The sequence below is a fragment of the Pongo pygmaeus genome, chromosome 9, assembly GCF_028885625.2.
Source record: "Pongo pygmaeus isolate AG05252 chromosome 9, NHGRI_mPonPyg2-v2.0_pri, whole genome shotgun sequence".
NCBI lineage: Eukaryota > Metazoa > Chordata > Mammalia > Primates > Hominidae > Pongo > Pongo pygmaeus.
The window spans coordinates 5,557,585-5,701,763 of NC_072382.2; the positions used below are offsets into that span (position 1 = coordinate 5,557,585).

The 144,179-nt window shown below is 50.2% G+C and overlaps 2 protein-coding genes and 1 long non-coding RNA gene across 3 annotated transcripts; 1 reads left to right on the top strand and 2 right to left on the bottom strand.

Annotated features, from left to right (window-relative positions):
* Positions 1-3,901: 3,901 nt before the first annotated feature.
* LOC134740322 (uncharacterized) lies at positions 3,902-46,112 on the bottom strand. Its single transcript, XR_010127717.1, has 3 exons — positions 45,895-46,112; positions 28,216-28,290; positions 3,902-4,023 (listed from the first exon to the last, which is right to left on the bottom strand). It is a non-coding gene; the product is annotated as an uncharacterized LOC134740322 (long non-coding RNA).
* On the top strand, positions 40,065-42,115 carry LOC129007721 (interferon-induced transmembrane protein 3-like). Its single transcript, XM_063672219.1, has one exon. The coding sequence runs from the start codon at positions 41,639-41,641 to the stop codon at positions 42,035-42,037; it is 399 nt and encodes a 132-aa protein (XP_063528289.1). The 5' UTR covers positions 40,065-41,638; the 3' UTR covers positions 42,038-42,115.
* Positions 46,113-48,060: 1,948 nt separating the features above from the next.
* Positions 48,061-51,016, bottom strand: MYEOV (myeloma overexpressed). Its single transcript, XM_054438926.2, is given in 4 exon segments — positions 48,061-49,536; positions 49,539-49,730; positions 49,827-49,995; positions 50,742-51,016. Coding segments are annotated over 3 exon segments (897 nt in total). The 5' UTR covers positions 49,926-49,995; positions 50,742-51,016; the 3' UTR covers positions 48,061-48,930.
* Positions 51,017-144,179: the final 93,163 nt, after the last annotated feature.

Here is a 144,179-nt window from a genome sequence, read left to right on the forward strand (position 1 = left end):
GAAAAAAGCCAGACCAAAAATTAGAGTCCGTCCTTTGTATTTCTATTTGTATCAAATTCTGGAAAATGCAAACCAATCTATCATGAAAGAAAGCAGGCCCATGGTTGCCTGGCGACAAGCCTGGAGATGGGGGTGGACTACAGGGGCACAGGGAAAGGAAATATATGACGGGGGATCAGGGATGGCCTCACAACCTTGACAGTGTCAATGGCCCCATGTGGTTTACACACATACACCAAACTCGTGAAATTGCACACTTTAAGTATGCACAGTTTATTGTACTTCCATCATACCTCAGAAAAATTGAATTAAAAATTCATGAAGCTGCACACTTAAATTTCCTGTAGCTTATACTTTAATAAAAAAGTAAATAAAAATGTAAAATATATCTTTGACCCTGTCATCCTTGTCCCCCTGAGCGCTCTCTGAGCTCAGCACTTCTGCATGTGAGCATCCGAAGCCCCATTGTACCAGTTTCTCTGGACTTCTCTAACCAAGTTCTGTAGGCTGGTGATAGGGTTTGGCTCTGTGCCCCCGCCCAAATGTCATCTCAAATCATAACCCCCACTTGTCATAGGAGGGACCTGATGTGAGGCGATTGGATCATGGGGTGCATTCCCCCGGGCTGTTCTCATGATAATGAGTGAGTTCTCAGGAGATCTGATGGGTTAAAGTTGTGCCACGTCCCTGCTCCTTGCTCTCCCTCCTGCCACCTCATGAAGAAGGTGCTTGCTTCCCCTTCACCTTCTGCCATGACTGTAAGTCTCCTGAGGCCTCTCCAGCCATGTGGAACTGTGAACCAATTAAACCTCTTTTTTTCATAAATTACCCAGTCTCGGGTAGTTCTATATAGCAGTGCAAAAATGGACATTTATCATCCCACAGTTCTGCAGGCTAGAAATCTGACAACAAGGAATGAGCAGGGCTGGTTCCCCCAAATCCCGTCTTCATGACGTGTGGATGGCCTCTTCTCCCTGAGTCCTCACATGGTTGTCTTTCCATACGTATCTCTGCATCCAAATCTCCCCTTTTTATCAGGTCAACAGCCATGTTGGATTGAGACCCACCCTGATGACGTCACTTTGACTTGATTACGCTATAAAGACCCTATCTCCGTATAAGGTCACACTCTGAGGTACTGGGGGTCAGGACTCCAACATACACCTTTGGGAGGGAGTATAATTCAACTATAAACACTGTCCCTTCCAGAACACCCTCATCTCTTCCCTGTCCATTCTCTCCCACCCCTTCTCAGCTCACTGACCCTCTCATCACAAAGCATTTCTGGGCCCCCAGGCCAGGCCTGCCCCTGTCAGAGGACTCATGGGACGTCCAGTTTGTCACACGAGGTGCAGCGGTCACTTCTGGTCTCACTTTGTCCTCTCTTGCTAGTCCTCGATGAAGACCAAGACCCAGCTGCTGCCTTGGGGGTTTGCTGGCAGAGTCCACAGTGAATGAATGAAGGAAGGAATGGGTCAGGGAATGAGTGAGTTGCCCTGGCCCTGCTGCACCTCCGTCTCCTCCGCATCTCAGAGGGCACGAGGACTGGACACAGAAATCATGCTTCTTCACCGCCTGCCGGCTGCACGTTCTGGCCCAAAGGGGTCTCGGGAAGCCCAAAGCTGCTGTCTGCACCTTCTTGGCTTTACATTTAGCAGCAACGCTGAGGGAGACCACAGCCAGAGGGGCCTGGACTCCTGGGATGCTGGTACCTTGGTCCTTTCACATGGGAAGAACACGGGGCACACCAGGAAGAGTACCCAGGGATTGATGGCAGCACAGGCAGTGGAGTGGGCCAAGGGTGGGAGCTGCTTAACCTGGCAGGGTACTTGGCCTCTTAGAGCCTCAGTTTCCCTACCTGTAACACAGGGATGATAGTGGCCCCAAGCACAGGGCTGCTGGGAAGGCTAGACTGCGTGTGACAGCTGGCATCAAGCTTGGCACCAGGACCTTCCTCACTCAGGGATGGAGGCTGGTCGGCAGGAGAGGCTTGGGAGTCCCCATCTCATGTCCAGGTAACAAATGGGTCCCTCAGAGCTGACCAGCAAGGAGTTGATTCCACACAGCAGAATTGCATACCCACCTCCAAGTCTGCAAATCAACCCATCAATAATAGATGGCAAAATGGAAGATGGCAGAGTGTGCCGTGGGTGTGGCAATGGACGATTACAATTCTTTGGCTGGTTAGGATTCATTCTACCTTTAGGAAGGAAATATTCCCTCTGGCTCAGTGCAAATGCGCCATGTCAGATGGGGCTGGCTGGTATGCGGTTCCCTCCTTGTGCACTGGCAGCTTAGCCCAGAATGCGCAACTGCTTCTGCAGAGGGGATGTCAGCGGACGTTCTCGTCCCCAGGAAGCTGAGGGGCCTCCGGCTCAGGCCACCTCAAGGCTCAGCCCTTCAGACAGAAGCATGCAGCCCTGGCTGTTTTGCAGACGACGGCGTGAGGCTGGGGGCCTGGGACCCAGACCCTGTCCTGTGAAAGCAGCAGGTTTTTCACGCCCACTCCGGCTCCTTTCTGTCTCTTTCCTGTCTCCCTTTGCCTGGACTTAGCCTCTGACCCCATCATATCAAGAGCAATGCCTGGGAATATTGGAGCAGTCCGTCCTCTCTGTTCCCTTCTGTGTCCCTGCCACCATCCCCAGGAAAGAACCCACTGCCTGGGCAGGGTCCCCCAGGCCTGCAGGACTGGCCTTTGCCTGTGTCTGGCCTTGTCCCATCGTGCACGGCCTGCCTCTTGTTTCTCCAGGGCACAGGACTCTCTTGCTGCCTTTGCACCTGCTGATGCCCCGAACACCTCCCCTCCCTTCTTGTGAATTTCTGCCCATCTTCCAGGAGGGTATTCCTTTGCTCAGGCTACTGTAACAAAGCACTGCAGGCTGGATGGCTTCGACAACAGATGTTTATCATCTTACGGTCTCAGAGGCTGGAAGTTCGAGATCAAGGTATGGGCAGGGTCAGTTCCCCCAAGGCCTCTCTCCTTGGCTTGTCCCCGTGCCTCTCTCTGTGACCACGTTTCCCCTCGTTACGAGGCCACCCATCAGATTGGATTAGAGCCCACCCAAATGACTTCACTTTGACTTAACTACCTCCGTAAAGACCCTATCTGCATATAAGGTCACATTCTGAGGTGTTGGGGTTAGAACTCCAACAAATGAATTTAGGGAGACATAATTCAATCTATAACAATGCCTAAACCCCAGTGTCATTTCCCCAGAGCCTCCAGAACAGATCAGATGCAGGCACCACTCCCTTCCATTCCCCTGTCATGGCCTCACATCCCTCAAGGGCACACGTTCCCTGTCTGTTCCACCCCCACTTCTGGAGGCAAGTGTCCATCTGCCTTATAACCTCCGCCGACCCCATGCCTGTCACCAGCAGGTGCTCAACACATATTTGTCAAAAGACACATAACCAAGATTTTGGCTGGGCGTAGTGGCTCACGCCTGTAATCGCAGCACTTTGGGAGGCCGAGACGGGCAGATCATGAGGTTAGGAGATCGAGACCATCCTGGCTAACACGGTGAAACCCCGTCTCTAATAAAAAACAAAAAATTAGCCAGGCGTGGTGGCGGGTGCCTGTAGTCCCAGCTACTTGGGAGGCTGAGACAGGAGAATGCCGTGAACCCAGGAGGCGGAGCTTGCAATGAGCTGAGATTGCGCCACTGCCCTCCAGCCTGGGCAACAGAGCAAGACTCTGTCTCGAAAAAAAAAAAAGACACATAACCCTGTTGGAGCCATGCCCCTTGCGGTCCAGTCTCAGTGCTGTTGTTAAACACACACACACACACACACAGAGTCTATGCATCAGCTAGGAATGCTTTCAATAACAAACAACAGATACCCCAACTAACCTTGCCATAAACAAATAGGAGTTTATTTTTTTCTCACACTCGGAGTCTGGAAGCAGGTGCTGTTGCTGTGGGTCCAGGGGCTGGCATCTCCATGGTTCTCTTGACTGTCATTCTCGCTGGTGCTTCACGGCTGCAAGGTGGCTGCCACAGCTCTGGGCACTGCCTCCACCTTCAAGGTAAGAAGGAAGAGGAAGGACAGTTTCAGGTATGTGTATCTTCTTTTTTAATCAGGAAAGAAAAAACAGAAACAAAACAAAACAAACAAAAAAACCTTTCCCAGAAGTTCCCAAAAGACTTGTGGGAAATGGACAGAATGGATTACATGGCCACCCCCAGTGGTTGAAGAAGCTGCAAACAGCAGCGCTTGGCTCTTCTGTCCTCTGTAATGGGAGGTACTGGGCCTAAAAGAGTTGGGAATGTGATCGAGTTCACCAGCCAGCGGTGTGGCCCCTCCAGAACCTCAAAACTAATTTCAGAATGTCTCCAGCTATTTCCTTGCACCTCTCAAACCCCATGATGGGCACACAGGGCCTATACCAATGTACTCCAGCAACAGGCATGGCCCTCACTAGCCTGCTTCCTGCCCTCCTTCTCCAACGTGCTTCTCCATCCCAAATCTGCATCCCAGAAGGCCCAAAACGCCAAGGGGCAAGGACAGAAACTTCCTCCAGGAGGTGGGAGGAAGAGGAAGAGACCGAGGGTAAAGCGGGACCCCTGCAGGGGGAGGCAGAGGGAAGTCTGGGAGCCTTCTGCCATCTCAGTCCTAAGACAAATGAATGAGCAAATGCATAAATGAAACTTTACTGCATTTGTGCCTCAAAAAAAAATCTGTGCACGCAATGAAAAGACCAGCTGGGGTGTTCTAGAAACAGAGCACTTGCTGCCGGGGTCTCGTCCTGGCTCGTGGCGTGGCTTCAGGTGGCTCCTTCTCTGGGCCTCCATTTCCTTATCCCACGATGGGGTAATGGTTGGGTCATGGTTTCCTCATGGAGCATTGTCTCTGTGCCCACAGCATGTTAAACAGGAAAGAGCTATGTATGCACAGGTGTGTCCTACATATGGAGGGGAGGCTGTCATTGGAGTCCCCTCACAGCCAATGCTGGGAAGAGCCCAAAGATGGCTGCCCTGAAGTGAGAGCTTTCACAAAGACTTTCTGACCTGCAGGGGAAGCCCTTCTAGGATGCTGGGCCATCTGTGCGTCCAGAAGTTTCCTTTGAAGCCATGAGAGATGTAGGCTCTGGGCAGGAGGCAGAGGCTCTAGGGAGCTTAGCTAAGCAGCAGGACCCATCTTTCCACAGAGGGGACACTGTTGTCATCTCCTCCCATGTACCAGGCACTGTGTTCAACATGTCCCCAGTTTGGAGGAGCCCATCTGATATGGTTTGGCTCTGTGTCCCCACCCAAATCTCACCTTGAATTGTAATAATCCCCACATCCCGTGGGAGGGACCGGGTGGCAGGTCACTGATTCATGGTTTTTTTTTTCCTGTGCTGTTCTCGTGATAGTGAATAAGTCACATGAGATCTGATGGTTTTTTAAAGGGGAGTTCCCCTGCACACGCTGTCTTGTCAGCTACCATGTAAAATGTGCCTTTGTTCTTCCTTCACCTTCTGCCATGATTGTGAGTCCTCCCCAGCCATGTGGAACTGTGAGTCCAGTAAACCTCTTTCCTTTATAAATTACCCAGTCTCAGGTCTGCCTTTATTAGCAGCATGAGAACAGACTAATACACCGTCCTCTTGCTTAATGCCCTGTGAAGTCACATGCTGGCCCGTGGCCCCACACTTCATCCTTGCACCCCATGGAGAATGGCTTATTTTATAGGGGTGTCCACCTTTGTCTTGTATTTCTATGTAGAGTTCAGTAAATTGATTAAAACACTCTGGGTCGCTTCCATTTTCAGCCATGTTGGGGTAACCAGTGCTGGAAGGGCCATCCCACTGCAAACACACATGACTGGACTGGACACCATGTTTGAGGCAACTCTGGGCGGGAAGTGGACAGCGAGCAGAGCATGACTTGATGCTGAGAGGCAGGGCGCTCAGGAGCCAGCCATGCCACCCCTGGAGACCATCTCCCGCTGTGGCTCAGCAGGCAGGAGGCCTCACAGAGCACAGCGGTCCCTCTGAGCTCAAGAGGCAGAGACCAGAGTTCACAGTCCAGAAGCTTCTGGGAGGTATGGGGCAGGGCATCATAGAGGCTCTGCTGTGGGAGGCAGGGGCAGAGGTGCCATTAGGGGTCCCCTAGCCAGGAGTCCTTGGCTGAGTCCTGGAGAAGATGAGGCTGCAGGAGGGGTGCCCAGCATGGCTGCTGCAGAGTTAGGGAGGGAAGGTGACGCTGGGGTTCCAGTAGATCGTGGGGTCAAGGGGGCTGCAGCCACCCAGTGTGCAGAGGTCTCGAGCACCTGGGCATCCAGCTGGGATGAAAGACACTCAGGAGCAAGACCCGCTTCAGACTCACCCCATCGCAACCTACGTCAAGCCCTGATGAGGTCTGTGGGGGAAGAGGGTGGGTGGTGGAGTCCCACCACGTCAGAGAGGCTTGGGGAGCACCTTGGGCTCACACAAACCCACGCAGCAAAGTATAAAGCCAAGTACGTGCAAGTTCAGGGTGAGCAGAAAAATCCCAACGCTCCTCAGAGGGGGGAAAGGGATAGAGGCTCCACCACACGTCACCCACAAGGTGGGTGCACAACAAAAACTTTCCTAGGTGTTAAAAGAAAAAAACAGATGGAAAAATGTGACCCACATTAGAGAAGAAAGCAGTTAAGAAAAACTAACCCCACGATAATTCAGGGGCCAATAAGGAAATCACAAGGACACAGAGAGTATTCACCACAAAATTTAAAAAACTGATCCATTGACTTCATCAAAATTAAAACCCCTGCACTTCAAAAAACATGGCAAATCACAGACTGTGAGAGAGTATTTACAATGCACAGCCCCAACAAAAGGTTTGCATTCAGAATATCTAAAGGACTCTCGGCTGGGTGTGGTGGCTCACACCTGTAATCCCAGCACTTTGGGAGGTCAAGGAGGGTGGATCACCTGAGATCAGGAGTTTGAGACCAGCCTGGCCAACATGGCAAAACCCTGTCTTTACTAAAAGTACAAAAAAAATTAGCCCAGCATGGTGGCAGGCGCCTGTAGTCCCAGCTACTCATCAGGAGGCTGAGGCAGGAGAATCACTTGAACCCAGGAGGCAGAGGTTGCAGTGAGCCATTGCACTCCAGCCTGGGCGACAGAGTAAGACTCCGTCTCAGAAAAAAAAAAAAAAAGGCCGGGTGCGGTGGCTCACACCTGTAATCCCAACACTTTGGGAGGCCAAGTCGGGCAGATCACAGGGTCAGAAGTTCAAGACCAGCCTGGTCAATATGGTGAAACCCTGTCTCTAATAAAAATACAAAAATTAGCTGGGCATGGTGGCGGGCGCCTGTAGTCCCAGCTACTCAGGAGGCTGAGGCAGGAGAATCGCTTGAACCTGGGAGGCAGAGGTTGCAGTGAGCTGAGATCGCACCACTGCGCACACTACGCACAGCCTCATGCGGTCACTGGGGTCGTGCTGAGCCAGGAGGACAAAGAAGAGCCCAGGCTGCATAGAACTCTGTTTGTACAGCATTCTGTGACACGTAAATTCACACAGTAGTTACAGGAAGCAGCTCTGTTGTTACCTGTAGTGGGGAGTGGCTGACTGATTGCAAAGACGCATGCAGAGACTTTCCGAAAGTGTTTTATCTTGTTAAAAGTGACAGTCTCAAAAAAAAAAAAAAGGATGTCTAAAGGACTCTCATAACACAATCATAAATAACTCAATAAATATATGGACAACAGGTGTGAAAGTATGCTCCACAGAAGGAAATACCTAACTGGCTAATAAACTCATGAAACGGTGTTCATCAGCATTGGTAATCATGGAAATGCAGATAAAACCACAGTGAGATGCCACTCCATGCCCACTAAAGCACATCAGATGAGATGGGCCACCCCCAGCACTGGCAAGGATGGAGAATATCTGAGTTGTCATGCGCTGACAGCGGCCATGGAAAGGTGTACAGACATTCTGCAGTAATTTGGCAGTTTCTTACAAAGTTAAACGTATTTTTACCATACAACCCACTCCTAGGTGCTTTCCCAAGAGAAATAGCATCTGCCCACGAAAAGAGTCATACACAAATATTTATAGCAGCAGGAACTGGAAATAAGCCCACTGCTTACCACCGCTCATCACTGTGTGAGTGGATAAACACGATGAAAAGGGGCAGGCTGCAGATACGCACAGCCTCACGCAGTCACTGGGGTTGCGCTGAGCCAGGTAGGCAAAGAAGAGCCCAGGCTGCATAGAACTCTGTTTGTACAGCATTCCGTGACACGTAAATTCACACAGTAGCTACAGGAAGCAGCTCTGTTGTTACTGAAGTGGGGAGTGGCTGACTGATTGCAAAGAGGCGTGAAGAAACTTTCTGAAAGTGTTTTATCTCTTGGTAAAAGTGGCAGTGACCCAACTGTATACATTTGTCAACTCACTGAATTGCATGCTTAAATTAGTGAATTTTATTGTATATAAATTATACCTCCGCAAAGTAGATTTTTAAAAATCAGTGTGTTGGGAGGCCGAGGCAGGTGGATCACCTGAGGTCAGGAGTTCAAGACCAGCCTGACCAACATAGAGAAACCCCGTCTTTACTAAAAATACAAAAAATTAGCTGGGTGTGGTGGCAGATGCCTATAATCCCAGCTACTCAGGAGGCTGAGGCAGGAGAATCACTTGAACCCAGGAGGCAGAGGTTGCAGTGAGCCAAGATCACACCATTGCACTCCAGCCTGGGCAATGGAGCAAGACTCCATCTCAAAATTAAAATAAAATAATAAATAAATAAATAAATAAATAAATAAAAATATAAATAAGTCATTGTGGCCAGGCATGGTGGCTCACACCTGTAATCCCAGCACTTTGGGAGGCCAAGGCAGGAGGATTGTTTGAGCCCAGAGGTTGAGACCAGCCTGGGCAACATGGTCAAACTCCATCTCTACAAAAAATACAAAAATTAGCTGGCTCTGGTGGCACATGCCTATGGTCCCAGCTACTTGGAAGGCTGAGGTGGGAGGATCGCTTGAGCCTGGGAGGTCAAGGCCGCAGTGAGCTGAGATCGCACCCCTGGACTCCAGCCTGGGTGACAGAGTGAGACCCTGTCTCACAAAGAAAGAAAGATCATTGAGTTTCACTCTTAAAAGATGTACAATGTGTTGAACGTAAATTGTTCCTCTATAAAAATTGATTTTTTTTTTAAAGTCCTAAGCATAGGGCTTGGTATCTTGCCTTCCCTCTCTGCTCCAGGCTAGATAACGTAACATATAGCTAAGTTCATGTGCCCAAATCTAGACACCCCTCAGTGGGCTTGGCCAGGGCTGGATTCCAGGTACGAGTAGACAGGGCCATCATTAGCCCAGTGTGACTCAGCATTCGGAAGCTGCATTGCCTGGCAGTTTTGCTGTGGTATAAACTGCTGCACCTCTCAGTGGTGTATAGAAGTGAAGGTTTATGTCCCCTGCACTTTGCATGGGAGCCACGAGTCTTCCCACAGTTTGCATTCCAGGGCTCACATTGAAGGCACAGTTCCTGGTGGCACACGCTCTTCTCATGTCAACCTCAATGGCACTTAGCGCTTGCACTCAGACCAAGGGTCAATGCTGTCCTCTCATCTTCCATTGACCAAAGCAAGCAGGTGGTACTGCCCAGCAGCACAGGGACAGGAACGGAGGCGCTTTCTGCAGGCGGCACTGCCAAGCCACATGGCGTCGGTGGGGACATCCCATTCTCTTAAGGGAGGAGACAGTCATTGTTGGGAAAAGAAACACAATCTGCCACATCTTCCAATCAGCTTTGGCAAATCATGACACTGACACACGTTGCTCTCTTCTCTGTGCAGCTCCCGTGTCACTCCCTCCATGGGGTGGGACAGAGCAAGGTGGAAGAGTGAGGAGCTGTCCACGTCCCTGCTTGTGAACCCCAAGCCTGCACTCTATCGCATAGGTTCTCCAACTGCATTCCTAGCCCTGGGTCCTTGCAGGCAGGAAGGGGGTGGGACTGTGTAGGGAAGGTAGGGAGTCCATCAGTCCCAGCAGCTATGCTTCTGTCACCTCTGTGCGTTAGGAAATTCCTCACCAGGTTCTGATGAAAAGGAAGTCTCTGCCACCGAAAGACACATTTACAAACAGCTGTATGGTCTCATTCAGTTTCCGCAGACCTGAGGAGTGGGAACCATCGTGTCCATCTCCTGGATGAAGAGCTCCAGAGAGATCAAATGACTCATCCAGGGGTGCCCCACTGGCATTGAATAAGGGGTCAAAATGTCAACCCATGTGTGTCCACCAAGGCTCTTTGCCCCACATCAAGCCATCCCTGGGCACAGGCCACGCTGTGGGGCACTGACTGCCAGCCTCCCAGAGGTGTCCACACACTGATGCCTGGAACTGTGCACATGCAATCGGGGTTGTGCATATGCAAACAGGGCCACGCATGTGCAAACAGGGTCGTGCATATGCAAACAGGGTCGTGCATATGCAAACACGGCTGTGTGGATGTGGGTAAGGAAAGGATCCCCAGCTGGATTATCCAAGTGGGCTCTAAATTGAATCTCAGGGTCGTTAGAGAGGAGGCAGGGAGGACAAACAGAAGCAAAGTGTTGTCACAACGGAAGCGGATGGGTGAAATGATTGTGGTGCGTGGTGAAGCTATGCTGTTGTTTTGAACATGAAGGAAGGGGCCACAATCCAAGGAATACAAGTGGCCTCTAGAAGCTGGAAAGGGCCCCCAGTGGATTTCCCTCCTGAGCCTCCAGAAAAACCAGCCCTGCTGACTCCTTGATTTTAGCCCAGGGAGACTGATTTCAGACATTCGACCTCCAGAATGTACGGGAATAAATTTGCATTGTTAGAAGCCACTTCATTTGTGCTAATTTGTGACTGTAGCCACAGGAAGTTAATACAGACACCAAGCAGTGACAACCTCTCTCTAGGGCAGAGAACTTTCCACTGTACCAAGCATATCCTCTATGGCATTAGACTCTCACAACCCAATCTGAGGACACTGAGCTTGGAGAGGCGAAGGGACCTGCCTAAAGTCACACAGCCACTGAAGGTGGCACCAGGACTGGGCCCATGTCTTAGGTTCAATGGCTGCAGAACAAAGACCTTGAGCATTAGACCAGGGTTAGCGAGGAATGTAGCAGGGGCTGGTGAGCACTGGCTCCCTTTTCTCCTGTTCAGCCTCTGTTCCCAATATGCCTGGAGCTGTCTCTCATCCTCTCCAGCTTGGGGGTGTAGTTTTCCTTAGATTCACTAATCTACCCCATATGCATCCAACAAATGCCCCCTTTGCCTAGGTCAGCTGGAGTTGGTTTCTGTTCCCTGGACACAAAGAACCACAGTTGAATCCCATGGTCACCCCAGGGTATGGGGGAACTTGGGGCCTCTCCCACTATAGCCAATCACCTTCCCCACCCCATCTCAGCTTACTGCATCATAGGGTGAATAGTTAAGCAACCACCAGTTGAGGTTCCCACCTACACTTATCCCAGAGGCCTGGTGGGTTTATCCAGCCCATATCAGGTATCCTGGGAAGGCTTGCTCTGTGGCCTCAGAGTTGTCCCATGACAAATTTATTAAATGCTCTGGCAGGACAGACTCTCATGGGGATAGACATCTGGCTGCAGATTGGACTAGCAAATGGACAAATGGACAAAGAGACCAGAAAGACTTCACGATGTGAGACTTTAAGCTTTGGCCCGGGGCAAGAGAAGGGGCCAAACAGAAAGGAGGTATGGGGCAGAGCATCAGAGAAGCTGGTGTTTCCTCAGTGCCCACACAGGCCTGCCAAAGTTCTAGTGCTTTAGTGCATTTTAGCTGTCTTTATAGCCAGCCTGACAGGATCCCCATTATACAAATGGACAGACAAAGGCTCAGGTGATTCTTTCTCACCCAAGTCACACATAACCAATTAGTGGTGGGCTCAGAATTTTAAGTCATGTCTTTCCAATCTCAAAGCTCATGCTTTTTTCATAGCATCACACCTTGAGAAGCCATGAGGTTGCTTCCAGGGCTGAATCTGGCTCGCGGCATTCAGGCCAATTCAGTAAGTGCATATGGAGCACCAGCTGTGGACAAGGGGCTGTGAAAGACTCAAGGGAGAGTCCTGTGGTTTTGAGCTCTGCCCTCAAGTAGGTGACCATCTGACGGGGCAGACAGAAAAGACATGACCTGCTGCTGTAAGAAGAGTGTGGCCCAGGCAAAGGGAGCCTGTATGTGGGGAAATGGTTCAAGTCATTGGTAGAGGCTGGGGAAGGCTGCCTGGAGGAGGGGACATTTGAGCTGCAAAGGATTTTTACAAGTGGGAAAGCCAAACTTTTCTCAACAGCTAAATGGGAACTATCTGCCTCTCACTGCTGTACACACACATACACAGACACAAACACAATTGGACACCTAAATGGTATGAAAACAATAGTACAAAGGTGAGACATGGAATGAAAGTATACTGCAATAAATTTCTTTTACTAGATGTTAGGTAGTATAACATCACTGAAGGATAATATCATTCAAAGATAGACTGTGATAAGTTAAAGATGTATACTATAAACCCTTTAGCAACCACTAATATAATACAGCAAAGAATTACAGCTAATAAACCAACAAATAAGATAAAATGAAGGAATGAATAATACTCAATCACAAAGAAGGTAGAAAGGAGAGAAAATGAAACACAGAACAAGTAATACAAATACAAAACAAAAATCATTATGGCAGAATTAAATGCAATTATATCAACAATCACATTAAATGTAAAGGTTTAAACACCTCAATTAAAAAACAGAAATTGGTAGGTTGGATAAAACAAGCAAGACCAAATTATATGCTGCCTACAAGAAGCCCACTTTAAACATAAAAAAATAATAATTTTAAAGCAAAAAGATAAAGATGTACCACGCTAATTACCATGCTAATCTACTTTGCTATATTAATATTTGCTACTTTGCTATACTAATAGCAAAGTAGATTTTAAAGGAAAGAATATTGCCAGGAATAGTCATTTCATAATGACAAAAGCTTTCAATTCTCAAGTGAACATAACAATTCTAGATGTTTATATGCCAAATAAGACCTTCAAAATACATGAGGCAAAATGAGTAGAACTACAAAAGAAATAGACAAATCCAGTTATAGTAGTAGGTTTCAACAGCTCTATAATTGACAGAAGTCAATAAGAATATAGGGCTGGGCATGGTGGCTCACATCTGTAATCCTAGCACTTTGGGAGGCCAAAGCAGGCAGATCACCTGAGGTCAGGAGTTCTAGACTAGCCTGGCCAACATGGCGAAATGCCATTTCCATTAAAAATACAAAAATTAGCCAGGTGTGGTGGTGCATGCCTGTAGTCCCAGCTCCTCCAGAGGCTGAGGCAGGAGAATTGCTTGAACCCAAAAGGTAGAGGCTACAGTGAGCCAAGATCACACCACTGCACACCAGTCTGGGTGACAAAGTGAGACTCTGTCTCCAAAAAAAAAAAGAAGAAGAATGTAGAAGACTTGAATAACACTAGCAATCTAGCAATCAATGTGACTCAATTGGCATGTTTAGAACACTTCACTCACAACAGCAAAATATAAATTATCTTCAAACACACAGAACATTTTTCAAAAATATATCACAATCTCATCTCAATAAATTTAAAAGGGCGTGAAAAATCTCAATAAATTTAAAAGGATTCAAATCACTCAATGTATGTTTTCTGGCCAAAATAGAATAAAATTAGACACCACATAATAGAATGATATCTGTAAAATCCCCAAACATTTGGAAACTAAATAACACTTCTCTGTAAAGCACAGTTTAAAGAAATCAAAAAGATAATTAGAAAATGGAAATTAGAAAACATTTTGAGATATTTGAAAATGAAAACACAAACTACAAGGTCTGTGGGATGTGGTTAAACCAGTACTCTAAGTAATTTATAGCACTAAACTATTCCAGCTTTTACCTTAAGAAACTAGAGAAAAAAGGACAAATCTAATCAAAGAGAAACAGAAAAAAGGAAATAATAAAGATTAGAGCAGAAATCAATAAAATAAAAAAAAAATCAATGAAACCCAAAACTGGTAATTTGAAAAGATCAATCCAACTTACAAACATCAAACCCTACTCATCAGAAAAAAAAGAAAGAAGACAAACTACTAATATGAGAAATGAAAGAGGTAGCATTACTACCGATTGCACACATATTAAAAGGAATATGATGAATAATTGTATGTCAAGAAATTTGACAATTTAGATGTAATGGACAAATTCCTCAAAAGACAAAAACTAATAAAGCTCACTCAAGAAGAAATAGATAACCTGAATAGTCAATATTTTTTTAAGAAGTTAAAAATTTTACCACAAAGAAAACTCTAGGCCTCACTGGTGAATTTTACAAAACACTTAAGAAAGAAATAATTTCAATCTACACAAAATTCCTAGAAAATTTAAGAGAAAAGAACATTTCTAACTTATTCTATGAAGTCAGCACTACTGTAATATCAAAATCATACAAATATATTACAAGAAAAGAAAGCTGCAAACTAATATCCCTCATGAAATAGATGCAAACAGTCTAAACAAAGTTTTAAAAATCAAGTCCAGCGACACATAAAAGAATAATACATATGATCCAATATAGTTTATTGTAGGAATACAAGTTTGGTTTAACATTAGAAAACAATATAATTCATAATATTATTGTGAAAATATTATATTTACAATATAAAAGCACATTGTCTCAATGGATGCAGGAAAAGCATTAGTCCAAATCCAACATGTATTGCTGATAAAAACTCTCAATAAACTAGGAATAAAAGGAAACTTTCTCAACCTGGTAAAGGACATCTGTGAAAAACCCGCAGCTAACATCATACTTAATAGTGAAAGACCAAAATCTTTCCCTCTAAGATCAGGAATAAGGCAGGGATGTGCTCTCTAACCACTTCTAACCAACATTGCATGGAAGGTTCTTGCCAGTGTAGTAAGATTTTAAGAAGAAAGAAAATAGAAGGAGGAGGGTAAGAGAAGGGAAGTAAAGGAGGGAAGGAGGGAGAAAGTGTCTTTGAATCAGAAAGGAGCAAATGAATCTGTCTTTATTTACAAACAATTCAACCATCTACAGAGAAAATCTTACGGAGTCTATGAAAAAAGCTACTAGAAGTCACCAATGAGTTTAACAAGGTTGCAGTATAGAAGATCCATATACAAAAAGCCATTGTGTGTCTGTATAATAGCAACATGACACAACCAGAATAAAAACATTTACAGAAACACGACAAAAATACAAAATACACACATAGACAAGTCTGATAAAAACCTGTGTGAAACTGAACTTTGCTGAGAGAAATTAAAGAATACCTAAATAAATTGAGAAATAGACCATGTTCATGGGTCAAAAGACGCCAATTCTCCCAAAATGGATCTACAGATTCAAAACAATCTCAATCTCAATACCAGTAGGTATAACCCAGCCATTTCACTCCTTGGTATGTATCCAAGAGAAATGAAAGCCTATGTCTATACAAAGGCTTATACACAGATATTCATAGCAGCCTTATTGTAATAGCCCCAAACTAGAAACAACTCTGATGTCCATTTACTGGGGAGCAGATAAAAACAAACCAGTGCATCCGCTTAGTGAAACAGTACTCCTCAATAAAAAGGAACGAACTATCATACAAGTGACAATGTAGATGAACCTCAGAATAGTTATACTGAGCAAAAGAATCCGGGCAAAACAAGAATGTGTACTTTATGACCCTATTTATATAAAATTCTAGAAAATGCAAACAACCTATCATGAGAATTAGCAGAGAAGTGTTTCCCTGGGGATGGGGTTGGGGAGGAACATGGGAAACTTTGGGGGTTGTGGACATATTTATTAACTTGATCATAATGGTATTTTCATGGGTGTATAAAGATGTCAAAACTTACCAAACTGTACACTTTAAACATATGCAGTTTATTGTATGTCAATTCTGCCTCAACAAACAATTGAAAGGGAACAAAAATATCTTTCTTTTAGGTATGAAGATAAGAGGAAAGAAGACTGTATGGTCTTAATGTTAGGATTTTGTTTCTAAACCAAACTGTATGGTCTTAATGTTAGGGTTTTGTTTTTAAACCAAGAATTTAGTTGGTTGTCGGGGTATTCTCTTAGCTTTTTAGCCCTCTCTTTAAGTTTTTCAGCAGCATCTCTTTCTAGGCCTGATTGGTTTAGATAGAAGCAACATTCTTCACCCAATGACAGGCAGGGGCCCCCTTTTTCACCCACTGTAAGATCTAGTCACCAACTATTTTGGAGGACTACTCCAGCCAAAGAGTCTAGTTGGTCTTGGACTCTCTTTTTTTGTTGTTTGTTTGTTTGCTTGTTTGTTTGAGACCGGGTCTTGCTGTGTCGCCCAGGCTGGGGTGCAGTGGCATGATCTCAGCTCACTGCAACCTCTGCCTCCTGGGTTCGAGCAACTCTCCTGCCTCAGCCTCCAGAGTAGCTGGGATTACAGGCATGCGCCCAGCTAATTTTTGTACTTTTAGTAGAGACAGGATTTCACCATGTTGGCCAGGCTGGTCTCGAATTCCTGACCTCAAATGATCTGCCAGCCTCGGCCTCCCAAAGTGCTGAGATTACAGGCGTGAGCCACCACGTCCACCCTGGTCTTGGACTTTTATCAGGCTTTGGGCTATATCTTTTAATGAACCTTGCAGTTCTGTTGACAGAGCTTTAAAGTGTGTTAAGGAGGTGGCCAATCCGCCTGCTCCCAACCCAAGCCCGGAGGTTATACCTAAGGCAGCCATTTAAGGAATAACTTGGATGGCCCCTCTTTTTTTTAACATATTGGACAGATGGAATGGGTAAAGATAGATTAGGAGGAGCTAGTCCAATGGAGGGAGAAAGATAAACTAGGGTACAGGATTCTATTCGGACCAGGAGAGCCTTGCATTTGCTAATATGGAGTGCAGACAGGAACCCATTGCTTCTCTAGAAATTAGATGCAAGCCTCTTTCTCCAGGCTCACTGGGTGTGCTGATTCTACTTTCCATCTTCAAGCAGCAGAGATGGGGGTAGGAGAGCGAATCACCATGGAAGGAAAGTTCCTGACCTCTTGTGAAGCCGGGACCCGCCACGCCTGTTCTGTGCCAGGCCAGCCCCTTTTGTTCAAGCCTGTTGAGTTGGACTTCCATCAGGCAACAGCTCAGAGAGAAGCTGCCGGCCCTGTAGCCACGGGACTGGGGGGTGCAAAGCCGTAAGAGCCTCGTCCCAGGTGGCTTTCTCAAAGCAGTACACGTTGTCCCTGGGTGCAGGGTAGAGCGACTCACTGGGAGGAGGGCGACCTGGATCCTGGTCCAAGCTTGGAGACTCAGAGCTATGTGACTTTGAGCAAGTCACTCCCCTTCCCATGCCTCAGTTTCCTCCACTGGGCAGGATGGGGACAGGGGAGAGGTGAGCCCCTTGGGTCCAGTATCACGCAGCAGTTTTATCAACCTGTGAGCAGCCTCTCCGGGTGGATGAAGCAGAGCCACCCCCATGGGAATGGACACAGCTTTGCCCGGGTTCCTGGATTCAGGAGACCTGGGACCAGTCTGTGCTGCCAGCCCTGGTAGCCAGCGGCCAAGCCTGCTGGGCACTGGGACTGCTGCTTCTCAGCACACGCCTTCCCAGAAGTCAGCATGGGAGGTACACACGGGAGCTGCTGTCCCCAAGGAAGGCACAGAGCATACCAGCAGGGACTCTGGCCTTGGGAAACAGGCCCCGGAAGCTGGAAGTAGGTGACCAACTGTTCTAATTTGCCCATGCAGAAGAGAAGCTTCCCAGGATGGGGACCTTGCAGTGACAAAACCAAGCAGGAAAGTCCCAGGTGAGCTGGAACAGCTGTTCACCCTAACAGAGCTGCCACATTCCACGACACTTCCTCCTCCTCCTCCCTCACCACCATCGCCTGTTTTTCCACCATCAAGACGAGCAGGGCCTGTACTGAGCAGTGAGGAAGCTATGGTTCCTAAAAGTGGGGCCCTCTTACTGACTTCTCTCTCCCACCTCAAAAATCATTCCTTGGGGGCTGGGAGCAGTGGCTCACACCTGTAATTCCAGCACTTTGGGAGGCCAAGGTGGGTGGATCACGAGGTCAAGAGATGGAGACCGTCCTGGCCAACATGGTGAAACCCCCTCTATACTAAAAATACAAAAATTAGATGGGCATGGTGGCACGTGCCTATAATCACAGCTACTCGGGAGGCCGAGGCAGGAGAATCGCTTGGACCCGGGTGGTGGAGGTTGCAGTGACCCAAGATCGTGCCACTGCCCTCCAGCCTGGATGACACACTGTGACTCTGTCCCAGTAAATAAATAAATAAACAAACAAACAAACAGTGGAACACAGTGACTGCACTCATGGATTACACAAAGTCTCATTTGAAACAATTCAAATGACACAGGAAAATGCAAGGAAAAAATTCTTTAAAAATCAGCTGATAGTCACCCCCTACCCCCAGAGATGACCCTGGGAACCCTCGCAGGCACTCTCCACTTCTCCCCAGGTATACACATGCCACTTCTTGTCAGTGGAATGGCTGACTTGTTAAAATAAATCCTGAGTAGCTGGGATTACAGGCGTGAGTCACCATACCAGGTACTTTTGTATTTTTAGTAGAAACAGGGTTTCACCATGTTGGCCAGGCTAGTGTCAAACTCCTGGCCTCAGGTGATCTGCCCGCCTCGGCCTCCCAAAGTGCTGGGATTACAGGTGTGAGCCACCGTGCCTGGTGTGTTCCGCTGTGTATAAAAAGTTTCCTATAAAGAGGCTGCCTGGGGACGTGAGGGTTGGCAGCACTTCTCGACCTCCGTCCTCTGACATCGGGGCCTGGAGCTGGGTCAGTCCCAGGGTCTCTGGAAAGAGACAGCCAGAATAAGCCAGATTTGGTCTGCCAATACCAGAGTCTTTTGTCCCCAAATTTGGAAGTCAGCCCTGTCATAAATTTTGTTTTCTTGGGAAGGTTCTGGGAATTCTGGGAGACTGAAGGGGTGAGAGGTGTAGAGAAGGACTCTTCGGTTTGCAAAACACAGAAGCCCAACTCTAACTCCTGAGGTCATTCTATAACCTGTGTAACTCAGAGGCTAGGAGTGGATGGTGCTATCTCCAGGCATAGCTGGATTCAGCAGCTTCAACGAAGCCCCTGGGGTTCTCTTTGGCACCATCCATCTTTCTCCTCCTCTTTCTCCCCATCCCCCTCTTTCAGTGCTTCTTGTCTCTGCTGCTCTTAGTGAGTTATCCTTAGACTTCCCATGGCAAACAGGGACTTCAAGGAGGAAGAAAACTGTTGGCAGGCTCAGGCAGCTTTGTAGCTCTTGAGCCAAAGCAGAAGAGGCCCAGGGAGAGATACACTGGGCCCAGCCTGCATCAAAGGTCCACCCCTGTGACCGGGAAGCACGGATCCTTGGACTTCCAGCCCCCTCCGAACCACAACGAGGGAAACATACATTGTGTGAGATTTCCAAAAAGGAAGAAGAGCTGCCCCCTGAACAAGGAGGGGCTCCTGCTCCCCAGAAAAAAGTCATGGATGCTGTGGTCCTCTGCAGCAGCATTCTCTAGTCCCTGGCCTTGTCTGCACAGCAGCCAGAGCTGGCCCATCCTCAAGGCCCACAGTGCCCCAGAATTACAGTTAATCACAGGCGACAACAGGCCTCGGCCACTATAATCCCCACACTGTCCAGAAAGGGAAGCAATATCACTCCCTTTACTGATGAGAAAACTGAGCTTCAGAGAGTCTAGGCAAGTTGCCCAGGTCACCAGGTAGTAAGTAGCAGAAGGTCCTCCGACTTCAAATCTTCTCTTGCTATGCTTCTCCTGGGCTGAGGTTGTGAGGTATCACCACCACCTTCGTCTCCACCATCACCAGGTTGACATCCCGACACCACTACCACCACCTCACCATCTCCACCTCCACCATCACTACCATCATCAAAACCATCACCCGCACATCCACCACCACCATCACGAAAACCATCCCTTCCACCCCTACCACCATCACCATCACCACCACCACCACCGTCACCAAAACCATCACTCTCAGCTCCACCACCACCACCACCAAAACCGTCACTTCCACCTCCACCACCATCACCATCATTAACACTAGCATCACTAAAACCATCACCTCCACCACCACATTGCTAAAACTATCACCTCCACCACTAACGTCACCATCACCACCACCACCATAACCATCACCCCCACCATCATCATCACTAAAACTATCACCCCCATCTCCACCACCATTGCCATCAACATCACTAAAATCACTACCTCCACCTCCACCACCAACATCATCATCACCATTACCACCACCACCAAAACCATCACCCCTACCTCCACCACTACCACCAAAACCATCACTTTCACCTCCACCACCAACATCACCATCACCACCACCACCAGTATCACCAAAACCATCACCCACACCTCCACCACCACCACCACCAAAATCATCACTTCCACCTCTACCACCAACATCACCATCATTAACACTAGCATCATTAAAACCATCACTTCCACCACCACATCACTAAAACTATCACCTCCACCACTAACATCACCATCACCACCACCACCATAACCAAAACCATCACCCCACCATCATCATCACTAAAACCGTCACCCCATCTCCACCACCATCACCATCACCATCACTAAAATCACTACCTCCGCCTCCACCACCACCATCACCATCACCACCACCACCACCACCACGACCACCAAAACCATCACCCCTACCTCCACTACCACTACCACCATAACCAAAACCATCACCCCGACCATCATCATCACTAAAACCATCACCCCCATCTCCACCACCATCACCATCACCATCACTAAAATCATTACCTCCACCTCCACCACGAACATCACTATCACCACCACCATCACCAAAACCATCACCCCTACCTCCACCACCACCACCAAAACCATCATTTTCACCTCCACCACCAACATCACCGTCACCACCACCACCAGTATCACCAAAACCATCACCCTCACCTCCACCACCACCAAAATCATTACTTCCACCTCCACCACCACCATCACCATCATTAACACTAGCATCACTAAAACCATCACCTCCACCACCACATCACTAAAACTGTCACCTCCACCTCCACCACTAACATCACCATCATCACCACCACCATAACCAAAACCATCACCCCCACCTCCACTACCACCACCACCATAAACAAAACCATCATCTCCACCATCATCATCACTAAAATCATCACCCCCATCTCCACCACCATCACCATCACCATCACTAAAATCATTACCTCCACCTCCACCACCAACATCACCATCACCACCATCACCACCATCACCACCAAGACCACCAAAACCATCATCCCCACCTCCACCACCACCACCACCCAAATCATCACTTCCACCTCCACCACCACCATCACCATCATTAACACTAGCATCATTAAAACCATCACCTTCATCACAACATCACTAAAACTATCACCTCCACCTCCACCACTAACGTCACCATCACAACCACCACCATAACCAAAACCATCACCCCACCATCATCATCACTAGAACTATCACCCCCATTTCCACCACCATCACCATCACTAAAATCACTACCTCCACCTCCACCACCAACATCACCATCACCATCACCACCACCATGACCACCAAAATCATCACCCCACCTCCACTACCACCACCACCATAACCAAACACATCACCTCCACCATCATCATCACTAAAACCAGCACACCCGTCTCCACCACCATCACCATCACTAAAATCATTACCTCCATCTCCACCACCACCATCACCATCACCACTGCCATCACCAAAACCATCACTCCTACCTCCACTACCACCACCAAAACCATCACTTTCACCTCCACCACCAACATCACCATCACCACCACCACCATAACCAAAACTATCACCCCCACCTCCAACATCACCATCACCATCACTATAACCATCACCCCCATCTCCACCACCAACATCACCATCACCATCATCACTAAAATCATTACCTCCACCTCCACCACCAACATCACCATCACCAGAACCATCACCCCCACCTCCACTACCATCACCAAAATCATTACTCCCACCTCCACCACCACCATCACTAAAACTATCACCTCTACTCCACTGCCAACATCATCATCACCACCATCACCAAAACCATCACCCCCACCTCCACCACCACCACCACTAAACCCATCACCTCCACTTTCACCACTACCACCACCGCCACCACCGTCACCATCCACAAAACTATCACTGCCACCTCCATCACCACCATCACTCCCACTTCTACTGCCAACATCACCACCACCACATCACCAAAATCATCACCTCCACCTCTACCACCATCATCACTACCACCACGATTCACAAAAATATCACCCCCACCTCCACCACTAACATCACCAAAACCATCACCACCACCTCCACCATCACCATCACTGAAACCATCACCTCCATCTTCACCAGTACCATCACTGAAACCATCACCTCCACCTCCACCATCCTGACCACCTCCACTATCACCATGAAGAGCACCAATCTCACCACCGCCACCAACAATCCACTACCGCCACCAGCATCACCAGTACTACTGCTATTACCACCATCACCTCATCACAACCAGCACTGAAAACACCACCACCATTACCATCACCATCACCATCATCAACTCCACCCCCAGCAGTAACAAAATCCTATCACCATAACTATCACCTCACCACCATGTCCATCAGCGCCACCATCTTCACCACCCAATGCTACCATACTGTCACCATCACCACCACATCACCACCCCACTATCACCCTTAGAAATAACCCACCACCACTGCCAGGATCACCACCATCAGAAACAACAACCCCATCACCTTAGCAACAACACAAACATCACAACCACCGTCTGCCAGGCAATTCATCATGGAGCCATAGTTCTTAGCTGTAGACATAGCCAGAGAGCTGTGAAGCTAAACTGAAAGGGAGAAGTCAATTGAATCAGATTTTCCAAGTGGGAACTCCTTTCATGGAGGCCAGGCTTGCACCCAGCTCTTTTGTGGCCGGAACCCAGCATCCTGCTCACAGCATTGAAATGTCTCTCAGAGATGGCTGAGCTGATCCCAAAGGCCTGCGATTGTGTTTTTGGGAGAAACACACGTGAGTCACTGGGGCTGACATTCTTTGGGATCTGACAAAGTTTCTACTTTGGGGACCTGCTAACTGACTCAGCAGCGATTCACTCAAGAAAACCAACAGGGCAGCTGGGAATACGTGCCCCATCAGCATGTGCTGGGGACACTGCACGCTGGAGCTGGGGCTAGGGGCTGCACACTCGGCTTCTTGCTGAATTCTTTATGGAACTCTAGGTGGAACTGAGCCTCAGACAGATGATGTGGGACACCCCAAGGGTGCACAATGAGTAACAGGTAGAGGCAGAGAACTTGAACCAAAATCCCTGTGACCCTAGAGCCTCCAGTCATCATTGCCCTGTGCTGTCACCACATGGTCACCGGGCTGGCCTTCCATCTGCTGCACCCTCATGGACCTGGGAGCCCTGCTCTGGCTTGCACCCAGCTTTCCGGGAGGATGCCTGGGTCGTCCTGGGGGTGTTTAGAGTGTACCCCATCAAAGCCTCCTGCATAGGGAGGCAGCGGCACATCACAGCTAGAGGACTCTCTGGGGTACAGACCACCCTCCTAGGCTGCCACAGAATGGGGAAGTGTCAGGTTTCCACTAGGAAAGAACGATTCAAGGTAGGAAAACTACTGGGTACAGGGAAACCATAGGGGCAGGCAGTGCACCACAGCCCACGCCCCAGGGCTGCGGCCACCCTGAGGCTGAAGGTTTAAGGGAAGGCATAAGCCATGCCAGAACCTGGAAAGGAGGGAATGTTGCAGAGGGGCCTGCCTTGGGAGAAGTTTAAGACCTTCAGTCTAGGGACACAGCCTGCCCAAGGTGACCCCAAAGCTTTTGATGCTGTGACATGAATATTCTGACTTCACCCTCCCCTCTCCCTTTCACCTACAGCTGGGGCACTCCCAAAAGGAAGCCAGAGGGCATGGGAGCTGAGGAATGGGTCCATCAGGCTCAGCCCCTGAAGCAGAGAGCAGAGCAGAGGGCAGGCCTGGAGGGGCAAAAGAAGGCATTTCTGGCACAGGGGTTCTTGCCCTGGACACCCACAGCACTCCTGGGGTGCAGGGACTCTTGGGGCCTCGTCAGCTTGGGCTGAAACGCTCCCTGGGATCCTCTCTTCTTGTCTCTTGGCTCTTGCCCTGCCCTGCCCTGGGGGTGGTCAGCATTACCTCTGGGATTGACACAGGGTCCGTCCACACCTCTCACTCTCTCCCTCCCTCATTCATGGCCTGTGTCTCCCTACCACTCTCCTGAGTCCCACTTCTCTATCTTTTCCTCAGCTACTCTCTCCATCCCCTGAAGTATCCCACACTGTGGTTTATCCAGACCCAACTTATGTGGGTGTTGGAGTGAGAGACCCAACAGTTACCTAAGACTTTTGGGGGGGCAGGCTAGGGGCACCCTGTGCAGCCTGCACAGGGAGGATGCAGCCCTGGGGAGGAAGGACACCCCCTGCCCTGGCATCTGCACACAGGGCACCAGGTAATGATTCCCCTGGGTGAATGTCTGGCTCAGGAATGGGGACTTTCCCGGGGGTGGGAAATTGGTGGCAAGAAGGAGAAATGCCCTTGGTTTGGGGACTCCTGCAACTCCCGCAACCGGCCCCTGAGGCCAGAGGTTGAAAAGCATAGAAAGTTGAGGTCTCTGCTGGAGTTACCCACCAAAGGAGGGTATCACTGGATGGGGTGATAAGTGGCCAAAGTGGAGGAGACAGGTGGCAGCGGCCAGGGGGAGCATGAAATCCTTCCAATCTCAGGTTTTCCAGCAGGTCTGGGGGTCCTTGCGGGTTGCAGGTGGCCCTGGAAGTATCTCTGGGGACCAGCGTGCACATGGCCCCATCTACATGCACCCCTTCATCCTGGGCTGTGCTCACTGCTTCTGCAAGGAGCTCTCACCACCACTGTCCCTGTGGGTGCCAGCAGAACCCCCAGAATCATTGCCACTGGTCAGTCTGTGGAGCACCCCTTCCCTCTGCAGAGCTTGCATCCATGTTGGGAAGTCCCCAGGCTCCATGTCCAGCATTGTGGTGCACAAACACCTCCGCCTTCCTGCCCCTCTGTAGCCTTTGACATTGACTCCCTTGTCAAACAGTAAAGGGGCGTGTCCTCCAGGTTCTGGGAAGTGCAGTGAACCCACCTCCCTTTCTGCTTTAGTGGAGCTCAGAGCCTGCTGAGGGAGGAAACACAGGCACTGTGCCTTCACATAGAGAAAGGCCTCACTCGGCCTTGAAGGCCACCCAGAGTGGGTGACAATGGACTACACTGGAAAGCTTGCTAGACAGAATATCCAGGGACAGCAGTCACACTTGGAGTAAGGGCCCCCAGACAACAGGTGGCCTGATGGCATCTAGGAGTTGTAAATAGATCCATGTGGCAGGAATGTGGGAAAGTGGCAATAAAAGGGGGACAGAGATAGGTGGCGGTTGCAGATTTCAAGAATTTTGCCAGCCAAGCTACAACTTCAGGGCTTTATGTAAGGCACAGCCAACATCAGATCTGTAGGTTTAAAGGGGGCCTCTGGCTGCTGAGTGGGGAATGGACCAGAACAGAGCAAGACTGGAGGCTGGCAGCCAGCGAGGAGGCAGTTGGTTGGTCCTAGTGAAGACAGGCAGTGACCTGGACCTGGGCAGGGGGAGGAGAGAAGGAAAGTTTGACAGACCCAAGGGCTCCAGTGAAATGTCAAAGGAGCCAATTTTGCTGATGAATCTCCCATAGGGAGTGACAGAGAGGGCAGTGGCAAAGATTCTATTTTGGAGAAATGAGTGGATGAAGAATATGAGAGAGGAAGGTTTTGGGTAAAAATGTGCATTGATCATGTCTGGTCATGGCATAGTAACTGGAGCTATAAGCAATCAGAAGACTGGACAGAATACAGAAGGCCAACATTTCATCCCTGACAGAACAAGCTTGCAATCCCCAAAAGAAGAAGAAAAAAATATGAGATGAGCCCCATGATCTCCCTGGATCTGTGCTTGGGGACAAATTCACAATCAGGGTGCAGTGAGCTGGGATCCACATTGAATACAGTGGCCCTCACACTGTATTCAGAGCAGACAGAGACTAGAGTCTGGAATAGCTGAATGTGTTGGTCTGTTGCTTTACCATAAGGGAATACCCAAGAGTGGGTAATTTATAAAGAAAAGAGGTTTAATTGGCTCACAGTTCTGCTGGGTATACAGGAAGTGTAGTGCTGGCATGTGCTTCTGGTGAGGGCCTCAGGAAGCTTCCAGTGATGGTGGAAGGTGAAGTGGGAGCAGGTATGTCACATGCAAGAGCAGGAGCAAGAGAGAGAGGGGGCAGGTGCCACACACTTTTAAACAAGATCTCGCATGAACTCACTCATCACTACGGGGATGGCACTAAGTCATTCATGAAGGATCCACCCCCATGATCCAAACACCTCCCACCAGGCCCCACCTCAAACACTGGGGATTACCTTTCAGCATGAGATTAGTAGGGTACAAACAGTCAACCTGTATCACCGAGGTACCTAGAATCTTCAAGGCAGGGCCTTGGAGAAGAGGGAGCTGCATAGGGGAAGGAGGAAGAAGTCCAGCTGAGGGGCCCTGCTTGCTGGTGAGACCACCTCAGGCTTAATGAAGAATGACTCCTATAACATTGAGAGTGGAACAGAGATTCCAGATGTCAAGCAGTGCTCGGGGTCTTTGGAGTTCTTTCCTAACCAGAGTACAGAGAACTCATTAACACACCAAGCATCTACCTGCAAGGCCAGAAAAGCCTCATCTTAGTAGTAAGGACCACATCCTTGAGTAAAGCCTGCTGTAGATGTTCCCTAACAAAGCCTTTAGAACTAAGCCTCAAAAAGATTTGCGTATTGGAGCTGGATTCTCACCAAGTTGAGAGAAATTTGGGAAACACATTAGGCTTCCCACAGATCAGCCATAACAAATAATAAGACCAAGACTACACACACTCAAGTAATCCACCAGTAATTGAAATGCCTCCTGGAATAAAAAATCAACCCTTTTCAGAGCAGGATATCAGAATCCAGAGTTTCTGCAACTTATCACCCACAAGGTCCAAAATATAATCCAACAATTATCAAACACACAAAGAAACAGGAAAACGTGACTCATAGTCAAAAGGAAAACCAAAAACCATCCGTAGAAACCAATTCTGACATAGCCTGAATAACAGATTTGGCAGAAAAATCATTCAAAGCAGCAATAATAAATATGTCCAAAAAAGTTAGAGAAAAATATGCTTGACAAATTAATGGAAAATATGATTGTCATAAGGGAGCAGATAAGGAATCTAAGCAGAGAAACAAAAACTACAATCAAAAGAACCAAATGGAAATTCTAGAACTGAAAATAACAACTGAAATGAAAAAGTCACTGAATGAGATAATGAATTCCTTAGTTTGAAACACACCATGATGTCTGTAGGGTATCCAAACAGAGACATTAACACATACACTGGGAGATATGACTCTGAAATCCAGGAGGGAGGCCAGGCTGGGAGAGAGGTCTGCAAATCATCAGTACAGAGGTAAGAATGGAGGAACTCATGCAGGAAGACTGTGGACACTGGTGTGATCCTTACTTCAGCGTATGCCCCACTGGGGAGGTAAAACCAACCAACCAACCAAACAAACAAACAAACAAACAAAACACTGATCCCTAGAGAGGCTATGTGACTGCAAACAACACCCTTTCAACCCCATCCCTCAGAGGGCTCCATCCCCCAAGGAGAGCCTTGTCAACCTTGCCCCTCAGGATCCCCACCTACTAATTACAAGCTCCTCATGGAGCACAGAGGTGCCTTAGGGGATGTTCTCTGCCAATTAGAGCCACGGGTTGGGAAAGCTACTATGAATTGGGCTACTTCCACCTCCTCCCACTCTTGCAAAATGTGCTCTATAATCTTGCTTGATTCTAAAACCAGTGAGGCCTTCGCAATGCCCCATGCCCCTAGGCTCTGGAACCTCAGCAGAGGAGTGTGGGGGGTGGGTAGCAGCTGTCAGGAGCTGCTCTTGGCAACCCAGGTCCCAGGGCCTGTTGGAACAAGGAACAGGAGCAGGGCTGCTGAGATGGGGTGATAAACTCCCCATCAGAGGAGAGGTAATTGTTAACAGCAGAGTCTTTATCTGAGCTCTCACCTGTACAGGCACTGTGCTGAGCTTAACATCCCGAGGAGGTGGAAAGTTCCATTTTCCATGTGACAACATGGAGACCTAAAGAAGTCAAATGACTAACATAAGGATGAGAGAGGAAGTAGTAGGACTAGGATTCAAACGTAGGTCTCTCTGACTCCAGAGTCCTTGTGTTTCACCTCTAGGCTCTGAGACTGGATGTGCGTCCAACTGTTCTTCAAGCCAGTTTCTTCCGGAGTCCCTGAAGATGGCTGGAAGTGGCTGGAAATGGCTCATTGTCATGGTGGAAGAGCCTGCTGATGGAGGAAATAACCCACTACCACAGCCACCATCATCAGAAACAACAACTCTATCACCATAGCAATTGGTGGTAGGATCATTTGAACCTGGGAGGTCAAGGATCCAGTGAATCTCAGCAGAGGAATAGGGGGTGGGTGGCAGCTAGGGTTAGGGTTAGGGTTACGGTTACGGTTAGGCCAGTCCAGTTGCTGAGGCCAAACTGCTGGGAAGCATCCTTCTCCCCAAAAGCCAAATCATAAATCGACTCTGTTGTCTGTACCTTCAAGCATGTCCTGAACCTGCCCCATCTCCCCAGCTGCACCACCTCCCTCTCTAGCCTGGTCCATGGTGATGCCCTCTCACTGGCTTCCTGGTTTCCCCTCATGTGCCTTTCTGTGTAGCCCCATGGAGTAGCCACAGTGATCCTCTACAGAACTCAGACCATTCCTCCTCCTGTTTAACACCCTCTTGTGCCTTCCGACCTACACAGAACAAAATCCATACCTCTGGCCATGGCCTACAAGGTCCTGTGTGATCTGCCCTGTCCTGTTTCTCTATCGCCATTTCAGGCCACAGCTCCCTCTCTTATCCCACTCCAAGTAGTCAAACCTTTTTACGTTATTGAACAAGTCCAACTCTGCTCCTGCCTCAGGACCAGTGCACTTACTGTTCTCATGTCTTCCCCAGATCTTCATACAGCTGACTTTTGCCATTCAGGTCTCAGTTCCAATGTTATCCTCTCATCAACTCTCCCTGACACCCCTAACTAAAGTGCCCCCCAGTAAGCTTCAGGCAGTCATCACCCTTAAAATATTTTGTTTGGGCTTTATTTGCATATTTCCTAGCTTCTCAACTAGATGCTAAGCTCCATGAGGTCATGGATTGTATCTTGTTCCCTGTGGTATCCCCAGCACCTCGTACAATATCTGGCAAAAAGAGACACTCAGAAACACTGATCAGGTAAATTAATTTGGGTTGATCTGTACAGTCTCAAAGTTCCTGCTTCTATTGTTTAATCAGAATCTAAAGATTCTGATTGTATTGTTTAACTTTCCGCTTATTCATCTAATCATCTGTCCATCATCCACACATCCAACTGTCCATCCACCACCCATCCACCCACCTATTCAGTTATCCGTCATCCATTTATCCAACCATTATCCATCCATCCATCCATCCATCCATATATCCATCCATGTACTTATCCTTCCATGCATCCTTCTAACCATACACATACACCTACATACCCATCCATCCAACGATTCTTAGCCCCCACTCTGAGCTTGGTGCTGAAGATCCAAGTTTAACCAGGACATGAAATCTATGCTAGAGAAACTCCCAGCCTTGTCCTCCTGTTCCCTCTGTTCCTTATACTGTGAGCTGCTCCAGGTAGGAACTGCATTAACCTTGTAGGCAGATGCAGGCAAAGTCCTAGGAGGCTGCTCCTGTTTGTAGATAGGTCTACATCCTCTTGGGACTTAGATTTAGACCTTCACCTCTTTCTTCTGTGCCCTGGTCACTGTTGGCTCTCCCCTGGGGCAGAGTCAACAAATTTATCCAGTTCTGAGGCTCCAGATATAAGGGATTTGAGGAGAAGACTCTGCCCCATCCTGAAGAGTCAGCTGAAGCATTTCAAAATTCAGAATGAAGGTCTGAGGGCCTGATGTGTGGTGTGATCTTTGTGCTACAAGACAAGAGGAAGGAGCAAGATAATGCCTGGGGTAGGCAAGAAGTCTTCCTGGAGGAGTTAGGGTTAGAGGTGGACCCAAAGGAAGGGGGCCCTGGGGAGGAGGAGTAAGGGTGAGAAGTATGATGCAGAGGCAGGGATGAGTGTAGTATGAATGTGGGCTGCTAGTGGGGAAGCACAATACTAGTACCCAATGAACTCCTACTCATCCTTCAACACCCAGTCCAAATGACCCCACTTGAGAAGGCTTTTCTAAACTGCCCACTCTCATCCTCCTATTCTCTTCAGACAGAGAGAATAATGATGGAAATGGTGATGCTAAAAATAATCATAACAGTTACTTAGCACCTTCCATGCCAGGCACAGTAACAAATACCTGTGTCTATTATCTCATCTAACACTATAGCAGTTCACCATTGCACTGCCTTATCCACACTTTTCAGATGAGAAATTGAGGCTTAGGGTGAGTGGGTGGGTTTACATCTTCTTAGTTATAGAAGTTTCCTGACCCATCAGGGGGATTTATTTTGTCTTCTGTCTCCCCTGCCTCCACTGCTCATATATACACACTGGAAGTGTCCATATATGCCCAACAGGGCAGGGACAATTTGATTATTTTCTGGATCTTTGGAGGCCAGTAGAAGAGGTGTCCTAGTGCAAGTCTTGTATGAATGTTGGATGGATGGAAGTATGGGTGTTTGAGTGGATGAACGGATGGATGGATGGATGGATGAATTAGTGGATGGATGGGTGAATGGATGGATGGATGAATGGATGGATGGATGGATGGATGGATGGATGGATGGATGGATGAATGGATAGATATACTAGTAGATGGATGGGTACAAGGAGGGGTAGATGGATGAGTGGATGAGTGGATGGGTGGGTGGAAGGGTGGGTGGATGGATGGATGTATGGATGGGTGGATGGATGGATGTATGGGTGTATGGATGGACCGATGGGTGGATGGGTGGGTGGGTGGATGGATGGGCGAATGAGTGGGTGGATGGATGGATGGATGGATGTGTGAGCGAATGAGTGGGTGGATGGATGGGTGGATGGATGGATGAATGGATGGATGGATGGGCAAATGAGTGGATGGATGGACGGATGGATGGATGGATGGATGGATAGATGTACTAGTAGATGGATGGGTACAAGGAGGGGTGGATGGATGAGTGGATGAGTGGATGGGTGGGTGGAAGGGTGGGTGGATGGATGGATGGATGGATGGATGGATGGGTGGACTGATGAGTGGATGGGTGGGTGGATGGATGGGCGAATGAGTGGACAGATGGATGGATGGATGGATGTGTGGGCAAATGAGTGGGTGGATGGATGAATGGATGGATGGATGAATGGATGAATGGATGGATGGATGAATGGATGGATGGATGGATGGATGGATGGATGGATGGATGGATGGATGTGTTGGTGGATGAGTGGGTGGATGGGTGGATGGATGGATGAATGGATGGATGGATGGATGAATGGATGGATGGATGGATGGGTGGATGGGTGGATGTGTGGGTGGATGAGTGGGTGGATAGGTGGATGGGTGGGTAGGTGGCATATAGAAGCCCTCCCATCTCTCTGAAGTTGTTGATTTTTTGGTGCCTCAATGTGGCCCATATGAAGACAGCTTCTTGACTGTGCCAGGGCTGAGCAAGGGCCCTGGAGGCCAGGCCCAGCCCCTCCCATCTTCCACCCACACACTTCTCTGTCTTTCATGATCATTCCCCAATTTGGCCTCACATCCCATATTCCTGTTTAGGGGCTCAGCTTTCCGGGGGATGCCCCCTAAACCAAAACTTCGTGGCCCCCAACCCACTTGCAGATGCTGCTGGCTTTGACCTCCCCCTCCTCAGCTTCCCCAATCTAGCCCCAACCCGGCCCCCATACCTCCCCAGAGCCAGCTCCTCTCCCCGCAGCTGTCCACACTTACAAAGCCAGGACTGTTCGATAAGGCCGTGCCAGCTGGAACAAGACACTTCCCGTCTGACAGAAGGTTCTGCATGGAGCCTGTGGGCAGCTGTCAGCACGGGGGGCACAGGACCGGATCTGGAGGCTGCTCAGGGCCAGCGTCTCCCTTGGCCCCCTCAAGAGGGGCTCTGCTGGGCTTGGTCCAGGGTCCCAGAAAGGGCTTCTCACACTGGGGGGAACTGGAGTGGGGGCTTTAGCCTCCTGAACCCTCTGGGGCCCTCATACTCCCATCCCTTTGGGATGCACAGGGCAGCCTCCACACTGGAGCCTGGGAGCTGGTGACATTTGTTTGTTCTGCCCCAGGGGTCAGCCCACAGTGACCAGGGCACAGAAGGAGGAGGTGAAGGTCTCAATCTGAGACAGGCTGCCCGGCATGGTCACCTGCAAGCCATGGCGGGCCACGAGGGAGGTCAGAGCAGAGGTAATGGCCAAGAGCAGCCCCAGGAAGAGGCCGCTGCATCCCTTCTAGAAAAATCATCTGCTGAACGTCTTTAGGGCAGTTGAGAAAGTCACTCCACCAGCCCTTTCTGCTTGCTCAAAGTCCACTAGGCAATTATTCCACAACTATTTCTTGAGCACCTAGTACATGCCAGGCATGGAGACACAGGCCCGAGTTCCAGCCCTCATAGAGGCTGCATTCCCACAGCCAGCCTCCACCTTCGGCTCCCCCCAGGCCCAGCCTGCCCGGAGCTGTGCACCAGGCCTGGACCCAGCCTGGCAAAGCCCCTGCCTTCTCTGGCTCTGACTCCTTCTATAAGGCTCTAATTACATCCTGGGAGAAACAATTAGAATGAAACTATAGGGTTTTTTTTCTCCCCCATGCCCTGCCCCAGGCTGGGCCTGTTTAATAACTTAATTAAATAAACAGAATTATAATTATAATGTTAATATTTCCTTTCTGTAATGCCGGCACATTCTGCTGGAAGAAGCTTCTCTTGGGAATGGGAGCGTTCCACAGCCCCCAGCACCTCCCCAGTCCGAGGCTGGCTGCCCACCGGCCTCCCTGCTGGTGCCTCAGCCTGGAGCCCACCCGGTTCTGGGACTCAGCAGAGTTGGCAGGAAACCAGCCGGGGGGGAAACAGCAGCGTTCTCTCCTTCCTGAGTGTTTACAGTCGAGCTCAAACCACACGATGAAAATTACTCTGAAGCTCCTAATTGCACATTTCCTTCCTCTAACCATTTTCTTTTGACAGTTGACTTTGAAAACATTTACCACTTAATTCTCCCAAGGCGGGAAGGAGGGAGAAGGAAGGAGGCTGCCCTGCTAGTGAGAGCTGGCCTCCCTGGAGGGGCCAGGCTTGGAGCAGGCGTCCGGGCAGGGTCCCTGGGGTCCCAGGCTGGGGGGAGTCTTGCCTCTCCTCGCGTCCTCACTAGCTAGGTGACCTGGAACAAGTCAATATTGCTTCCTTGAATCTCATTTCCTCACCTATAAAATAAGACAAAGAATATTCACTTTGCAAAGTAATGCTATGAGATCAGCCAGCACTTAGTAGATGCTCAATAAATGTTAGATCCTTTCCTCCTGGCTTCTTGGAAAAACACAGTCCCTGAAGGCAGAAGTCTCCCAGCTCTTATTTCCTCTACACGGTATGGCGTAGAGAAGTTCAGAGCAGTGGCCTGGGTTCACACACAAGCTTGGCCTCCACCTAGCAGAGCAGTGGGGTCTGGGAAAGCAGCTTGCTTTTTGTGACTCAGTTTCCAGGTCTGTAGGAAGGAATAGTGACAGTGCCTACGTCACTGGGTCGCCTGGAGGATTCTGTGACTTATGGGAAAGTATGAACAGGAAACAAAGGATGGCTCAGCAAGGACTGACAACTATCCGCGTGGGTCACTCTGCAGGTGGCTGGACCGAGACAGAGTTAGGTTCTAGTCTTGGACACTCTTGTGCTGGGAAAGTCCCTGGTTTCAGTGGCTTTCTGTGTCCCTGCTGTGAAATGGGTATGCTGACTCACAGGCTTGCCACAAGGCATGGGGAGGTAGTGGACAGGAGGCCCCAGTGGGAGGCCTAGCCAATGGCAGGGAGCAGCCACAGTTCTTTCCCAAAGCTAGGAGCCCAAGGGGCCTTTGTCCCAGAGACAATGAAAGGTGGGGGCTGTAGCGTCAATAGAGACACCTGTGGGTACTAGAACCACAGTCAGCGGAAGGGAGCACTCAGCATGGCCAAGAGTGAGACTGGGACCTCTGCGCCCACCCTGCCCAGAGGCAGCGAAGAACCCCCCCGGCTCAGGACTCCCCTCCACCCCCATCCATGCCTGGGCTCTGGAGCAGGTGGCCTGGCTTTGCCCCCCTCACTGTGTGGCCTCAAGCAAGTGACTGAACTGTTCTGAGCTTCCACCTCCACGTCTGCAGACTGGGACTAATCTGAGTTACTGGGAGGATTGGCAAGTTAATACATCACCCACCTAGGGTCTACTGGGTCACACAGTAGGCACTCACTGAATGTCGGCGTAATGTCCAAGACTGTTATTCATTCCTTCCCAAGCTCTGTGCCAGCCCTGAATGGTCCTGGAGCTGACAGAGACAGAACAGCCCCTGGCACTTGCATCCAGGTTGAGTCAGAACCTGGTTTCTGCACCCCTATGGCCCGGACACCCATGTCTCGAGACCCAGTTCTAACGTACCGTCCTCTTGGACCCTTTCCGCAGGCTTCCTTTCAACATTATACTCATGCCAGGGGCCCACGGGGCTCAGATCCCTGGAGTGCAGGGACGATGGACTTATCTTTGTGGCCCCAATGCCGTCATCCTGGTCTTTTCCCACATGCTGTGGGAAGACACAAGGAGATTGGGAGAGGCCGGGCTGAGAGCCGGAATGAGACTTAGAAGCACTCACACCAGTGTGCAAAGGGCCCACATTGGCTGGACAGAGTCCACCTGCTCGTACCGTGCAGAGCCAAAGGCAGAGGGGAACACAGGGATGGCAGTGGAGATATGGAGAAGGAGACAGATTTGAGAGTCGTGGAAGGAGGTTACAATGATGGAATGAAGCAAAAGAATCTAAGAGCCTGATTCAAGAGATACAAGGGACAGGAATCCCCAGAAGGACGTGTGACACCCACGTGTGAGGTTGGCCCCCTTCCATGAGAAGAGGACAGCCTGTGAAGGACCAGGATAGGGGCAGAAAGGCCATCCCGTTTGGTTTAGGCCATGTTTGGCTGGGCACATTTCAGATGAGAGGCACTGCTCCTCCTCTCTTCATGGGATCACACAGAGAGCCACAAGCAGAGCTGGGAGAAGGACCTGGTCTCCATCTCCCCCTCACGTGAGTCTAAGACTCTTTCCAGCCCTCCCTGTGGTTTTCCAAGAGGACACTGAGTGGACAGAGTCCAAAGAGGAATGTTCCCTTGAAAACACACATCCTCTCAGCTGTTTTCCTCTAGAATCATCAGCAAGAGCCCAAAATCCATACATTGTTTTCTGGTGAAAAATAACAGCAATCCTGTCCTGGTTGCCAAGTCTGTGAAATCATGAGCAGCAGACAGAGGACCCCTGGAGCATTCCCAGTGAGCCAGGTGCCAGCAGCCCCCTGTGGCCCTGAGGGCAGGTGCTGTCGGCGGGAGGGTCTTCTAGGGACCGGCTGGGCCTGGAGTGGAGGCCATAGCCCTCTCTCCTCCAGACACCTGCTTCTGGAGGGACCTTGCCCCCTCCATGCTGAAGTCAGTATGTGAACATTAGGACCCCCAGATCTTTTTCTCTGGCCAAGATCTCCTCTGAGCCCAGAGCTGCTAACCCAGCAGCTCAAGGCTTCTGCCTCACCCATGGGAGTCTCTTAAGCAGCTCAACCTCAGTGCACCCCAAAAGGAACCCACCTCTTTACCTTCCTTTCTCCAGATCCCTCTCCTGCTTCCAGTTGCCCCAGCTGCAAACCTGGGAACACACTAAGACCCAGGTCACTGAGCTGCATGTAGTCTCCCTCCTTGAGCTCTCACATCTGCCTCGCGCCTCCCAGCCCACACTAGCTTCTGCTCAGGTAGCTGCCACCACCCCTGACTCACCCGGCAATCTTCCCTCCTCCTATCAGAAAAGGTGTCTTTCAAACAGGATCCTGACAATGCCACCTCCTGCTCCAGTGCACTTCAGGCCACTCCCAGTGGCCCATCAGAACCCCCCACTCACCCCCTCTGCCTCCTCCAGGCCCTGCCTGGGGGCCCCACAGCCACCCACCCCCACGGGACCTCCAATCAGGCTCTAGGCAGTCATCGCCAAATCTGCCCCAACCTGCATGTCGGCCATGTTTGCAAGAGCTGTTCCCACTCTCAGAATGGTCTTCCCACTCCCCGACCCCAGGGGAAGCTGAGTTGCCCCCACCCGTCATAGCCCAGGAACCTCTTCCCTGGGATGCACCCCCATCCCCTCCTCCCAGGGCATCCCTGGAGCAGCTCATATCCCAGGTGCTGCCTGGTGGGCTCCACTTCCCGTGCTAGGCGGCACACTGTGCACGGAAGGCAGTGGGAGCCTTTGGAAAGCTGGGACTTACAGTCACATCTAGCTGGGTTCAGACCCGCAGGAGCAAGAGCCAGGCAACCTCAAGCAGGCGTCATGGCTGCAGCTTCTGCACATATACAATGTAGGAGATGGCATGACCCAGCCCACAGGGCTACTCCCGCCTTCACCCAACATGGCTTGTTGGCATTCCTATGACGTGCCAGGCATGGTTGTAGGAGTGGGGTGAGAGCAGGGAACGCACAGCCCAAATTCCTGCCACCCAGAAGCTGGCCTGCTCACGGACAGAGGCCCAGCATGTCAGATGGTGCCAAGTGCTCCAAAATATTGGGAGAAGCAACTATAAATAGGGCGCCAGGGGAGGCTCATTGCGCAGGCCTTCATTTGAGCAAAAACTTGAAGAAGAAGAGGAAGCAAATCACATGGACGTCTGGGAAAGAGCGTCACAGGCAGAGGGCCCAGCCAGGGCAAAGGCCTGTGGTATCAGCCGCTCCCAAAGTATGAGCAGCTGCAGGGATGCCATAGCGGTTGGAGTGGAGGAACAAGGTCGGGAGAGGCAAGACGAGGTTGGAGGGGGCAGGCCTGCAGAGGACTTTGCTGCCTCCTCTGAGATGAATCCTTGGAGGGCGAGCAGAGGAAGAGCAGGGTCGAGGCTCAGACGTTAACAGATCGAGGGCCATGGAGATGCCTCTGCAGTAAGCCAGGGCAGCTTGGACCAGACAGGACTGGGGCGGTGGCAGGGAGTGGTCAGGTTCTGAATGCCGCGTGGATGGGGTGGGGACATCACATGCTTTGCAGTGCTCTTGGCACGAGCTGTGCACTCGGGTGTGAGAGGAGTTTGTTTGACCAATAACTGATTAAAATAACGAATCCACAAGACGTGATAACGAGGACCACGGCCAAGGCACAGAGGGTGTGGAAGACCCTCTTCCTGGCCAGGATGATGTGTGTGGACCTCCTGGAAGAGATGGCCTCTGAGCTGGAAGAGGGAAGATGGCTTGGACAATTTGGGGAGCGTGCGATCCCCATGAGTGGAACCAGAAGAAGCTTCCTATCCTGCTTCCTGCTTTGGCCGGTCCCAAACCCTCCTGGGCCTGGTTGGGCAGGACCTGGAGTCCCCCAAGGGGCTGGGGTGAAAGGAACAGCAAAGGTGGGCTGGGAGTCTCTCAGTGGTTAGCACAAGACCTGCAGCATCCACCCCCCCACCCCGAGAGCTGGCCCCAGCTCTGGCCCCAGTGCCCATCTGGTCTATTCTGCCACCCACATGGGCTGCGAGGCTAACTTGGGCCCCAGAATCACAGGCACAGGGCTGCCCCAGCACACCCTGGGGTGTAGAAAAGACAAGCCAACTCCCTGAGCCTCAGTTTCCCCATCCAGAAAACGAGGGGATTGTGCTACATCTAAGCACAGAGGACCGCTCCTGCTCAGCCTCGTTAGGGTTCTGTGGGAGCTGGCACTGTCTTCCAGCAAAGCTCCCGCCCTCACCTGCTGCAGTGTCCAGAATTGCTACAGAGCTACTCTGCTTGGCACGTGAAGACCCTTGTTGTCTCCATCAAATTGCAAATGTGTGACCTTCAATGAGCAGCCCGTTCATGTCCCGGTCCCTTTCCTGGCACTGGTCTTGCCTGGTCCTTTGGCACTGACCAAAGACAGTGAGAAGGGGAAACCAAGTCTTAAGTTTTGAGGTTGGGGCCAAGGAAGGGTGATGCGAGGGAGCCCTATACTGCCCTAGGTAAGACTCACTGTGAGCAGCAAGGGCAGTGAGTGGTATTGACGGGCTGCCCTCTGCCCACTGTGTTGTGCTGGGCACCATGAGGCACTTCAGCAAGCATCCCCTGCATGGCAACCACTGGTCACTGCACTTCATAAAGGATGGAACCAAGGCCCAGGGAGGCCGCTCCTGCACAGGAGGAGGGGAGGGGACACTGGACCCCAGCGGGAGGACATGAGGGCATTGGGGGTCCTGGAGGGACCTCAGTCTTCACTCCCCCACTGCTACCTGCTCTGTTTTCAGTTTGATTCTTTCTTCTTCAGGGCAAACATAGTCTCTAATAGCTTGGGCATTCGGGTGACTTGGGAAATCCTGCCAGAGTTCCCAAGACAAGAGCTAGGTTCCTATTGTTCTTTGGGACTCTAGCCCCATCATGGGGCAGGTGCACAGGGCCTCAGGAATACTGGGGAATGGAGGGAGCAGGGATGGCCCTTATCTCAGGTGGCCAGTGGTCACTGGGGCTTAGGCTGCTGAACAAGGTGGGGGGCAGGCACTTTGCGGATAGAAATGGATCTTCGGGGGTCAGACCCAAGGTTAGCTAGGAGACATGGCCTGTTGGCCTGGCCGAGGGGGCCCACTGTGAGGAGCTAGGGGCCCACTGGCTTCTGAACCAGTGCATTCTCACTCAACTGGCTGGTTTTATGAGCCCTGGACTCTGCAGCCAATTTCCTGGCAGCAAAGTGAAGGGGCATCCCCAAGCCACCTGCTAGCATCCGGCACCCACTGGTGTGGTGGGAAGGAAGGAGACCCGAGCTCCTGGCCATCCCACAGCACCCAACTCTGTGCCTGTGGGTCAGGCCCCTTACTACTCAGGGCCTCGATGTCTCCAACATCTGTTACTGGGGGCTTTCCAGAAAGGAGAGAGTGTCCACACTGACTAACATCTATGAGAACTAAGAAGGTCCTGGGGGCATGCTGCCAAGAGTCCAGCTTTCTGCCAAGCCAACATAATTCAAGAGGTCGTGTGTTCTTCTGGGCAAGGTCAACACTGGGAGGTCTCCGGGGGCGGTGCTGGGAATAAGAACATTCGAGATCCCTCCTGCCCCCGCGTTTGACTATGCACACGCCCCAGAGCCTCCCCATGCCTCCACCTGCCCATCTGTTAGATGCGATCCTGCCTCTGTCTCTGCCCTGAGCATCGCAGAGCTCTGTTTTATGTGGAACTACAGAAGTCATCTGCAGCTTCTGCTTGCGGCCTGGCTGTCCTCGACTTTCAAGAGGGCCGCTTTCTTATAAAACAGCCGGTATCTTTCAAGCTCTCCCACTACACCCACTGTTCTGCATCTATCCAGGATCTTCGCTTATTTATATTAGCTCACATATATTAGCTCATTTCATTCTTTTTTTTTTTTTTTTTTTTTTTTTTTTTGAGACAGAGTCTCGCCCTGTTGCCCAGGCTGGAGTGCAGTGGTGTGATCACGGCTAACTACAACCTCCGCCTCCCGGGTTCAAGTGATTCTCCTGCCTCAGCCTCCCGAGTAGCTGGGACTACAGGTGCTCACCACCACACCCGGCTAATTTTTGTATTTTTAGTAGAGACGGGGTTTCACCACGTTGGCCAGGCTGATCTTGAACTCCTGACCTCAAGTGATCTGCCGCAACCACGTGGGGGGGAAATTATTATTATCGTCATGTCCATGTTACAGAGGAAGAAACTGAAGATCAGTGAGGTTGCCAAGGACATGTAGCTAGAAAGCCTGAGCTCAGAACCCATGCTCTTAATTAAGGTACCACACTGCCTCCCTTCTGATGAAGGCCCAGAGGGGCAGAGGAACCTTGGGAGGTCACACAGCAAGCTATTGGCTGTATACAAACCCAGGATTCCTGAATCCCAGGCCTCTGTTCTTGCACCCATATACTCCAGGCCCTCCATTTATTCCAGGGATAATATGAGCAGGTTCTTCATGGGAGAGAGACATAAAGGAAATTTCTCCTGCAATGAGGCACTTGTGAGATTCTTGAGAGAGATTAATACAATCTTATCAAAGAGCACAGTGATTCATGCCAGCCCACCCTGTCAATCAGAAATCGGCAGAACTATAATTTCTATCAAACTATAATTAGCTGAATTTCCTTTTGTAATCTTGGGAATCCGAACTGACTGCAGCCTATCATTGGAGCTGTGGGATAATGATCAGCTGCTTCTCGTACAAAAAGGTTAGGAGTCAAAATGCCCTACGGGTCCCTTTGATGTTTAAAGAGGAATCATTAATGCAAAGACACGAAAAAATTAGTGGAATTTCAAATACAAAACAAATGTAGCCTTGTTGGGATCCAGGGTTTCATGGAGGGAGGGATGCTTGCCCGGCTGCTAAACCAGGATGGCTTCCTGGCCACGGCCACCCCCTCTTTGGACAAGTGCCACAGAGTGGGTGAGGAGTGGGGTCAGTATTTCTCTAGGGCCAGCATGGTGCCAGGTAAACAGCGCACTTACAAGAAGTAAGTGGAGAATGAATGAGTAGATGAATGAATGAATGAAGTGGGAGAGCTTGGTGTTTTGTTCCTACACGTGAGCCTTTGCCACCTGGCATTCTACCTGGAATACCTTCCCCTCTTTCTGACTCTCTGCCTGGGGAATCTGCTGCTCAGCCTTCAAGACTCACCTCAAATGCCCCTTTCTTCAGGAAGACTTCCTGGATTTCCTCCCCAACTTGGCTGCTCTCTCCTCAAGCTCCTGGGGCCTTAGTCTGCATTTCCTCTCCCGCTAACCCCAGTCAAGCCTTCTGTGGCAGGCACCACTCTGCACTGAGGATTTATGTCAATGAAATTGACTTGGGACCCCATCCAAGGGGGTCTGCATTTTATTGAGGGGAGACGGAACACAGGCAGTAACCTGTGCTCATCAAAAGGTGCTCACCAGCCTTTTTGTGTCCTTGCTCCATCAGGGAATCTCTGGGAAAGACCTCATCTGCCCCATCTCTGTGTCCCCAGAGCTGAGGGGCATCACCAGAAAATGGATATTAGGATCCCAGATCATAAATCTACCCTTGACCTCATCCCCCAGTCCCTTCTCAGCCTGGCAGGTAGAGCATTCTTTCAGCAACCTGAGTCGGACCCATCCTTCCCCTGCTCCCCAATTCATTCAAGCGAAAGTCAAAGGCCTTAAAAAGCCCTGCAAGGGTAGGACCAACAAACTTGCCCTTTGAGAGGAGAAGGGGGCCCCCGTAAGAATACACTAGAGCGGAGGAAACGAAGCTACTAGGGAAAGGGAGGGCCCACTGACAGCCATCCCAGTAACCCGACCACCACTGGTCTTCGCTGGACACCATGAACCACACTGTCCAAACCTTCTCTCCTGTCAACAGTGGCCAGCCCCCCAGCTATGAGATGCTCAAGGAGGAGCACGAGGTGGCTGTGCCGGGGGCGCCCCACAACCCTGCTCCCCCGACGTCCACTGTGATCCATATCCGCAGTGAGACCTCCGTGCCCAACCATGTTGTCTGGTCCCTGTTCAACACCCTCTTCGTGAACCCCTGCCGCCTAGGCTTCATAGCATTCGCCTACTCTGTGAAGTCTAGGGACTGGAAGATGGTTGGCAACCTGACCGAGGCCCAGGCCTATGCCTCCACCGCCAAGTGCCTGAACATCTGGGCCCTGATTTTGGGCATCCTCATGACCATTCTGCTCATCGTCATCCCAGTGTTGATCATCCAAGCCCATCGATAGATCAGGAGGCATCACTGAGGCCAGGAGCTCTGCCCATGACCTGTATCCCACGTCCTCCACCTTCCATTCTTCGCCCTGCCCCCGAAGCCAAGTCCTGTATCAGCCCTTTATCCTCACACACTTTTCTACAATGGCATTCAATAAAGTGTATATGTTTCTGGTGCTGCTGCGAAAAAAAAAAAAAAAAGAATACACTAGAGCACGTGGGGCCATCCCAGAAAACTGGTGCCATGTCAGCCTCCCTGGGAGATGGGAGATTGTGCAGGATCTAGCCACTTCCCAGACTTGGTCCCCTCTGCCGGCCTCCCTACTGCTCCACAGCGGGGTGCGCTGTCCAGACACCCCCCCATCCCTGCTCACCGTGCCCCCCCGATCCCATCCAAAGCCCTTCTCAGAGAGCACTCTCTTCCTTCACTCTCCTTTCTCTTTCCCACAGCTCCGATTGCCTCCATAGCAGGCCAGGCCATGTGACTGGTTACTGCCTGTCTTCTGTCTCCCCTCAATAGAATGCAGACCCCCGTGGACAGGGACCCAAGTCAATTTCATTGACATAAATCCTCAGTGCAGAGCGGTGCCTGCCACAGAAGGCTTGACTGGGGTTAGCGGGAGAGGAAACGAATGAAAAGGACAGGGTGCTCAGCGGTGCTGGCTTCCTGTGTCCCAGGTTCCTGCCATGGCAAATTCAGAGGCTGATGTATGGGCCTCATGGACCCTGAGACCACCAGCCCCAGCCTGGCCCCGGGCCCCGTGCCAGGCTCCCAGCGGCTGCCCTACCTGGCACCTACTATGCGGGGGCCAGGCTACCACCCCAGCCTCTCTCTTCCCACCCCTGGGAGCCCAGCACTCAGGGGTCACCACCCTGGGTCCCTAAGCTCTTAGTGTAGCCCAGGCTTCCAGTTGGAGAGAGGCTCACCTCTCAGGCCCAGAACTGTGTTCCTGGTGGCGTCTGACACCAGGACTCAGGACCTGCCAGAGGTGAGCCCTGCAGGTCAAAGGGCTGTGGGACACCCCTGACCCCAGGAGGGACAGAGGAGCACCAGGTGCCCACGCAAGTCGCCAGAGGCAGTGCCTACCGACACCCCGGCTACAGACGAGGACACGGAGGCCTCAAGCCATGCATGGCCTGCCCCACACCACACAAAGAGGAAGCGCTGGGACAGACACAGAGCAGGGCTGCCCACTCCGGAGCTGGCCTGGTCCACTGCAAAGGGGACACAGGCCCTCTGCAGGAGAGCCTAGCCTGGGTGTGGCTGCTGAGGAGACAGACAAGGGGGGCAGGTGAGTCACTTTCCTCTCCTCATCCCAGTGAATCTTAGTGAGCTGAGGGGCCCAGTGTTCCTCCAAATGACTGCTAAGGGGCCTCAAGGAGACAGGCACCTAGCCCTCCCATCTGCAGGGGACCCAGCCCAGTGAGGTCAGAGAGCTCCCAGGCTGGAAGGGACTCAGAGGGTGTCCACACCTTCCGGGAGGTCATCTTTCCCAGCCCTCTCTCTCCCTGCCAGGGGCACATCAGGCAGGCCTGAGTGCCCTCCACACCCTTGGCAACTGCCCAGTGAGATTTCAGGGAGGTGGCCTCAGGGGTAGACACTGTATGAATGAAGGAATGTGTGGTAGGAGGTGACAGTGGTGACTCAGGGTGACTCAGCTGGAGCCTGCCAAGGGCCTGCTGAGCAGCTGTCTGCAGCCACAGTGGTCCCCAGCCTGCCCACCCTGCAGCAGGGGCCAGCTTCCCCTTCCCCAGGGCCCATCTCTCCTGCTGGCTTCATGCCCAGACATTTAGAAAATGGTGGGGAAGAGGGTGCACGGCAGGTGCCTGGGCTGAGCCTGGGAATGGAGTGAGGGAAGGCCTGTGAGCGGAAGAGAGAGGCGGGGATGCTGCCCCTCCTCCTAGGAAAACCTGGACACTCCACCAAAAAGGTCCATCTCATCCAGTAAATCCTCATAATCCAGACGGGAAACCAAGGCCAGGAGGGGAGAAGACTGGCCATGGTCAAGGGGCTGATCAGGCTGAACCGAGAAAATGACCCGAGTCTCTTGGTCCTAGCCAAATCATTGGTCTTCTAGTTGGTGGAGGACATGGGCATCGTGCCATGTATGCCAAGGTTCCATCTGTGAAGCCGAGTGAGCCCCATCACAGTCTCTGCTAGAAGCGTCTCACATTGCCCATATGCCTGAGATGACCCAGGTGCTTATTTCACTTTCTACCAACCCCCTATACCATCTAGCCACTATCTATCTGTCCATGCATTCATCCATCTATCCACATCCACACATTCATCCATTGTTGATCAATCCATCCTTCCACCTGTTCATCCCTCCATCCGTCCTTCCATCTGTTCATCCCTCCATCCGTCCTTCCATCCATTTATCATACATCTTTTGATCCATCCAACCTTCCACCCTTCCATCCATCCATCCATCCATCATCCGTGCATTCGTTCATCACTTATCCATCCACCCATCCCTTCATCCATCCACCCACTCCTCCATCTTCCCTTAGACCATCCACACATTCGTTTATCCATCTATCCTTCCACATATCTGTCTGGAATTCACACCCTTCAGTTAGTGGATAATTCATCCATCAATTCCTTATTCATTAAACAAACCCTAGGAAGCCTTGACAGGGTAGCCAGTCCTGTGACTTCCCCCTGACCCTCAGCCTTCCACACCCTACTCCCTCCTCTCCAGCCATCAAGTCGTGCTCATCCCAGCAGGGCCCAGTGACTCAGACACGCATGGTCCATGACTTTCAGGAGCTCGTAGTCTCAAGGGACAGACAGGATCTGAACCCAGAAAACTCTAAACCAGGCAGAACTGCCAATGCCTCCACCCCTCTCTGTCTCCAGGATGGTGGAGTCCTTAGTCCTGTTCCTGCTGCTGCTGGTCTTTGTTCCTCACCTGCTGGGGATGGGGAGGACCCGAGCTCCCCATTCTCGCACCAGCTGGCTTGGGGAGAGGGGTCGATACTGACGGGAGGAAGACTGGGACGGCAGAGAAGGAACAGTGCCTGCCACTTCCTGCCTGGCCTGAGCTTGGCTCCCAGTGCTTCTAGGAGTGGTCTGTGGACCTGCCCAGTGCTTTGAGATCCCCAGATAAGAGGGAATTCCAGAGGGGCAGCTCAGCCTCATAAAACCGAAGTGGGTTGCGTTCTTCCTGTTGTGTTTTTATCATCATCATGACACTGTAGAGCTTTCGCATTTCAAAGTGCCTTGCCCCTGTGATGGTTTCTTCCCCGCAGCAGCCACGGCCAGAGGGTCAGGGAGGGTGGCAAGAGACCCCTGGACTGCGATTCGGATGACTCTGCAAGCACCTACTGCATGACCTTGGACAGAACTTGCCTCTTAGGCCTCAGTTTCCTCAACTGCAGAAGGAGAGACAATGCCTCCTCACTGGGGCAGCACCAGGGTGAAATGAGACCCTGGATCTGAGACCCCAACGCAGTGCCATGTGGATTGTGCTGAACGAAGCTTTGGTCAGCTGGGCGGGGCCAGCCAAACACACAAGCCTGCAGGATTCCTCACCGTACTCAGTAAAATGTCCAAGCCACTCAGCCTGGCCGACCCCCTGGCCTGGCCTCCATCCCCGCTCCACACCACCCAGACTTCCCACACACTCCTCTCCAGCTCCGACACACCAGGGGTTCTCCTGCACTCAAGTCTTGCACACGCTGTCTCTCTGCCTGGAGACGCCTCCCTGCCTCTCCTCCCAGCCAGTCCCTTCCCCTAGCTGGTATCTCAACCTTCAGGCTCCACTCGGATGCCCTCTTCCAGGGAGGCTTCTGTGATGCTGAGATTGGGTGGCCCCCCTCCTCTGCATCTCCCCTGCTAAGGGGGGTTGGCACTGGGCATCCTTACCATCCAGGACTGCTGTTCTGTCTCCACCATCAGACTGGCAGCATGGGGGGGACCACATCAAAGTCACTGATGTGCCCGGAGGGCCAGTGGGGCCTGGCACTGAGGGGCCGCAGGATCATCTGATGCGTGGAGAATGAGTGATGCCAGCATGACCCCGGGCTCCCTGTAGACACCTGGAAGCTACTCGTAGGAGGAGATCCAAGGTTGGGTTTAGGAGACTGTGCCCCAACAGGCATCGTTTTCTTCCCATCCCCTTCTCTTCCCTCCCCTTTGGATCCACCCCACACTGAGAGGTGGGAACCACAGAGAGAGCTGGACCAGCCAGCAGAGGCCATCCTCCCTGGGCCTCCCAGCTCTGTGCTGAAACAAGGATGGGTCAGTGGGGCCAGGGGAAGCACCAAGGTGTTCATGCCCAGCCCTCAGCTCCTACAGAATCCTGGATTTGAGGCTCTGTGCCAGGCCCCTGTGGGGGTGAGTTGGGAGGCACCATGGGAGACAGAAGCACACTGGCGGGAAGTGGGGGTCCTGACGGAAGCCTTGGGGTGGACAAACTCAAGCCTCTTAAACCCCAGGAGCACCCTCACTGGCCCCTGCAAACTTGCAAACAGCCTGTGAACTGACTGTTGGGCTGCGGGCCGTGCAGCCCAGGCAGGACACAGGAAGCGGGCGGGTCATGTTTTTGTGAATGAAACTGCAGCCCAGCTTCCTCCCGGTCTCCACGCCCTGCCGGCCTCGCTTGACCACTCCGTAACCTCAGGCGAAGCGCTGGCAGAAAGGGGGAACTTCAAAACGAAAGTGTGAGTCAGACAGGAGAAGGAAACGGAGAGAGAAATTCTTATTTCACGGAGGCCTCACATGAGACCCGACCTGGGCTGAAACTGCAGCCTGGCCCCCAGCAGCCCCAGTCCCAGGGACGTCCACCTGCAGCCTTGGCCTGCTCGCCATGCCTGGCCCCCAGCCCTTCCAACACCATCTGGACGGGGAGGGGCCACCCACACCCCATCTGGGGCCCTCAACAAGGACGGCTGCAGAGGGTTCCCTGGCAGTCATTTCCCATCGATCCCAGGAATGTTGAGTGAGCACCTACTGTATGCCCGGCCTTGTGCTGTGAACAAGATAAGCAGGGCCCTGCCTTCATGGAGCTGACAGTCCATGCTGGGGGCCGTTAACATGGGGAGCAAGTTGAATAGAGTTTGGGGTTGTTCCTTGTGTTACTATGGAAGTAAATAGGTTGCTATGACGGACTGGCAGTACGTACGTGGGAGGAGGTGGCATGCAGCTGGGCTCGGAAGGAGGAGATGGGACCGCCACAAAGAGCGGAGTGACTTGCATGCCAGGTGGCAGGGAGGGCGGCTGGGGGAAGCAGCTCAGGATGTTCTAGGAACTCCAGAGGTCGTTGCGACGGAAGTACAAGGAATGAGGGAGCCAAGAATGAGAAGGAAGCGGGGCACATGTGGCGTTGGGGGTGGCTTGCAAAGCCCCCATTACCTTCTGAGCCCAGAGCTTGGGCAGGGCTTGCGCCCAGACAGAAAGGAAGCTTGCTGAACACCGGGGTTTCCCACCTTGCAGATGGTCTGCCTTGGGGAAGTCACAGGTCCATCTCCCTTGGAACAGGCAGGAAAGCCCCTCCATCCTGGGTGTCTGGGGTAGGGGAGTGAGGCAGGGCTGCTCACCCAGCTGCCTTCCTGGGACCCCCCCAAGCTTCCTCTTGACCCCCGACTCCCCTCCCAGGCAGGTTCTTCACCTCTCCTTCCTTGCTTGGAACGAATGGATTCTGCTGTCCCTTTAAAGGGACCTGAGTCAGAGAGTTAAGAATGAAACTGACTCATGGTAGAAGGGGATGGTCACCAGCTGGCCAGGCGCCAGGGCTGCGGCGGGAGAGGAAGCCGGGCGGCCGCAGCTGCCTGTGTGTGCTCTGCTGCAAAGGGCAGAAACCACAAAACCCCATTTGAAATTCCGCCGTGCAGCGCGTCTTGTGTAATGAGGTTACCCCTCATAATGGGGTATTCAGGGCCCACACGGGCCTGGGGGCTGGGGGCCTGCCCCCCGGGGCCAGCTGATGCTGATGTCATCTTCAGTTAGGAGTATCCCCTCCCTTGATTAAGAACTTTAAAAAAAAAAAATGCACCAGGAAACTAGAGCGAGAGCCAGAACGGAAGTCTTGGTTTTATTTATAGTTGATAACTTACATCCGGCCTGCTCCTTGGGAAGCACAGCAGGGAGGAGAAAGAGCCCAAAGGAGCTGGCAACAAAAATGCCCAAACTCCTGAGCTAATGTGGTGGCTGAGAGCGAGCCTAAAGCTTCCTTCTGAGCTCCCCAGCAGCCAAAGCAAAGAGAGAAACAGGGTCCTGCAGCATGATGTCACAGAAAACCAGGGACCCTAGAGCCTGGGTTCCAATGAGAACCTTACATTCTGACACCTTAGATTTCTCCCTGGAAAATGGGGAGAAAAATACTGAATTCGTTGGGAGGGCCATGCAACACACCCAGCACAGTGTCTGGATGCATTTCAGAGGCCCCACCAGTCTAGGGTCTACAAGAAGACAGCACAGGTGCCTCACTCTCCACGCCTGTGCGCATGGCAGACATCACTCATGGATTGCAACACGCTTCCCTGGAGCCAGATTCAGCCTCGTAGCTCCATTGCACAATGTCTCCAGGGGCTACCACCAATGCCCCAGTCGGCTGGAGCTGAACTTGCATGTCCTCCCAGCCTCTAACCAGCTAAGAAAAGGACCAGAAGGAGCTGGGTCATCGTGATCTTCCCAGCACCTGGCTCATGCCTGCACCTGGGAGACACTCAATAAAAAATTGTCTAGTTAGGGAAGAGGCAGGGAAGAATGGGAGAAAGGAGAAGGAAGAGGAGAGGGTAGGAGAGTTGGGAGAGGAAACTTGGACCTTAGGCAACTTGTTGAGCTTCTCTGGGCCTCAGTTGCCTCATCTGTTAAGTGGGGGGTTTTAGTAGCTACCTCATGGAGTCATTCTGAGGATTAAATGAGGCTGGGCATATAAACCACTTGGCACACAGGACGTCCTCAACAAGTGAGGATGATGATGAGCAGGAGGAGGAGGAGGTGGAGGAGGAGAGCGGAAGCTCCTGACACTGGGGGTGGGTGCATAGTGGGCCCCACCTGGCCAGTCCTTCTAACTCCCATGCCCCACCCCCCCAGGGCCTCAACAGTCGCAACAGTCAGCCAGGATCCAGCCACCCCCAGAGGCAGGCCCCAGGTGGAGCAGTGAGGGGTGGGGTGCCGGTGGGGGGTCAGGCATGCTCTTCTTCCCCTTTCACAGTCAGGGCAGCTCAATTCTGCCAGGGTCATGCAGAGTGCCCTGGCACCGGCCAGAAATCCTCACCCAGGTGAGCACAGAGCCACATCCATGCGCACCCACGTAATTTCCGTGGAGAGCCCATGCCGCCCATGCACCTCCTCCGGGCACGAGCTAATGGCCTGCTCAACGCCCACCCTAAAGGCTTCTCCCAGGTGAGCAATGCCCATCGCCCTTGCAGACTGACTCCCAGAATTCCTGTTCCCAGTGCCACACAGAGTACCTGGTGGTGCATCTGTGACCCTCCTGGCCCGGGACACGTCCGTGTCTTCTGCCTCCTGGCTGAGCCCCGCACCTGTCTGGACACCCTTGTCTCTCCCTTGTTTCTCTCCCAGTCACCAGCTCCGGCAGCAAACCACAGAGAAACAAATGCTCCTCTCACCGCAACACGCAGGGCCTGGGAGAGACAGAGGAGGCCCCGGGGTCTGCCAGCTTTGGAGCCCTCCACGAAGCATCCAGCCTGCCGGATGAACATGAGTGACCAGTTCCTGTCCCCAAGGGGAACAGACTACAGACAAGAAAACCGATGAATAAATCAGACATCAGCAGGTGGCATTCACCCACCCGAGAGAAGAGGATACTGGGGTCGGGGAAGTGTCGGCACCTGGTGGAGGTGGAAAGTCAGGAAGGACACACCATGGAGACGATGACACCAGGAGGGAGACTGTTCCAGGCAGAGGCAACAGCGAGTGCAGAGACCCATCGGGAGAGCTGGGGTGTGTGTGACGCAGATCCTAAGGGCCACGAGCTGAGGGAAGGAGCTAGACGCTGTCCTAAGTGCCAGGGGAAGTTGTTAGAGGTGTTAAGCGTGGCATGACGTGGCTGGACTTAGGGTCTGAGATGAACTTTCCTGCTCCTGAATGGACTCTGAGGAGAAGGAAGATACCACCTTCCGTAACCCACCCCGGGAAGGCACTGACCTCCTCGACCATGGGGAGGATGAGAGTCCAACACTCTGTGCCTGGGTCCCTGTGGCCTCCAGGGTCCCTTCACATCTTCACCTCACCATCCTGGAAACTGGGACCTGCCCAAATCCACCGGCGGCCCCAGCCTCCCCATCTCTGGGGCAGGGGGTGGGCAGCCTTCTCCTCCTGGTTTATAGCCACAGACTCCAGGCACAGTGGTCCTCAACCGCCTCTAGGGACCATGGGGACGGCTGCCCTCTGTGTGTGACAGTGGCTGGGCAGAAGCCAGCTCGGCTGTCGTGGGTGGGGCCTGGAGGCCTCTGGCTCTATGGTGGTCTAGCTTTGGTACCACCTTGGGGGGCTCCGGGTAGGAGGTGCCCACCAGAGGGGACCTGGGCAGCTCAGCAGAGGCTTGGTCACTCCCGATCTGTCTGTGGGTCCCACTGGTCTGTACCCTCAACCCCACAGACCTGCACTGGTCATGCCCGGCTCTCACAGGATGATGGCCCCAGCCTTGTAATGAGGCACGTGCTGCCCTCCTGCCCCTCCAGCTGGTCCCCCACCCAGCAGCCACAGGGCTCTCCTTAAAACATAAGAAAGACCCTGCTTCTTACCTGCTCAGATCCCACCAAGACCCGGCCACCTCACTCCAGATAAACTCCAGACTCTTCACTGAGCCCAAAGGCAATGAGCAGAAGTGTCCAGAAATCTCACAGAGCTCAGCAGGTGGTGAGGCACCTGGACCTGAGTCACCCAGCAGCTGAACAGGCCATCCCTGAGGCCATGCACACCCCGGCCCTGCAGGTGTGACGGCCGAGGCTTCCACGACAGGGGGTGAGTGGGAGCTAATATGGCTGGTGAAAGTACTGGGTTCAGTGGGGATGGCATCTCCCGCCCTCTATCCAAGGTGGGGAAAAAGTCAGCTTCAGGTGAGGGAGACCCTGGACGCCTGGCTTTGGGCTGGTTCCGCACTCACTTGGCCTCTCCCAGGCATACTTTCCTGCTTTGTAGGGATGTGGGTTTGAGGGACAATAACAGGAGAATCAAGGCAAAAACTCAGAGCGGGATAGCCAAGGTAGGCGGAGCTGCCTGGTGGGTGGGGCTAACCCAGGTAGGTGGGGCTGCTTGTGAGTGGGGCTAGCCCAGGTGGGTGGGGCTCCTTGGGGGTGGGACTAGCCCAGGTGGGTGGGGCTCCTTGGGGTGGGACTAGCCCAGGTGGGTGGGGCTCCTTGGGGTGGGGCTAGCCCAGGTGGGTGGGGCTGCCTGGTGGGCAGGGCTTTCTTCCCTGTCAACATTTCCCTTTCTTGGTTAAGGCCAGGGCAGAGCCCACACAAGGGTGTGCCCAACCTTAAGGCCTGCCCTGGGTGAGTTAAGACTCCCCAGCTCACCTAGGTCCTACCTGAGGGGAACCTACACAGCCAGCCTCCTCAAGGATCCTGAAGTCATCCAGGAGACAGTGGGGCTAGGGTGCCATTCATTCATTCATTCATTCATTCACCTATTCATTTATTTACTCACTTCACCACCCTTTCCTGGGTAATATTAAGAATAATAGTGGGCCTAGGAATATAGAACATTCTTAGGGATTTCTTGCAGGCCAGGCACCCTAAGAAAAAGTTATGTAACCTACGTGGCCTCGCTGTGAGGGGGACGACTGCCATCCTCACTTAACAGATGAGGAGCTGAGCCATAGAGGCCTCACAGCTGGGCAGCTGGGGGTGGACCCCACAGACTGGAGGGGGATGGGCAGGGGCAAGGAGTTCTGCTGGCCCCAGGCCTCTTGTACACATCTTGGGAAGTACTAAAAATGGGTACTTGCTCAAGTCCCTCTCTTCATTGAGCACAGGGAGCTCTCAACCCTTCCCTCCTCCCTTTACCCTCACCGCCCAATTCCACATGGGTGTACTGAGCACTTGCTAAGGGCCGAGACCAGCACTAGGTGGGGCACACAGTAGGAACCCAAGGCAGCCCTCCCTGCCCAGCTCTCCAGGACACTGTCGTCAATGCCAGCGGGAAACATAGAGAGGCCAGGGAAAGACGGGCAGTCAGGAGGAAGGAGCCAGCCGAGGGGAGAGAGGGCCGGCAGCTCAGTGCACCCGGACCATGGTGGATGCCGGACTGTGACCAGAGACAGGGCTGCAGCCCAGAGCTAGCCCCAGACCCACAGGGTCTTCACAGGCTTTGTCAGGGGTTTGGACTTTATCCCGAGGGCTGGGGACCCTGCAAGTTGCAGAGACTGGGCTATATTTGGCATTTTAGAAGCCTCCCCCAGCTGTAGTGGAGGGGAATTGGAGGGAGTGGGAGAGGAGGTTCCCATGCTCACCCAGGTGGGAGATGGTGGTGGGATGGAGGGTGTCCCTGATAGGACTCAGGGACAAATTAAAGGTGAGGGCCAAGGCGAGGGTTATCCAGACAGCTCCCAGGAAGATGGTGACACCAGTGAGTTGGGGAGACAGGATGACATTTGGTTCCCACTGAGCTGGAGATGCCTGTGCAAAGCTTCCAAGATACCCAAGGCAGAATCTGCAGCTCCTGCAAAGACAAGAGCTCTGCTCTGCCTCCAGGGAATCAGGGGAGGTCTCCCCAGTGCCCTACTGGGGCCTCCAGAGCCCCTATGCAAGCCTCCCCAAACCCAACCACCAGCCCATCAGCGCCATCTACCGGCTGCTCAAGGCAGGCCCTCAGCAACTTGCTAAGGGCAGATCCTGATGTGTCCCCATTTTAGAGATGAGGAAACTGAGGCCAGGAGACAAGATGATGCCTGTTTGAGGTTACAGAGGTGGAGGTGGCATAAGACCTCAGTTCTGCCTGGCAGATCCTCTCCAAAGAGCCCCATCTGAGAGCAGATGGAAGGGGGTGTTGTCAGGAGATACCTTATCTTACTTTTTTCTGCTGTCAGCATTCCAACAACCCTAGATTCTTTTGGCACCGCGCAGTGTCACTCAGTCTCACCATAGCCTCACTCTGATTATCAAAGCTCATCTTTTGGGCTGATATCTGCTTCTGGGACCCCCAGTAGCCCACCTGGGTCCTGCTGGGGAGGACTGTAGAAATCTGACTGTCCCAGCTTGATTTTCTCCCTCTGTCTTCAACATTCAGATTGCCAGCCCACCTGTTAAATCATGATGAGTTGGTGATGGTGATGGTGATGATAGTGATGATAGTGATAATGATGGCGTTGATGATGGTAATCATGATAGTGATGGTGATGATGGAAAGGAAATGGTAATGATGACGATGATGATAGTAATAGTGATGAAGGTGATAGTGATAATGAGATGATGATGGGTAATGGTGGTGATGGTAATGATGATGATGATTATATGATTATGATGGTGATGATGGTGGTGATAATGATGAGGAGGAGGATGAGGATGATAATGGTGATGAGAATGATGGTGGTGATGATGATGATGGTGATGATGGTGATGATGGTAGTGATGATGGTGGTAATGATGATGCTAGCAATGATGATGGTGTTGATGATGATGATGGTGATGATGGTGGGTGGTGATAATGATGATGGTGGTGATGATAGTGATGGTGATGATGGTGAATGGTGATGATGATGATGGTGATGATGATAGTGATGGTGATGATGGTGAATGGTGATGATGATGATGGTGATGATGATAGTGATGGTGATGATGGTGGTGATGATGATGGTGATGATGGTGGTGAGGATTATAATGGTGATGATAGTGGTGGTGGTGATGGTGGTGGTGATGATGGTGATGATAGTGGTGGGGGTGATGATGATAGTGGTGATAATGATGATGGTGATGATGATAGTGATGGTGATGATGGTGATGGTGATGATGGTGATGATGATGGTGAGGATGATAATGGTGATGATGGTGGTGGTGGTGATGGTGGTGGTGATGGTGGTGATGATGATGGTGATGATGACGGTGATGATGGTGATGATGATGGTGGTGATGATGGTGGTAATGGTGATGATGGTGGTGATGATGATGGTGGTGATGGTGATGATGGTAAGGATGATAATGGTGATGATGATGGTGGTGATGATGGTGGTGATGATGATGCTGATGGTGATGGTGATGATGGTGATGGTGATGATGGTGATGATAATGATGGTGATGACGGTGATGGTGATGAAAGTGGTGATGATGGTGAGGATGATAATGGTGATGATGGTGGTAGTGATGATGATGATGATGATGGTGAGGATGATAATGGTGATGATAACGGTGGTGGTGATGCTGGTGATGATGTTGATGGTGATGATGGTAATGTGATGATGGTAATGATGATGATGTTGGTGATGATGATGATGGTGGTGATGATGATAATGGTGAGGATAACTTGTACTGAACATGCACTACATGTCAGTGGTGTTCCCACATGATTTCATTTAATCCTCATGACAACTTTATGAGCTGGGACTACTGTTATCCCCATTTTACAGAGGAGGAAACTAAAGTGTACAGTGGCTCAGTCACATAACAAGTTAGCAGTGGAAACTAGGGGCACCCAGGCAGTTGCACCAAGACCTGCTCCTAACATTACCCTATACTGCTTTTGGCTTAGCCTACAGAGCTGTCTTTGTGACCCCTTCTCTGACACTCCTCGTCTGAGCCAAAGGGCAGCTCCTCCCATCATCCATATCAGTCTGACTGCTCTTTCGCAGTAAGACACAATGAGGAAGCCAAAGACTCTAAAGAGAGGGGCACAGGGATGCCAGTTTCCCTCAGAGCACTGCCAAGGAGGGACCACAGCTCCAATGGTGTGGGCATATGATATTCCACCTGCCACAACTCCATGCTCAACTCTCCTGCTCTGAGGGATCAGGCTTGGCCCTGACCCTTCCCCCTGTGAGCAACTGGTGAGCAGCCAGCCCAGGTTGCAGCCGCCAGCATGTGGGCACTGGTCAGCACAAGGCCTGTCTCCTGTCCAATACTCAGGGCCTCGCTGGCCACAGTTGGACTCTGCAAGATTCCTGATGTGGACTCAGATGTGTTTGAGCCTAAAAACATGCTTTTCACTGGTCCCACCCTACTTCAAACAAAACAGAAGGCTGAGTTGTTCTAAAAAACCACGCACAGCTGCATCATCTATTTCCCAGGCCTCAAGTGTCAGGCTCTGCCAAAATTTCTACCTGCATGATCCCATTTAACCTTCCAGCTGCCCTGCCAGTGGCCCTCACTCCATTCTACAGATGAGTAAACTGAGGCCCGGAACGGTCAGGCTGCTTCTTCAAGGCCATCAGCCGTTGGAGATCAGAGCCAGGATTCTGAACCAAGGCTGTGTGAAGCCAGTGGCCCTCTCCATGCCCCACCCCAGCCCAATATGGTGCGATCTTCTTGGGAAAAGTAAGAACTGATGCTGAATTAATTTTTAAAATTGTGGGAGGCAGAATTCTATGATGGTCCCCAGACCCACACCCCTGGTGTACATGCCCTACACAGTCCCTGCCCCTGTGAATATGATGAACTCCACTCTATGATAGGACTGTGTTTGACGGCACTGTTGACTTGTTCATTTTGAGAAAGGGACACTAACCTGATGGGCCTGACCTCATCACATGAGCCTTTTACAAGTAGGGTGTTTTCTCCATCTGATCCTCAAAGTGGAAGTCAGGAATTGGACGATGAGAACCACTGCTGATTTGGAAAATGAAGGGGACCACATGGCAAGGAATGTGGGCAGCCAAGAGAGCTGAGAGTGGCCCCAGCCGACAGCCAGCAGGAAACAGGGACATCAATCCTACAACTGCAACCGCAAGCAACTGCATTCGGCCAACAACCCAAATGAGCGTGGATGCAGACTCTTCCCCAGATCCCCCAGAAGGAGCCAAGTCAACCTGACACCCTGACTTTCACCATGTGGGACCACAAGCAGAAGACCCACCAAGCAGTGCCTGGATGTCTGACCTGCAGCACTTTGAACTTGCAACTGGGGTTGTGGCAAGCTATTGAGTTGGAGGCGATTTGTTATGCCTATAGATAACTAATACAGGTATGCCTGCAGGTGGCCTCCGGGGGACCTTTGAAGGTCGTGGCCAGTGGGGCCTTTCCTCAGGAGGTTCCTGAGGCTTGGGTTCCTCCTGGGATGGGGGCAGGGGAGCCGGTTGCCTCTCCACCCAGACCTGCTTGGGTGCTGCAGAATTAGCAGGTGCCACAGTGAGAGCATGAGCTGTGGAGAGCAAGAGGGAGGCCTTGGTTCAAATCACTGCCTTGCACCACCTCTCTGGGCCTCCCGTTCCCCAACAGTAAAGCAAGATTGATGCCAGCAAGTTGTGAGATAGTGAACTGAGTGATGCATTAAAAAGTGCATAGCTCAGTGCCTAGCGCATAGTACTTGTTTAAGAAGCCATGGATGGTGATCAGATGCTGATCTCGACATTGTGTTATAATTATCATACACATGACAGAGGGTGTCCAGGCCAAGCCCTATAGCACTGAAACAGGTACCTGCCTCTCTGCCTCGTGGGCTGGCGCCCCAAGTAGGAATTTCTCCCTGCAAGAAGCAACACAGAAGGCTGGCTGGAGGCCCCTGCTGCTCCTGGGGCAGAGAGGGACCCCGTCCATCCACACTGGTAGAGCCACCTACCAAGGTCCTCCAGAGCCTTGCAGAGGGGTTGAAGAAGGCATTCCTTCAACAATTGTAAAAGGTGCATTTTAGAAACCAAGAGGGTCTTGCTTCTGTGAGCCGGGACTGAGGGTGAACTGGACACCTGGCCCTGTGCCAGCACTGTGAGAAACAAAAAGGAACCAAACCCCTGTTTCCATGCATTCTGGGAGAGAGACTCAGAGACAATGGCTGGCAGGGGGTGGGCACAAAGGTGAGACTCAGTTGTTCTGTGATGGGCCCCAGGAATGGAGCAGAGGAGAGAGATTCTTTGCATACAGGTGGTTTACAACACAGTAAACATCTCAATGCAAAGCGTGGGGCTTTCTCAGTGCAAAGCATGGGGCTGTCCGAGACGCTGCCGGAGCTCTGAGGAGCTGGGCCAGGGAGGGCAGGGGGCTTTGCTGTCAGTGCTGCAGAGCTAGGAGAAGCTTTCCAGGTTGCGCAGGCAAGAGGAACCAGCCCAGGCAGAGGCAACAGGTGGATGCAGAGGCTGGAGCAGACACGGCAAGTCAGGGAGCTTCGGCTGCTCAGCATGAGTCATGCCCACCTCCTTGGGCCAGAAGCCCCTGGACCTTGCTTCCAGACAAGATTCATGTCCCAACTTTGGTCCCTTCCAAGACTTACTCAGACGATGGCTTAACTGAAATGCACTATAGACAGTGAGCCGGCAGCCACATGGAGCCCAAGGGAGAGGCTTGAGGCTGGGAGCGGTGCCATAAAGGTAGAGGGTGTGGTTCACAGGTCTGGGTTTAGCTTTCACAGGTGTCTGAGGCCATCGGGTGACTCGGGCAATGGGTGGGGACAGTGTGGGTTCTTATCTCAGGACATGTCACAAGCTACTCCAGGCCCTTGAGATAAGAAAGTTCAATGGCTTCGTCCAGTTGCTTTCATAATTTTTCCTCAAACACCACTTCAGTTTCAACTTTAGAGCAGCACTTGCTCAGGCCGGGCACACAGGCTATGTATGGTTGTGCCATGCTGTTCTTGTGGCAGACATAACTAATTGATTGCAGAATCCTCACTTTAATGTTCAGGCAACTGATGGATTCGGGGTGTTTGGGGTCCGAACCACTCTTCTGAATTAGATGAACTCCTCACCTTATCATGAAGCCTACATGAAGCCCACCGGAGTCCAACCCTCCTTTCTGCTCTCTGGCTACTTTTGGCCAAGAGAGTTGGAAAACTGTAGTAACTAGTACTAAGGGAGAATGAGACAGCTGTCATCCTCTCTCTGTCTTTCTGTCTTTGTCCATCACACACACCTAGAAATGGAGGCAGAGCAAGGTTAGGTGCATGATTTATCATCTGAAGCACAGTGACGTACGTGGTGCACACCGTGGTAGTTACTACAATTTTCCAACTATCTCAGCCAAGAGGGCAGAGAGGAGGGTCAGACCCTGGTAGGCTGACCAGGTGGGTGCCAGTACCTGGCACACGAAAGTCGCTCCACCAATGTCGGAGGAACATCTATGTCACCCAGCCACCTCTTGACCATTCCTCCCCGGTACCATCTCTCAGCCGGTTCACATCTCAGCAATGTTTTTGTCCCCTCTTGTTTTCACCTCTTTTCCCAGGAAGTTGGGGGAGGGTGGTGGCGTGGGGCAGTGTTCATTAAACGGTTGAAGAGCTAGGGCCTGGAGAAGTTTTCCTGGGGTCTTTAAATGACTGCTGAGATGGATTTCTAGATAAATGAAGAGTGAGCATTTGGAGGTGGGGGACTAGGCTCTCCCAGGGCCTTCAGCTCCCTCCCCCAACCCCCGCCTCCACTCCTTCCTCTGGGAATTAATTGGTATCAAGAGAGAACTTTAGGAAATGGCCATGTTTAAAAGGCCCCTGCTTAATGTTCCCTTTAATTAGAATGGGTTTCACTTGACACTGTTTTTGCTGACCCACAGGGGAGGGCAGCCCTGCCCGGTGACTGCGCGGCGACCCAAGCATTCCCGCGTCTCGGTTATGCCCTGTTTGTGAGCTCACTCAGCAGAGTTCAAAAGAATGGCTTTTTCTGCAGCAGAACAACAGCCAGGGTCCAGAGAGTCACTCCCCTCAGTTCAGGCACCTCTGTGGGAACCTGGGCCTGGGACATTCCTCTGGAATGAAGAATGTGCACGCGGGCATCGGGGAGGGGTGCCTGCTGAGGGCACTCTCTCAGCAGGCTCAGCAGGCAGGGCATGAGCCCCAGGAGGGCCAGGCTCGAGTAGGGCCCCGGAGCTGGAGGCTCAAGCAGGGCGGGCACGGGGCTCGCCCCCAGAGCTCCCCCAGCCGGGCCAGGAGGTTGTCCCCTGAGAGGGCGATGCTAGCAAAGTGGGTCATGATGGCAAAGGCCAAGAGCTGGGGAAGCCCGGGGGGGCACTTGATGCCACCCAGGCAGGGCCAGCAAACTCCCCAGGGAAAGGTCTCTCTAGAGCAGGACCTTGTGTGAGCCCGGATGAGCTCCGCTGTGCTCAGGCAACAGACATGCATGCAGATTTCAGAACATTCATGCTGCAAAGGCCCATCCCCACTCTCGTCACGCTGTCACAGAGGCCATCCTTGATGGGTGTCCCCCCAGCATTGGCTCGAGGATCTGGGCCGCCTCCAGCCGTGGGAAGGAATGCAGAGCACTCACATTCGGTTCCAGCTGCCGCAGGCTGGGCACGATGTACAGACATTGAGTTCCACGGTCTCGAGGACACTGGGAAGTGGGGCTTTGAACCCTCTGAACCCCGGAAGAGGCGACGCAGTGGGAAGCACAGAGCTCTGTCACTGGCCCATTCCTGAAGGGCTGGAGAAGCAGAGGTAGCTGCGTGTGCAGAGGCCTGGAAGCGGGAGAGGTTTGGGGAAGCACAGGTGTTCAGGATCCCTGGACTATGAGGGGCAAGGGATGGAGGGATGCAAAGAGGTGAGGTTAGAGAATGGGGAGGGCGCAGCCAAGAAGTTTCTGGAAGGCTATGGCGAGCAGCAATGACTTCATCAGGATGGCTGTGGGAGCCATTGAGTGTTCTAGGCTGAGAGTGACTTGGTCAGATTTGACAGGAATGGGCCTATGGGAACAGCCCTGCAGACCCCCCAGCAAGACCCCCTGTGAGCAGGGGAGGCCCCATCCACTGTCCCCTGAAACCCTGGCTCAGGCTGAGGCACAGCTGCAGGGTCGTCTCTCTCCAGAATAAACGTTGTTGCCCTGGGCGTCTGACGGAGCGGTCAGTCAGGAGTGCAGAGGACTCCTGCTAGGCCAGACTGAGGCAGGGCCTCAGGGCAGGGACAGGTGGGGGGGTGAATGTGTGTCCGTGAAAGCGGAGGCCCACAAAGAGCTCCTCCAAGCTTACTGCAGAGCCTCGCAGGGAAACCAAAAGAGAAAAGACGACAGCCCTGGCCCCAACCCCAACACAGGCCTTCTCTTATCCAGGTCCAGCGGTGCACACCGCAGCCACTTCCTCAGGTCCAGGGTGGACACGGGCATCCGTGGAGACTGCTGAGGCAGTGACTGGACTCCAGCGGCAGAAAGCTTGTTCCCTGCAGCCCAGGGTCATCATTCTTAGCCATTCATTCATTCACTCATTCACCCAACAAGCGTCCATTCAGCACCACCGTGGGAGCCACCGCTGACCCCAAAGGACACAGTCCCTGCCCTCGTCGAGTTTATTCTAGTGGGAGAGGCAGACTCTGAACAGGTGGGGAAGCAAATCAACATGACAAAGTGTGTCAGTGAGGAGAGCGGCCAGTGAGGAGCAGGAACAGAGCCCCTCACCTGCCTGGGAAAAGTGGTGCAGAGGCTCTCCGAGGAAACCCTGAGATTGAGAAGGAGCCTGCAGTGTGGGATGGAGGCAAAGCCACTCCCAGCAGGATGAACAGCACATCCAAAGGCCCTGGGGCCGGCAGGACCTGAGTCATTGGAGGCACTGGGAGGGATGCAGCGAGGCTGGTGCATGAGAGCCAGGGCAGGTATGTCCAGAGAGGCCCCATGGCGGCTCGATTTCAGGACTTCAAAAGGCATCATGTACAGAATGGGCAACAGCAGCTGAGGATGGAGGCAGGGAAACACCCAGGCCTCCAGGGCAACCTCACTAGGCTCAGCATGAACCGTGCCCACCTCCTTGGGGAAGGAGCCCCTGAGCCTTGCTTCCAGACAGGATTCGTGTCCCAGCGCTCATCCCTCCCAAGACTCACTCAGGCGGTGGCCTAACTAAAATGCCATCATCTGAGTAAGTCAGGTCGAAGGATTTAGAGACCCCACAGAGGGAAGATCCACCCCTGGTCTTGGGTGATGAACTGCGTCCGTGTGTGTGGATGCAGGAGAGGAGGGTGGGGAGGTCCTGGACTGAGCACCTGGGTAGACAATGGCCATTTGCTGAGGGGTGGAAGCAAGGACAGGAATGAGGGGCAGTGAAGCTGAAACCAAGAGCCCATGGGGGAATGCCAGGTGCGTGGTGCCCACGAGCCACCCACGTGAGGATGCAGGTAGAGGTCAGCTGTCCGGAGCTCAGGGGACTGGGCTTACTGGAGATTTGGAAGGAACCCTTTCAAGAAGCTCCCCACCATGGAAAGACAAATTCTCCATCTTTATATGTATTAGAGGAATAAAGCCACAAAAGCTCAAGGGGTATTTAGCTCCACGGAAAGGGTGGAAACCATCATTATCCCAATTTTCCAGATGGGAAAACTGAGGCACAGAGAAGCTCAGCAAGTAGCCAGTGGCAGCTCACCTAAGTAGCCAGTGGCAGACGCGAGATTTAATCCAGGCTCTCTGCCCCCGCAGCCCATGTTGTCACATCGGATGACTTGCCTAGGGTCACGCAGTCTTGGCTGAGCACAAAGCTGGCTCTCCTGACTCAATTCCAGTGCTCTTTCCTCGCCCTTGCCTCAGCAGATAGTTGGAATTCCAGAGCCTGTAGCCACCAGAGAAGTTATCAGCGCATAGCTGAAATTACACCTTGCGAATTTGGATCTAATTCTTCCCCGGCTGTGCTTTTCAGCCAGCATTCCTGGGCATAAGACGTCTCAGCTTGGCCCCAGGGGCTTATCGATGGAATTACCAGGTACCAGGAATGTGGGACCCGGGAGCCTCATCCCAGAGGATGAGTGGTAAAGTATCCTGTGCCGCCATGTTGAAACTAAGGCAACCACCACCACCCCAGTCTCCTGCGGAGTGGCAGACCAGGGTCAGGCTTGGGTCAGACAAACAGGTGTCATTGCTTTGGGACAAGCCAGGGAGCCAGGGGACGAGCCGGGGAGCTTCTGCATCCCCCACGCATCCCACTGTTTCTGAGCACGGTCACCAGGCTTGAAGCCTATGGCAGCCCCATGAATGGGTCTCCATCCCGATGTTATAGACTAGGAAGTGGAGACTGGAGGAGAACAAGCCACCTGCCTGGGCCCCCCACCCAAGGAATGGCAGAACCAGGACACAAACCCCAGGGGCTGGACTTGCGTCATTTCCTCCACAAATACATCTTGCATCAGGCTTACTCAGAGCCAGGTTCCAAAAGAGGGGCTGGAAACACAAACACGAGTTCATGCCTGCCCTCAAACATCTCACAGTGGGAGGGAGGGGAACACCAGGGGAAACACCATTCACTATGGACATGGTTGTGCCTTCGAAAGGAAGGAGAGTCCAACACACGCTATGACATTAAGCTGAGAGGAATAAGCCAGTCCCAGCAGGACAGGTACTGCAGGATCCCACTAACATGAGGTCCCTGGAGTGGTCAGATTCATGGAGACAGAAGGCAGAATGGTGGGTGCCAGGTGCTAAGGAAGGAGGAAGAAGGAGTTAACGTTTAACAGGTAGAGTTCTAGTTTGGAAGATGAGAAAGTTCTAGAGATGAATGGTAATGATGATTGTACAAGCATCCTGATGGTTGAATGTACTTTAATGCCACAGAACCATACACTAATAAATGATTAAAATGGTGAATACTATATTATGCATATTTTACCATGATTATTATTATTTTTTTTTTTTGAGATGGAGCCTCACTCTGTCACCCAGGTTGGAGTGTAGTGGCAGGATCTCAGCTCACTGCAGCCTCTGCCTCCCAGGTTCAAGTGATTCTCCTGCCTCAGCCTCCCAAGTAGCTGGGATTACAGGTGCATGTCACCACACCCAGGCAATTTGCATATTTTTAGTAGAGACAGGATTTCACCATGTTGGCCAGGCTGGTCTTGAACTCCTGACCTCAAGTGATCAGCCCACCTCGGCCTCCCAAAGAGCTGGGATTACAGGTGTGAGCCACCACACCCAGCAAAATTTTTAATTGAAAAAAAAAAAAGAAACTGTTCACTTCATTCATTGGTTCTACAGCAGTGACCAAAAGCCCACTGTGCTCCCTTAAGCACTGTGCTGAGCCCTGGGCTGGGTGAGTGCATGAGGTTGTGTGTGTGATTGTGTGACTGTGTGTGTGGGCATACATGTGTGAGCATGTGTGAGAGACAGTGTGCACCTCAGGGCATGAGAGGCATGTAAAAAAGTGTCCTGCGGGTGGGGTGTTGACGCCCAGGCAGGAAAGCCCAGGCCCACACAGGCAAACATGGCTGCAACAGAAATAACTGCAGCATAATCATGTGGCCTGCAGGAAGCCAGGCCCAGTGCGGGGCACTTGATGCACACACCATTTAGTTCTCAGCACAGCTCTCTCAGGGAGCTATTATTAATACTATCCTGTCTGACAGAGCAGGAAACTGAGGCTCCCAGGGGGTCACCTGATCCAGGCTACTCAACTACTAAGACAAAGAGCAGGATTCCCACCTCATACATTGGTGATCTGTTGCTCATCCCAAATGACCCCAAACTCAGCAGCTGAAAGCCATACACATTAATTACCTCTTGCAGTTCCTCTGGGTCAGGGATCTGGGAGTGGCTTAGCTGGGTGATTCCAGCTCAGGGTCTCTCAGGAGGTCACAGTCTCAACTCTCAGTTGGCCAGGGCTGCAGTTTTATCTGAAGGCTCAACTGGGGCTAAGGGATCCACTTCCAGGATGGCACACTCATACAGCTGTGGGCGGGAGACCTCAGTTCCTTGCTACATGGACCTTTCTAGTGGGCTGCTTGGGGGTCTTCACAGCATGATGGACATCATACTTGAAAAAAGAAAGACAGAAGCCACAGGCCTTTTATGATATGGCCTAGAGAATCATACTCCATCCTTTCCACAATATCCTGTTGGTTACAAGCTCAGTCTTATTCAAGATGGGAGGAAGCTACACAAGGATGTGAATAGCAAGAGGTGAGGATCAGTAGATGCCATTTCGAGTTAGCTACCACACCTAGTGTCATCCAAATCTCCTGCCAGGAGTCTGTGTTCTGCTACAAGACCAGAGGTCACTCACACAGAGTTGTTGGCATCAGAAGCCTCCAGAGACTGGGATTTGGATGCTCTGGAAGAGAGGTACAGGCCAGACGGGAGTTCTGTACTGAAAGGAGACAGAAGTGGTACCTGGTCTGAGCCTGGGTCTCAACTGAGAAGCTCACATTAAGCCATAAACACATTTTGGAAACATTATGGGTGTGCAGGCATGGGAGGCATCCTTCTCAGACACATGCCAGCTCAGAAACACACCGGGGACCTGGGGGTGGGTGACCAGGTGAATGGCAGCGCTTCTGTCTGTGGCAGCAAGAGCTGGATGTTGGTGTCAGATAGACTTGAAATGTGTCCACTGGGTGTGACATTGAGTAAGTTTCCCACATCCACTCTGACCCTCAGTCTCCTCCTCTGAAATGGGATATTTGTTTCTTCCACACAAGAGAGGGAATAAAGCCACACATATCAAGGAGCCTGGAACACACCAGAGCCTCGGGTTCAGCCTCTGAAGCCCAGCAAGAAGCAGAAACAGCCACGGCTCAGACCAGGCTATGCTCTGCCACATGGCAACTGCCTATGGCAAGGAGTTGGTGTGGTCACACACACTGCACCAGTGAAACATGACTGTCCTTGTCCCAGTTCAGCCAGAAGGACTCTTTCACTCCCACAGACGCAGATTAGTCAGACTGACTAGTCGCTCCCTCCTGGGTGTGCCTGGGTGAAAGGGCCAATACCGCTTGTGGTTACTGGAATGCCCCATTAATGAGAAATGATCCGAACAAATATTTCACACCTCTATTTTCACATTCCAATGGGAAAATAACATGGAGCACGGCGTGTTCCCCTCAAGGATAGCTGACAAAGGAAAAGGCCCTTCCTTTATTTCCACTGGGAGTTTTGTTTTCCTTTTATCTAAAAGGGGTTATCAGTGCTGCTCAAATAAAGAAGAAATGTGTGATTGAAAATGGGTGGAGGATATGCTATTTAGAAAAAAGAAAGCCTAAACAAATGAAAAATTGTATAAAGAGATCATTTTTCATCAATTTGGCATTCCTTAATTACAGGCTAAATAAACCTCTCGCCCTCAGTACAATCAGACATAATTAATGCAGTCTCTGTAACTGATCATTAATTATATCAGTAACACATATTATTTATTGCATGCATTTCATTGTTACAGTGACTCAGCGAAGAGGTGCTGGTAATACAGTTTACACTCTAGGAGACATAGAAAAGCCAGTTAACTCATCCAAGCTCATGCAGCTAATAAACCGCAGACCCATGATTCAAGTCTGGCAGAGGTCTCACTCCAAAGCTCATGCTTCCCCACCCAAACACCATTCTATCTCCAAGGAAAGGAAGAACAGGTGTCTCTGGCTGAACAGCTGCAAAGCCAAGACTGAAAGGATTTATTTTTAAACAACTTGACTTTTGTCACTTCACCCAAAATTAATACCAGCCTTGCTTTGTGTCCCTTCTGCAACTTGAGGTCTGACACTAGGAATTTGGGGTAGTGATGGATGTGCAGGTAAATCAGTGGGTGGGTAGAGGGGCAACAAAACTGGCTCCTGAAGATTAAGTGGATGGATAGACAAGCAATAGATGATGCTGGGCAGGTGAACAGATAGACTGGCAGTGAGATGAAGGATGGATGCTGCATGCATGGGTGCCCGGCGGGTAAGGTGATGGTAGATGAATGAGTGTGGATGGATTGATGATAGATGCTGCATGCATGGGTGTTGGGTAGGTAAAGTGATGAATGGATGGGTGAGTGTGGATGGATTAATGGTTGATACTGCATGCATGGGTGGCTGGTAGGTAAGGTGATGGTAGATGAGTAAGTGTGGATGGATTGATGGTGGATGCTGCATGTATGGATGGCTGGTGGGTAACATGATGGCATGGATAAGTGAATGTGGATGGATTAATGGTGGATGCTGCATGCATGGGTGGCTGATGGGTAACATGATGGCATGGATGGGTACGTGTGGATGGATTGATGGTGGACGCTGTGTGCATGAGTGGCTGGTGGGTAAGGTGATGGATGGATAAGTGAGTGTAGATAGATTGATAGTGGATGTTGCATGCATGGGTAGCTGGTGGGTAAGGTGATGGATGGATGGGTGTGTGTGGATGGATTGATGGTGGATGCTGCATGCATGGATGGCTGGTGGGTAAGGTGATGGATGGATAAGTGAGTGTGGATAGATTGATGGTGGATGTTGCATGCATGGATGGCTGGTGGGTAACATGATGGCATGGATGGGTGTGGATGGATTGATGGTGGATGCTGTGTGCATGGGTGGCTGGTGGGTAAGGTGATGGATGGATGGGTGCGTGTGGATGGATTGATGGTGGATGCTGCATGCATGGGTGACTGGTGGGTGAGAGGCGATGGATGGGTGTGTGTGGAAGACTGATGGTGGATGCTGTGTGCATGGGTGGCTGGTGGGTAAGGTGATGATAGATGAGTGAGTGGATGGATTGATGGTAGATGTTGGCTAGAAGGACAGATCAATGGATTGGTAGGGAACAAGGTGGGTGGTGGAATAAATGAGTGGGTAGGGCCAGTACATCCTCAGGACACAAGAATCAAGCCCCTGACTGTGGGCCTGACTCCCCATTCCTCTGCAATTATCCCATGGGGTCGGGGAGATTGGCGAGGGCAGGACTTGGTCAGATACGTACCTGAGAGGACAGGCACTTCCTGAGCACTTGCTGCCTGGAAGTCTAGAATCTGAGAGGTGGCAGGGCTATAGAGACCACACTAGTTTTTCGGCAGCTCCCCAGAGTGGGAGAGCCTGGCTGGCAAGCACAGGTAACACCAGGGCCCTCCACTCTGACCCTCACTTGGGCTCTGGTGGCTGAAGCCTGCCCCACACTCCAGCCTGAGCTGAACTACCCCTAGACCTGGCTGACTTAACCTCTCCAAGCCTTAGATTTCTAAATGAAGATCATAATATTAATTCAGGAAGATCATTTTAAGGATTCAGTAACATGATGTTTGCAAAATGCATGGCACAGAGTAGGTGCCCCGCAGGTGTGTCCCCAGGGCCTGGGACTCCAGACTCACCTGTGGGTGCCTGAGGCTCCACCCTCCCCCACAGCCCCAGCCTCCGGGAGGTAACTGCAAAAGCTCCAGGCGAGAGGCCCTGGGACCGTGGGAACTTCCTACAGCGTGTTTGTCTTGGGCTGCCTGGGAGGGGCCGCCACCTCCGTCAGCTCCAGCAGGAGCTCCTGCCAGGTCACCCAGCGTGAAAAGAAGGAATTGTTCCCGGGACCTTTGCTTCCCTTGTCAAAGGTGACTTGAGCCTGAGACACAAGCACAGCCCCTCTTCCCTAAAGGCCAGGCCAGTCCCAGTTCCGTCCGCACTCCCAAAGGGGTTGAAGGAGTCGTCTGTGCTGGGGGACCCCACAATGTCTTCCCTGCCAGCAGGTGTGAGGCTTTGCAGCCGCAAGTCCCCACCCGTGAGCCAGCAGCTGGCCAGGGCTCCTCCAGGGTCCCACTAATTCCCACCACTTACCCAGTTCTCATTCCCCTCTGTGCCCCCATAGTACCCAGCATGGAACCCAACCCAGGGTCAGGGGCTCAGACACTTGGCTGAATCGAACTCCCCAGCCCAGGTGAGACCCCCACCCACCCAGAACGAGGCACCTTCCCCTCCTCTCACCTGTCCTCCACCCTGCCCCCGGAGGGTGTCCCCCGTGCTGGTCTCTGGAGGTGGGCCACAAGTCTCTATGCAGTTGGACACTTTCCTCACCAAGTTCTTGTCACTCTGCCTCAGCCTCCTCCACCCCAGTTACATGACTGAGGGTCAAGGTCTGCCCTCCCCCAGCCCAACGCCTGCTGCCCACCTGCCCTGCTTCAGCCGGCTGGTGCAGCCCCAGGGTGTAACCTTCTGGCAACTGTGGAGCCTTCTGGAGACCAGCCATGTGGTGCTCGCTGCAGGCAGCACAGCTGGGGTTAAGGGCAGCCTCGGATCACAGAGGTTCCATTTCCGATTTTCCAGAAGTTGCCGATTATTAATGATCATTGTTCTTTCCTTCTGGGGCATAACAAAGCAGATTCAACTGACAACGGAACAGCAGCAGGTCAAGATTCCCACAGTATGAAATGTCAGCCTCTGGCGGCAATGACATTCACCCAGGGGCACTAAAAATAGATGTAAAAACAGAAGCATGCAGCCTCCGGATGCTGGAGAGGCCAGGTGAGCTCAGGACTGAAATGACACTTGCGGTGACATCTATGGCCCATGGCAAAGCTGGGCTTTTCCTACTTCCTTTTTTAAAAAATTTTTTTCTTGAGAAACAAAAAGAAAGTGAACTTGAGAAGGGTCAGCCCAGAAGGACTTTGCTTTTTTAAGTCTGACTTTACATGCAAAATTCAGCTAGAAAGAAAAACTGCCATGAGATATGAGCACGGGAGGCATCAAGTTTGGCTAAATTCACCACTGCTTAGCCCAGAGAGGCACAGAGGATGCTTATCGTCCTTCCCAGCTCCTTGCTGACCCAGAATTGGCTATGGAACCTGGCTGAGGTCAGCACAGACCAATAGAACTCTTCTGACAATAGAAATGCTCTGTACCTGCTCCATCCCATCTGGTACCCAATAGCTATAGTAGCACTTGAAATGTGGCTGTAGGCTGGGCACGATAGCTTACATCTGCAGCCCCAGCTACTCAGGGTGCTGAGGTGGGAGGACAGCTTCAGACCAGGGGTTCAAGACCAGCCTGAGCAACATAGTGAGAACCCAACTCTACAAAAAATAAAAAATTATCTGTGCTTGGTGATGCCCACCTCTAGTCTGGGCTACTTGAGAGGCAGAAGCTGGAGGATCGCCTGAACCCAGAAGTTCAGTGTTACAATGAGCTATGATGATTGCACTACTGCAATCCAGCCTGGGTGACAGGGCGAGACCCTATCTCTAAATTTAAAAAAGAAAGACCGAAACGATCTGACTCTGGCAATTGAGCAACTGAATTGTTAATTTTATTTAATTTTAATTGATTTAGATTGAAATAGCCATATTTAAATGATAGCTAGTGGCTACCATACTAGACCGCACAGTTTTAGGTTCTGGGGAAAGAGAGCTACAATTGATTAGCAATGTCTGCCAGGGACGCAGGCTGGGAAGATAAGGCACAAATGCCATATTATGGAAGGACCAGAGATCCGGTGTGATCCAGGTCACCTGAGACCTAAATCAGTGATTCTGGTGCCTGCACAGTTTCAGCATTCAGGAGGAAAAGTGTCTGTGAAGTTTAGTGTCACCCCCTACTCTTCAGTCTCATGGTCTAGTCAGGCAACTGCAAGTCTCTTTACTAGCTTTCTTCCACAACAGACAGAGGGGTCCTTCCAAAATACCAATGCAGCCATTATCTACCCTGCTTGAAAGCCTGAATCTAATCCTCCAACCATGGCCACCAAGACCCATCCTGAGGCTGTGCCCCTCTGCAGCCTAGGCCCCTCAGTCTTCTCCACCTCCATCCAACACAGACCCCGCCAGTCCCAATTGGTTCTTCCTCTGCTCCACTGCACAGGAAGCTCCAAAGCAAGGGCTTCCTCTTGCACCATCTTAGCACCTCCACCCAAAGCACAGGACCTGAAGAGTCCCCACGGGAGGCTCACATGATTCCAGGAACTCCCAAGTCTACATTATTTTTATGTCTTTCCAATAATAAGACAAGAATCCTTATCGCCCTGTTTTGCAGATGAGGATACTGAGGTTCAAAGAGGGAAAGAGTTTGGCCAAGAACAAAAGAGAAAATGGCATATCTGAGACTCAGACCTGGGTAGATGTCACTCCCAAACTTGGCCTCAGCACAGGGGTTGCACTGAGAATGGAAACCAGGTCATAGGACACCCAGTCCACTATTTCTTTTACTATTAACTCAACAAATGTTATGTGATGGAAGGGAAGAAGGGGTGGGTGGGTATGCGTATGGATGGGTAGATGGGTGGGTGTGTGTATTGATGAGTAGATGAGTTGGTGCATAGGTGGATGGATAGATAGATGGATAAATGGATTGATACATGGATGGATGGATGGATGGATGTGTATATGGATGGGTGGATGGATGAGTGTATAGGTGGATGGATGGATGATCGTATAAGTGGATGGATGGATGGATGGATGGATGGATAGATGGATGGATGGATGGATGGAGATCTGGGTGGATGGATAAGTGTGTAGGTGGATGGCTAGATGGATGGATAAATGTATGGATAGATGGATGAATAAATAGATGAATGGATCAATGGGTGGCTAGATGGATTGACGGATGTGTATATAGATGCATGCAAACATGCATGAATGAACACAAGGGCAAAAAAACACGGTAACAGGTCATGAATAGGGAATGGGATGAGGTCATCATCCACCTTTCTCTTAACCATATTCAGGTATATCAGAAAATGAGGTCATGTGAAAAAATTCTTTGAGACTTTTGTTTTTAAAGAGATAAAGTAGCTGGCAAGCTGTGTGTATGGAGCAAGCCCTGAGCTGTGTGAGGGCCTGCTCACCCCCCCCCCACTCCTCCCTTGTCTCCACTCCCCCCACTCCTGCTGGCTCACTGAACCCCTCCCTAATGCTGCTTTCCCATGGGAAGGCTGAGAAGCAATAGCAATTTCTTCTGAATGGAACTCTCCCCTGAGCCAAAGAGTAAACAGGAGCCAGCAAAGAGCTCGAGTTGGTGTGTAACTGCTCGGGCGGTGATTACATAACCAGGACATACCTGGGAGAGGCACTGATCCAGGGGATTTTAACAAGCAATCGGGGAGGGCTAGCGTGGGAGGCGGGCAGGGGGAACGCCCAGTGCAGGAATGGCCGTACAGCTACCTGGCCTCGCTGGGAACTGGAGCCGGCTTGCTCGGGGAGGGAGGACACTCAAGTGTCACTTACTGAGAGCCTTGTACCATGACAGGCCTCTTGCATGATTCCTTTGTTTAATCCTCACAAAGGCACTACAGAGTGGGCTAGTCCAGCTATGTTCCCTTTGATAGATGAAAAATTAAAACTAGACACAGAAAGGGGTAGCCAGGCAGCAACTGTGTGGTGAGCTGGGACAGCCCCAGACTGGCTCCAGGGACTGCAGGGTAGACCGAGCTATAAGGCTGGTGCTTTCTCTTCTCTTCTCCCTTCCCTGCCTTGCTGTCCTCCTTCCCTCCCTCCTTCCTCAATTCCTGCCATCAGATCATGTGTCCATTCATTCTTTCAATTGTCCACCCATCCACCCACCTGGTGCCCAGTGGCTTTTCCCTTCTCCCCACAGTAGTGGACCTGCATCAAGAGAGGGACCAAAGGGAAGTAAGATGCAGCTGCTGCCTGCAGAAGGGCTTTCTGACAGGGACAGGTGATGTAGAAGCAACCACCTGCCACAGAACATGGCTTGAACACTTCGGGTGCTGAGCCCTTCCTGCCTGTGGGATACTGAGCAGTTTTGCAATGATTTTCTCCTTTTACCTGCAAGATGGCTCCAAGTTCAAAGCCATTATTCGCCTGTGGCAGAGAGGAGACTGAAGTCCAGAGAGGTGGGCTCAGGGTCTCATGGGAGCCTCAACCTTGGGACTTGGAGGTCAGGGAGGGCTTTCCAGAGGGGGTAGCCTCAAGCTGGCAGAGCAGTTCAGGGCGGGGGATGTTTTTAGCCGCTAGAGCCTTGGGATGGCGGAAGCGTGGAGAGGGTCCTTTGCCACCTGGCATTCGGCTGTCCCACTATCCTCCAGGAGGAGGGGACTTGGGAAAGCCATGGTGCACCCAGGCAGAGCCCTGGCCAGGCTGAGGACAATTGGCCCAGAGCAGTGGCTTCAGCCCTAGAGCATGGTTGCAGAGTGAGACCATGCACACCGAGACCCTTCTCTGTGTCTCCCCGTCTATAAAGGGAGGGTGAAGTGAGACAAAGCGTGGAAGCTGTGTTGGCACCTGCTGAGTCCTTAGAGGTGAAGGTCCCTGTGGATGCTGCCCTGCAGGAAGGGCTGGAGCCCAGCAGACAAGCAACAGGGGAGGCCTTGTGCCCAGGTGTTCTTGCCTGCCTGGGCTGTCTGGGGCAACCAGGCCCAAACGGGGTGTCACCCCCAAGGGCGGGACCAGGGTACAAGTCACATCATGAGGGAGACCTCCCTTTCCCACGGCACCCCAGAGCTGCCAAGCGCCACGCTGCCATTACATAAGGCACCAACCTGCCACCGCTGGCTGCCCCGTGCGTTGCCACGTAAATAGAACCCTGTATTTACCTACCCTGGGGAAGGGACAGGGCTACCTGGTGGGCGGAGAGACAGCAGTTCAGAGGCCTCCAGCTCTGATTTCTGTTCTGCTCCAAGTGCACACACATCCTGTGCCCAGTAGCTGGGCTTGGGTGGGGGTGCACCGGCAGAAGGGGCCAAAGGAAACTCTGCGTCCTGGGAGCATGGGCCAAAGGCCTCTGGGTTGTAGGCTCAGGTTGCAGCCACCAGCTCTGGGCGGGGGAGACCAGACTTGCCTTGCAGGCTATGGCCATATCTGAGCAGCAAGCAGCAGATGGCACTGATGGCCCCAGAGGCTTCCCTGCTGTTGGCACCGGTCAGCTACACAGGAAGGACAAATGGCCATCTGCACAGCCAGGGCCAGAGCCTGGGAGTCTCCAGGAGCCAGCCATGGGCACAGCCCCACCTGTAACAACCATTCCTCCAGGGAGCCAAACTCAGTAAGGACTTATTTTGTTCTAAAGAAATATAATACATGTTTTAGCTTTCATTTCCATAACATTCTAGATGTTCCTATTCTTGTTTTACACAGGAAGAAACTGAGGCACAGAGAAGTAAATGACTGACCCAAGACCACAGAGCTAATGGGATGATAGAGTCAGGATTTGAACACAGGTTTCTCTGACCCTAAGTAGTTATTCCCAATAAGTATGCTGCCCCTGTATTTCATCTCAGTGTTTTCATCTACCAAGTAAGAGCAGTCATATAATCCAAGACACAGTGTTACTCTGGGCTCTGTGATGAATAATGGTAGCCTCGTGGCATCTGTCCATAGATGCTTGGCTGGATCAATGAGTGGATAGGTGGATGGACAGTGGGACAGGTGGGCAGATGGATGGACAGAGTGCCACATTTATGAGTGGGGTGGGAAGATGTCAGGATGGATAGATGGATAGGTGGTTAGAAGGATGACCAATAAGCAGATAGACTGGTACATGGACTAACAGGTGGATGAGTAGATGAATGATGGATAAATGGTTGGATGGGTGGATGAGTGAATGCGTGAGGACTAGAAAGGTAAACAAAGATAGGTAGAATGGATGGATGATTGAAGGAGTGATGGGTGAAGGAGTGATGGGTGACTGGATGGATGGATGGATGGATGGATGGATGGATGGATGGATGGATGAATAGGTAAATCAGTGGATGGAAGATGAATAAATGAGTGGGTGGACATGTAGATGGATGGTTGGAAAGGGCTTTGAATGAATAACTAACAGTTGGATAGATGAATAGATAAACAAATCAATGAATGGATCAATGAACAGTTGGACATGTGGATGGCTACACAGATGGTTGTAATGAAGGCTAGAAAGATGAACGGCGAGATGGATGAGAAGTTAAGTGGGTGAGTAGATTGGTGGCTCTCCTTCCAATCTAACTCTAGTTGGAGAAGAGACTCTCAAACATCCAAAGCCTAGGCCAAACTGAGAGGGACAGCACCCATACTAAAGGGTCAACCATATCAACTCTGTGGTATGGACGTTGCCTGAAGACTGTCAGGTCACCTCACAGAGGCTGTGTCCTTGCTGCTGTGAAACAGCCCTGTGGCAGGTGGAGGGAGTGGTGGTGGCCCAAGCAGGACCCCGGCCAAGCTGTGGAGGCTGCTCCTTTCTCTCCTCCCTCAGTGCCAAGCCAGGGCTCCTACGTCACAGCTACCAGCATAGACCCTGCCATTCTTCCCTCCTCCCTCTCAGTCAGGGCAGCTACAGGTAGACCAGTAGCTCCTTTTCCCACCCCACTAAAGAGCCAGGGGAGAGCTCTGGGCAAAGACAAGGGTCTGGGGACGTCCCCAGATCTGACACTGGCCTGCCATGTGATCGGGGAGGTGGCACTGCCAGTATCTGATCTCTGCTACGGGCGGCAGTCAGACTGGAGTGGAAATACATGGCAGAGAAGCTTGGAGTTACTTTGAGGCAGCTAGATGGAGCCTCCCCAGCCCCTGGTCACAGTCCCTGACACACCCCACTCAGAGCCCCAGGGATCTCTGGACCCCACTGGCTGGGACCATCACCCAGGGCCCTTTGGACTCCAGTGGACTGAGATTCTGGCCCCAGAAACTGAGTCATCCCAGCCCGGAAGGGAAAGGCAGCGAAGCAAAGAGAATAAGCTCAGTTCATCTGGGCCCGAATCTCCCTGGCTAAAGGTGTCCCAATGGACGTGAGCTTGCTCAAGCCCTGCCACTCTCCAGATATCATGTTTTTGTCTCCACCTGGAGCCCATCTGGGAGGCTGGCATGGGTGAGGGATTTGGCGATTTTTTTTATTTTTTTTATTTTTATTTTTTGAGCTGGAGTCTTGCTCTGTCACCCAGGCTGGAGTGCAGTGGCGTGATCTTGGCTCACTGCAACCTCCACTTCCCGGGTTAAAGCGACTCTCCTGCCTCAGCCTCCCGAGCATCTGGGATTACAGGCACCTGCCACCATGCCTGGCTAATTTTTGTATTTTTAGTAGAGACGAGGTTTCACCGTGTTGGCCAGGCTGATCTCAAACTCCTGACCTCAAGTGATCTGCCTGCCTCGGCCTCCCAAAGTGCTGGGATTACAGGCACGAGCCACGACTACTGACCAGACTTGGCGATTTTTACAGGACAGGAGTCTAGGGGATCCTGGGCCTGGCTTGGAGGGGCTGCAGAGGACATGGAAGGGATGTAGGAGCCACAACGTGGCAAGCAAGCCCCAGAGCCGGGGCCTGGGAGCAACTCCCACCCAGCATGGGATGGAAGGAAAGAGGGCAGCCCCTGGGAGCAGGGGGCCCAGGTAGGCTGAGGGGACCCAGGTTCCTTCAGAGAGAGCCCCATCCCCTTCTCCAGGCTTCTGGTCTTTTCAGAGAGCCCCAGCCCCTTCTCCAGGCTTCTGGTCCCTTCAGAGACAGCCCCGTCCCCTTCTCCAGGCTCCTCTGCTCTCAGGACATTTGGCCAGCACTGACCTCTGCTCACAATGCTGCTGCCGTCTCAGGGCCACCATGGGGTCCCTGTGGGACTCCCTCCGGTACCCTAACTCAGAGGCCTGGGACAGGTCTGGGAGGAGAGGGAGGGGCCTGGAGGAGTTGGGGGGCCCACTGTTCCCAGCACAGCCTGCCGGGGCCGCCTACCCACCACTGACAAGCCGTCAATCGCTCCCCTGAGAGTCAGTGCGTGGGCCCCAGACCTTGTCAATCTGCCGGAGCACACGAAGCCAGGGCCAGAGCATTCCCACACCGGACAGCCACTGTGGAGGGGCCCAGGCCTCAGGGTTCCCCCAGCCCCAGGCCTGCAGCTCCAGCTCCCCTGGAGGCCCTGTGTGCTCCCATTCCACACTCAGCAAACCAAGCCCACCCAGGGCCCCTCACACCACCTCGCATCTCAGAGCACACAGAACTGTTTCCCAGGCTCGTGTGGGTGTGGGAGGGAGCACCAGGCCCACCAGAGTTTGGGAGGGCCTCCAAGGGCCACTCTTCTGGAAGTTTCTGGGGTCACATGAAGGCTGAGAGTACAGCTGGGGCCTGGAGGCGAGCTGGACGGAAAGGCCTGCATCCCCACACCTCCACTCAGCCCTCTCGGTGGCCAGGACAGGGGGTCCCTCTTGGGGGCCTGAAATTCCCACAGTCCTTAAGGGTTGTCTGAGGCCCCAGTTTTCAGACTCAGTCTTTTCCACCTGACCAAGAAATGAAAAGTGCAGACATTTTAAAGGTAAGAGAAAGGGCTCAGAGAGGTTGAGTGACTTGTCCAAGGTCACACAGCAAGGAAGTAGAAGAGCTGGGTTTCAAACCTAGAACTGTGCTTAGCATGCAGCAGGTGCTGAATGAATGCATGAAGATTACAACATCCATAATCTCAGCCATCGAGACCCCATGCTGCCTCTGACTGGCTGGCAGCCAGCAGGGCCCAGCTCCAGAAGCAGTAAGCTCACCACTCACTCTGGACCCCTGGCTACTGTAACCTTGCCTGAAACTCACAGAGATGAATCTGGTTCCCTTCCCAGGAGCAGCCTTCAGGGCTCCAAGGTGCATTCAGAGCTCAACTCCAAAGCTCCCCAACCCCATCCCTTCCCACATCCCCTTGCACCCCGCCTGCACCCCAACCCTGACCCACTGGACCTCTCTCTCCCCTGCCGGCCCCCCGTGCTGAGCCCCGTCCAGGCCACTATGGCTCCCGGCTGGCCTGGGCCCTCTCAGCCTCTGGTGTGCCCCCGGTCACTCCCTGCTCTGAGGTTAGGCATCTAGGAGGCCACTCTGTGCCCAGGCCTCTCCTTCCCTAGCCTCCTCTGTACATGAGGAGTAGTGGTGTGGCTACTGTTGCTAGGCCCAGAGGGCCTCCCTGGGCCACCTTCCTTTACTCTCTTCCTGGGCAGGACGAGGGGACCCCCATGGCCCCAGCCTCCCAGGGACCATCGGCCTGAAGAAGCTCCCTCTGCCGTCTCAGTGAAGCTGTGTGGGACCCCGAGCCTAAGGCCAGGATAGAGCCCAACACTCTGGGAGGCCCAGCCATTTTCCTTCCCACCACACAGGCGGAAAGAGGTCCCCACCCCAGGGAACAGACACCCGTCAATGCCTCATAGCAGGGAGATTTCTCAGCATGCCTCCCCCATGAAGCCCCCCACCAGGCATGTGGCAGAAGGGGAACATGGAAGCTGCATTTGAGGTGGACATCACACACCCATCTGCCAAACAAAACCCATTCACGAGCTCGAGGGCCAGAAAACCAAGCTCATTCACCACAGGCGCCCGCTTAGCGCAGAGAGAGCGTGGCAAGCTTGGTCGTCACTTTCCAAAGTATATTCCAGTTCCACTGGATGTTAATAGGATCAAGGGAGTTTGGGGACCACGGGATGAAGCAAAGTCTTTAGAGAACTTGCTGGGGCTTTTATTCCGTCTCTCTGAGAGGAGAGAGCAAGCTGGGTTTCTCAAACTGATTTAACCTCCTAAATTCTATTTCTGGACTGTCTTATGGGACCAGCATTCCCTGGAACACTTTCTGAGAAACACAGCCCATGCTGCTCCTGCAGCCCTGAAGTGCTTGGCTCCTGTGCTCTGGCCCAGCACTGATGTGGTTGGGGAGGATGCTTAGAGAGCTCCAAGGACCAGGCCTGAGCCCACACTCAGTGACGGATAGAGAAAGGTGCCTTCCCTGCCTGGTGGGCACAGCCTCTCTGGGGTTATATGGCACCAAAGCCCACAACGCCACCAGCAAAGATGTATGAGGGCCAAACGCAGCCCCTCCTGGGGTTCTGGAGACAGGGTGCAGTCCCCACAGACTAGCAGAGCCTACAGCTTGCAACCCGAAGTGGAAGTTCCCAAGGTACCCAAAAAGCTCATGCAGGTGGCTCTATCCCTGGAATAGGAATAAAGACCAGTCTATTCCCACCCCCTCCGATCTCTGCCATTTCCACCAGCGAAGAGCCTCCAATGCCCAGGTGTCCCAGAATCTGGGAAGTCTGGCCCCAAACAGCCTGTGAGTGGCTACCTCGGGCCCATGGGTGTAACGGGCACCAAGGCTGGCTCTCTCTGGCCCCATTCCCCAGGCTCCCCAGACTCCCTGGCTGCTGGCTGGGCTGCCTGGGCCCCTCCTCCGGGGCCTGCCTCTTGACCCTGAATAGCTTTTCACATTTCCCCAGAAGCGCCTTTGATCCAGTGGGGATCTTTTCCATTGATTCAGCATCTAATCTGGTTTCCCATCTGATTGCAACGGGCCCTCCACGCCTCCTTCCGCTCGGTGTTTTCCTAATCCTCAGCCCTGCTTACTTATCGCTCGCTCCTGAGCGCTGGCCAACTCCTTCTCTTCCCCTTGACATTCCTGCCCCATCTTCCTCCCTCTCTCTCTCCCTCCCTCTGCGGCTGGCCATGGCCTTGCCTGAGCCAGGCAACCTTGAGTCTGGGGTGCCTTCCTGGAGTACACATCAGTCAGCTTTTCCTTCCTCCCCTCATTTAACCCAGCGGTCCCCATCCTTTTTGGCACCAGGGACCAGTTTCACAGAAGACAATCCTTCCCTGGAGCAGGGGTTGGGGGGATGGTTTCAGGATGATTCAAGTGCATTGCATTTATCATGCACTTTATTTCCATTATTATTACATTATATAATGAAATAATTCTACAACTCACTGCCATGTAGAATCAGTGGGAGCCCTGAGCTTATTCTCCTGTAACCAGATGGTCCCATCTTAGGGTGATGGGAGACAGTGACAGATCATCAGGCATTAGATTCTCATAAGGAGCGTGCAACCTAGATCCCTCACATATGCAGTTCACAGTAAGGTTTGCACTCCTATGAGTGTCTAATGCTGCCGCTGATCTGACAGGAGGTGGAGCTCAGGCAGTTTGCACTCCTATGAGTGTCTAATGCTGCCGCTGATCTGACAGGAGGTGGAGCTCAGGCAGTCATGCGAGTGATGGGGAGTGGCTGTAAATACAGATGAAGCTTGGCTCCCTCACCCACCATTCACCTCCAGTTCCTAACAGGCCACGGACCAGTTAGGGACCCTTGATCTAATCAACGTTGATTAAATGCTTTCTCTGCACCAGGTGCAGGGGCCCCCACATCTGCAGCCTTTTCCAAAAACAGTGCTTCTCTCTGGAGGCAGAGACTGAACGAAGGAATGTGCAGGGGGCTGACACACAGCCCACCAGGGTGATCACAAAGCCCTCTTGCACACCACCCTGGAGATGGATGAAGTTGTACCCACTGCGTAAATGGGCAAATTGGGGCTAGAGTTATTTTCGATTGCCCCCGCCACACAGCTGCGAGTGTCAGAACAGGAACATCTGCCTTTCTGACTAGTTCGCAGCAGGGCTGTTCTGGCTGTCATTCAAGGTCTCTGGCATTTCATTGCCAATGTCCACACTGACCAGCTACAGGGTCCCAGGGAAGCCATGCTCAATAGAATGCGGCCCAGGCTCTGACATTGTCCTGGCTTGAAAAGTTCCCGACCCTGCCCAGGCACACACACCCTGTTCACCTGCGATGGGCACCCCTGGCAGCACCTCCACGAGAAACAGAGGCCAGAGCCCCCTTTATCTCCTCCTCCCTAACAAGACTGCCCAGGCAACTGACCTTGAAGCCCACATGGAGGCAAATAGTCCTGGCAATTATCTTCCAGGGGTGTGGGCAATTAATTGAAAATCTGAGGCTGGCAAACTTCCATGCCCACCTGGTGGAGAGGGCAGCCCCCTTCCCCTTCCCTCACATGAGGTCGGGAAGATGAGGGGATGGCCAGACTTGGGCTCCTGAGCAGCAGCTGTGTGGGCAGGACCTGAGGGGTTCAGTGCAAAGTGAAAATGCAGGACCCCTTGCTCAAAGTTATTAAAGAGCATCTAGATGGTGACGGCAGGGCCGGGCACGGTGGCTCACGCCTATAATCCGAGCACTTTGGGAGGTCAAGGCGGGTGGATCACCTGAGGTCAGGAGTTCAAGACCAGCCTGGTCAACATGGCAAAACCCTGTCTCCACTAAAAATACAAAACAAATTAGCCAGGCATGGTGGTGCACACCTGTAATCCCAGCTACCTGGGAGGCTGAGGCAGAAGAATCACTTGAACCCGGGAGGTGGAGGTTGCAGTGAGTCGAGATCGCACCACTGCACTCCAGCCTGGGCGACAGAGTGAGACTCTGTCTCAAAAAAAAAAAAAAAGAAAAGAAAAGAAAGAAAGGTGGTGGTAGCAGAGCACTGAACCCAGAGAGAGCCCCACTGACCCAGGGGCTGGTGCAGCTACACAGGTCACTCGCCCGAGAGGCTGGCCTGGCACTGGGCACTTAGCAAACTCCAGGATAAGATCCCTCATCATTCACAGGACCCATGAAACCCCACGTCACTGAGCCCCAGCTGTGGTCTAGCCTCTTGTCCCTCTTCCTTGCCCTCCCAGGGCCCCACCACCCGCTAGAGGGTGACGTCACACATGTGTGTGTGATTGTTCACTGCAGTGCTGGCCCCACTGTGGCGTGCTTGATAAACACATATTGGGGGTGAGAATGGGGAACCCCAACTTTGTCACTTGCAGGACCCTTACTCTGTGTTCTGAGCTCCTCAGCTGAGGCTCCTGCAGGGCCTGGAGACCCTCGGCTGGTCACTGTCATTGTATAGCCTGTCCCTCATCCTAGCCCTCAGTTGTGGCTGTGAGCTCCAGAACAGGATCACGGGGCCTTGCTTTGGAGACCCCAAGGCAACCAGTGCCGGGTTACATATAGTAGGCATACAGTAGGCACTCAGCAGTGCTGAGAGTCTCTGCACTGCATTCTCTGGGCCTCAGAGCCATGGGGCCAGCGAGGGACATGGGCAGCAGAGCAAGAGACGAGGCACGTAAACATCCTACACATCTGCCCCTGGCTTCTTGCTGTGTTCCCCTCCACTCTGTCTGTGATCTCCTCATTGTGAGCTTGGAGGTTATGCTTCATCCAGACCATTCCCACCCAGCAGGGTCTCTCTGGCTGCCCGGTGTCTACAGAGAGGGCACAGTCCCTCCCAGCCACCCCAGCAAGGAAGACAGTGACCCTGCTCCTCCCAGCTTCCCCCAAAGCAGATACACGCTGGAGGAGAGCGGCAGCAAGAGGAGGATTGAAGGCCATGCTCTGGTGTAGCCGCTCCCTCCCCAGGGCCCAGGGCAGGCCAAAGCTTGGGTCTTGGGTGGCATTCCCTGTAGATGCTTCCTTGTTCCCTCCCTCCTTACTGCCCACAACCCCTGCCTCCCCCAGCCAGGCCCAACCAGGGAAGCTGGTGATTCAGCACCCTTAAGAGCCTCCTAGTCACCTCTTTGATGCCAGGTGTGGGGCACTTGGGGCTCGGTTCTCTTCAGACCCTTCGGACCCTTCTGATCCTTCTGGTCCTTTGCAAAACACAGCCCCAGGGTTGAAGAGCAAAGGCGCCACATCTGCCCTGTTATTGTCCCGCTCTTTCTACTCAGGAGATGTGGGGAAGCCTCTGTCATGGGGTCTGGGGCCTCACATGGCCACACATGGCCTCAAAGAGGGCTGAGGACCCAGGGTGTCACAGAGCAGCCAAAAGTCCTGGGGCACCTGCAAGGACGGAGCCTCACATTCCAGCAAACCCCTCAGGCTTGTCCTGGTGCCCCACAGACTCCGTTGCCAAAAGGGCCAGCATGAGATGGAATAAGGGCTACATCAGGGGCATATTCCATGACTGGGACACAGGGCAGGGGCTCTGCTGGCACTGAGGGAACCCACCTAGGAGATGACTTCTGAGCTGGGACTCAGAGCATGAGTGTGCAACATTTAGGGGAGGGCTGAGTACATGCTGTGGCCCAGTGCAGGTGGGAGGGTGCAGTAGGGCAGGAGGAGACACAGAGGTGCAAAATGCCCTGGGCTTGGGAAGCAGGACAGCCTGCTCTGCACATGACAGAAATGTCTTAGCTCCCAGACAAGAATTCAGAGTGATCTTGGAAAGCAGCCAGCCCAGTCTCTTCATGGTGGGGGCAGTGGGGACGGGTGTCGGGGGTGGGGGCAGTGACAGACTTGAGGTCACACAGCTGGTCAGGGAGGGAGCCAGGGCTTACCCGGGCCAGGAGTGCCTGGTCTGGGCCTTGCCCTCAAGTTTGGGGCACCTAATGAATTTCTTCTGCTTCCTTGTAACTCCAGAAGAGCAACTGAGATCTAGAGGATGACATCATCAGAGTCATATCAGCTACGCGGAGACACAGCCCAGAGCAGGAAAAGGGTACTGGACTACTGCTTTCAGAACCTAGAGTGGGAAATGATTCTCCATCATGGCCCTGGATGTTGAGTTGTCATTGTCTGTTTACACATCTGTCTTCCCACCAGACTCTGAGCAGGACGCAGCAGGTGCTCAGTGAGTGTGGATGGATGGGTGGGTGGATGGATGGATGGATGGACAAATGGGTGGACAGATGAATGGACAGACAGATGGATGGAAGGATGGATGGATGGGTGAATGGATGGTTGGATGGATGGATGGATGGATGGATTGATGGATGGATGGATGGATGGATGGACGGATGGACAGATGGATGGATGGACAGATGGGTGGGCAGATGAATGGATGGACAGATGGATCGATGGATGAATGGATGGATGGATGGATGGATGGATCGATAGATGGACAGATGGGTGGACAGACAAATGGACAGATAGACAGATGGAAGGATGTATGGGTGGATGGATGGATGGATGGACAGATGGGTAGACAGATGAATGGATGGACAGATGGATGGATGGATGGATGGATGGGCGGACAGACAGAAGGATGGATGGGTGGATGGATGAATGGATGGATGGATGGATGGATGGGTGGATGGATGGATGGATGGATGGGTGGACAGACAGAAGGATGGATGGGTGGATGGATGGATGGATGGATGGATGGACAGACAGAATGGATGGGTGGATGGATGGATGGATGGATGGATGGATGGATGGATGGATGGATGGATGGATGGATGGATGGATGGATGGATGGATAGACAGACAGAGGGATGAATGGGTGGATGGATGCATGGGTGGATAGATGGATGGATGGATGGATCATCCATCTGCTAAACTGCCTAAGTGTTTTCCAATGTGACTGCACCATTTTGCCTTCCCACCAACAGTGTACAAGGGTTCTGGTTTCTCCACATCCTCACCAACACTTGTTATTTATTTGTGTTGACAGTGAAGAGAGAGGTGTTCTTCTCACTCCCATCTCAGGCCAGGTGAGGGGGTCCTCAGAAGCATCTCTGAGGGTCTGCAGGAGATTTTAGAGTTTTGGAGGATACAGAGCCTGGTGCTGACCCCTGCCTGCACTGCCTAAATGAGGGGTGGCCAGAGCTGCCCTCAGGGTAGCCATCTTTAGGCATGGAGGGGAAAGTGAGTCATGGTGGACAGCCATTGAAAGAAGCCATGAGTGGGTCATCTTGAAAGGACATTTCCTACGAGGGTGAGAGACCACTGGGAGCCACCTGAAGCCCTCCCTAGAGAGGAGCCCAGCATGAGAGCAGTTGTAGGCCCTTAGCTGAAGGCACCTGGCCAGGGCCAGAGACTCATGCTAGGGGTTCCCAATGGGGAAAGGCCCAAAGCCAGACATCAAAGGCACACACCACAGGAGGAACTCCAAGCCTCACGGCGGAAGAAGGAAAAAGGAAGAATGCAACAGAAACCACAGCCCAGGCCCTCCCCATGACTGCTGCCCACCCTAGCAGGAGCTGTGGAGTGGGGAAGGGGATGTACATGAGATAAGAGACTGAAGCTCTGGCCAGGCACGGTGGCTCATGCCTGTAATCCCAGCACTTTGGGAGGCTGAGGCAGGTGGATCACGAGGTCAGGAGTTCAAGACCAGACTGGCCAAGATGGTGAAACCCTGTCTCTACTAAAAATACAAAAAATTAGCCGGGCATGGTGGCACATGCCTGTAATCCCAGCTACTCCAGAGGCTGAGGCAGAGAATTGCTTAAACCTGGAGGGGCAGAGGTTGCAGTGAGCCGAGATTGTGCCACTGCACTCCAGCCTGGGCGACAGTGCGAGACTCCGTCTCAAAAAAAAAAAAAAAGGCTGAAGCTCTGACTTAGACTGGACGGGACTTTCCATTTACTGAGCATGAGACTGTTTGTTAATCCATGAAGGTGTTGAGGAGAGCCACGAATCTGCCCCACCAACCACGTGGGCAGGATAGAGGCCCAGCATTAAAAGCCTGGAAAAAAAAAGAAAAGTGATCTCATGGATTTCCACCCCTAAGATCAGAGGTAGAAATCTCCACCCTGAGATAACTGGAAAAATTGCCACTGCCCCGTCATCTGGTAGGATTGGGGTCACCCAGCATCTAGAACACATTTGGTGTGAGGAGTGGACCATGATACAGAGTCAGGACCCATCCTGGAGGCCCAGCCCTCCAGGCACAGGCAGAAGCAGACCCGAAGATCCCATCCTCCCAGGTTCCAGGCTGTCCTCTCATTTAACATTGCAACTGGGTCCCAGAGACCGTGCTGGTGGCGAGATGTGAATGTGATCCCTGTGTTTGTGAATAATCCTTCAAGGTCAGCCAGAAACCAAGAACAATCTCCTCCTTTGTAGGGGGTGCAGGAGATGGGGCAGGAGACTGGCCTGTAGACATAATCAGCAAAAGTGGAGGGGTCCAGGAATGCCAGCCTCATCCTCAAATACCCCTCATACCTCTTCAAGTTGCCCCAGCCAATGCTGTTGTCATTTGGTACTTTAAGTCTTAAAAGGGACACAGGAGTTCTAGACAGGCTACCAGTTTCTTTAAGAAGGTAGTGGAGTTGAGGAGGTAGGGGAGCAATCACCCCTAATGCCACCATCAATCTGGCAAGTTCCAGATGATTCTTGATACCTTAAGTGTAGTATAACAGCAAGTGGGAGCTAGAAGGGAATCTAGGAGAACATCTTACTTAGAGCTGAGTACAACTCCAGAAATTTCTGTGAGTCTGGCTTGAAAACTGGTGTGGCCACTGCCCCCCTAGAGTAAGTGCTTTCTAGATACTTCGTTGTCATGTGTGATTGATTTTGCTCTGCTTTCCCCAGCCCTGCCACATTCCAATTTCCTAATCTTGGTGAGCTAACCATAAAATACTTAGAAATAAGTTTTATAAGAAAAGCATTAGATCTCTAGGACAAAAATGATGAAATGTACCTGAAGAACATAAATCAAGTCCTGAGTGAACGAAGAGAAATGATCTTCAAGAAGACTTTATTATCACAGCTGGCAAAGCCTTCAAGGATTAATAGGTGTGTTCTTTTCCATTCGGAATCCCAACAAGGTTCTCAGTTTGGGTTGTGTCATTTCTTTTAAAACTAGATAAAATCTTTATTGTTTTGAAATTGGACTGTATGAATCTGATGTTCACATGAAAAACAAATCAACCTGCAAAAATTGTCAAAATAGCTTCAGAAAGAGTAAGGGGGTTGGGGCTTGACCAGATTTTGAACCCATGCTGAAGCTACAGTAATTAAACCCTATACTCCTGGGGTAAACAGATAAGTGAAACAAAACAGAGGGCCCAGGCATTTCTCCAAGTATATTTAGGGACTGAAAATATGACAAAGGACAAATTCTGGGTTTAAAAGGGTTGGGAAAATGACTATTCATTTGGAAGACATTTAAGTTAAATCCCTACCTCATACCATATACAAAAATGACTTCCAAATGAATTGAAAGAGTTGTTTTTTAAAGCTATAAAGGCCAGGCACAGTCACTCATGCCTATAATCCCAGCAATTCAGGAGGCTGAGGCAAGCAGATTGCTTGAGCCCAGGGTTCAAGACCAGCCTGAGAAACATAGGGAGACCCCATCTCTACAAAAAAATACAAAAATTAGCCAATGTGGTGGTGTGCACCTGTGGTCCCAGCTACCAGGGATGCTGAGGTGGGAGGATCACTTGAGCTCAGGAGTTTGAGGCTGCAGTGAGCTATGATTGTGACACTGCACTCCAGCCTGGGTGACAGAGTGATAACCTATTACAAATAAACAAAAGGCCCAAATTATAAGTGTACGGATGATAATAAAGGAAAATAGTCACATAACTTCATCATGCAGGAAGTCTTCCCAACAAGATAGGAAACCAAGAAGCCATTAAGGAAAAAAAATAAAAGAATTAACTACACAAAACACTTTAAAAAAAGTCTTACAAGACTATGCTTTAGGAAAGCCACTCTGATGGCCAGAGTGAAGGAAAGATTGGAGGATGACACCAGCTGTAAAGGAAGGAGGTGTCCAGGGGAAAGAAGTGGCCATGGTCCTGTTAGGAGGTGTCAGGATAAACGAGGTGGTGGCCAGTGGTGATAGAGATGCAATTGAGCAGCATTTGTTTGAGTTATTAATCAGCTGTTGGTTTGCAAAAGGGACCAAGATTACCTTGGTATTTAATGTATATGACAAACAAGCTCTATTCATGTATGGGCATAACTTGCCTTTTTTCTAACCAACCCTTTATGCTAGAGAAAACTTCATCTTTGCCTAATCAGATTTACTTCCTTCTCCACCCCAAAAGCAATTCTTGGCATGTGTTTGATGGGAAATGGAGGTGTCAGTTTTATTGGGTGAGTCAGGTGGGTGACAGGCCTTGAGAGCTTCTTGATAGAGCTCCCTTACCAAAGAAAGGAATAATGAAAAGGGAGAGGCAAGAGCAAGGCATTAAACACTCAGATCCCTGCCACCAAGAGAAGTCCAGCTTCAAGGCTGAAGGAGGAGACGGAATGGAATAGGGAGGGGCTCAGTGAATGAAGAAGCCTCTGGATATGGCTCCCTCCCCAACCCACCCCCTCCCCCAGAATTTCCTTACTATCCCAATAGTTGCCAAACTATAGTGTGCATCAGACCCAGCTCGAGGGCTTGTTAAAGTACAGATGGCCAATCCTCCCCTAATTGGTTACTCTGTTCCCTGTGTCTTTCCATATAAATTCTAGAATCAGTTTTATAATAACTATAAAGTAGCTTGCTGGGACTTTGAATGGAATTGTGCTGATCTACAGATGAAATTGGGAAGAATTGGCATCTTAATATTGAGTCTTCCAATCCATCAACATGGACTATCTCTCGATTTACTCCCAAGGTTTCTGATTCAGCAAGTCTGAGCAGAGGCCTGAGATCTTGGCTTTCTACATACTACCCAAGTGATGCTGATGCTGCTGGTCCAGAGAGCCCACATGGAGAGTTCCCCAGTTCTGGCTTTGAAGCCCTGCCTGGTTTGGAAGTTAAGGCTATCCTGAAGACTTGAGCCCCAGGACATTGGAAAGAGCTTTTGTTCTCATGCAAATCACAGGGGGCCAGTTCTCCTGGGGTTTGCATGCTAATAGCTGTCTTTTTTGTTTTGTTTTGTTTCTAATTCACAGCAGATAAACAGTGAATGCCAGGAACAGACAAGTGTGCAGGGTCAGGAAATACAAGCCCCTGGTGGGAAGGGGGTTTTTCTCTAAGTATCAGATTCGTCAATTTACTGGGTAAATTTCTCATCTCTTAGGACTTCCCCTTTCAATAAATACCTTCCCAGGAAGTCTCCTGAAATCAACCCTGGGTCTGAAAATAAGGCTCTACTCCCATCCCCTAGGCATGAGTGGTCCCCATGAGCCCAGGTGCATGGCTTGAGGAAGGCACTGGACGGTCACAGGAGTGCTCTGTGGACAAGGTCCCAACGGTGTGGGCAGAGGTCTGGCAGACAGTAGTCCCTACTCTCTTCCTGTCTTGATGAGGAGGATCCGAGCTGGCCCAGGGAAGGGGCAGGCCTTCCAGGTAGAGGGAATTACATGGGCAAAGGCTCAGAGACCAACACAGGAACTCCATGGTGCTGCGTCACAAAGGTGGAACTCTGGTGGCCTCCTCCTGTGCCTGCCTGTAACTCAAACCCCCCAGTGCTCACTCTACCTCTGCCTTTCCTTCCTCCTAAGCTGCCCTTAGTGGGTAAAAACTCTTCCCGAGTATCTTCTCACTGATGCTAGCCCAGGCAAAGCTTGGCCAAGGTAGTAAGGGGCTCTACAGAGCGAGTCAAGGACCCGCAGGATGACTCTGGCTTTGCAAGGCGGGAAGCCTAGGAGGGACAGCCTCAGCCTTGGCTGGGGGCCCTGCCTACTCCCCACACTTCCAGGGCATGCGGAGGCTCCAGGAACAGGGCTCTGTCCCTCAGAGTCCTCACAGGGGCCAGTCTGCTCTCATCCCTCTCTGTGTCCTAATCTCCTTTTCTTATAAAGACACCAGTCCACCCTAATGACCGCATTTAAACTTAATTGCCTCTTTAAAGCCCTATCTCCAAATGCAGTCATATGCAGAGGTTTTGGGGGTTAGGGCTGCAACACATAAATTTGGGGGAACACAATTCAGCCCATAACGGCACCTGTCTGCAGGAGCCTCTCACATGCAGCTGTGTGCTGGGGAGCTGGAGGCCCAGCATTGGGTTTGCACCCCCAGGCCCTCCCACCAGAAGGAAGAGGCAGGGGACCCGGGACCAACAGGCTTTGGTCCTCTTCTTTTCCTCCATTCCTGCATCCCTGCACTCGGTGGCCTTAATAGGGGAATGAAAAAGTCATGAGTGAGTGAATGGCAGGTATCCATGGAAGAGAGAAGCAGAGCTCCCGGTGGATGAAAGGAGCATGATGTCCAGGGGTGAGCAGCACCCAGGGCACTTGAGCCGGGGCAGACCCAGGACCCGAACCACTGGGCCCTTCCATTACCAGGCTCTGCCTCTCGCTTGAGAACGTGGCAGGTGTGTTAGCTGGGACTTGTATACTCGTTTCCAATTGCTGCTGTAATAAATGACCACATACTTAGCAGCTTCTAAACAGCACACATTTATTGATCCCAGAATCCTGGAGGTCAGAAGTCCTCCATGGAGTCATGTTCCTTCTGGAGGCCCTCAAGGAGAATTCTTGTCTTGTCTTTTCTGCTCCTAGAGGTCACCCAAATCCCTGCGCTGGTGGCCCCTCCCTCGCTCTTCAAAGTACAGCTCTCTAAGCCCTGCTCCCATCTGCACATCTCCTCCGGCTCTGACCCCCCCTTCCTCCCTCTCATAAGGGAGGGCCACCCTCCCAACCCAGGGTCCTCTCCCGTGTCAAGATCCTTCACTTTATCACAACTGCAACGTCCCTTTTGCCATGTAAGTTCAGGTATTCACAGTTCCCAAGGATTAAGAAGTGGGTTTGGCTGCAGTCACAGGGTGCCTGGCATCAGACAGGCTTAAGCAGAGTGGGGTATTTCTATCTCCTATGGCCACCCAAGCTGTGATGATAGCTTTGCTCTGAACCACTCCTTGTCCCCTGGTGATATGGTTTGGCTGTGTCCCCACCCAAATCTCATCTCGAATTGTAATTCCCATGTGTTAGGAAGGAACCTGGTAGGAGATGATTGGATTATGGGGGCAATTTCCCCCATGCTGTTCTTATGATATTGAGTAAGTTCTCATGAGATCTGACGATTTAAAAATGTGGCACTTTCTTCCTCGCGCTCTCTCTCCTGCCGCCTTGTGAAGATGTGCCTTGCCTCCCCTTCACCTTCTGCCATGACTGTAAGTTTCCTGAGGCCTCCCCAGCCATGGGGAACTGTGAGTCAATTAAACCTCTTTTCTTCATAAATTATCCAGTCTCAGGTAGTATCTTTATAGCAGTGTGAGAACAGACTAATACACCTGGTTAGTCTAGAGTCCTCCCCCACCCTGAGTCCACACTGTCACTTGGCAGGGGCAAAAAAACACTTCCTAAAATGCAAGCCCGTTTGGGGTGGGATTATTTTTTCCTCATTGCATTGCACCTTCCCCATCTTCCTAAACAGAAGCCATGATGCTCACTTTCCTTATCGAGGGCACTGCATTGGGGTTGGGGGCAGGCAGCAGCCCGACAGATCTTCTGGGATGTCAGCTTCCCCCACAGGATCAATTGCTCAAAGAATGCAGGTGTCATTGGAACGCGCATCCATTCACCCATTCACCCACTTGGCAATCACCAGGATGTGCCAGCATCCTGGATACTCTGGGCAAAGCCAAGAAGACTTGCTTGCCTTGAAGTGGCCAGATGGAGCAACTACCAACACCTGCTAATGACAGTGTTCCCATTTTCTTTTTTTTTTTTTTTTCTTAGTGTAAATTTTATTATTTTTCTCAATAGTTTATAATATATATCTAATGGGATGTTCTTCTGTAGGACTGAGTTATAGAAAACTATCACCTTTACACCAGTGGCCCAAAATGCCGAGCTTTATGAGTTCATGGGATGTCTTTAGGAGAACTTTATCTCCATCTCAGCTGCTGCCTTTATTGCTTCCTTCTCTCCCACCCCCTGAATCTCTCTCTCTCTCATACACACACACACACACACACACACACACACACACCATTTCCAATGTATGAGCTCCTAATTTACTATAGAGTAGGAAAAGAAGTTTAGAATATCCGTTATAATTTTATATAAAGAAAGAGTAACCAGGCTATGACTGTAAGGAGGGCATATTAGTGCAGAGCATTTGTGGAAACCTCCTGCCTTGTCTGCTTCCTTCCTGCATCTTGTCTGTGGACAGAGTGGCTGAAATTCTCAAAGCTGGGGGTTAGTGACTCTCCTAACCCTCCACCCTCCCTTTATCCTTCGCTGTGCCCCAGCTCCCAGATCAACCAAGCCCAGCTCCTAGTTCTGAGCCTAATATGCACTTAGTGAACATGAAGTCAGCCATTAGCACTAGCTCCTTACCTCTCTCCAGCTGGCCTTGCCTCCTCCAACCCATACCATACACCACAGCAGCCTCAATGATCTGTCCACACAGAAAAGAGTCCCACGTGCTTGAAACCCTTCAGTGGGTCTTCATTTGGGGAGGATACACCCCAGCTCCTCTGGTCGACTTTCAAGGAGCTTCCTGGCCTGACCAGCCTCTTTGGGCACCAGATCCATCTCTGCCCCAGGGTCACAATTAAGAAATGCCTATCGCCTACTCTCTGCTCAGCCATCTGAGGTCTACACTAGCCCACATCCCATTCTTCTCCCCTTGGAATTTAAGTTTGCTTTTGCTCCTCAGGGCTCCCACCCAGCTCACCCAATCTCAAGGCATGGTCAGAACAGGCCCCAGACAGCCTCACCAGCCCTGGGTCCTGTATGTCCTTCCCCCTGCTACCCACCCCCCACCCCAACAAGTCATCATCACACTGAGCAACCAGAGTCCTCTGGTTAGGGTGGTCTTTTTGCCCTCCTGCCTTTGCCCCTGCTGTTTCCACTGCTGCTATGCCCTCCTCATTTCCTTTTGGCTGTCTGGTAAACATATCTCCTCCAGGAAGCCTTCCCTGATGATCCATTTCCTGGGCAGAGTGAGCACCTCCTTCCACTGGACTTCTGCAGTATGATCTTCTACCTCTCCAGCACAGAAGGCCTGGAATGTGTATCACTATCAACAGGTGAGAGCAAAGTGGGGCACCGTGTCTTGTGCATCAGGGCCCCATCCCAGTGCAAGCCTTTTTCAGACCAGGAGGATCAAGAGGGGCAAAAGATGTTTGCAAGATCCGGGTTGGTCAATCAGTGTTTCTTATTCCCCTGGCCATGGTAGCTGGTTTAGGGTTGGGCATATGACCCCAGTCTCACCAATCAAAGCAGATCCAGGGATTAAAGCCTTCTCAGAGGAAGACAGAAACGGGAAATGGAGAAAGTGAGATTGAGTTCTGATATCATCTGAGCTTCTGAATCCAGCCATTCCTGAAGCTGAAATCCCTGAGCTTTTCAAGTACACAAATGCACAAGCCAATTGCACCCAAAATGTTCCTGTCCAATACAGAACTCAAACATGAGCATAGCTCCAGGATTTTGCCATTCTCTTTGGGGAATGAGGGATATAGATTAATCAAGAGCAGGCCTCATGTGTCCAGGACCCTGGGCAGCTATGGTTTACCTTCATCAAGTCATCCAGTACTGAATGGCTTTACCCCAGCAAAGAGGACACGGTGCTTCTAAGAAGGGCACCCATTGGCAGAGTCCGCCAAGGGACATGGTCCCTCCACTGGACTTTCCAGTAAGAGAAATCACCTCTGGGGATGACAAAATTCACAGGAAAGATGAGAGATAGATTGAAAAAAATGACTTAGACAATTTGGCACTGTGGTACATCAAAAAAAATGCCTGCATGGTAGTTAGGATGGTCCTAACGGTGCCAACACCCTTTGTTGACTTTGTTCAAGTCACTTTCTTGTCTAGAAACCACGTCCCACATCCCTATTGAGTTATAGAAACCCAACCCTCTATAACAAAGAGGATGGGTCTGAGTGTGGTAGAGATAATGTTCTTTGCCCCACAGATCCATCCCACTTTCTTCCCTCCTGGACCCCTACTGGCTGCTGAGGGAGTCAGGGATCAGATTGCACAGAAGCAGTTCTGGATGATGAAAAGTAAAAAGAGACGTGTGTGTCACTTCCAGGCTGAGGCCATGAGAAGCACCATGTGACCCTCCATTAGCACATGGGATGCAAACAGGCTGGATCCCTGAATCACTCACTATGTAGAGCACAGTGGTCCTAACAAGTCACCCCCTTCACTTTGGGCTTTGAGTGAGAGAAAATAAGTTCTCACAGCAATAAGCAATTGAGGTTTGGGGATTTATTTGTTATGGCAGCAAAACCTAGCTTATCCTGACTAACACACCAGAGATGGCAAACACATGACACACACACCATCACTAAGAGACTGGCAGCCATCCAGACATTACTAATCCATCTTGGCACATTTTCCTCCCATCTCAGACATGCTCCAGGCAGCCCATACCAATGGACTACCTAAGGACTGTAAGGTGGGTAAAGATCCCTCCAGCTCACGAGTTACCACGCAGGTGGTTGAGGAATTTGACTGCCCCTCATTTGACACACAACGGTCAGGCTTGGGAGTCAAGGGGAAGCTGTCCCTCTGGAAGGATCTGACCTCGCCCCACCACTCACTATTCAGGACTGTCAAAGCCTCGTGTCTTCTCACCTCCTTCCATCACCTCCTTCCCTGCCATGCCCCAAGGGGCTGCTGGACAGAGGCTGCCCCCACCCCAGCCTCTGCCAACTCCCCACCCCTCATCGCCGATTCAGGAAGCCTCCAGGATTTTGGCGTCAGTGACATTTTTCTCTGCCTTCTTGCTGTTCCGTAGTAGAGCCAAGTAGGAACTTGTTCCTCTGAAGACTTTGGAGAGGAGCTGCATTGCCCCACGCTTTCTCATTCTTTCTCATGGTGTGCCCCAGCCTCAGATCCATGAAAGGCAATTTCACTTTCGGTGGGGCTCCTTCCAGGAGGAACTCTAGGACCCAAATGGGAGCACATGTGTTGGCGATCAGCTCCCTCTCCGTGCCAGAGCTGAGGGAAGGGCCGTCCCAGGACACAGGCTCCAAGCAGATGAACAGAGGCAACATGACTTTTTACAATGGGGCTTTGATCTACCTAATGTCACAAGACAGGCTGGGGACAAATGCCAGGCTCTGTGTGACTCCCGGTTCCCACAGGAGGTGCCCTGTGCAGGTATTCACACGGGGAGAGTCTTGGCAGGCCCGGCCCCTGGGTCTGTGCCCATCACAGACACAGCCATGGCAATCAGGTTTTGGAAAATGGTGGGTGAGGTTCCTTTGGCCGAGGCTCCAGCCTCCTGCCTGAAAATAGCATGGGGAGGGAGGGAGGGAGGCCGCCCCCAGCAGCAGTGGGCGCCCTCCTGGTGTGAATGAGGGTGAGTGTGAGGAATTCCTGTGGTCGGGGCAGCCGGCAGGGCACAAAGGCTAGGCTGGCGTCCTTGACAATACCCGCTCTGTCCCTGCAGATGGTGACTTTCACCAAAGTGCTTCGTGAATGGGCTGTGGCTGCTCCCAGGTGTGTCCAAGCCGCTGGCATTGGAAGCACATGAAGTGGGGAGAGTTCACAGGACGTTTTGTAATTCGGGTGCCCATGAGGGCTGCCCTGGGGCTCGGGCCAGGCTGACGGAGGCTGCCAGGGGCCCATCCTTGGGCTGTCAGGATGCATTATCCCCACCTGTGCTCAGGAACAATGGCCACACCTGTAACTCATTCCCATCCCCGGGTGGATGAAACGGCCTGCGCCTCCTGCCTGCAGCTCCGGTTTCCCTGCCGGGTGGCCCTCGGAAGGCTGCAGCAGGATGTACAGGCAGCCCAGAAAGACAGCGAGTGGCAGGGACTGAGGGAGGTGGGGCCCGGCTCTCCGCAGGCCGGGAGTCTAGTTTAGACAAGGACGTCCCAAGGTTTCTCCCAGTCACTTTTACGAAGCATGCTACTCACACCAGGGTCCTGACTGCCCCGACTCCCTCTCTCACCCGTCTCTGAAACTCCGAAGTCTGGGCCCACCAGGAACAAAATCTTGGCAACCTCCCTTTTTTTCTCCATTTTTGCCTCAGCACGGTGAGGTCGGCCCCCTGATGTGTAGACACAGCTACCTATTTAACAGACACTTAGATACCTTTTGCCAGGCAGCAAGTATTTGTGTATCGTACAAATACTCATTTCAGCCTCACAACAACCCCAGGAGAAGCTGCTATCAGCATCGACTCCATTTCACATTTGGGGAAACTGAGGTTCAGAGAGGTGAAGTCATGCAGCTGGTAACAGGCAGGCCTGGGCTGTGAACCCAGGCGTCTGGTGTCCGAGACCATGCCCCCCCCCACCGCCTCCCACCGCCCACACCACAACCCAGGGCTCTTTGGTGACACCTGAAAGGGGTCCCCTGAGCACGTCTTTCATGCCGATGCCCTTCCTACAGCCCACATTCCCGGGGCTCGGACTAGGTCATCCTCATCGCTGTACCCCAGCCCCAGGCCAGACGAAAAGGGAACACAGCTGGGGGATCATAGGTGTCATTTCTGGAGCTTCCCCCTGGGGCAGGCATGCCTCAAACACTTACCTGGACGCCCTCATGTTCCTTTCCCAGCATCCCACAGAGAAGCATGAGCGCCATTCCCATTTCACAGACGAGAAAACAGGATGAGAGCGATACGGTGCCCAGGCAAGCATCGCTCAGCTCCTCCTCCACAGCGGCTGTGGGTTCCAGACTCAGCACCTCTTCTGCCTCCATCCTGAATGAAAAAGGGAGGGACGGAAACGAAAGGAGAAGGGGCGCGGGGTCATTCGGAGGCAGTAGAGACCTCATGCCACCTGCCAGTAGCAGCCCTACCCGACCCCAAGAGGCCAAGGCCTGCACTGGTCCTCACCCACCTTGGGGCTGGCCAGCTTGCCATTTTTGATGACCCCACACTGAGGCCTTAACCAAAGGTGGCATTTCCGAGTCTGGGGGTTATTTGTTGCAGTGATGGAGAGATAAACAACGAATTCCAGAAGTCGGCTGGCCAAATCCCAGCCCCACACAATAAACCCCACCTGTGGTGTGCAGGCAGGACGTGAACAGGTGTGTCCTCACCAGAGGAGTATTTAGATACCAGAAAGCCAGCTTGCCTGTGGTGTGCAGGCAGATGTGAACAGGTGTGTCCTCACCAGAGAAGTATTTAGATACCAGAAAGCCAGCTTGCACAGCCACAACAGGCCCCTTATCCCAGGCAGGGGGGACAGGAAATGGATGGAAATTTGCATCTTTTTGAATGCATCCTCCGCTTGGTGGGACCAAGGAGACTACCTGAGCCTCAGTGTCAGCTGCGTGTGGACCGACCCCGTGCAGGCAGGCGTCTGCTGGTGCCAGGCACTTGGCCAACGGGAGAGCCTCAGGAACGGAATAATGAAGAATTAATTTACCCAGCAGGGCCCTTTCCGTGTCTGGGAAGCTCTCGCACCTTCTTGGAGGGGGCAGGCGTGTTTCCGTGGGAGGAATGCCGTTACACAATCGGTCTGTCAAGAGGCTGCGTTCAGGAATCCGGGCGAGGTGGCTCCAGCTGCGGTCTGCTCCTTTGATTCACACACTCCCCACGGGCAGCCCCAGCCCCCTGGCTCCCTGCTGCCCTGTGAAACACACACCACCCGTGAGGGACCCCACGCAGAAGCCAGGCTTGGGTCTACAGCAGACAGAATGCAGCAGGACTCAGGCAGTGCACCCATGCCGTCTGGAGGCCTCAGAACCAGAATCTCACAAGAAGTTTGCCAGCAGATGCTCCTGCTCCTGCACACTGTACAGATGAGCACGCGGAGGCCAGTAAGGAGCACGCAGCCTCGTGGCCAGCAAGAAGCAGAGCAGAGACATGGACCCGGGCCTGCAATGACCGATCACCCTGGACAGGTGCAATGTGCTGCAGAGTGTAGGTTAGGACATGGGGTGGAAAGTGTGTCTGGGGGCTAGACCCAGAAATAAGACCATCGAAAAGAAAGCTATATCAAAATATCAGGAGAAGGGAGGCAACTTGGTGGGATGTTTACATGTTCAAGGAGGGCACTTCCGAGCACTCCATGCTGGGGACTAGGTCACTAGATCACAGAAGCTCCACTCAGCTCCCCCATGGAACCACCTGGGAGGATCTATAGAAAAGACTCCCACGTTATTCGGGAATAAGAAGAAATGAGCTGGCAAGCTACAACAAGACATGGAGGAGTCTGAAGTGAAATCAACACTATCACAAGGTACAGGGACAAGTTGGAGAATTCCTTTCCATCAAAGTCTTAGGTAGAGTTAGCACTAAGAGGAATGCAACCCATTCATTTTACTGACGAGGAGACAGAAGGTCAAGGTGGACCATGGTGGGGTTTGACTCAACATTCTGGATTCCCCATCCCGATGGTTCCTTCTGTATCACAGATCCTAGCTTATAAATACAAAGTCCAATTTATCAAAAAGGCATGTAATTAAAAAAAAAATCCCAACACTCAGGTGTCTGATCCCCGATTCATCATTTTTTCCTGTGAGCCGAGAAAGAAGCCAGTCTGAAAAGGCTCCCCACCGCGTGGTTTCCACTCTGTGATATTCTGGAAAGGGCCAAACCATGCAGACAGTACAGACAGCAATGGTTGCCAGGGGTTAGAAGGGAGGGAGGAACAGGCGAAGCATCAAGGGTCTCTAGGGCAGTGGAAGTCTTCTGTTTGATACTATCGTGGTGGATGGATGTCATTATGCATTTTTCAAAACCCACAGATTGTACAACACAAAGAGTGAACTCTAACCTAAATATGGATTTTAATAATTATCCTAGTAAAAAAAATTAGGACCCAGTATTGTATGAATACTGGCTCATCGATTGTAACAAGTATACCACACCAATGCAGGATGTTAGTAATCGGGGAAACTGAGAGTGGGGGGTATATGGAACTCTATGTACGATCTGTTCAATCACTCTGTAAATAAAAAAAATTCAAATAATTTTTTAAAAAATATCCACAAGGTCCACATCAGGGCTGAGTACCATCCAGGACTCACCTTGGGCTGAGTCTCGATCCTCAAAGCTCTCTCCCAGACCCTAGTGAAGAGGAAAGAGTGAACGTATGAGCAGACCTGGGTCCCAGGCTGTCTTGCTGGCTGCTGTGGTCATGGTACCTAACAAGGGGCTAGTATACAGTACGTTCTCAATAAATATGTGTTCAATTTATGAATGTTTGGGGCACTAGAAACCCAGGTACCGCCTGGGATGAGGAAGTGAGGTTGCAGAGGAATGGGGAGAAAATATCAGGGTCATGGGGGCATTTTGGCCCCCTTGAGGGGACCCAGAGGAGGAAGGAGCTGGTGCTCCTTTCCCCATAGAGTGGGGAGAAGCTCCCCCCAGGTCTGCCAAAGTCATCTCGGCACACAGGAAGAAATGATGAATCAGGGATCAGACACCTGAGTGTTGGGATTTTTTTTTAATTACATGCCTTTCTGAAAAATTGGACTTCGTATTGTAAGCTAGGATCTGTGATACAGAAGGAACCATCGGGATGGGGAATCCAGAATGTTGAGTCAAACCCCACCATGGTCCACTTTGACCTTCTGTCTCCTCATCAGTAAAATGAATGGGTTGCATTCCTCTTAGTGCTAACTCTACTGGTCTAAGACTTTGATAGAAAGGAATTCTCCAACCTGTCCCTGTACCTTGTGATAGTGTTGACTGCAACCTTCAGAACAGAACATCTCCACTACCTTGCTTAAAATATAAAAGAAGCCATTTCTTTAGGTTTTATACATGGAACTCTGACTTCTTCCTTGGATGTTTCATGTGTTGGGAGCCACTCTCTTCCCACTCTCACCTAAAGACCTCACAATCTTAAGAAAACAATAGAAAAGCAAATAAATAAATAAATAATAGCAATTGGTTGTGTTCAATTCCAGAAGGTCAAGAAATCGAAGAATCTAGTAAATTACAAGTAATGAACAAACACAGCAACATGCCTGGCACTGCACAACATGAAAGGTACACAGTGTTGAATTAAGACACAATCTTGGCCGGGCATGGTGGCTCACGCCTGTAATCCCAACACTTGAGAGGCCAGAGGATCACCTGAGGTCAGGAGTTTGAGACCAGCCTGGCAAACATGGTGAAACCCCGTCTCTACTAAAAATACAAAAATTAGCCAGGCGTGGTGGCACATGCCTGTAATCCCAACTACTTCAGAGGCTGAGACAGGAGAATATCTTGAACCCGGGAGGTGGAAGTTGCAGTGAGCTGAGATCGCACCACTGCACTCCAGCCTGGGTGACAGAGTGAGACTCTGTCAAAAAAAAAAAAGAAAAGATACAATCTCACGCTGAAGGAGCTTACAGCCCACTGAGGGAGACACACGCACCACGACCCAGAATGCAGTGTGAGGAGTACTTTAGGAGATGCATTTATTAGGAGCAGGAGCTGCCATTTCCTTGTAATGCATAGAAGCCCACACCTGTGCTAAGTACTTCACCTGCTCTCTTGCATCAAATGCTCTAGAAATCAAAGCTGGATGAAAGATTAAGATTCAACATTTTGCTTCAGTGCACCCAAGCCAGTGAGGATGAGGGGGAAAGGGGAAGGAAGATGGGAAGTAAAGAGATGCTATATATTACTGCACTGGCCGCAGCTGTGCAATAAGCTCTAAAGAGACAGGGTGGGGTTTCTGTAGAAGGGCTTCCACACCTCTGTACCTTAAAAGAGTCCACAGAAGGGAGGAAGGTGGCAGGATTTATCAGCCTGGCTTCAACCCATGTCTCATTTCCTTTGGGTCAAATTTAACCCGCAGTATGTTTGTTTCATCCCAGGAGAACATGGTCAGAGAGCTGGACCTCATGCCCTGTGGAGTGTGTTTCATCCAATTCTGAAACCGAAGGGTGACCCAGCAAGGGTCAGGTGTCAACTGAGAGAGAAAGAAGCAACGAAGGTAATATGAAATGGTGTATGAGGATAGGGTAGAATACACTTGTTTATCTCCTTGTGTGACTCACGATGGCCCTAAAAGGTAGGTATGGGCTTCCCCATTGCTCAGATGGAAAATCTTAAATGTGATATTGAAGCTGCTACCCATGAAGGAAAAACTGATATGAGACTTGCCCTCCTGCATTAAAAAAAAAAAAAGAAAGAAAGAAACCTAGAAAAATGGACAAAATGAATGAAATAACTCTTTTCAGGCATTGGAAAATGGGCAGCCTGGGGTTGTGATCCTAGAGAACAGGAAAACAAAGTTGAGCCCTACGATCCCTTGACTTTCTGCCTGAAGGCAAGTCCCAGACCACAGTGCAGGGAAGGGGTGTTCAGTAGTCTCACTGAGTTGAGGAGGCACAGATAGGGGCTTAGGGAGGTCAGGACAGCTACAGTGTGTGAGGCAGGGTACTAAAGAGGCAGGAACTACACAGAAAAAAAAGTTCCAGAAATATTCTCAGGATCACCTTGAGTCTTTGGATGAAGATTAATCCCCATGTATGTGTGAGTGAACTGCATAAGGCTGGGCAAAGCACAACTTCTGGAGGGCTGCAAGCTGAACAGCAAACAGCTCAGCCAGAGCTGAGACACATGCAAGTTCCTACCAGCCAGAGCAGAGGAACTGCGTTGAATACCTGGAGCATAAACATAAACTAGCTGTGCAATATGGGCTACTCTAGAACTGACCTACAAAAGCTTTAAGTGAGCTTTAAAAGGGTTAAACTGATACACAAATAGTTTTGCTTCCCGCCAAAACAAATTTCAAGACACTGTAAAGCAGTGGTCCCCAACCTTGTGGGCACCAGGGACTGGTTTCATGGAAGACAATTTTTCCATGGACTAGGGTGGGGACAGGGATGGTTTAAGGATGAAACTGTTCAACCTCAGATCATCAGGCATTAGATTCTCATAAAAAGCATGCAACCTAGAGCACTTGCATATGCAGATTCACAATATGGTTCACGCTCCTATGAGAATTCAGTGCTGCCACTGATCCGACAGGAGGTGGAGCTCAGGCAGTAATGCTCACCTGCTTGCAGCTCACCTCCTGCTGTGCAGTCCAGTTCCTACCAGGCCATGGATGATCAGTATCAGTCTGTGGCCCAGGGTTGGGGACCCCTGCTGTAAAGTAAGACAATAACATTGACAATTGACACTCAGAACAATGTGGCATAAATAATGTCTAGTGTCTGAGCAAAAATTACTAGACATGCCAACAAGCAGCAAAATTTGACCAGTAACCAGGAGAAAGAACAGTCAAAAGAAATAGACTCAGATATGACAGAGATAATGGCATTAAGAGATGACTTTAAACAGCTATTTAAATATGCTCAATAATTGAAAAAAAAATTGAACATAATGAGAAAAGAAATGAAAGGTATATATTTTTAAATGAAACGTTTTTTATATAAATACAACTTCTAGAAATGAAAATACAATATCCAAAATAAAAAATTCAGTGCATAGACTTAATAGTAGATTAAATACTGCAGAATAAAAAGCTTAGGGACCTCAAAGGCATAGCAATATTGAGACACAGAGAAGAAAGTGAAAAAAATGAATGGAGACTCAGTGATCTGTAGGATAACATTGAGTGGTCTAACGTCCATGTTTATGGAGTCCTAGACAGAAAGGAGGGGAAGGACAGTAAAAATATTAAAAGAAATAATGTTTTTAATTTGATGTAAATTATAAATACATGTATGTAAGAAGCTCAAAATGAATCATAGACCTAAATGTAAAATCTAAAGCTATAAACATTATACATGAAAACATAGGAGCTAAATTTTTGTCACCTTGACTTAGACAAAGATTTCTTTGATGTGAAACCAATAGCATAATCTAAAAAAAGGTATCTATTTTTAAATTTACCAAAGAAGAAATGGATACATGGGACTTCGTCTAAACTAAAAACTTTTGTTCATTGAAAGACAGTCTTAAAAATGAAAAGATAAGCCACGTTCTGGGAGAAAATATTTGTAAATCAAATATCTGATGAAAAAACACTTGAATTCAAAAATATTGAAAGAACTTTCAAAACTCAATAATAAGAAAATAAATCACACAATTACAAATGAGCCAAAAAAAACCTGAGATACCACTATATAACTATTTTAAATTGCCAACCAATATTATTTATTTAGTAAGGGGGAACCTCACTATACCAAGAATTTTGAGGATTTGGAGTAACTGGAAGTCTCACACATTGCTCATGGGAATGCAAAATGGCTCAACCACTTTGGAAAAGAATTTGACAGTTTCTTATAAATGTATACATTTACCATTGAACCCAAAATCCTGCCCCTCGGTATTTACCCAAAAGAAATGAATATTTATGTTCACATAGAACGTGTAGGTGAATATTTTTTGTGGCTGTATTAAAAATTGCCAAAATCTGGAAACAACCCAAATGTCCTCATAAACTGTGGTACATCCCTACAGTGGAATACTATTCAGCAGTAAAAACAAATGAAATATTGATATAGTCATTGAAATAGTGATACACATTATGCCCAGTGGAAAAATTCAGATTGAAAAGGCTACATACTACATGATTCAATTTATATGATGTTCTGGAAAATGCAAAATTATAAGGACAAAGAAAAGAACAGCGGTGATGTGGACTGAACTGTGTCTCCCACAAGATTCGTATGTTGAAGCCCTAACTCCTGATGTGGTGGCACAGACAGTCCCTGACTTATGATTTCCACCTTTATGATGGTTTTACCCAAATGTAACCTCATTTTAAATCCAGGCGTTCCTTACAACTTATTTATACATGGGGTTATAGTTTCCACTGAATGTGTATCACATTCGCACTACTGGAAAGCCAAAAAGTCATGAGTCAGACTGTCATAAATTAAGGACTGCCTGCTATGTTGCCAGCATTAAATGCATTTTCAATTAATGGTGGGTTTATTGGGACATAGCCCCTTTGTGAGTCAGGGAGCATCTGTATTTGGAGATAAGGCCTTTGGGAGGGTAATTAAGGTTAAAGGTTAAATGAGGTCATAAGGGTAGTGGAGCCCTAATCTGGTTGTATAAGTGTCCTTATAAGAAGAAGAAGAGAGGCCGGGTGCAGTGGCCTCTCCCAACACTTTGGGAGGCTGAGGTGGGCAGATCACGAGGTCAGGAGATTGACTCCCAACACTCCCAACACTTTGGAAGGCTGAGGTGGGCAGATCACGAGGTCAGGAGATTGAGACCATCCTGGCCAATATGGTGAAACCCCATCTCTACTAAAAAGACAAAAATTAGCTGGGTGTGGTGGCATGTGCCTGTAATCCCAGCTACTTGGGAGGCTAAGGCAGGAGAATCCCTTGAACCCAGGAGAAGGAGGTTGCAGTGAGTCAAGATTGCACCACTGCACTCCAGCCTGGCAGCAGAGCTAGACTCCATCTTGGAAAAAAAAAAAGAAGAAGAAGAAGAAGAGATACCAGATCTCTCTCTCTCTCTCTTTCTCTCTTTCTCTCTTCCCACCATGTGAAGACACAGCAGAAAGACGCCCATCTCCAAGCCAGGAAGAGAGGACTCACAATAACCCAACCCTGGCCAGGCTCAGATGTCAGGAGTTTGAGACCAGCCTGACCAGCATAGCAAAACCCCATCTCTACTAAAAATACAAAAAAAAAAAAAAAATTAGACAGGCATGGTGGCAGGCACCTGTAATCCCAGCTACTTAGGAGGCTGAGGCAGGAGAATCACTTGAACCCAGGAGGCAGAGGTTGCAGTGAGTCAAGATCTCACCACAGCACTCCAGTGACAGAGCAAGACTGTCTCAAAAAAAAAAAAAAAAAAAGAGAGAGAGAGAGAGAGAGAAATAGAAACCAACCTAATCACACATTGATCTTGGACTTTTAGCCTCCAGAACGAGCAAAAATAAATGTCTGTTGTTTAAACCCCCTGGTCTATGGTGTTCTTTGTGGCAGCCCCAACAGACTAATATTAAGTGGTTTCTAGGAGTTGAGGGTGGGAATGGGGCACCCTCAGGGGTGATGGAAACATTCTGGATCTTGACTGTGCAGGTAATTAAACAACTGTGTGTGTTTGTCAGAACTCACAGAAGTATACACTCAAAAGCATTAACTTGACAGGATATAAATCATACCTCAATAAAGTAGCAAAAAACTACACATTACTTACAGGCGGACAAAGATAAGAATGATGAAGACATCTCATCAGAAACAATACAAGCCAGAAGAAACCAGTGTGCGGCAGGAGCTGCGTGGCAGAAAAAAGACCCACCACCTGTTGGGCTGGGGTGTAGGGAAGTGTCACGGAGCAGGTGCCCTTGAGCTCAGACTCCAAGGGGGAGAACAGGCAAGGCAGCCAGAAAGCGCATTTTAGGAAGAGGGAGGCCGTAGCCTGGATCTCAGCTCACAGCTTGGAGAGGAGGGGAAGCTCAGCCTGCAAGGTGGGCTCAGGCTGGAAACACAAGCTGGGACTAGACTCAGAAGAGCCTCCAACTCCAGGCCGCAGATGCTGAATTTTACTCTGGAAGTTGCTGAGGTACAGCAACATAGACAAGAGGCAGCAGCAACATTTTCCCCTTGCCATGCAGATACCAAGCATATGTAGTGGCATTCTGCTGGCCCTAACCCAGCTTGGCACCTAATTTTAGCCCCCAAACTGTTAGATGTTGCAAAGCATCCACTCTGGGGCTGCTGTGGGCCAATGTCAGAGAGCTGGGAGTGTAGGAACTGTTGAGATAAGCTCCCAGGCTGGGAACAAGCACTTCACCTTCTCCAGCCACATCACGAGGCCCTCCCTGGCCTGCCTGGCCCCCACCTCCTGACCTCATCAGCTCCTGGTTACACTCACTCTGCTTCAGCCACACTGATCCCCTTGCTGCTCCTCCAACACACCAAGCAAACTCCTGCCTCGGGGCCTTTGCACACACTGTGGCTGCCGTAGCCAGGAGCACTCCTCCCCAGGTACCCACAGGGCTCACTCTCAGACATTTCTCAGGGCTCTGTTCAAATGCCCCTTGTCAGTGCAGCACGCCCTGACACCATAACTCAGACAGCCCCCATACCCACCCCCAGACATCCCCAGCCCCTCATCCTGGTTAATCTCCCTTCCTAGCACTCACTTCTTTGTTTCTCCAGGAGAGTGGGCCCTGAGTGAATATCTACTGAATGAGTAGGGGACACCTTCTGGAAACTCCTTTCACCCAAACTCTGGCTCTGATGGAAACTACTCGTGGCAGCCAGATGGGTGTCAAGGTGAGTGGTGCAGAGGAGGAAAGGCCAGGGCTTGGGGCTGAGATCCAAGAGGGGTCACATCCTGCAGGGCTGGAAGCTGCAGTTGCCCAGTGTAGGAGATCCTCCCTCCTGGGTCACAGCTCTAAAATGAGGATTCCAGAGAGGGCCCATCAGATTGTAACTCATCCTGTGTCCGCTTGGTAACATGTAAAAAGTCTGTATTAGTCTGTTCTCACACTACTATAAAGAACTTCCCGAGACTGGGTAATTTATAAAGAAGAGAGGTTTAATTGACTCATAGTTCTGCATGGTTGGGGAGGCCTCAGGAAACTTACAATCATGGCAGAAGGTAAAGGGGAGGCAAAGACCCTCTTCACATGGCAGCAGGAAAGAGACAGCTAGCAAAAGCAGGGAAAACTGCTTTATAAAACCATCAGATCTCATGAGAACGCACTCACTATCACAGGAACAGCACAGGGCAAACCGCCTGCACGATCCAATCACCTCCCACCTGGTCCCTCCCTCGACACATGGAGATTATAATTCCAGATGACAGTTGGGTGGGGACACAGAGCCAAACCATATCAAAGTCCGTACTGCATAGCAGGTCCTATACATGGTGCTAGGGTTACACAGTGAGCAAGACAGACATGTTTACTGCCCTGTCTACACTAACTCTTCACCCCAAGTATGTAGTCCAGTAGCGGGGACATATAGTCAGCTGACCCATCACAATATTGACTAATAACTGGTCCAGTCCAGGGCAAGTTCAGGGCCTGGAGATCCTATAAAGGCAGGCAGCCCAGCCTGATACAGGGAGGTGGTCAAGGACAGCTTCCTGGAGTAAACGACCCCCTGTACAGAGTGACCTTCATTAAACAAAAGCTTATCATGCCTCAGCTTGCCGTGGCTCCATAGGGCCCAGAGGCTGAAGGGTGAGGTCCCCAACTCAGCATGGAAGGCCCTCCCCAGCTACATCCCTTCCACCTCACCCCCACGGGGACTGCACCAGGGTATCACCAGGTTTCCCTCCATGCCCCATGTATCAGTTATTCATTGCTGTGTAACAAATTCCCCCAAACATAGAGGGTTAAACAATAGACATTTGCTACTCTCACAGTTTCTGTGGATCACAGGGCTGGGCTAGGCAGTGCTGGCTGAGGGTCTCTCATGAAGATACAAGCAGATGTCAGCTGGAGGGGGAGTCCTCTGGAGGTTTGACCAGGCCAGAGGATCTGCTTCCAAAGCAGCTCCCTCACGGCGGTAAGTGAGTGCTGGCTGCTGGTAGGAGTCCTCAGTTCCCCGCTAATGTGCCTCTTGAGTGCCCTCATGCCACAGCTGTTGGTTTCCCTCAGAGAGAGGGATTCATGAGGGCAAAGCAGAAGCTTAATGCCTTTTATGGCCTAGACGCATGCTGCCACCTCTGCTGCACTGACTCCATCATACAGACCAACCTGGGCTCAAGGTGGAAGGACACTACACAAGGGTGTGAATGCCAACAGGCGACCAACATGGACTTGGAGCTGACTGCCACATACTTCATCTATCCCTAGAGGCTGAGCAGAGCTGTCTCCCTTGGCCTGCTGCTCTGTGAATTCCTCCTGGGTCTATCTCAGGATGATTTAAGAGCTCCCTGGGGTTCCCATTTCACTGGCCTCAACCAAACCATGGACCCTGTCCTGTTGCAATTGTTTCTTCCCCGACCTTTCTTCAGAATGGCACTAAGACTCAGAGTAAAAACCATGTCTGACTCACCTATGTCCCCAACACTCAGCAGCCAGAGCATGTTTCAGCACTATGTGTGGTTCAATGAGCATCAGTTGAGTGAATGGATGAATGGATGGATGGATGGATGGATGGATGGATGGATGGATGGATGGATGGATGGGTCAATGGGCAAGTGAATGGATGAGTGAATGGATGGGTAGATGAATGGTTGGATGAGTAGATGAATGGTTGGATGGATGAGTGAATCGGTGAATGTGTGAGTGGGTAGATGGATGCATAAGTCAGTGAACGGATAGGTGATTGAATAAACAGATGCATGAATGGATGGACTAAAAAATGGCTTTTCCCATATTCCTCCTGCAAGGTAATTGCTTGGGATTCTTAAAAATTTTAAGCCAAGAGAGACCTTGAAATTCATCTACAGACACATCCCCAGATCCATCAATGCCATCATGTATTGAACAGGCCTGATTCCAACAGTTGGTAAAAAGAGTTTCTTAGTCTCCCCATGATCCACCTCCTGGCAGCAATGCCCCCACCTCCTTCTCACATGTGGGCACACATGCATGTGTGCACATGGGGACACACCACAAGGATGCTCACATGCCCCAGACATCACACTGCTGTCATAAAGCAGCCTGCATACCTCCATGTTAGCCTCACTGGGGCTAGTAGTGCCATACAAGGCCAGCTTCCCCTGGCATCTTGTCCTGAGCTGGGCAAGGGCAGGGCCTGGAGATCCCCAGGGAAGTGGGAGGGGAGGATATCCCTGGCCCTTCTCACCTGCCCACCTGCTCTGCCATCTGGTCTGACCCAGCTCTCACAGAGCCCTTCCCCCACCCCTCTGCCTCCCTCTGTTCCTCTCCCCAGAGGCCTCTGTGTGGACCCCAGATCCCCACAAACCCTGTGATCAGGGAATTGAATACTCACAACAGCTTTTGTTCCTTTTAGGAGGATGGGAAATATTCTTTCAAGCAGACCCCCTCATGGGAAGTGCAATAATACACAGCCTCGGCCTTGCTTCCTGCTTTCACCCAAGGTCTTGAGTGAAACCAGGAAGCAAGCAGCTCATTTCTGAACAAATGGTGAGGCTGGGAACTGGAGTGGTCTGGACTTTGGGGGCCTAAACGTTATGCAATCTGGAGGGCTTGTTTAAGAAAAATAACACCAAATTACAGCTACAAAGTGCAAAAAAAAAATCATTTAGAACGCGAAAGAAATGACAAATTTGTAAAAAGCCAAACAAGCCATAAATATCAAATCAGAAAAATAGCATATGATTCCATGAGTAAGTAACTGCCTCAGCCGCCTCTATAATACCCTTTTCCTACATTTTTTTTGGCTGCATATTCTTTGATTGCTTATTTGTATGACAATGATTTTGTAACATGATTTTCCACAGAGAGAATAAAAAATGCTTCAGTCCGTCCTCCAGCACATGTTTCTTGTTTGTTTGTTTTGTTTAAAAGCAGTTTGTTTACTTTTGATGTCTTAGGGAAATTTCTTTCAATTACATGGGTTATTATTGGCAAGGCCGTATCTAAAATGTCCTCTACAATTTCTTGCCTGGGCAGAGTATCTGTCTAAGAGACTCCAGTTCTTTGACATCATTCACACTCCTGATGACCACAGTTGGGCAACCAGGACAACTGAGCCAGGCCCTCATCCCCTCTGGTCCTGGAGGGAAGAGATGGCCATGAAGCCCGGGCACCATGGCCCTGAGCAGGAAGCACAGCAGCGACTGCTTCATCTTCCTCCTTGGAGCCAAGAGAGAGAGTCAGTGATCCACGAGGTCCACCTACCAGGGTGCCACAGCCCACAGCCCCACCCACAGCCAAGGAGCATCCTTCAGCATAGGGGCAGGGAAGCCCAAGCTGAACCGTGGGATGGACCCATGCAAACGAAGGGCCTGGAGCTTCAGCGTCATTGTCTTCATTGACAACCTGGTGGTGCCTCCTACAAATGCCCAGAGGCTCAGCCCCCAAAGACTCCTCCAGTTTTCCCTTCCCACAGCCTGGCCCCCAGATGAGGTCAGAGAGGCAGGCCCATGCCTGACACCCAAGGCTTGGCTGAATGTTCTGCTGGAAAGAGAACAGAGGGTGAACAAAGGAAAGGCATCCAGGTGAGGGTTGTGGCCATGCCCACAGGCCCCTGAATTTTGAAGAACATCATTCACAGCCCTAATTTAGGCCTTCAAAACCTGCAATTCCAGACATTCCCATGCGGAGGTGCTCAGTCCAATGGTTGAGGACATAGAGACCTCACTGCAATGCAGGTGTTTCTCCTGAGTCTTTAAGAGAATGTGAGTGGGGCAGGGGCAACCCCACTCCCAGCAGCCTTTGCTAAGCACCAGGGAGGGTATTTACACCAGCTGTGGGAATTGGTAAACACCCCAATTTTATGGATGTGGGAGAAGCTGCCCATCTCTAAGCTCCCTAACTCAGCCCCCTGCCCTGCCCCCACCACACACACACACTGGTCCCACAAATTCTGCCACCACTGGGAAAAGCCAAATGTCTGGGCCAAACTGAGGTTGAACTTTACTCCCAAGGAAAGATTATTGCCCTGGAAGGATGAGAACGGGGCTGAGGAGATCACCACAAGGGGGCAGAGGGCTCAGCTTTGCTTAGACACAAACTTGCCCTGTACTTCTGGAAAGTTCTCTACTACCCCAAGCCTTGATTTCTCCATCTGTAAAATGAGTGTGCAACAAGACAACATCTCTGAATTGTGCCCAGCTCCACGGAGTTACGACAAAGCCAGTCTTAACATAAACACAGCCAGGATCACCTGTGTCAGCAACCAGCAGGTGCATGCTCCCCCAGCCTTGGACTCAGGCCACCCCTTTGGGCTGAGATTCCAAAACTCTGCCCCTGGTTTATCTCATCCTTATTTAGGACCCAAAACTCAGTCTGTTCTCACCATACCACTTGCTGTGCCCCGGGCAGGTCATGGGCTAGCTTGATTCCAGAGGCATGTTCACTGTTTCCACCCACAGGAAATGCGCTAAGCCTCACCCCCATCCCCCTGGGCTTGGACACGGGCCCCTTTCTCTAGGAGGCCTTTCTTTGCAACCATGCCCTCCTGCATCGAAGAAGTGACAAGATATTTACCACATTTTGTTTTCCTTTTTTGTTTTTTTGTTTTTTTGTTTTTTTTTGAGAAGGAGTCCTACTCTGTCACCAGGCTGGAGTGCAGTGGCACGATCTCAGCTCACTGCAACCTCCACCTCCCGGGTTCAAGCGATTCTCCTGCCTCAGCCTCCCGAGTAGCTGGGATTACAGGCACATGTCACCACCCCCAGCTAATTTTTGTATTTTTAGTAGAGATAGGGTTTTACCATGTTGGCCAGGATGGTCTCGATCTCCTGACCTCGTGATCCGCCTGCCTCGGGCCTCCCAAAGTGCTGGGATTACAGGCGTGAGCCACTGCGCCCGGCTTGTTCTCCTCTTTTAACAATAGCTACAAGCTGCCAAATGATCCCAGAGCCCACCTGCCTCCTATAGCAGCACACGGCAGGAGCTTTGTCAGTGTCGGTCAGGCCTGCCTCTGAATCCCGTTTCTGACCAGCAGTCTTCCTTGTCCCCACTGTCACAGTGTCCCGGGATGGGGCTGACACATCTCTCATGCCTGAGCCTCGGTGTTGGCATGACCATGTCGTCTCTACCACTTAGCGCTGGGCCATCGGGGGCACGGCTTGCCTTTGCACATCCACAGTGCCTCTCAGGGGTTCACTTCGCTGGTGGGGAGATTCTTGAGGATTAAAATGCTCCCTTCCCCCAGTGTTTGATTGGAAAACCCAACAGAGGTGCTCGTCCCCTCCTGATTTCTCTGGACAGATGAAAAATGTGGGTGGTTTCCAGGGCTAACCTAAGCTGGCAGAGGGTGGGCAGGGAGCGGATCAAGTGACCTATGAAAGGGGACCCTTGCCGTCCACCCACATCCAGACTGGCTGGGAAGGTTTTCTGTGGGATGGGAGAAGAGTCCAGATGGGGCCAAAAGGACTTACTGCCTTTGATATTCTATCCCCTGCTCATGCTCAGTTTCTCCTTTTGCCCTATTTCAGCCTTACACCAGGCAGAAGGCTGTGAGTGTTTTCTCTTAAAAAAAATAATCATCACAAACCTCTTTCAATTGTGCTCATTCTGCTACCATTGAAGATGTGGGAAGAGGTGTACAAGGCTTTTCTTTTTTTTTTTTTTTTCTTTTTTTAACAATAGGTACAAGCTGTCAACTCATTCTAGGGAAACCCCACCTCCTACAGTTTCTGGAAAAGACACTTTAATGTCAAAAGGGAAAATAAGCCTTCTGATGTGGTTGCTTAAATAGCCCCTGATCAATCTAATTTGAATACAAAATGGCCTATATCAATTCATTTATTTTTGTGAAGAAGGAAGAACTCTTCATGGGAAGCTGGAGGTCTCCATCTCAACCCACAGGGTCAGTTCAGAATCATCCTCCTTCCCCACAGCTGCAGCTGTGATGGGAAAAGGAGGGCTGGCCAGGAGCCAGAGTCGGGCTTCAGCCTCTGGTGGCCATGGGAGTGGACTCAAGTACTTCACCTCCCCTCATGGAAGCTCCATATCCTCATCTGTAAAATGGAAGCATCCCCGCTGACTGCAGAGGACGGATTTGCAATGATGACACATCCTCTAGAGAGACATATCTTCTGAAGTCCTGAAGAAATGTGACACAGAACATGTTGTGGCAATTTTGACTTAGAGGAAAGTTTAAGTCACCATCAAAATTCTGCATGGATGTTGTCAGGCTGAATAAAAGATCAAGACCCAGCTATGTGCTGTATACAAGAAATCCACTTTAGATACACATATACACATAGGTTAAAGTAAAAGGATGGAAAAAGATATAAAGAGGGATGTTTCATAATGCTAAAGTCACTTAACCAAGATATAACCATTCTAAATGTGTACGCAATGAATAAGAGCGTTTCAAAACACACTAAGCAAAAACAGACATAACTGAAAAAAGAAATGTTAAAATCCACAATTTTAGGCAAAGATTTTAACACTTCTCTCTCACTAATTGGCAGAATAACTCCACAGAAAATTAAGAGGAACACAGACAACTTAACACAATCAACCAACTTGACCAAAGCAAATTCCTAAAAAGGAAAGCAAGCCGATAAAAGACATTGTGGCTTCTGTCTTATTCTCTCTTGAACCATTCATTCTTGGGGAAGCCTCTGCCAGTCATGACAGCACTCAAGCAGCCCTCTAAACAGGCCCATCTGGAAAAGAATTGTTACTTTTAGATGTCTGCAGCCCAACACTTTGATTGTAAGCTTATTATGAGAGACCTTGATCCAGGGGTGCCCAGATCAGCTTCTACCAAATTTCTGACCCACAAAACACTGCGTGAGATAATATGCTTATTGTTTCAAGCCACTAAGTTTTGGGGTAAATATTTATGTAGCACAAGATGATCAATACAAAGGGGACAGGAAAAATATCTGAAGAAACAATGGCTGAAAATTTTCCAAATATTATGTAAACCCTAAACCCACAGAGCCAAGAAGCCTAAGGAATCCCACACAGGACAAAAGGTAAAGACAACTACACCAAGGCATATTGTAATCAAACAAGTGATAAAGAGAAAATCTTGAAAGCAGCCAGAGAAAAAGACACATTATACACAGAGGGAAAAAGACAAGAACAGTAACAATTTTCATGTATGGTGCAGCATATAGTCCATCATAATGAATATGAAAAAAGTGTGTATCCTCTCCTTGGGGATGTTGACTTTTATAAGCATCAATTCAACAAAGGCAGTTAATAGGATACTTATGCTTAGCTTTTCCATGTCTTCTCTCAGTTTCTGTCTAGTTGTTCTATCAATTGCTGAGAGGTAGGTACTAAAATTTCCAATTATATTTGTGGATATGTTTTCACCCTGCAATTCTGTCAAATTTCGCTTCATTCATGTTGCAGATCCATTAACAGATATATATATCTATATATAGATATATATAGATATATATATAGCCTATTGTATCTTCCTTATTAATGTCCCTTTGCTATTAAGTAATTTATTACATGTGTTACTATGTTTTTTATGAAATGTTGCTCTTTATATCAGTTATTACACCTTGCCTAGAAGTTTATTTTATCTGATTTAATACAACCCCTTCAACCAACCTTCTTATGCTTATCGTTTGCATGGTATATCATTTTCCACCTATTTACTTTCAATCTATCTGTGTCTTTATACTTAAAATGTGTCTCTTGTTGACAGCAGGTTGGGTCTTCTTCCTCTCTCTCTCTCTCAGAATGTTAAATATGTTAGCATAATTTTGTATATAGTTGAATTTAGGTCCATTTGTCTTCTCTTTTATATTCTCCTATGTTCATCCTTTCCTTTTCTTTGTTCCATTTGGTCCTTAATAGAATATTTTTTGAAATTCTATTTATCTGTTGACTTAATTAACTATGTCTATTTGCCATTATTTACCAGTGAATTATTTTCTTGTAAGAAAATCTAAGTAGATTCAATTACATTCTATTGATCAACAATCATAAAAAGTAACTTTAAAAAGATAACACTTAAAATAGCATTAAATAAAGAGCAACACCTAGGAAGAAGTCTAACAAAAGACATGCAAGACCTATGGAGAAAATTCCAAATCTTCATGGAAAGACACAAAGGAAGCATTAAATAAATTAAGAGCTATGTCATGCTCCTGAGTAGAACTCAATATTGTAAGGATGACAATTCTACTCCAGTTAATGTATGAATTAAGGCAAGTCTAACCAAAATTCCAACAGACTATTTCATAAAACTTAGCAAGGTAATCCTAAAATTTATGTGAATGATTAAGGTGCTAAAAACAGGAAGAAGGTCTTGAAAAAGGAAGACAAGGAAAAGAAGATAGGGAAGGAAGGAACGAGTGAGAGAGTCATACCAAAGATAAAGATTAACAGTAAAACTATCGTAATTAAAATTGTGTGGTATTAGTGCAGGAATAAATAGATTGATGGGACAAAATAGAGAGGAATTTTATGGAAACAATATATAAGAATATATCTGTACGAAAAAAACAAAGAAAAAGAATTCAATACATGGATTGGGGACAAATGGCTTTACAAAGGAAAACAAGATAAAAATAGATCCTTTCCTTACACCTACAAAAAGAAATAAATTCCAGTTGAGCCAAAGACCAAACTGTACACGGAGAATCTATACAATTTGAAAATAAATCCTGATAGAATGCCTTTCTGACACCAAGATAAGAAAATATGTATTAAACTAACACAAAAAGTACCATCAAAACAAGATTTAATTTAACTGTAGCAAATGTAAAAAAAAAAAAAAAAAAAAAAACACACAACAAAAAAAACTTTAGTATGACCAAAGATACTGTGGGAAAAATGAAGAGACCAGGCACAAAGAAAAAGATATATGCAATACTTATAATTGACAAAGGATTTGTATTAGAATATATTAAAAATGTCTACAAATTTTTTAAAAAATGGTCAAAGGATACGAGTCAAAATATAGAGAAAGAAACCAGAATAGACACTACAACCTACCTCAGTAATGATGAAGGAAATGGGAATGAAAGCAGTAAGTGATGCCCCATCATATCCGTCAGATTGGCAAAAAAGAGAAGCTTGATAGTGTTGAATATAGACTGCGATGGTAGAATAGGAATTCTCGTACATTGCTTCACATCTGTGTTTGGGACAGGAGGAGACCAGAAAGGACAGGCTGAAAAACATCATTTTTTTAGCTAGATCAACGATTGCCCAAACCTTGGTTTTGACAGTAAGAAAGACAGGGGACTGGGACTCTGCCACACTCCAAGACACTCTTTCTACTGGACTAGTCCACAGCCAGAGACTCGCGGCTCAAAGGCATCTGCTGAAATCACTGATCCTTTTGCCCTTGGTCCCCATACCAGCCAGAGCCATCATCCCTGGCAGACGCAGCCCCCAGATTTTTAGCAGTCTGCAGACCAGTGAACTCCAGACTGCAGAACACTAATTCCCTTCCCCAACACCCAACAGCCTCTCCTGGGAGAAATCCGGGAAAGCATCAGGAGCCCATAGGAACTGCACATAAATGGGAGGCACGGTGATGACCACAGGGTCACAGGATAAAAATCTCTACGGGAAGAGGGTACAGAACAGAGAAAGGCAATGGGTCTCTCAGGGCCAGGTTCCAGCCTCTGAGCCACCACCTGCCACTGTGAATTTCAGAATGTGGGACAAAGGCAATGCCCTTGGTTAGAGACCACAGCCAGTGTCTGTTCTGGCTACCCAGCATCCCTTCCCGCCTCTTCTGGGAACCATAACCCAACTTTCCTCTAAGGAGGACTCCTCCTGGCCGGGATCCATTGCAAGAGTGGGTTCACCCACTGGGCCAGAAGTGGGCCATATGACCCAAGCCTAGCCAATCAGACCCAGGCCTCACTGATTGGTCAGGGACTGTCATGTGCCCCAACCACAGCCAATGAGGCTCTTGTTGGGGAATGCTAGGAAAGACTCTTGCTGCTTCCTACTAGACGTGAGGCTTGCACTGCTCCCGCGATGTTACGAATGCAGGGAGGAAGCTGGGGAGCGGTCAGCGGAGCCCTGGAGGGTGTGGCCAGAGGAAGAGAGGGCACCAGTGTCCTGGGGCTTGTGGGGCCTGAACCAGGCCCCTCCCTACCACCCCCACCCCGCCCCCTGCCGCCTTCCTCCTGCCCTTCGTGTTCACCATCCAATACATTGTGGCTGAATCCACTTCAAGTTGGGTTTTTTTGGTTTTTTGTTTGGTTGGTTGGTTAGTTGGTTGGTTTTTGCCCCTCACAAAGGAGAATCCCAGATACCTAGAGGCCAGAGGTGCAGGGCGATGGGTGGGCTGTGTCGGGGCCCGGCCCTGTGGCCTGGCCCAGTCTGGCCTTCTGACAGCAGCCAGGCAGGCCCTCTTTCCCTCCACCGTCTTGGATGGGCTTAATTTATTGTAGGAAACCCTTGAAGGCGCAGGAGCTTTTGGAGAGCCGGGGACAATAGGCATAAAGCATGCATTTAACCCGTCTGAATGGAGGCTAGATTTACTGTCTGGGCCAGACGGGATTTTTGTCCCCAAGTCATCTCGGAGTACATTGGCCACTAAAGATCTCAACAGAAGACGAAGACAGAACAAAAGAAGTAAATTTTAAAAGGAACTTTGTCAAGGAGTTTTAGATGTTCACCAGATAGAAAACCGCGCGGCTGCCCACACCGAAATGACTTTTGGATTTGCCCAGTGGTTATGGATCAGAGGAAGATGCTAATGAAGTCGTTTAAATGCACGTTTGATGGACCCCAGAGAATGGGACCAATTTCATACAAGCCCACAGCAAGGTTAAGGAATCAAAGAAGGTGGCCGTTAGAGTTGCTGCCGGGGACAAGGCTCCATTGTCAGGGCTGCCTTTTTCAGCCGTGAAGCGTGAAGCGTGTTTTGAACTACAGTGTTTACCAACGTGTACATCCTAGTCTGGCCGACTGGGCCTGCAGAATTTATGACCAGGAACAAACCTCTTAGAGGGGAAAAGAAAACAGCTCTTACCAGCTGGGAAAGGTCTGTGGAGGGCCCTGCGTACTGCATTAAACACTCTGGGCCCAGCCGGGCTCCATGGGGGGTGGGCAGCATTGGCAAAGCTGAGGCCTGACATTGCAGATGGAAGGAGTCTTGCCTTTTGAGAAGAACTCAAAGGGGGAATGAGGCCTGCTTGCCTTCCAAGCTTCTTGATCGGTTTCAGTGTATCAGCATCTGGGCCCCTCTCAGCAAAGTCCACCTGTGATCCTGGGCACTGCAGGTTGCAGGCTGGAGATTCTGAGAAAGTTTTGGCACCCAGTTTGGTTAATGGGGCCACTGTTGAGGGGACTGATGTTCATGAGCTGACAACCCCCCCGCCGGCCTGAGGATGGGGTTCCCTCTCTAAACCCCCATGTCGGCAGCCGCTGACCTTCATGTTCACTCAAGGCCCTTGACTGAAGGCCCCCATCTGCCACTTGGCTGCCCAAGTTCTGTGTTCCGTATGTGCTGGCCCATGCATGGCTCCCCTTCCCTCAGGCAGACCCTGGTGCTACCATCCTGGCCTTGGCGAGCACCTGCCCTCCTCTGCATGACCTGTCCCACTTGTAACCTCATTACCGAGCTCCATGATAGCTGCTGTCTGCCCAGACTGCGCCTCTGCTCTTTCCTCCCAGCCTCTATCCAAGTAGCCCCCTCTGCCTGGAACAGTGCTACTCAAAGTGTGGTCCCCAAACCAGCAGTGTCAAGGTTGCTGGGAACTGGGGAGACATACATATTCCCAGGCCCCACCTCACACTGACTGAATCAGAACCGCTGGGGGTGGGGGCTCAAGGATGTATTTCAAGCGCTCCAGATGACTCTTCTAGACACTAAGGTTTCAGAGCCACTGTCCCCGGAGGGGGTGGCCCTCCTACTCTGCCTGGTGACTGTCTGTCTGCCTCTCTCTATCTCTCTGTTTGTAGGAGCTCAGATCATGCCCTGGAGAAGCAGGTGACATCGTGGAATTTTCCTGGCGAGAGCAGGCAAGAGGAGGAGCCCCTCCATCCTCCCACCTGGGTCTGGGGCTTAGAGTCTTCCCTGCTTTCTTGTTGAGTGGCTGGAAACTCCGGGACTTGTGGCAGGCCAGGAGGCCGGCTTCTCCCCAGGAGGGGGCTTTGGGGGCTAGATTCATATCCTAGGGCTGTTCTAACAAAAATGATCAAAAACCAGGTGGCTTAGAACAACAATAATTCATTCTCTTGCAGTTCCAGATGCCAGAAGTCTGAAATGAAGGTGTAAAGCAGGGTGGTTCCTTCTGGAGGCTCTGAGAGAATCACCCCAGGCCTCTCTCCAGCTTCTGGTGCAGGTGTTCTCAGGCTTGTAGGCGCATCACCCATGTCTGCCTTCATCTTCATGTGGCCTTCTCCTCTGTGTCTGCCTGAAGTCTCCCTTTCCTTTCTCTGGTAAGGACATCAGTCATTGGATTCAGAGCCCACCCTAAACCCAGAATGATGTCATCTCAAGATAACATCTGCACAGTCGCTATTTCCAGATAAGGTCACAGTCACAGGTACCAGGGGTTAGGATTTGAACATACCTTTTTGAAAGACACGATTTAACCCACAGCAGGTGCTCAGGGCAGTTGGGTGGGGGCCTGTGCTAGGGGCCCAACAACCAAGGCTTAAAGCCGCGCTCCACACCTAGGCCTGTGACACCTCCCACAAGCTTCTTCACCTCTCAAGCCTCAACTTCTACTTCTGCAAACAGGGAACAATAAAAGTATCTCCCTGCCCCAACCTTGCAGGGTTCCCAGTTCCAATGTCTACCTACTGACCCAGGAGTTATCTGAAATTGTCATTCACCTGCTTAAACCTTTTGAGTTTCCAGCACCCCCTAGAAGTCCCCACCCTCTAGTCCCTTAGCAGGATACTGGCCCTGCGTGAGCTTCCCACCTTCCTTGCCAGCTGCATCTCTCATCATTAGGACCTGGGCAACACTGCAGAACATGGCAGGTCTTCCCTCATCTCTGTGCTTTGCCTCCATTCCCTGAATTCTCTCCTATCCTCCTCCTGTCACCTGGCCTGTCCCCATCATACTGGCCTTAAAGCTCAGCTCCTGAAGCCTCCCTGATGCTCCTCCCTTCACAGCCCCTCCCAGCCTGGCCAGGTGGGCTCGGGCAGCCCAGAGCCTGGGCCTCCTGGTCACACTCTGAGCACACAGCCCGTTTTCTCTCCAGTGCTGGCTTGTGTTTGACACCATGCCTGAGACATTGGGGGTGCTCAGTAGACATGTGTGAGATGGACAGCCTCCCGGACAGATGGACGGACAGATGTACCAGTAGGTGAATGAACTGTCGTTGCCCCTAAAGCAGGAGAGACTCTGAGTTTCTGAGACAACGGCCAAGAACTTTCTGATAAGATCTCTTCATTTAAGGTTCAGAACAACTCGATGAGGACAATATTTTTCTCCCGATTTTGCAGATAAGAAAATAGAGGCATAGAGAAGTCACTTGCTAGTAAATGTTAGAGGCAGCTTTCTAACCCAGTTCCATGCGAACCCAGAAAAAGAGGCGGTGAGCACCAGGTAGAGCAGCTCTCAGAAGATAATCCGAGGAGAAGGTGGCAGACCCCTATGCCACGCGTCCACCTGGGGCTCTCCATCACTTCCTGCAAGATCTTGCTGGTAGCCAGATTCTCAGAGACCCCCAGTGAGCCCCGCCTCCTGGTTTTCACACCCCATGTAGCTTCCTTTCCCCAGGGATGGTCCAAGTGACCAGCAGCCTGTGGCAGAAGTGATGGAATAGCACTTCCAAGCTTAGGTTATGAAAGACTGCAGCTTCCATCTCCTGCCCCCCACCCCTTCTCTCTCTCTAACCCCACTCCCTCCCTCGCTCTCTCATCTCTGACTCTGGGGGACACACACTGCAGCCCCGTGGAGATGCCCTGTGTAAGCCACTGAAGCCTCTGGCCAACAGCAGTGAGTACCTGAGACGTGTCCACAAGCATGCGTGGGAGCTTAGAAGTGGATCCTCTAGCCCCAGCCAAGCCTTCAGATGATGCAGCCTCAGGGGCAGCATGACTGCAGCCTCGTGAGACCCTGAGCCAGAAACACCCCTCCAAGCCACTCCCAGATGCCTGGCCCTCAGAACCTGGGAGGTAATAAATATTTATGGCTGTTTGAAGCTGCTGTGTCGGGGGACAATTTGTTACACAGTGATAGCTAACTGGTGCAGTCCTGGGACTCTCAGCAGTTTGGAATATCAGTCATTTTGCCAAGGCAGGGAAGTTAACTGTGGTCATTGCAGCAGCTGCACTTGGGGATTACAATAAAGAAGCTTTCTCAGACTGGTTTGAACAAAGTGGTGAATTCTCTGCAAGGACACAGAGGTGTCCCTCAAAACCCAAGGACAGGGGACAGCAGGCCTCAAGAGGAACTGGAACCTCTGTCCCTTCTGTGCTTCTTTTTACTCTTCTGTTCTCTGCTTCTTGGAGCACTTGGCAGTTGGGAAGTGGCCATTTCAATTTTTGTGGTCAAGAAACCAGCTCAGAAATAACCCAGCCAACACAGGTGGGGTCAGGTGTCCATCCTGGCTCCATTTGTCATGGCGGGAGGTGGTGATGAAGAGAAACATCCAGGACCATTGGTAGGGCACCCGAATGAGATTCCAGGAGAGGCCAGTTCTAAGAGAGGGTGCTAGAAAGATACCCATTGAAGTCAACACTACATGTGGCACATCCTTCTTTCAGGTGGCAAGTGTGTAGCCAAAGCAAGGTGCAGGGTCCATATGTAAAAGTCAGAAATTGAATAAACTGTTTTCTCCCACCCCGAGCACGGGGGGGATCTCTGCTCACAAATCCACCAGCTGTGCTCATCTGACCATTCATGCAGGCTCACACTTGACCTGATGTGGGTTCTGTCTCCTTTGCTTGAGAATTGAAAGGCCTGGGAGATGCAAAAGCTTTAGGCTCCAGCCATCTCCCCATGTCAGGTAGGCCTTTTGCCTAGTGTGTCCAGTTGGTAATGCTGCAAAGATGCACGAAGCTGGAGTCAGAGGCCACCTGTAATGCTGCCCTGACTTCAGACCTGAGCCCAGCCCAGCAGCAGGGAGGGGGCTGGGAGCCAGAGGAGGCCTCACAGTAACAGCACAGACAGGTGGGGGCCCACGACAGGCCACACGTGTTCAAACTCGAGTGTGGGCAGAGGAGCATAGGAAGCTCAGAGCCCTGAGCTCACCCCACACCCAACACGAGTGGGGTCACCCAAAATCAGCCTGTCAGCACTGTCCCAGGAGCCAGTCGCATGCTACATTGATAAACAAATATTGCACAGGCCAGCAAGCAGGATCGCTCACCAGCCACCATCCTGAACTGGCCTGTGGGGCCCCAGGATGATGCCATAGCCACAAGTCTGGAGTTCCTCAAAGTACCTGGTCAGCACAACTCAGTTAAACAATGGGCAAAAGACCTGAACAGACACTTCGCCAGAGAAGATGTACAGATGCAAGTAAGCATTTGAAAAGGTGCCCCACATCATATGTCATTAGGGAATGGTCCGATCCAGAACACCAATGGCACTAAAGGCTGCTGAGCATGTGGAGCAGCAGGAACTCTCATTCACTGCTGGTGAGAAAAATGGCGCAGCCCCAATAGGGAACCCTAATGCAGACTCTGGACTTCAGTGGAAATGATGTGTCAGTGTAGCTGCATCAGTTGTAACAAATGCACCACTCTGGTGGGGGTGTTGATAACGGGGGCTGTGCACGTGGGGAGAGAGGACCTGTGGGAACGCTCTACTTTCCACTCATTTTTGCTGTGAACTTAAAACTGCTCTTACAAAATAACGTTGTTTGTTGTTGTTGTTGTTGTTTTTAAGTATCTGGTCAACTCCACATGTGACCTGGGCAGCGTGGGAAGTTGTAGAGTGCCCCAAGGAGAGAAATGGAACCAGGTCTCACGTGGGGCCAAGTGTGGGCTCCTTGTCCTTTCAGCTGGTCCCAGGAACTGGAGGGAAACTTAGACAACTTGGAGAAAGACACTCTAGGGCTCGGGGCAAAGGGTGGTGTTGATGAGAACCTCATTTTTTTATTGCTGGTGTAAGCACTTGTATTTTTCTGATTTTCCACTGGTTTGATAAGGGTAAAAAACAATAAAGCATATTTTTTAAGCTTTTGTTTAGAAGTTTTTTTTCAGTAAAACTTCCCCAAAAACTAACAAAAGAATTCCTGGTTTGGTTCAAGTTCATGATGGGTGGGAGGCACCATGACTGCCATACCTATGTTCATGCCTTCCATCCACAAATCAGAAGCTCCATGAGGGCAGGCAAGGAAATGACTGTCCTTTCCATCCTAAATCCCTGGTGCCTAACAGAGTGTCAAACACATGAAGGAGTTTAATAAATATTGAACAGAAATATAGTCTATCAGTGTATGGGTTCTGGAGGCAGATTTTCTAGGTCTGAATCCCAGCTCCGCCACTCACAAACCAAGTTCCCCAGCAAGTTACTGGCTGTCTCTGGGCCATGGTTCCCTCATCTGTAAAGTAGGGATAAGAATGATATCTGCCTTATAAGGTTGTTGAAGGGATTCATAGCTTAATACACATAAAGTGCTTGAACCAGACATGCTGCGTAGTGATCATACAATAATATCATTACTGTCTCCATCCTCATCATCATTATTCCATGTTGAAGAAAATAATCCCCATCATGGTTCCCTTCCCCTCTGAACCTACTCAGAACCCAGAGTCTCCGCACAGTTATCTCAGCCAAAATCCCTGCCCTCAGAGAGCTGATGTCCCATCTGGGAGGAGACACAGAACAAATAAACAAATATAGAATATGTCAATGCTGAGAAGAACAGAGTCTGTGGTCCCTAGTGCACCCTGCTGCCTCTGACAGGGATGGGAAAGAGTGGCCTCATAATAATTAATTTTATTTGTCAACTTAACTGAGCCACAGGGTGCCCAGATATTTGGTCATACATTCTGGGTGTGTCTGTGAGGGTGTTGCTGGATGAGATGAACATTAAAATCCATAGACGGAGTAAAGCAGATTGCCCTCCCTAATGTAGGTCAGCCTCATCTGGTATATTTTATATATATATATGTGTAGATATATATATATGTGTAGATATATATGTGTATATATGTGTATATATATGTGTATATATGTGTATATATGTGTATATATATGTGTATATATGTGTATATATGTGTATATGTGTGTATATGTGTATATGTGTGTATATATGTGTATATATGTGTGTATATATGTGTATATATATGTGTATATATGTGTATATATATGTGTGTATATATGTGTATATATGTGTATATATGTGTGTGTATATATATGTGTATATATATACACACACACACACACACATATACACACACATATATATATATTTCTGTATATGTACACATCCTATTGGTTCTGTTTCTCTGGAGAGCCCTGACTAATACAGATCTGCCCATTGATGGTGCTGCTGTTCTCCCAGGGGGTTAGAGAACTTTTCTCACTTTGCCCCTGACCCCCAGGGTCATCCTTCATCTCTGTGTGTTGAGAGGACTGCAGTGAGATGATCTGGCGTCTACTCCAGCTCTGCAACCAGGATGACCCTAGGAACCACACTAAAGTCCAATCATATCACCAGTGAAAACAGGTGCCACCATGGCCCCATTTTCCCAGCCCCATGCCACAGTCATGACTGGTCCCTAAACAACCCCTGCGGATCGCTGCTGCATTCCCCCGATGAGTCCTGCAGCCTCTGCCCTGGCCTTTTCAATGCACCCACACCACTTCTCCCAAGGATTCCATGGCCATGTTCTTCCTCTACTGTCAGCCCTGATGGCCTCCCATCACCCACAGGGTGAAGTCCAAGCTATGTGCCAGGGTCAGCTACATGATGTGGTCCAAGGATCCATCCATGCCAAGGTTCAGCCTCATCTCTGAACATTCTCCTTTTAAACTTTCAGCTCCTGTAAAGTTAAACTGCTAATAGTGCCCCATGGGTGCCAGAATATTTCTTGATTCCTCACCTTTCAACTATGGTTTGTTCCCTGTGGCCCAGGGTGCCCTTCTGCTGCCACACTCTTCTCTTAGACAACTCCTACCCATCCTTCTACACTCTGCTTATCACCTTCAGGGCAACTTCCCTGATCCTGTACACCACTCCAGATTAGTTTGGGGGCCCCTTCTGCCTCTGTAATGCAATGATGAGTCTCCATTGCACTTACTCCATTTTCAATATCATCTTATTAGGCATTAATCCAAAGAGGTTCTTGGTTCCAAGCCCTGGATCCTGGCCCATAGTTGACACTAGCAATGAAGCAATGAGTCCAGAACTGACCCTCACCTACACAGTCTTCTGATTTAAGACATGAGGACAACTGTAATCAAGGGAAAGGAAGGGTGATCTTTTCAGTAAATAATGCTGGGGTGACCAGAGGGCCAATGGGGGAAAATGAACTCCTACCTCTAATTTATGCCATGTACAAAAATTAATTTTACCTCCACCTATCAGTAATGAGGCAGCAGACCCCCTTCTCTTGCCAGAGCAATGTCAAAAGAAAAACAATCCAGATGAACCACAGGATCTAAATAATACAGAAACATCCAGGTTTCAACTGGAAATCACACATCATACCGAGAATCAATCATGACGATCTCAAGCTGCATGAAAAACAACAATCAGTAGATGCCAACACCAAGATGACAGAGATTAGAGTTACCTGACAAATAATTAAAGCAGCCATGACACAATGCTTCCAGGATCAATTATGAATACACTTGAAACAAATAAAAAATAGAAAGCCGTTGCAATGAAATAGAAGATAAAAAGAACCAAATGAAAAATTTTAGAACTGAAAAATACAGTATGTGAAATGAAAAATTCACTGACACCTTCAACAGAAGAATGGAAAGGACAGAGGAAAGAGTGAAGTGGGAGACAGAATAACAGAAGTTACTGAATCTGAACAATACAGAGAAAAGAGACTGAAATAAAAAATAACAGAGCCTCAGGGACACAACAAAAGGAACCAAGAGCCAAGGAACACAACACAAAATCTAATATTTAAGTTTCTGGAGTCCCAGAAGGAAAGGAGGAAGAGCATAATAGTGAAAAAGTGCTCACAGAAATAATGGCTGGAAACTTCCCAAATTTGTGAAGAGACACAAACTTACAGATTCAAGAAGCTTAGCAAACCATAAGTAGGATAAACCAAAGAAATCTACACCAAGACACATACTAATTAAACTTAAAATTAAAGACAGAAAAAAGTCCTCAAAATGCCAAAGAAAAACTGAGAAAAATGAAAGGAAAAATAGACAAGTACAGAATTATAGTTAGAAATTTCAACACTTTTCTTTCTACAATTGATAGAACTAGACAGAAAATCAACAAGAATACTAAAACGCTCAACTCTATCAACTCCCAGGATCTAATCAATATTTACAACACATTCCCCTCAATAACAGAAAAATATGCATTCTTTTCAAGTGCTCACGTAAAGTATGTCAAGATAGACCATGTCCTGGGCCATAAAGCAATCTAGAAAACTTTAAAAAATAGAAATCATACAGGATGTGTTCTCCAAACACAATGAAATCAAACTAGAAATCAGTAACAGAAAGATAACAGGAAAATCTCTGAACACTTGGAAACTAAACAACACACTTCTAAATTTTCTTTGGATCAAAGAGGAAGTTTCAAGGAAGACAGAAAAATACATTGAACTTAATGAAAGTGAAAATACAACACACTAGTGTTTGTGTGACACAGCTAAAACAATGCTGAGAGGAAAAATTATAGTATAAAATACATGCAATCAAACAGAGGGAAAAGCCTCAAAACTGTAATCTAAGTTCCCACCTCAAGAAACTAGAGAAAGAAGAGAAAAATCAACCCAAAGAAAGCAGAAGAAAGAAATAATAGAGAAGAGCAGACATGAATAAAATTGAAAAAAAATAAAATCAATGAAAAAGAGCTGTCTCTTTGAAGAGAGCAATAAAATGGACACATTTCTAGCAAGACTGATAAAGAAAAAAAGGAGAAGATGCAAATTGCCAATATTAAGAATGAAACAGGGAATACCATTACAGACCCTGCAGACATCAAAAGGATAAAATAGAATACTATGAGCCATTCTACACACATAAATTTGACAATTAGATAAATCAACTTCTTAACCACAACTCACCCAATATGAAATAGATAATTTGCATAACCTTATAACTATTAAGGAAATTAAATACATCATTTCAGAAATCTCCAAGCCTGGATGATTTTACTGGACAATTGCACCAATTCTTTGCAGAATAATTAACATGAATTCAAAAGCCATACATATGAGAAAGGAGAAATAAAATAGATAACATGATTATCTATGTGGAAAATCCCAATGAATCTACATAAACAATACTTCCCAGAAACTAATAAGTTAGTTCAGCAAGGTGACAGACAAGATGAATATACAAAACTGATTGTATTTCTATGTAGTAATAGTAAACATGTGAACGTAAAAATTAAAAATACAATGCTATTGAAATCACTCAAAAATTAAATACCTAGATGTAAATTTTTTTTAATATATAGAACTTGCATGCTGAAGACTACACAACCACTATGAAAGACGTCAAAGAAAATCTAAATAAATGAAGAGACATACCATGTTCATAGATTAGAAGACTCAACATAGTAAAGATGTCAATCCTCCCTAAATCAATGTTTAGGTATGGTTGATATACAGCAATTCCTGTCAAAGTTTCAGTAAGATTTTTTGTAGATATACACAAGATTATTCTAAAATGTATATAGAAAAGAAAAGGTTTTAGAATAGCTAAAACAATTTTGAAAAATAAGAATAAAATGAGAGCATTTAGTCTACTTGATTTTAAGCTTAATATATAGGCTTATATAATCAGATAATAATCAATACAATAATCAAAAGTGCATGGTCTCGGCAGACAAATAAACATACAGAACAATGGAACAGTACAGAGAACCCAGAAATAGATTCACAAGAATACACCCCACTAATTTTTAACAAAGGTGTAAAATCAATTCGATGGAGAAAAATAGCATTTATAGAAAACGGTGCTGAAGGAACTGGATATCCATTGGCAATAAAATGAACTCCAACCTAAATTTCACACCTTTTACAAAAAGTAACTCATAATGAATTATGTACATGTGAAACTATGATACTTTTAGAAAAAAACACAGGAGAAAATCTTCAGCATCTAGAAGTAGGCAAAGAGTCCTTAGACTTGACTCTCAGAGCCGATCCATAAAAGGAAAACTTGATAAACTGGACTTAATCCAAATTAAAAACTCTGCTCTGCCAAAGACCCTGCTAAGAGGATGGAAAGACAAGGTATAGACTGGGAGAAAATATTTGCAATCCACAAATCCTACAAAAGAGAAGTATCCACGCTATAGAAAGAACCCTTAAAACTCAACAGTGAAAAAGCAAATAACCCAATTAGAACATGAGCAAAAGATATAAAGAGACATTTCCCTGAAGAAGACACCTAGATGCAAATAAGTACATAAAAAGGTGTTTGACATCATTAACCATTAGGGAACTACACATTCAAACTACAATGAGGTATCACTAGACACCTATCAGAGTGGCTAAAATAAAAAATAATGGTATCAAATGCTGGTGAGGATGTGAAGAAACTGGGTCACTCCTACATTGCTGGTGAGACTGTAAAATGGTACAGCCACTCTGAAAAAGTTTGGCAGTTTCATATAGCAAGAACTATGTGACCCAACAATTGAATTCCTGGGCAGTTACTCCTAAATAAATGAAGACTTATGTTCACACAAAAACTTGGACATAAATGTTTGTAGCTGCCTTATTGTAATAGCCAGAAACTGGAGAGCAATCCAAATGTTCTCAACAAGTGAGTTATTAAACAAACTAAGATTACTTGGCGATAAAAGGAAGAAACTATTGACAGACACAACGACCTGGATGAATCTCCAAAGAATTATGCTGAGGGAAAAAACAAATTTATTAATCCACTTATACATCATTGTTGGAATGACAAATTTATGGAGATGGAGAACAGATTAGTGGTTGCCAAAGGTTAAGGAGGGTGGGGGACACGAGGAGAGTAGGTGTGTGTATAAAAATGCAACATGAGGAATCCTCGAGGTGATGGAAACATTCAGTTAATTCACTGGATCAATGTCAGTATCCTGGTCGCGAGGTTGTACTATAGTTTTGAAAGACGTTACCATTAGGGGAAACTGATGAAAGAGTACATGGGATATCTTTGTATTATTTCTTACAACTGCATGTGAATTGACAATTATCTCAAAATAAAAAGCTTAATTTTTTTTAAAAGTCAAAAAGTTTAAGAAATCAAAAAGAGAAAAGCTGTCAAAAGACGCTCTGTCTAAAGACAGAGTGAAAAAGCAAGTCACAGAGTGAAAGAAGATGTTCATGATACATAGATCCAACCAAAGACTTGTCATCAGAGTGTACAAACAGTTGCTAAAGATGAGTAAGAAAAAGACAGACAACCGAATGTGTTGTTGCTGTTGTTGTTGTTGTTGTTTTTAGATGGAGTTTCACTCTTGTTGTCCAGGCTGGAGTGCAATGGTGCCATCTCGGCTCACTGCAACCTCCGCCTCCCTAGTTCAAGTGATTCTCCTGCCTCAGCTTCCCAAGTAGCTGGGATTACAGGCATGTGCCACTACGCCTGGCTAATTTTTGTATTTTTAGTAGAAACGGGGTTTCTCCATGTTGGTCAGGCTGGTCTCAAACTCCCGACCTCAGGTGATCCACCTGCCTCGGCCTCCCAAAGTGCTGAGATTACAGGCGTGAGCCACTGCACTGAGCCCCAGATGTTTTTAAAGTGAGGGAAAGGCTTGAATAGGCAGTTCACAAAAGATGTTTAGATGGCCACTGGGAATATGAGAAGGTGCTCAATATTGTAGTCATCAGGGAAATGCAGTTAAAACCATATTATAGCACACCCAACAGAATGGCTAAAATTAAAAAAAAAAACTGACCGTACCAAATGTAGGCGAGGATGTGGAACAACCAGAACTTTCGTGCCTTGCCATTGGAAGCGGGAATGGGCCATTTTGGCAAACTGAGTGGTGGGATCTACTAAAGGTAAACAACTACAGTGCTCAGGCCAGCATTTTCAGTCCTAGAGAACAGTGCATGTATGTGTCCACCCAGGATGCGTACTGGAATGCTATACAGGTTTTAGTAATAACAGCCCAAGGGCCAGGCACGTTGTGGCTCACACTTGTAATCCCAGCACTTTGGGAGACTGAGGCAGGCAGATGGCTTGAGCCCAGGAGTTCAAGGCCAGCCTGGGCAATATGGCAAAATCCCATCTCTACAAAAAATACAAAAATTAGCTGGGTGTGGTGGCACGTGCCTGTGGTCCCAGCTACTTGGGAAGCTGAGGTGGGAGGATCGTTTGAGCCCTTGGAGGTCCAGGCTGCAGTGAGCCAAGATCACATCACTGCCCTCCAGCCTGGGTGACAGAGCAAGACCCTGTCTAAAAACAAAAACAAAACAAGACAAAACAAAAACAGCCCAAAGCCAAAAACAATGAACAAACCCATGGTAAATTCATACAAAGAAAGACTACTCAGCAATTTTTCAAAATAAAATAACAAATCATGGATACACACAACAAAATGAATGAATCTCAAAAAGTTCATGTTGGTCAAAAGAAACAAATAGAAAAGACCACATACTGGAGGATTCCACTGTTATGAAGTTTAAGGGCGGGAAGAACTCATCTACAGAGACAAAACTCAGATGAGTGGTGACCTGCGGTGGGGGCTATTGGCTGGGAACGGGCACAGGGCAACCTTGCTGGGCTGGAAATCCTTACTACCTTGAGCCAGGTGGTAGTTGCACGGGTGTAGACGTAAGTCAATATCCCCTGGCTGTCCACCTAAAATGTGTGCATGCTACTTATATATGTTAAAACTCAACTGTAGAAAATAGTTTTCAATGGCTTTTACGTGGATAAATAAGACATAAGGGGAAGAGAAGAAGGGAGGGGCTGAGCTCCATGGGTCAGGAGAATCAAACCCAGACCAGAAACTGACTCAGCTATTAAAACCAGCACCTGTTTCCAGGGACCCAGGAGGCCCCAGAGACAAGGGAGCACCCTGCAGATTCCTGAGCAAAAATCCTGCCCGGCCACAGGGCAGGCTGGGCCACAAGACTGTCCGTGGATGTGGGCCCAGCCTTCCCCCACTTGCAGGAATGCCCAGGCTGGCGCAGGTCTCGGCCTGAACATGTGAGCTCTCGGGCGAGGCTGAGGCAGGGTGGAGGCCAGGGTGGGGGAGCCCAGCCCACGAGGGCTCTGGGTGGACACCCAACAAGCAGGAGGGGCTCCGTGGGAAGGCCAGGAAAAAACAGTCCCTGGCAGAAAAACTCAGGTCTGCCCCAGGCTCCCCTGTAGCTGGCAAGGAGCAAGCATCTAATAAATGTCTGCTGAGCTGCGGTGAATTCCCAGGGCATGGCGACACTCAATGGCTCCATTCCCGGGGAGCTACTCTATGAGTTGCCTCGCTGATTGATTAATGATCAGGCTTTGTGAAACAGTTTACAAAGCACTTCTGAAAAATCAAACTCGGGGTTCAGATCTCGGCCCTACCTCTCAATAGCTGTGTAGCTGTGGGCAAATCACTTAACCTCTCTGTGCCCTCATGTCTTCAACTTAAAAAAAAGGAGGGATGATAACAGCACCCTACTTCCTAAGACTGGGTGAATTCATATGTGTAAAGCTCTTAGAATAGTACCTGGCACCCGTAAGTCACACAGGCAGTTAGTGGCACACGCAGGTCTCAAACCCATCTCTATCTGACCCTAGAATCAGTACATAGCAGTTCACTATGATAGCCACTGCCCTGTCATAGCCTCTGTGCCCAGTTATGGCCTCCGGGCACTTGACATGTGGCTGGTCTGAATAGAGAGGTGTCGAATTCTGAAGGCTTTTTACAAAAAAAAAAAAAAAAAAAGGTGTAAAATATCTCATTAATAATGCCTTATGTTACCTAGAAGAGAAAACGTGTAATGTTCCCACACAAAGAAAAGATAAATGTCGGGAGGCTGAGGCAGGAGAATGGTATAAACTGGGGAGGTGGAGCTTGCAGTGAGCTGAGATCATGCCACTGCACTCCAGCCTGGGCGACAGAGCGAGACTCCGTCTCAAGAAAAAAAAAAAAATGAAAGAAAGGAAAAAGAAAAGATAAATATTTGCAGTGGTGCATATCCCAATTACCCTGACTTAATTATTCCACATTGCGTACATTGATCAAAATGTCACATGACTCCAAAATGCATACAACTATGATATATCAATAAAAATATCAAAAAAGAATGCTTTATAGTGGTTATGTGCTGAGACAATCGCATTTTAGATCGATTGAATTAAATGAAATATATTATTAAAATACACTTCACCTATTTGTTCTTTTTTTTTTTTAACGTGACTACAAGAAAACGTGACATCATGCCTTTGAGGTTCACCTTGGATTTCTGTCCGAGACCCTGCCCGCGAGTCTTGTCTTTGACACTCTCTCTCTCTCCCTACTTTTAAGCCCCTTGCTTCTCCCTACGTGAGGCACTTTGTTTCCTCCAGGAGAAGCTCAATCCTGAAATTGTTCCCATCTCATCAAAACTCACCCCCTGCATAAGAGCAACCGATTTCTGGTGGTCAGAGGGTGTCCCCATAAAAGAGGTTTCATGTCAGCAAACAGGTCATCTTCTGCCAAAGGAGACAAAATGTGAATTGGGTGCCTTTGGGTATTGGCCACTAGCTAGACATGGGTACCCACCAGCCAGACACAGGTATCACTAGCCAGACATGGATATCCACTAGCCAGGCACAGGTATCACTGGCCAGACACAGGTATCACTAGCCAGACACGGGGTATCACTAGCCAGACACAGGTATCACTAGCCAGACGTGGGGTATCACTAGCCAGACACGGGTACCCACTGGCCAGACATGGGTATCCACTAGCCAGGCACAGGTATCACTAGCCAGACATGGGTACCCACTAGCCAAACAGGGATATCCACTAGCCAGACACAGGTATCACTAGCCAGATGTGGGTACCCACTAGCCAGACATGGATATCCACTAGCCAGGCACAGGTATCACTGGCCAGACACAGGTGTCACTAGCCAGACACGGGTACCCACTAGCCAGACACAGGTATCCACTAGCCAGGCACAGGCATCACTAGCCAGACATGGGTACCCACTAGCCAGACAGGGGTATCCACTAGCCAGGCACAGGTATTCACTAGCCAGACACAGGTATCACTAGCCAGACATGGGTACCCACTAGCCAGGCATGGGTATTGAGTGGAGGACTGCTATGGTCTGATTGTTTATGTTCCCCCAAAATTCCTCTGTTAAAATGTGCACCCCCAAGGTGATGGTGTTAGGAAATGGGGCCTTTCGGAGATGATGAGCTTAGGGGGCCAGAGCTCTCATGAAACGGATGAGTGCCCTTATAAAAGAGACCCCGTAGAGAGACACCTCACCCCTTCCACCCTGTGAGAAAGTGTGGTTTATGAACCAGTCTGCCCTCACCAGACCCCAAATCTGCTGACGCCTTGATCTTGGACTTCCAGCCTCCAGAATAAACATCTGTTATTTACGAGCCGCCCACCCATCTATGGTGTTTTGTTATGGCAGCCTGAATGGACAAAGGCAGGACGTAAAGCTCCTTGCACAAGTGTATGTATATACACAAGCCGCATATATTAAGGTGCCCAGGGGAGGTGGGCGGCTGGCCCTGAGCCTCCCCATTCTCCTGGCTCCTGGCTCCTGGTCCCTTGCTCACCAGGCAGGTGGACCCCTCAGCAGAATCCAAACCACCCATTTGATGCCAAGGGGCTCCCCAGCCCCCACCACGGCATGGAAAACTACATGCACAAGGGCTTCTGGAGACAATGGATTTAGCCAACAGAATCTTGAAAGAGGGCAGGACTCAACCCCATACTGCCTCTGACCTGCCCCTTCCCTCTCTCTGCCTCAGTTTCTCCATTTTTGCAGGGCAAGAGGTCTGGACCTGATGCTGTCTGAGGTCCTTACTGCCGATTGGAAAAAATACAAAACAAAGAGCCATGGATGGAGTCTGGTGCTTCCCAGGCTGTAGCTGGGCTCTGGGCCAGGGCACACCCGCCGGACTCCATGGGCAAACAGATGGGGACAGTCAAATGGGCCACTTGGCAGAGGCAGGCCAGACAAGGCTGGGCTGGCTGGCACCAGGCAGGATGCCCCCATGGTCAGCCCGGGCAGCAGGGAGTATCTATCTGCAGGACGGGACATGCTTGGGGGCCCACGCCTCCAACCCCGAGGTTCCCCCACCACCTTTCCCCCCACCCCCCGCCCGGGCTCTCTCTCCAGGAATGAGGGCCTCGGCAGCAGGCGGGCGCATGTCCCTGAGTGACCCCACCTAGGCTCAGGCCCAGGGCTGTGAGGCACCAGCAGCTCATGGAAGCTCGCAGTGGGGTACAGGTCTGTGGAGACTCCAGCCAGCCACAAGCCATCAGCCTCATCCTCAGCCCTCCCTCTTCAGCTCAGATGCCACTGGCTGGAGCCAGGAGACGAAGGGTTGTGGGGATGACCTGACCAGGTGGGAGCTGAGAAAGGCTCTGACACATGGCTGTGCAGGGCGGCTGCCCTGGGTTCAGGTCCCAGTCACTCTGCTTTCCAGCTGCACTATTTTGAACAAGCTATTTCCTCCTCCTGAGCCTCACTTTCTCCATCTGTGAAATGGGCATGATCCCAGTGTCTTGCTCTTAAGGGATGATGTCAAGACTACATAAGGAAACAAAATGCATGAAACTTCTGCTGAAAGACAGCTAAAACAAACTGATGATAAGAAAAGAACAGAAAAAAACTGATCTGGTCTGTCCTTTCAAGAACTGCACCTCACACTGGGCATCAGGAAAGATACCTGATTCGAGAATCCAAGGTTCCTGCTGGAAGGAGACCCTTCCTTGGGCCTGTCAAGAAAGTGACCCACATTTGCCCCACTGGGCACTCAGCCCCAAAAGGTGGAGACTTAGCATGATGTCAGAACGCAGACATTGTTTTTTCCTATTGGAAAGTTTTTATTATCTTTAAATTCAATTCTGAGGGTATGAAAGTCACAGAAGTAGCCTCTGTGAGTCACGAGCCGTCGGCAGAAAAATGCTGTTGAGACTTGAAGAGGGCGACAGAGATCTCCAAAGATTGGGTGGGTTTCTTTAAGCCTCTCAGAAGTTCTCATTTCACAGCCAGCTGACATGCACATAAAGGAACAAGACTTTTCCCAAGGAAATATCTCACACAGCCAGGGCAAGGCTAGTCACCCCCACAGATGCCTGTGATCACTGCATCAGGCCTGCTGTCAGCTGCCCCGCTGAGAGGGCAAGGTGCCCATCCCCTCCTGGCCACCAAGGTGTTTGTTTCTTTGGGTTTCTACCGATGAGCCAGGGGCTGCTGATTTTCTTGGCTGTTTCTAAGGCCAAGAAATGTGTCAGGCAGCCTCGGGTATGGAGGCAGGCCAAAAGAGTTCGGGTGCCAGGCCCCAGACATCCAGCCCAACTGCCCAAGACTGCTTGCTCCCAGCCACGTTAGTGACAGCCCATCCCTCACCATGAGCCCTCGCCAGGCTCTGTGTGAAGGGCCTGATGCATGAGGTCACATTGCAGCCCCACAAGAACCCCTCAAATTGCTATCTTTATGCCCATTTTGCATATGGGAAAACTGAAGCTCAGAGAGGTGAAGTGACATGCCCAAGACCCCACTTCTACAAAGTGGTAGAGCTGGGATTGAAATGCATGTCTTTCTAGCCCGGTATCTGCCCCCTTCACCATGCTTCTGCTTCCTGAACTTAAGTCACTAAGAGTTATTTGCCAGCGACTACTACGTGGATAGCCTCCATTAGGAACAGAATGGGGACAAGCGTGATCCCAGTCCTGAAGAAACTTGTGGCCTGACTGAATGAATAAGCGAAAGAATGAATAAACAAATGAATGATGTGGAGCCTCTGACAATAAACTGATTGAGTAAGTTTTCCTTGTTTGGAATCCTAGTTGCTCTAAATGGGCAGAATCCTGAAAATATTTAAATGTGCTTTTGGATCTGCCTGAGCCTGAGAAAAGGACTTACTCAGGTGTCACGTTTTGGGGATAAGGCCTAGAAACAGGGACCAGGAGGCATGAGACAGGGCAAGAGGACAAGCCCATCTGAGGGTGTGTCTTACAGCTGGCGCTGCTGCAGAGAGCACACCTCGCCAGCATGAGTCAGATGGCTGAGAAACTCCCAAAGGCACTGCAGCAGAGAACCCCAGAGCAGAAAGGACAGACTGTGGCAGCAGGAGTGGATGTTGTCAGATTTTGCCCCAATGCAGCCAGTTGTCAGCAGAAGGGCTGCAGTAAGGAAGGTGGAGATGATTTGAGGCAGGACACAGAAAGTGTCCAACACAAGGCCCACTGGTGCATTTGTTCATTCTATCGATGTTTATACTAAACCAGATGTTGGAGACAAATAGATATGAGATGGACGGATGGATGGATGGATGGATGATGGATGGATGAATGAGTGGATGGATGGACAGATGGATAAATGGATGGGTGGGTGGGTGGATGGATGGATGGATAGATGAGTGGATGGATGGACGGATGGATAAATGATGGATGGATGGATGGATGGATGAATGATGGATGGATGGATGAATGATGGATGGATGGATGGATGGATGGATGGATGGATGGATAGATGGGTGGATAAATGGGTGGGTGGGTGGATGAGTGGATGGATGGATGGATGGATGAGTGGATGGATGGATGGATAAATGGATGGGTGGGTGGGTGGGTGGATGTATGGATGAATGGATGGGTGGATTCATGCATGAATAGGTGGATAGATGATGGATGGATGGACGGAATAATGTATAAGTATAAAGACAAATGAACAATTTGATAATTTACAGATGGATGGATATGTGGATAGATGGATGATGGACAGGTATATGTATATATGAATCAATAGATATATAGATGGATAGATGGGTTAATAAATGAGTGGGTAGATGGGTGGGTGGTGGATGAGTGGATGGTTAAATGTATGGATGGATGGACATATGTATATATGTATGTATGAACACATGGGTGGATGGATGGATGAATGAATAGGTGAATGGGTGAATGGGTGGGAGACCGTGTGGGTGAGTAAGCAGATGGATGGATGGATGGATGGATGGATGGATGGATGGATGGATGGATGGATGGACAGGCTGGTGGTGGAGCCCAGATTCCTCTGTTATTAATAGCCCAGCCACCTCTGCACTGGGAATGAGTCCAAAAAACAAAAGGAGATCCTGAGCCAGGTTGGAGCTGGAAAACCAACCAGACACCCTGAAACAAATCTTTATGTCTGATGCAATTGGCATGGGGGCTGGGAGGTAGAAGGTGGCCTTCAGCCAGGAGACATAACTTATCTCCTGATGGCCCTACAGGAAAGCCTCCCAGCTCTGGAGCATGTGGGCCAGGGTTTTAATCTTGGCTCCCTTTCTTTGAGGCTGGTTGCATTACCTTGAGCAAGTCACTTGAATTCTCCAAGTCTTGTTTTCCTCATATATAAATGAGGATAGTAGGAGTTCCTGCCCTTGGCCATCTCTGCTGCAATAGTGTCCCCCTGTGGAGGAACTCTCATCTCGTGGTATATCTTGCAGCCCCTTCTCTGGGTGAAGAAACTGGACCTTGGAGTGCAGAAAGTTCTCTAAGTTCCCAAGATCATGTCCCAGACTAGAATATCTGGTCACCAATTCTACCACTGGTCTACAGTGATAGATTAATGGGTGTGCCATGGGATTTGGAGCCCCAGCTGTGATTCTGAATATGACACGGACTACTCCAAGACACACATGGAGTCTTTAAGAATACCCCATGGCCTGCTCCAAGACTGGATTCATCTGTATTCTATTTACACCTCCAGATGTTGACCGTCACTGAGTGGAAGGTGGCTACATCACCAAGGGGCATAATCCAGAGGTGTTCTTAGAAAATGAGATGAGCTGTCCACTTCCCAAATGGAATATGCCAAAGGCACTTATGGACTGGGAGCCCTGCCAGGGGAACAAGAGCCACCCCCATTAAGGCAGAAAGGTAGGGAGGGAGAGATGAGTTTGTTAATTGATCAATTGGTTGGTTATTGAATTGGTTAGTTGGTTATTTAATTGGTTGGTTGGTTAGTTGGTTATTTAATTGGTTGATTAGTTAGTTGGTTATTTGTTAGGTTGTTTAGTTAGTTGCTTATTGAATTGGTTGGCTGATTGGTTAGTTGATTGGTTGGTTGGTTGGCTGGTTATTTAACCGATTGATTGGTTGGTTGGTTGGTTAGTTGGTTGGTTGGTTGGTTGGCTGAATGGTAATTTAACCAATTGGTCGGTTGGTCCAAATGGTAAAAGTGATCGTCATCCCTGGAGTTTGCCAGACTGGCTGCATCATCAATTCATTCCTTCATAGTCAGGCAGTCATTCATTCAATGCATTCTGACTGCCTCCTGGGTGAACATTCTGGTAGCGGTGAAGTCTACCAGCTCCCACCCAGGTACAAGCAGCATGTGGAGCCACAAAACCAGATTCTGTGAGTATGGACAGCCTGTCTGCTGCTTCCCCCAGTGGCCTGGGCCAAGTCACAGGGAGTCAGCCCAAGTGGTCAAGCTCTGAAGCCTTGATCGTGTGCCTATCTCTCTGGGGCTCAATTTCTTGGTCCATGAAGAGGGGGCAACATGGGCCTCTCTCTTCTAGGACAGCTGTAAGGGGCAGAGGAGATGGTGCCTGAAGCTCTCTGGGCTCACAAACAAGTGCTCTGGGTGGCAGCAGTGGAAAGGACCTGCTCTACTTGAAGGAAACCTGGAAATTGAGAAATGCTTCCTTCAAAAATGATTTTATGACTGTTGGCAATGGACCCTGTGTTCATTTCCTGGGGCTGCTGGAAGAAATTGCCACAAACCAGGTGGCTTAAAACAACAGAAATTTGCCCTCTCACACTCCTGGAGGCCAGGATCCTGAAATCCAGTGACATGGTTTGGCTGTATCCCCACCCAAATCTTGAATTGTAGCTCCCATAATCCCCACATGTCCTGGGAGAGACCTAGTGGGAGGTAATTGAATCATGAGGATGGGTCTTTCCTGTGCTCTTGTGTTGGTGAGTAAGTTTCATGAGACCTGATGGTTTTATACAGGGGAATTCCCCTGCACATGCTCTCTCTCTTGCCTGCTGCCATGTAAGACACGACTTTGCATCTCCTTTGCCTTCCACCATGATTATAAGGCCTCTCCAGCCCCATGGGACAGTGAGTCCATTAAACCTCTTTTTCTTTATAAATTACCCAGTCTCGGGTGTGTCTTTACTAGCAGCATGAGAACCGACTAATACATCCAGTGTGGGCAGAGCATTCCCCACGCCACCTCTGCCCCGCCCCACCCCTGGCAGCTCTTGGGAGGAACCTTCCCACCTCCTTCAGCTTCTGGGGGCTCCAAGTTCCACGCCTTGTAGCCACATCGCTCCTATCCCTGCCTCTGTCTCCACATGGTCTTCTTCTTTGTGGCTGGGTCTTCTCTTCTGTCTTTCCCAAGGACATTTATTGTATTTACTGTCCCCTCCCCCAATATAGGATGACCACATCTCAAGATCCTTAACTATATCTGCAAAGACCCTATTTTCAAATAAGGTTACATTCTGAGGTTCCAGGGGGACATGAATTTTGGCGGGAACACCCACTATAGACACCCAGGCAGGGATGGGCAAGTGACCCACCCAGCAGCCTGGAGCCAGTAGGGGACCACCCACTCTTCCACTAGGCACGACAAGGTCCCCTCCTGGCCCACCCAGGCTGACAGCCCCAGCCCCCAGCTCCATGGCTCCTGTTGCTTGTGGGATGCACCATCCCCTCCCACTGGCAGACATGGAGTGGGGCAAACTTGAGTGGTCCTGGGTGGGTAGAGACTGCCAGATGGGGTAAGTATGAGCTACACAGCCACCAACAAGTGGGCATGGTGGTCCAGTGCCAGGCATCAGGGAAGCAAAGTCAGACAGACCTCCAAACACGGGCAAACCTTGGGGTCAGTCCATAAAGAAGGGCCTGGTTCCTTCAGGTGGGCCTGGTGGCAAGGTGGCCACTGCAGACAGAGAGCAGGGCCCCTGCAGAGCCAATGGGCCATGTGCTCAGAGCCGGTGGTGGGTGCAGTGTCCACACCAGGGAGAGGAAGAGAGATGAGAGCAGGGATGTCACCAGGATGCTAAGCTAAGGCTTTGGGCTTGATCCAGGGATATTCAGGGGAAAGGCAGGCTCAGAGTCTCTCACACCATCCTTCAGCCACCCCCACTTTGGAGAATGGATGGGGACTAAGGCAGGGAGACCCATCAAGAGGCGATGTCTGTGTGAGCCACACTGGGTTGCTGCCAGCACGATCCAGGATCCAGCAGGGATGGCAGGCAGGGAGGAATAATCCCCTCGGGGGACCAGAGTCCTGTCTGCATCCGGGGCTGGGGGTCCTGGAGCCCCCAGGGCAGGAGGGCGGCACATGGATCATCTCCTGGAGACAGGCCCTGGCTCGGAGACACGAGCCCCCGTCACACGCCGAGCACAGCCACGACAAATATTTCACCGGGGAGACTTCCTCCACAAGGGGGAGAAATGCCCAAAGGTCCCTTTGTCTTAAAACATTAATGTCCAATTTTAAATTGGGTTGGGGGACAGAGGAGGGGAAGACGGGAAGGCGGGGGCGGCAGAGCCGTCACTGGGCATCATTCATAAGCCAAACACTGGGCCCTTCATCGGACCCAAAACTCACCCTTGTGGCTACGCAAAGATTTATTGAAGCCTCAGCGTGGGCTCATTTATTTTCCTCCAAACTGATTTGAAAAGACCGTTTGCATCTGCCCTGGAGAAAAAAAAAAATGTGCATATTTGGCAAACTTTGTTTGAAAAATCTGCTTGTCCCCAAAGAAGTGACTTCGTGTTTGGTCGGGGGCAGGGGCTGTGTGTGTTGGGGAGGGGCTGGGGCTTGCTCCTTCTCTGTCATCTGCCGGCCAGGGAAAGCACCCAGAGCATGAACTCAGACATCCTCTCCTGCACATTGGGACCCACAAAGCCATTACATGCGGGCCCTTTGCTCTGAGACCAAGATCTCCTTGTGACTTTTTCTAGCTCTCTCGGTGGCATCTGTGCCCAGACAGCTGCAAAGTGCAAAGAAAAGTGTAAAACAGAGTATGGAAAAATAGACAATAATAAATTCAAACATCAGCTCACTTTGAGAAAGGAGTGAATGCTCCATTTGCCCCCTTCAGAAAAGAGAAATGTCATTGATGAATAAACTCTGACCCTCTTCATAACCTGAATATACAAAGAGCTCTTACAAATCAATAAGAACAAGAAACACAATAATAGAAAAATGGACAAAAGATATAATTGGGACATTCATAAAAGGAAAGTAGGGTCAGTAAATACAGGTAACAAAATGTTTCACTTACCAATAATCAAATTTAAAGCATTCCTTCAATCAATGTAAGCATAGATGACTAAAATATCATTTTGCACTTACCAAATTGGCAAAGATGTGAAAGAACAGTGGTGAAATTTGGAGAGGAGAGGTACAGGTGGTGGAACCTATCATGATAACCCCTTTGTGGAGAGCTCATTGACAACAGGTATCCACAGCTCAGACCTAGGCAAGCCCTTTGACCCAGCAACTCCATGGAATTCAGAGGTTTGGCTCCGAGGGGCACGAAGCCTTATCTAAACTCCCAGGAGCATGAGAATGGCTCCTTACTGTGGTCTCCAGGCATGCACTTGCCCCTCGGCGGGCAGCAGCCCTGGCCACATGCAGCCTTGCATTCCAGGAAGCTGTGGACACGTGCCTCTCCCCGACAGCGGATGGTGTGTGGGCTCTGGGTCTGGTGACTGCAGAGACTCCTGTGAGTGGTGGGTGGAAGCCACAGGGAGCTTGCACTTGGGTCTGGAGGAAAGTCCAGGAACCTTGGAAAGCAAGGAGCCCAGCCAGGTGCAGGGAAGCAAGCAGAGCAGGCCTTGGTCTCCTTCGACACAGATGCCTCTGCACAGCCTCACCTAAAGCAAAGCTCATTCCCCCAAGATCACGGCAGCCCCACCTGCCACCCCAGAGTCGCCTACCCTTGAAACAATGACCTCAGAACCTCAGTGCTGGAAGGACCCACAGAGAACACCCATGCCAAGCCCCTGGCTGACAGACAGGGAAATAGGACAGTGACACTCTCAAGGTTGTCCCAGCCATGAGCCTGTGTCAGGGGCCTGACAGCCTCAGACTCTCAGACGTTTCCCAAAAGGGATCACCAGAGGCCACGTGTCACCCTGCTGTTAACAGGGGTTCTTGGGCCACCAGCGCCTCCCACAGTGTGGCCCTGCCTATCAATATAAATGTGTCACTCATGAACGTTTATGCTCCACAAGTCCCCATTGCTTGGGGACGCAAGGGAGAGTGAAGTAGATGGGCTTCTGCCCCACTAGTGGGAAATGGCACCATGTCCAGGCTGAGGGAGCCTGGACAAGGGTCTGCCCTGGTTTGGAAGGTCAGGGAGGACTTCCCTGCAGAGAGGTCGGGGGCTGTGTTTGAAGGAAGAAGAGGGCCTGTGTGGGGTCTCCAGGCAAGGGACGACCCTCCTGAGGCGACACCTCCAAGCCAAGCTCTGCAATCTGGAGCGGCTCCCTTACCTGCGACTCCGCAGGCACACCCTCCTGAGCTCCTGCTATGCACCTGTGCATCCAGCTGTCCACAGATGAGCCTCCCTGTCTTCTGATGGCTGGTGTCACCACAGTCTTGCCATGAGCCTGGCACCAGAGAGCTCTCCACACACCTCTATTCTTACACAGTTCTTATCAGATCCATTTTACAGATGAGAGGACTGAGACACGGAGTGTTGAAGTTTCCCAGGGTCACGCAGCTGGGAAAGGGGAAGTAAGGAATTTGTCTGGCTCCAAAAGGCATTCTCCCTGCCCTGACGTCCCCTGCTTCATGGTCCCTGCCAGCCCTCCTGGCTGGACCTCCAGGTCTATAGCCTGCAAGTCTCCGGGATCAGACAGGCTCGGAGTGAGGGGGCACCTGTGCCCTTTCTCTTCCCCGCCACCTCGCCACAGGCTCCCCACCCTCCCAGGCCCGCAGAAGGGGGCTCCTTATGGGAAGCCCATCTGGATGCCAGCCCATCTGGATGCATGCCCAGGAGCCCACGGGTGTGGAGCAGGCCCCGAGTGTCTTGTCAATCCTGTTTTAAGCCATTGGCCTTTCCCACGGAAGATGTTGAGGAAGACAATGAAGACAGTGACCCAGGGCAGAGGTGGGAGGCAGCACAGTAAGGAGTGGAGTGGAGAAGGGTCTTGGGTGGGGTGGGGAGCATGGAGGGAAGTGGTTTTCCCTTGGGGTAACAGGCACCCACCTCTGCCAAGCCTGAGAACACGGTCGACATTTAGTAATTGCTTGGTGATTGATTTAAGATTACTCCCTGCCCCGAGAAAGAGGCACATCCACTATGTATGTGATGGGTGTGACTGAGGAAGGTACTTGCTCTCTGATACCTCCTACAGCAGAGGAGGATGGGGAGGGCCCAGGCCCAGGTCAGGGGGTGGACACCAGATCCAAAGGCCGGCCCCCAGCACCAGCTGCAGACCTGTATACAGAAGGCACTCAATACTTGCTTGTCAAGTGAACACATAAGCTAGGTGCACCTGCCCTTCTTCCCCACAAGGGGATGGCAGTTTATTCACCACTGAGTCCCGAACCCTGTGCCTCACACAGAGCCTGCACACGGCGGGTGCCCAGGAAGCCCCTCTTGCCGTGTGTCTATGGATCTGATGACTCCAGGCACCAAGACCGGGGGTTGTACCTTCCTTAGGGGCACACGTTCCCCACTGCCCAGAGCCCGAGGCAGAGGCGTCTCCCAGCAGGAGACAGTCACATTCATTCAACCAGCAGCTCCTGAGGGACGGACAGGCCCCACACCTGATCCACCTGTCTTCCCAGAGTCTGCATACAGCGGTTCCCAGCGAGCCCCTGACTGCTGAGTCCCGTTGGAGGGAACGGCCTCCAGTCAGAGCCCCTGACCATGCCGCAGGGGCTGCAGGGACCCCACAGAGTCTCCTCGGGTGGCATGAGAGGGAGAGGACCCCTCCCATAGTGGCAGCTTGCCAGGGGGTCTCTGACACCATCAGCCAAGACACCTGTCTGTGGAGGAGCACGATTATTGTTGGAGAGCATGGAGGGAGCTCAATTACCAAACTGATGAACAGATAAACAAAATGTGGTCTCCTCACACATTGGAATAATATTCAGCCTTAAAAAGGAAGGAAACTCAGACACACACTACAACACAGGTGAAGCTAGACGACATTTGCTGGGTGAAATAAGCCAGACATGAAGACACACACGCCGTACAATTCCGCTCACATGAAGTGCCCAGAGGAGTCAAATCCACAGACACAGAAAGAGGAACAGAGGTTGCCAGGGGCTGGGAGGAGTTGCTGCTTAATGGGTACCCAGGTTTTGCTGGGGACTCCGGAAATGTTTGGGTATAGGTAGCAGCAATGGCTATACCTCATCATGAATAGATGAAATGCCACAGAGTTGTACACTCACAACTGGCTAGAATGATAAATATTATGTTATATTTTACCACAATTTAAAAAATAATAGTGGCTGGGCATGATGGCCCACACCAGTAATCCCAGCACTTTGGGAGGCCAAGGCAGGCAGATCACCTGAGATCAGGAGTTCAAGACCAGCCTGGTCAACATGGTGAAACCCCGTCTCTATTGAAAACACAAAAAATTAGCTGGGTGTGGTGGCGGGCGCCTGTAGTCCCAGCTACTCTGGAGGCTGAGGCAGGAGAATCTCTTGAACCCCGGAGGCGGAGGCTGCAGCAAGCCGAGATTGTGCCACTGCACTCCAGCCTGGGCAGCAGAGTGAAACTCCGTCTCAAAAAATAAATAAATAATTATAATCGTAAGGCAGGTGTGGCCTCAAACCAGCCTTCACTAGGTAGGAGCTGTGGGGCTGTGGGCAAGTCACTCAACCTCTCTGTTTCCTGCATGTAGCGTCAGCATCACAGCAGTGCCTCCCTCCGGGGCACCTGTGGGAGTCACCTGCACAGGCGTGTGCCAAAAATCACACATGCCATCCATCAGATGACAGTGGCGGGGCCTCACTGGAGCCAGAAAGACTGGGTGAGCCTGGATTTGGACTCCCAGGCTCACAGTTCAGTCCTGACGTCACCTCTCAGCTTGTGCCTCTGTGCCTGGGGCTACAGTTTTCTCATCTGTCCAATGGCAGGCTTAGCACCTGTCCCATCACCCCACAGGGATGGCAGGAGGTGCCGGGCAGGCTGCTTTCATAAGAAGTTCCAAGACCAGGGACGGCACCTGCCTTAGGGGCACACATGCCCCACTGTCCAGAGAGCCCAAAGCAGAGACGCCTCCCAGCAGGTTGTGTCCACGTTCATATTTGTCTGACCAGCAGCTCCTGACGGACAGGCAGGCCCCACACTTGATTCACCTGTTTTTCCCGCCCCCAGTGTACAGTGAGTGCATGAGCAAATGCCTCTTTTAGCTCAATACATTCTGTCCCCAAACTCAGAAATGCTGTGCCATTCAGATGGAAGCACAGTGCTTCAGAAGAGCAGATTCCTTCTCTCAACCAGGAAGGTGGGCCGTGAAAGGGCGCAGAAGGAAATGTTTTGTGTGGCTCCTGAACCCCATAACAGGCCAAGAGAAGAAATAGGGAGAAAGAGACAGACAGAGGGAGACAGGGTGATAAAAGGAAAAGGAGGAGAAAGGAAAGAAAGAAGAAGGAAAAAGGAGAGGCCGGGCATGGTGACTCACGTCTGTAATCTCAACACTTTGGGAGGCCGAGGTGTGTGGATCACTTGAGGCCAGGAGTTTGTTACCAGCCTGGGCAACATGGCAAAACTCCATCTCTACTAAAACTACAAAAAAAATAGCTGGGCGTGGCGATGGGCGCCTGTGGTCCCAGCTACTCAGGAGGCTGTGGCAAGAGAATCGCTGGAACCCAGGAGGCAGAGGTTGCAGTGAGCAGAGATTGCACCACTGCACTCCAGCCTGGACCACAGAGCGAGACCCTGTTTCAAAAAAAGAAGGAAGGGAGGGAGGGAGGGAGGGAGGAAGGAAGGAAGGGAGGGAGGGAGGGAGGGAGGCAGGAAGGAAGGAAGGAAGGAAGGAAGGAAGGAAGGAAGGAAGGAAGGAAGGAAGGAAGGTAGGCAGGCAGGCGGAAAGAAGGAAGGCAGGCAGGCAGAAAGAAGGAAAGAAAGGAGGAGAAAGAGAGGGAGTTAGAGAAACCAGAATGAGCTAAAGACCCACCCATCAACATGTGTTTCCCTGTGTTATTAAAACACTTTGTCTTTACAACTCAGAAAATTAAAAAAACTCTGCCAGACTCAGGCTCTCCACATCAGTATTCATGACATCTGTCTTCTCCTATAAAACTCTCTGAATGAAGCCTCCCCCAGTAGAAAACGACTCTCTCCTCTCTGCCCGCTCTTTCTTTCCCCTTCAAAACAGATTGCGAGACAGATGATTGCATTGTTTTGTCCGATTTCCATCTGAAAACTCCCCTCCGTGTTGGCCACTGGGCGCCCCTATTAAGGCCCGGGCACCGAGGGGCCACGTGGGGTGGCCAAGCCTCTGTCGCCCGCTCCCTGGGGCCTTTCCATCGGAAGAGGAAAAAGGACCCAGCAGACAAAGGTGCGGGACATAAATTAAGCCCGAGCTTTTTAAGTTCAAACTGAATTTTCTTTATTTTTTCACAGCTGTCAGAGGA

Bases quoted from the DNA above. Each gene is read 5' to 3' on its own strand.
- LOC129007721 (XM_063672219.1), top strand. From the start codon at position 41,639: ATGAACCACACTGTCCAAACCTTCTCTCCTGTCAACAGTGGCCAGCCC.